This window comes from Aotus nancymaae, unplaced genomic scaffold, assembly GCF_030222135.1.
Source record: "Aotus nancymaae isolate 86718 unplaced genomic scaffold, 86718_ANA_hifiasm-v0.15.2.pri h1tg000155l, whole genome shotgun sequence".
Lineage (NCBI taxonomy): Eukaryota > Metazoa > Chordata > Mammalia > Primates > Aotidae > Aotus > Aotus nancymaae.
In genome coordinates, this window is record NW_026988570.1 from 2,130,536 (window position 1) to 2,251,305 (window position 120,770).

The 120,770-nt window shown below is 40.9% G+C and overlaps 2 protein-coding genes and 2 pseudogenes across 4 annotated transcripts; 2 read left to right on the plus strand and 2 right to left on the minus strand.

The window, feature by feature from the left end:
* Positions 1–17,001: 17,001 nt before the first annotated feature.
* On the minus strand, positions 17,002–17,500 carry LOC135272933 (acyl-protein thioesterase 1-like; annotated as a pseudogene).
* Positions 17,501–18,088: 588 nt separating this feature from the next.
* LOC135272927 (melanoma inhibitory activity protein 2-like) lies at positions 18,089–36,483 on the plus strand (annotated as a pseudogene).
* A 114-nt stretch (positions 36,484–36,597) lies between these two features.
* On the plus strand, positions 36,598–77,033 carry LOC110568264 (two pore channel protein 2-like). Its single transcript, XM_064371647.1, is given in 20 exon segments — positions 36,598–36,672; positions 46,417–46,499; positions 47,621–47,735; positions 50,708–50,836; positions 53,064–53,180; positions 53,270–53,388; positions 53,589–53,690; positions 55,037–55,163; positions 56,924–57,125; positions 61,746–61,890; positions 62,840–63,025; positions 65,914–65,978; positions 66,440–66,527; positions 67,463–67,532; positions 69,870–70,089; positions 70,236–70,326; positions 72,568–72,681; positions 72,912–73,036; positions 75,037–75,109; positions 75,111–77,033. Coding segments are annotated over 20 exon segments (2,307 nt in total). The 3' UTR covers positions 75,172–77,033.
* A 2,273-nt stretch (positions 77,034–79,306) lies between these two features.
* Positions 79,307–120,542, minus strand: LOC135268083 (mitotic checkpoint serine/threonine-protein kinase BUB1). 3 transcript variants are annotated; one of them, XM_064371685.1, is made up of 26 exons: positions 120,451–120,542; positions 117,742–117,801; positions 117,526–117,664; positions 116,138–116,334; positions 113,697–113,740; positions 112,641–112,741; positions 110,946–110,998; positions 110,670–110,854; positions 109,415–109,566; positions 104,531–104,790; positions 103,246–103,304; positions 101,889–102,017; positions 101,686–101,796; positions 100,816–100,915; positions 99,820–99,901; positions 97,324–97,498; positions 95,043–95,130; positions 92,306–92,391; positions 92,153–92,230; positions 90,848–90,991; positions 83,527–83,642; positions 83,056–83,217; positions 82,725–82,882; positions 82,455–82,626; positions 81,200–81,306; positions 79,307–79,625 (listed from the first exon to the last, which is right to left on the minus strand). In XM_064371685.1, the coding sequence occupies exons 1-26, from the start codon at positions 120,474–120,476 to the stop codon at positions 79,430–79,432; spliced, it is 3,180 nt and encodes a 1,059-aa protein (XP_064227755.1). In that variant the 5' UTR covers positions 120,477–120,542; the 3' UTR covers positions 79,307–79,429. The 3 variants fall into 3 exon arrangements, with proteins under 3 accessions (XP_064227755.1, XP_064227756.1, XP_064227754.1); XM_064371686.1 differs by having other exon boundaries at positions 90,965–90,991; positions 92,153–92,391; XM_064371684.1 differs by having other exon boundaries at positions 92,153–92,391.
* Positions 120,543–120,770: the final 228 nt, after the last annotated feature.

The window sequence follows — 120,770 nt, forward strand, 5'->3', positions numbered from 1 at the left end:
TTTAAATTATTAAGGAGAAGCTTTTTTTTTTTCATGCCAAGTCTTTGAAATCTGGTGTATATTTTACAGTTAACAGCAAGCACATCTCAATTTGAACAAATTTTCAATGGAGATACTTGTCAGTGTCTAGATTTCATAAAATGTACAGCTGAAAAAGTAGATTCATATACAAGCTGTTCTAAACACACAAATAATTTTCCAATAACCGAATGGAGTACCAGTTTTTAGATTAAATTTAAATTCATTAAAATTTTTTAAAAATTAAAAACTCAGTTCTTCAGACACACTAGCCATGCCTGGGACCAGTGGTTACCTTATTGGACAGCACAGGTCTAGGCACCATGCCATCCCGGAACTAACATAGGGTCAAAATTGTTGGGATAGGAAACAAACAAACACACTTCTAATGATGAAAGTAATTTTGACACCCCACCCCCCGACCATGACTTCCACCTCCTGGTGTTCAGGCCTTTGAGTAATCCCCTCCCCTTGAGGGTGAGTGGGACCTGTGACTTGCTTCTAACTAATATAATAAAGCAAAAGTGATGATGATGTCACTCCTGTGATTACTATGTATATTAATCTGTTCTCACATTGCTAATAAAGACAAACCCGAGACTGGGTAATTTACAAAGAAAGGAAGTTTAGTTGACTCACAGTTCCATGTAACTAGGGAGGCCTCACAATCATGGCAGAAATCAAAGGAGGAGCAAAGGCACATCTCACATGGTAGCAGGCAAGAGAGCCTGTGTAGGGAAACTCCCCTTTAATAGACCATCAGATCTCGTGAGACATATTCACTATCGCAAGAACAACATGGGAAAGACCCACATTCATGATTCAATTACCTCCCTCTGGGTCCCTTCCATGACGTGGGAATTTTGGGAGCTACAATTCAAGATTTGGGTGGGGACACAGCCAAACCATATCACTGTGTATATAAAATTTCTTAGCAAGTTAAAGACTCTCCTGTAGCTTGATGAAGTGGACATGCTGGAGAAGCTCACAGAACAAAGAACTGCAGTGGCCTCTAGGAAAGACCTCCAGCCAACAACCAGCAAAAATCTGAAACCCTTAGTCCCAAAACCACAAGGAAATGAACTCTGCCCACAATCTGAATGAGCTTGGAAGCATATTATTTCCCATTTGAGCCTCCAGATGAAAACACAGCCTTGCTCCTTGATTGCAGTCTTGTGAGATTATAACAGAGGACCCAACTTAATTGTGCTTGGATTCCTGACCCATGGAAAATATGAGATAATAAATGTGTATTGTTTTAAGTGGCTACGATTATGGTGATCTGTTGCACGGTAAAAGATATGGTAAAAAACTGACATTTTTCCCACTTTAACTCTCAATACAGACCACCTCTGGTCACCAAACAATACATTCAATACTCTGACACCAGAATTAGGATCAGGGAGACCTTTTTCCTATACACCAATCAATTCTGCAGCAGACAATAGCTGGGTGTCCTCTAATTCAATTAAATTTTGACACTTACTTACCTAGATATAGAATCAGGTCCCACAGGTTTAGGGCTCAGTCCCACAAGACTTCCTCCTACTTCCAGTGTCAATCACAAATAGGTTGTCACCCATACTTCTGAAGAACCGGCTACAAATCAGGAATTCCCACAAACCCCTCCTTAGCTTTGATTAATTTTCTAGAGAGGCTCACAGAACTCAGAGAAATGCTTTACTTACTTTTACCTACTTATTATAAAGGATATTGTAAGGTTTATTGCCAAGTTAAATGAGGAAACGGAGACCAGAGTAAGGAAATTAAAAGCCAATTTATTCAGCTCCTGGGCGAGGTTCTATGGTCCTGGAAAGAGGCCAAAGAAGTCGCGCTTCTCTTCTTGGGGCATGGGGTTTTATAGGGAGTGGAGGTAGTTGATCAGCTGCGGGGGAAACAAAGCAGAGGTATTCTCATTGGTTATGAAGGGACTGGGCACGGACAAGGCGAGCTGCCATTGGCAGCCAAGCTGGGCTACTGGCAAGTGGGCCGGTTGAGGACGTATGGGGCAAGCTGCCATAGGGCAGGTCTTTGGCGGGATTTTTCAAAATTTCGGTGGGGCCGAGTGCATAGTTTGCTGATGAGTACGGCACTGAGATTGGAATCCGGAAGTGGGTGTGGGGAGCCTGCGTGGAGAGGCCAGATGCTGAGTAATGCACTCAGAATGGTGACGTAGTTTTCAGGCGTGGAGAGGTGTGCCCATTTGGCTCCCAGCGAGGCAACCTGCCTTACAGATATTACAAAGGATATAGTTAAACAGCCAGGCGGAAGAGATGGATAATGTAAGGCATATAGAAAAGGGCATGGAACTTTCATATGCAGTTCAGGACCACCACCCTCCAGGAACTTCCACATGTTTAGCTATCCAGAAGCTCATTCAAACCCAATCCTTTTGGGTTTTTAAGGAATCTTCATTACATAGGCATGGCTGATTACATCATTGGCCATTGGTGATCAAATTAACCTTCAGGCCCTTTCTCCTTCCTGGAAGCTGGGGAGTAGGGCTGAAAGTCTAATCATGCCCTGGTCTTTCCTGTTGGTAGTCCCCATCCTAGGGGCCTCCAGTTATCTCATTAGCATACAAAATGCATTCTTATCAATCACTCTGGAGATTCCAAGGATTTTAGGAGCTGTATGCCAGGAAACAGGAATGAAGACCAAATATATATAATCACAATGTCATGCACAGTAATATAAAATGAATAAAGCCCTGAAAGAAAGGTTAGCAAGTGGAGCCTGAACTCTTAGATTGGGGACCTGACTAAGGCTCTCTGCAGAGATCAGCAAATGGACTTTCACACTTGAGGTAAAAGGTATCTTAGGAGGGAGAGGATAAGGACAGTGTTGGGTCCAATGTGAATTCACATCTGCCACATTTAATGTTCATTTACTCAACAAATATTTATTGAATGCTCCAGTAGGCATTGGGAATGTACAGCACAAGGTCTGCCCTCAGCACAAAGTAAAAAGAGGTAGAAAAAAAAATTGTGACACAATGTGATGAGTTGGAATATGTGTGTAAGTATGTTGCTTGGACTTAAAAAAAATCCTCATCATTGTAGTTTGGGAAAATAAAACAAAACCCTCAGAGACATTCTTTCACTTAAAATCCATCCAATCTCTCAGTTAATCCTGTCAGTTCTATTTTTAAAACATAGCCAGAATGAAATCGCCTCTTACCACTCTGTTGCTACCAACAGGTCCAAGCTGCCATCACCTCTCCTCTGAGTTATTGTATTAGCCCTATCAGGTTTCCAGGTTTCTATATATGTCCATCACATTCTCTTCTCAACACAGCAGCCAAACCTTTGAAATCAGAAAATGTTTAATCATGTCACTTGTGAAAGTCGATCATACCATTTGGGTCATTCTTGTTATACCCAACTAAAACAGATTTGAGAGGGCAAAGGAAAAGCACTCAGGACATGAAACATTGCTCCAAGAATATAATTCTCTGAAAGCCTGGCTGCTGATGCTACCTGCTATAATTTGAAACCAGTCATATCCATAGCTACTAAAACAATCTCCTGAAACTCTAAGAATAGTTTGACCCATTGCTGTCACTTATCAATCAAAACTTGTTAGCTTGTCAAAACCTTACTAGTGCCAATGAACTTTCTGAGAACAAAACATAATGTTTCTCTTTTAAAAATAAAACCTCTAAGTGTCTTTGTTCTGCAGACATACTGAAAACCATCCAGTCTGCATGTATGTCCCAAGTTGCAATTCTTTCTTTCCAAATAAAATGTGTTAATTTCAGAGGGTTGTCTCTATGTTTTGACTTTGACACACTCTTCTGCTAGAGCTCTGCAGTGGCCAAAGCCCCTATGGTGGTCCTGAGTGCTTGGCATGACCAGTTCCCCTCCACCTCTGAGGCCCCCTTTGGCTTGCTCACTGTTTCTTGAGCTCACCACAGGCATGCATGGTTCTGCCCAAGAGCATTTGCATGTGTGGTCCCCCTACCTGGCATACTCTTCCCCAGATACTTTCATGGGTAACTTCCTCACCTCCTTTAAGTTTGTGCCAACTGTCACCTTCTCAATGAGGTCTACTCAACTATTTAAAAATCACAAACTCAAACAGCTCCCACTCAGGGATTGCCTACTCCTGATCCCCATGACCCTGTTTGTTCTCCAGAATTTGCTGCCCTCAACATGTATTACACTCACTGTTTGTAACCTGTTTCCCGTGCTAGAATGTAAGCTGCTCCAGGGCAGGGATTTTTGTCTCCATTGTGTACTGGTGAATCCCAAGTACCTAGAACAGGGACTGGCATGTAACAGATACTCAGTAAATATCTGGTGTTGATGACAGTGGAGAATGGTCAGGGAAGACTTCTGAGTGGATGGCTGAACTGCATCTTGAAATATAAGTCACATACTGAGAAGAAACTAAATTTATCTGTGTCTCACTTGACTCATTTATAAAATAAGGAGTTTAGTGTTACTCAACAGCTCTAAGACATTTTAAAGAGCCACTCTTGGCAGCCTCAAGTTGTGTACTTGTGCCACTGGTGTTAATGCAAATTTGAACCTCACTTGGAATTCTAGCCTCATCCCTTAGATGTCTTTGAACATAAGCCAGATCATGTATACCAGAGTCTTGAGTGTGGGAAAACCTTAGACACACAGAATAAAACCCTGAAAGATAGGTTAGCAAATGGAGCCTGAACAAAAAGAGATTAGAGACATGGCTTCGTTTAAGCAGAAGGAGCCTTTACCACTGGAGATAATACAGCTGCCAGGTAGAAGGCAGGGACATAAACTTTAAAATCCCTCTTAAAGAGCCACTGTGTCCCCAGCTTGCCACTTTGTGTTTTTCCCCTGAGTGAGTTGTTTCAATGGAGTATTTTAGTGGACTTCACAATGGTAAACCAGCTTTGAGGTAATGCTTAAATTTGGATTAACAGGCTGAATAGTCAAGCATAGTAAGTTAATTGATTGGAAGAGTGCCTTTTGAAAAATACATTAACTGCTACTGTTGAGATTGCTGTTTGAGGAGCTTGCCAAGGAAAAAGATTTTACCATTTATAGTGTAAGATCTTATTGGTTGTAAATAAGTTCATTTAAAGTGTGTAAAAGAAATCAGTTTCCTCTGTAACTCCCAGACCCTAAACAACAAAGCGATCACTGTATACCTTAAATTGAGCCCGCATAAACAGTGTAGCTTTGCCATGACTAAAATGGAGCACTCACCTCAATAAATCCTTGTTTTGGCCTTAAAGACTCTCGCTGGGCCTGTTGCACCAGAGACACAAGCAGACGGACCAGTGTCTTGGGAGTCTAATCACCAGGCCCTTTGTCTCCCATTCTCTTCCTGTGAGCTTTTGGGAATGGGAAATCCCTGTAGGGCTGGGTGATGTGCTCAAGTTCTTTGCCTGTCCCCATCAGTACCAGCAAACACACATCCCAAGAGAGTGAGATTTGGAGGAAGTAGGCAGAAATACTAAGTAGATGGGCTAAGTTGTGTGATTTCCAAATGTGGATCATTTTGTCCCAGTGCAGGGCAAGGACGCAAGGGGTTCCATGGGAGAAGGATGAGCCTCGAGCTTTGATCCTTCTTTTTCACAGGAACCATCAAAGCACTTCAAGTCTGCCTCTCTGTTTTGTAATTCTGAAGACACACGGTAGAGTAGCCTTATATAACCCTTTCAGGAAGAACAGGAAATCCTTCTGAGTAAGAAACCATCCATAATTAATTCCAAGGTAAGTTTTTATCTATAATTCACTAATTATTCCAACAAGTATTTCCTCAGTGCATACTGTGTGCCAGATATTCCACGCTGAGTCAATCTCAAGGATCTTAATTTCTAAGAGGGAGAATGACAATAATCAAATACTCACACAAATAAACACAGCGGTATAAACACTGATGAGTGCTCTGATAGAAAAGTACTGTGTGCCAGATCTGTGTGCACAGAGGAACCTGGGACTGGAAGGGTGAAAATAGTCAGAGGAGGCCTCCTACAGGTAAGACTTGAAGTGAGAAACAGGAGTAGAAATGAGAGAGAATGGATTTTTGTGGGCTGAGGGTATATATTTTGTGAACATTCTGGGGCTGCAAAAAGCTGAATCAGACTGTGGGGTGCAGTGGCTTACACAGGTAATCTCAGCACTTTAAGTGGCCGAAGTGGGAAAACCACTTGCCTACAGCAGTTTAAAACCAGGCTGGACAACATAGCAAGACTCTCTCTCTACAAAAAAATTTAAAATTAGCCAGATGTGGTGGTGCGTGTCTGTAGTCCCAGCTACGTGAGAGGCTGAGGTGGGAGGATTGCTTGAGCTTGGGAGGTTGAGGCTGTAGTGAGCCATGATCTCATCACTGCATTCCGGCCTGGGTGACAGAGTAAAACCCTGTCTCAAACAAAATTATATATTTTTAAAATGCTGAATCAGCAAGAGTTAGAAGGATAGGAGTGGAAGAAAGGTGGAACAAGTAGACAGAACTTTACAGGCCATGTGGAACAAGTAGACAGAACCTTACAGGCCATATCAACGGCTTTGGATTTTATTCACAGTGAAATCAGCAGCCTTTTTTTTTTCTTAAGCAGGGGAATTGCATAATCCCATTTGCATAGTAATAACTTTAATCTTATTTCAGCTGGAGAATGGATAAGAAGTCACTAAGGATGAAAGCAGGGAGGCCAGTTGGGACACTATTCCAGTAATTCACATAAGAGACAATAGTAGTGTAGCCTGTGGTAAACAATGTTGGGTAGATTCGGTGTTGCTCTGTGCATGAAACATGCGGTAGGAGAAGAAAAGACACACACACAATACCTTTAAGGGTAAACAACCTTTATCCCACATAAATGACAATGTGGATATAATAAGCAAATGATATAATAAGCAAATTGATATAATAACCAAATTGCACTGGGAAGGGGAGAAGGTAAAAGATATATATATATATATATATATATATATATATATATATATATATATTTTTTTTTTTTTTTTTTTTTTTTTTTACACTCACCAGACTATGGAGGATTTGTCACCAGACTAGGAAGTAACAGCCTGGGCTCCAAAGTCGGCCACTTGTCCATGCAAAGATGAGGAGAGGTCTCATGAAACTTTGGCACGGTCTGGGACCCTAGCTCTTTTTGTAACAAGTTGTTTGGCATGAGGCCCAGTCATGAGGTCCCTTCATAACTGGGCACAAGGAACACAAAAAGGTCAACTTGTTTTTGCGACTGTCTATTGTTTTTCGATGACTAACATATAGGAATAGATTGAAATAGAGATTTATCTGAAACAGCGCTGGATGAATGCCTCAAGGGCTCACACAACCTGTTCTGGGACTTGGTGACCATTGTTTGTGTCCATGTTCAATTGAGTTCAGATTTAACATCTAACTTTTTCTCCACAGGTGTAGATGATAAAGCAACTCCGTCTTGGATGGTAACCTATTATATTGACTTCTGATTAACCCCTGTTCTGGGAATGCCTCTGAGATTTCTACTTTTTCTACCCTTCACTCTTGTCTCTCTCTGAGGGGTTGACTTCAATTGTTGCACATTCCTTCTCTGTGGTATATAATCCCTGGGCCTAGGGGATAAAGGCGCAAGGATCCACTATCCCTTCTCATGGCTGCCAAAGGCTATCACTTCTGTTTGTAAGCCCCTCTTAAATGTTTCTTTCTGAGAAGGCAGATTTGTCAGCCTCCTTCTTTCACCTCTCAGCTTCCTGGGCTTTGGGCATAAGTTTGCATAGACTTGCTCACCATGGAACATTTAGGGTTGACAGTGTTTTCTTTCAGCATTTTAAAGATGTTCCATTGCTTCTGGGTTATGCAGTTTTGGAAAAGAAGTCTGCTGTAATTCTTATCTGCGTATAATGCATCTTTTCCCCAATAGCTGTTTTTAAGACTTTATAAAGGTGTGTGAGCAATTGATCATAATATATTTTGGTATAGTTTTACAAAGTTTGTTCTGTTTCAGATTTGTTGAGTCCCCTGGTTCTGTGGGCTTATAGTTTTTACCAAATTTAGAAAACCTTTGGCCATCATTTCTTCAAATATTTTATGTCTCTCTTTTTTCTCTGACTTCAATTACATGCATCTTAGACTGATATCCCACAGGTCACTGAGGCATCATTCTCACTCTGTTCAGCAACTTTATTTCCTGTACTTTGCCTGTAAATTCTAGCCACCTCTGCCTCCCAGAGTACTAATCTCCATCTCCTCAACTCAGTGGGGCTCTGTTTGCTTTTGCCCTCCCTGGACTGATGCCTGGAAACTCTCTCCAGGAAGTAAACTGGGACAATCATAGGACTGAATTTATTTGTTTTCTTTCCTTTGGGGATCACAGTTCTGTGCTACCTGTTGCACCATATCTAAATGTTCGATGTATTTTGTGCATTCTTAAATAGTTATTTATGGTGGACAGGCAGTTCAGTTCCTATAGCTTATAATCTTTCATGGGTGGACAGAGTAATACATATTATATATTTTGGTATGTTTATTTGATTAATGTCTGGCTTTCTCCACTAGACTGTAAATTTCATGAGAGCAGGGACCATTTTTGTTTATGTCTAACATGTTTCCTCATAGTATGTGCTCAATAAATACTTGTAGAATAAGACAATTATTTTTAAATTAAAAAATTTACTTGGAATGAAGAATCACAAAAATCACGTTTTTAAAGAAAATTTATGGCTGAGCACAGTGGCTCATGCCTGTGATCCCAGTACTTTGGGAGGCCAAGGCAGGAGGATCACAAGATCAGGAGATCGAGATCATCCTGGCCAATTTGGTGAAACCTTGTCTCTACTAAGAATACAAAAAAATTAGCTGGGTGTGGTGGCACATGCCTGTAGTTCCTGCTACTTGGGAGGCTGAGGCAGGAGAATTGCTTGAACCCAGGAGACGGAGACTGCAGTGAGCCAAGATCATTCCACTGCACTACAGCCTGGGTGACAATGTGAGACACTGTCTCGAAAAAAAAAATTAACAAATACCATCAATAATACAAATTCCAGATAAATGATATAATATTGTAATTATGTTGAAGGAAGAAGCCACTTCTTAATGTCAGAAATAAAAAAGCTAAATTTATCACTTTGTAAGCAAGTTGGAGCTGTAGCTGTAAAGCACACTCTTTCTCAGCAATGCAGAGTTGGTCTTGTAATACAGAGTTTAGGGATTGGAGGATTTTCAAAAATAGGAATGTTGGCTGAGCATGGCAGCTCAAGCCTGTAATTCCAGCACTTTGGGAGGCCAAGGTAGGCAGATCACTTGAGGCCAGGAGCTTGAAACCAGCCTGGTCAACATGGTGAAACCCTGTCTCTACAAAAAATACAAAAATTAGTGGGGCATGGTGGTGCATGCCTGTAACCCCAGCTACTTGGTAGGTTGAGGCATGAGAATCACTTGAACCTGGGAGGCAGAGGTTTCAGTGAGCTGAGATCCCACCACTGCACTCCAGCCTGGTGACAGAGCAAGACTCTGTTTCAAAAAAACCAAAACAAACAAACAAAAACCTGGAGTGTTTAGGGTGTTTTTTGTTGTTATTGTTTTTTAATGTTTAACTGTGAAAGTAAGTAACACCAATGATGGCTGGCTAACTTTCAGAAGCTTGTTTACTGAGCAGAGTGAAAACTGCTGCTAATTGGCTGATTTCAGGGAGTGTATTTACTGATATGAAGTTGTCATGCTTGATTAGAATGGGTTTAAAACTGGCTTTGGTCATTATTTGTTGTCACAGTCAGATAATAATAATTCCTTCCTAGTGTAAGGGTTCTTGCCGAGTTTAAAATGAAGAAACTGAGGCCAGCACAAGAAGATCCAATGCGAATTTATTCAGCTCCCGGGCAAGGTTCTGTGGTCCGACAGAAAGGGCTGGAGAAGTCGCACGCACTCCTCTCAGACATGGGGTTTTATAGGGAGTGGAGGTGTTTGATTGGTTGTGGGAGAGCAGGGCGTGGGCAGGACAAGCTTGCTATTGGCAGGTAGGCAGGGTTTGAATACTATTGGGTAGATTTACAAGACTCGACTGCTATTGGGTGGATTTACAAGACTCGACTGCTATTGGGTAGCTAAGACTTGAATGCTATTGGGTAGATTTACAAGACTTCTTTTGCATTTTGGCGGGGTTCTTTAAGGGAGAGCTAGGTGCTGTGTGAGGTGGGTGGGCATGTCTGAGCTCCCGGAGCAGGCAGGGGTGTCCGAGTTCCAGGTGAGGCAACCGGCCTTACACCTAGGAGGATAGATTTTTTTTTCTCAATTCCCCTTTTTAAATTCTCCATTAGTCAGAGTTGCAGAAAATAATCTAGGAATTCTCCAGAGCTTTGCCACTGTCACTGATTCTTCTTAAAGATGTGTTTTCATTTTCAGTGGTCTGATTTTCTGTTAGGTATCAATCAACATATTTTCATCTTGTTTTGTCTTTAATCAATAAACATTCGTAATACTAGGTAACAAACACTGAGCTATGAGAGAGGCAAGAATAACTAAGAATAACCTGGGACTAGTAGGCACTTAGAAACCATCACCCAATGTGTCTTCTCAGGCTTGAAGATGAGTCTCAGATTGTTGAGTCAACAACTTCCTAAGTCTACCTCAGGTAGACAGGCTGCCTTTTCTCTTAGTTTTTCCAGCACCATTTGTAGAAAAGACCATCCTTTCACCATTGGATGGGTTTTGGCACCCTTGTCAAAAGTAAGTTGACCATTATGTCTACCTTTGCACCAATAGCATACTGCCCTGATTGCAGCAGCTTTGTAGTAAGTTGAAATTAGATGTTATGATTCCTTAACTTCAGTCTTCTTTTCCAAAATTGTTTTAGTTACTCTAGATCCTTTGCTTTTCTGTATAAGCTTTAGAATTATTTATTAAAACATCAATTTCTATTTTTTAAAGTCTGCTGATATTTTTATTACAATTGTATAAAATTTACAGATAAATTAGGGGAGAATTGATACCATAATGATACTGAGTGTTCTGTTCCATAAACAAAGTGTCTCCCTACATTTATTTATTTATTTCTTCTTATTTTTCTTGATAAATGTTCTGTGGTTTTCTTCATAAAAATTTTTACTTAGATTTTCTCTAAATATGTAATGATTATTGTGCCACTGTAAATGGTAGTATTCTTTTAAATTATAATTTGTAATTTACAATTGCTTATTGCTAGCATATAGAAATACATTTGATTTCTACATATTGGTTTATATACTCTGATATTGCTAAACTTCTGATATTGTTTCTGTAGATTCTTTGGAATATTCTATGTAGACAATCATGTTGCCTGTGAATAAAGACAGTTGTTTCTTCTTTTCTAATCTGTAAATTGTTTTCCTCTCTCACCTTATTGTATTTGCTGGGCCTCCAGTACAATGTGGATTGAGTGAAAATCTTTCCCTTGTTCTCAGTCTTAGGGGGAAAGCATTTCACTTTTTTCCTTTTTTGTCAGAATTAAATTTTATTTCACATTGAAAGAAACTGTGAAAAAGATTTACATTTTCCCATATTATAGCGCAACATCTTAATGAAATATTTGTTGCCATAAATAAGATCTTGTTAGTCTGAAAAACTGAAACAACAGTTTGTGTTCTTCAAGGGAAAGCAAAATGACTTAGCAAATAATGGTTTAAAAGTTTTAAACCCAAGCATAAACATATGGCTTCATTATTAATATCTTTTATAGTCCATTATGAAATTATTTCCATTATCAATTAGTACCTATTTACAAGGATACGTTCCTAAAATCATTTTGATCAGTTGGAAAATGGCAGAAAAATTAACACAGTTCAGAAATATCGATCATACATTTTTGCTGCATATTAAACTGTGAGGTAACTATACCATACAAATACAGTTCTAGCTACTCTTTATTATCTACAAATTTGTTTTCAAATAATTTTTACTAGTAATCTCAAAAATTTGGCTATTTAAAAGCAAATGACTAAAACTTTTATGTTTGCACAAAATCATAATTTTTAAGTCATTTATGCTGATTTTAACAAATGAAAAATTTAAAAATTTAAAAAATACATTTAGAATGTCAATTCTAATATTTAAAAAATAAAGAAAAATTAAAAATTAAGTCATTCATTCAAAAAAGTGAAATTTTAAAGTAAGTTCATTAGCAAATAAAGTAATGCAAATTTTCTAATAGATTGCTCATTTTCTACAATAGTTAGATTCAAAAATACATACTAATTAAGTAAACATAAACTCTATGCCACAGGGAGAATCATCTTAGAGATTAGTTTTGAGATCAGTCTTAAATATTTCAGAACATACTAGAATATGACCTATTTATTCTTTCAGTTGATTAAAGAAAAACAAAACCACAGAATTATTTTAGTTAAATGGATTAAAAATTACTAAATAGGTCTAAATTTGGACTTAAAGTACAGTTTTTTTGAAATAAGTAATGTAGAAAGTTTTGAGTAACATTTAGTCTCTTTATAAAGTATAAATACACTTCAAATGCCATGTGTCTGTAATTCAGGATGTCAACTTACAGCATGCATTGATAGTACATGTCTATAGCAGGGAGATAGTATTTAGTCCATTATGGATAGTAAAGGAAGAAAGAATATTTCTTGAGAGAAAAAAGAATATTAAATAGGAACATCAGGGAAAAGAAAAGCCTGGTACTCAAAATAAAAGGGCCATGAATTGAAGAGAGCAATATTACTCTTTACTGACATTTAAAAGCATTATCTCTGTTATTAGGAATAAAGTAACACTGTCTCATTCTTATTACATATTATAATCATGTACATTTGTGCTGCATGTGTATATATATATTTACACACACACTCAACATGTATATTTATATGTATTTATTTATACACACACTATATGTAATATAGTACATATAGTGTGTGATTGTGTGTGTATGTATATATATATATATTCTGAAACTGCATGATGACATGGTGATATTTTAGCAATTTAAAAAAAATCTTTTTATTTTATTTTACTTGTGCAGATACATGTGCAGTGGTACATGTGCAGAATGTGCAGGTTTTTTTTACATAGGTATACATATGCTATGGTGGTTTGCTGCACCTATCAATCAGTCATCTAGGTTTTAAGCCCTGCATGCATTATGTGTTTGTCTTAATGCCCTCCCTCCCCTTGTCCCCCATCCCCGGCAGTCTCTGGTGTGTAATGTTCCCCTCCCTGTGTCTATGTGTTCTCATTGTTCGACTCCCACTTTTGAGTGAGAACAGGTGGTGTTTGGTTTTCTTTTCCTGTGTTAGTTTGCTGAGGATGATGGCTTCCAGCTTCATCCATGTCCCTGCAAAGGATATGAATTCATTCTTTTTTATGGCTGCATAGTATTACATGGTGTTTATGTACCACATTTTCTTTATCCAGTCTGTCATTGATGGGCATTTGGGTTGGTGCCATGTCTTTGCTATTGTAAATAGTGCTATAACAAATATACATATGCATGTGTCCTAATAGTAGAATGATTTATATTCCTTTGGGTATATTCCTAGTAATGGGATTGCTGGGTCAAATGGTATTTCTGGTTCTAGACCCTTGAGGAATCACCACAATATCTTCCACAATGGTTGAACTAATTTACATTTCCACCAACAGTGTGAAAGCATTCCTATTCCTCCATAGCCTCACCAGCATCTATTGTTTCTTGACTTTTTAATAATCACCATTCTGACTGGCATGAGATGCTATCTCATTGTAGTTTTGATTTGCATTTCTCTAATGATTAGTGATGATGAGGTTTTTTTTGTATGTTTATTGGCCACATAAATGCCTTCTTTTGAGAAGTGTTCATATCCTTTGCCCACTTTCTGTGGGATTTTTTCTTGTAAATTTGTTTAAAAATCCTTGTAGATTCTGGATATTAGACCTTTTTCAGATGGGTAGATTGCAATTTTTTTCTCTCATTCTGTAGGTTGCCTGTTCATGCTGATGCTAGTTTCTTTTGCTGTGCAGAACTTTAGTTTAATTAGATCCCATTTGTCAATTTTGGCTTTTGTTACAATTGCTTTTGGTGTTTTCATCATGAAGTATTTGCCCATGCCTATGTCCTGAATGGTACTAGGTTTTCTTCTAGGATTTTTATGATGTAGCATTTTACATTTAAGTCTTTAATCCATCTTGAGTTGGTTTTTGTATAAGGTGTAAGAAAGGGATCCAGTTTCAGTTATCAGTATATGGCTAGCCAGTTTTCCCAGCACCATTTATTCAATAGGGAATCTCTTCCTCATTACTTGTTTTTTTCAGGTTTGTTAAGATCAGGTGGTTGTAGATGTGCTATTTCTGAGTTCTCTGCTCTGTTCCATTGGTCTATATGCCTGTTTGGTACCAGTATCATGCTGTTTTGGTTACTGTAGCTTTTGTAGTATAGTTTGAAGTCAGATAGCTTGATGCCTCCAGCTTTGTTCTTTTTGCTTAAGATTGTCTTGGCTATACGGGCTCTTTTTTGGTTCCACATGAAATTTAAAATAGTTTTTCCTATTTCTGTGAAGAAAGTCAATGGTACCTTGATGGAGATAGCATTAAATCTATAAATTACTTTGGGCATTATGCCCATTTTCACGATATTGATTCTTCCTATCTATGAGAATGAAATGTTTTTCCATTTGTTTGTGTCTTCTTTTATTTTCTTGAAGAGTGGTTTGTATTTCTCCATGAAGAGGTCCTTCATGTTGCTTGTAAGCTGTATTCTTAGGCATTTTATTCCCTTTGCAGCAGTTGTGAATGGGAGTTCATTTATGGTTTGGCTCTCTGCTTGTCTATTATTGGTGTATAGAAATGCTTGTGATCTTTACACATTGATTTTGTATCCTGAAACTTTGCTGAAGTTGCTTATCAGCTTAAAAAGTTTTTGGGCTGAGAAAATGGGGTTTACCATATATAGAATCATGCCATCTGCAAACAGCGACAATTTGTCTTCTTCTCTTCCTATTTGAATACGCTTTATTCCTTTCTCTTGCCTGACTGCCCTGGCCAGAACTTCCAATACTATGTTGAATAAGAGTGGTGAGAGACAGCATCTTTGTCTTGTGCCAGTTTTCAAAGGGAACACTTCCAGCTTTTGCCCATTCAGTATAATATTGGCTATGGGTTTGTCATACATAATTCTTATTATTTTGAGACATGTTCCATCAGCACCTAATTTATTGAGTTTTTAACCTGAAGGGATGTTGAATTTTTCAAAGGCCTATTCTATACCTATTGAGATAATCACGTGGTTTTTGTCATTGGTTCTGTTTATGTGATGGGTTATGTTTATTGATTTGCATATGTTGACCCAGCCTTGCATCCCAGGGATGAAGCCAACTTGCTTGCAGTGGATAAGTTTTTTAATGTGCTGCTGGATTCAGTTTGCTAGTATTTTATTGAGGATTTTCGCATCAATATTCATCAGGGATACTGGCCTGAAGTTTCCTTTTTTATTGTGTCTCTGCCAGGTTTTGGTATCAGGATGATGCTGGCCTCATAAAATGAGTTAAGGAATAGTCCCTCCTTTTCAATTGTTTGGGATAGTTTCAGAAGAAATGGTACCAGCTCCTCTTTGTACGTCTGGTAGAATTTGGCTGTGAATCCGCCTGGTCCTAGGCTTTTTTTGGTTGGTAGGCTATTAATTACTGCCTGAATTTCAGAACTTGTTATTGGTCTATTTAGCGATTCAACTTCTTCCTGGATTAGTCTAGGGAGGATATATGTTTCCAGGAATTTATTAATTTCTTCTAGATTTTCTAGTTTATTTGTGTAGAGGTGTCTATAGTATTCTCTGATAGTAGTTTGTATTTCTGTGGGATCAATGGTGATATCTCCTTATTATTTTTTATTATGTCTATTTGATTCTTCTCTCTTTCATTCTTGATTAGTGTAGCTAGCAGTCTACCTATTTTGTTAATTTTATCAAAAAACAGCTCCTGGATTCATTGTTTTTTTGAAGGGGTTTTCATGGTCACTATATGGTGACATTTTAGCAATTTTAGAATAAATCCATAGACTCACAGCATGCATAAATCATTTATATCTTAATGGCTCATGTAATCATTTTATTTTATTTTATCTTTTTTAGAGATAGGGTCTTGCTCTGTTGCCCAGGTTGAAAGGCAGTGTCAATCATAGCTCACTATAGCCCTGGACTCCTGGGCGCAAGTGATTCTTCTGCCTCAGCCTCTTGGGTAGTCAAGACTACAGGCGTGCACCATCACACCCTAATAAATTTTTAACTTTTTGTAAAGACAAGGTCATACTGTGTTGCCCAGGCTGGTCTTAAACTCCTGACCTCAAGTGATCCTCTCACCTCTCAAAGCACTGGAATTACAGGCTTTAGCCATCATGCCTGGCCTTAACTGCACATTTAAACCTGAACAAATGTTCATTAAGCATACTAGTAATTTTTTTTTTTTTTTTTTGAGATGGAATCTCGCTCTGTCACCCAGGCTGGAGGGCAGTGGCGCAATCTCAGCTCACTGCAACCTCTGCCTTCCAGGTTCAAGCAATTCTCCTGCCTCAGCCTCCTGAGTAGTTGGGATTACAGGTGCGCACCACCACTCCCAGCTAATTTTTGTATTTTTTGGTAGAGATGGGTTTTCACCATGTTGGCCAGGAAGGTCTCGAACTCCTTACCTCAAGTGATCTGCCCGCCTTGGCCTCCCAAAGTACTGGGATTACAGGCTGTAAGCCACTACACCCAGCTGCATACTAATAATGTTCAAGTGATGTAATTAAAAAATTTGGTTGCAGTGTTTTATGCTGCACAATTACATTTGAGAAAAGGAAGCTAGCTTTTATTATTAATTATTAAAATTAGTGAAATAGCTTCATTTATTTTAATGCTGATATATTCTACCATATATTTGTGTATAGAAATATATAGAAACTTACAAGATCCTAATTGGTTAGTTCATGCCATTTGCATGTATTTGAAAAACATTTTAACATGCAAACATAAGAAGTTTCAAGACCTGGCTGGGGGAAAGGTTTATACTCTACTACAGTGATGCTGGTGTATTTCTACAGGCCTTTTTAGTGAAATCAGTCAACAGGAGGTAGGAGTTTATCAATGAATTGCTTGATAGCCATCATTTCCTGGTGACAAGCTGTGCATCATGCCTATGAAGGTTTTGAAGTTTACACTGGCTGGATTTACCAATGCTTTAAGATTTTCAACAGTAAGTAAATCAAACATGAGTGAAACTAAAGGGTCACAATCTCTACAGCAGTGGAGAATAGAAATATCTTTGTTTGTGCTGCAATGGGACCCTGTAGAAATGGATCGCAAAGTGGAAGCCAGCAACTGAGTGCAGTGACATGTGCCGGCTTCTGCTGTGTGGTAAGAGAAGTATATAAAGACCAGAGCTCCTCCTTGAGAAAATCCTCCTAAAACAGTTCTGTTAGAAGAAATGCTGTTCTTCACCTCTTGATTTGTCAAAGCTTTTACATTTTTTACTGCCTGTTTAATTCCAGGTTCACCCTTCCATGAATCCAGCAAAAGCCGTAAAATATCAAACCAAGAGGTCACAGCCAGGCTCATATTTAATGTAGTAGGCATAACTGTTACATAACTGGAGCATGCAAGCAGATATGTTAATATGTGAACTTATACTTGTAAAGGTTTCTATCCATCCATGCTTTGTGTCTCCCAATCTAGGAAGGCAAATCATCTTAATTTAAGACCCTCCCCACTGATGCCCATCCCTCTAATCTGGGACTAGGCAGCTGGAGGTCCAGAGGGTCCCATCGGCCACATTCTGTCCCCAAGTGCAGGGGGCCCCAAGAAAAGGAAGGCTATGATGCCCACACCTTCCCCACACAGCACAGGCCCAGTCTACTGGACCATCCATAGCCTACCCCGGGCAGGGCAGAGCTTCAATTTTTCAATAGTAAGTATGATTTTAGGCCTGGGAATTTTACAGATGCAGTTTAACAAATACTGCATGTTCTCACTTGTAAGTGGGCGCTAAATGATGAGAACACATGGACACGTAGAAGAGAACAACACACACTGGGGCCTATTGGAGGGTGGAGGGTTGGAGTTGGGAGAGGATCAGGAAAAACAACTAATGGATACTAGGCTTAATACCTGGGTGATGAAATAATCTGTACAACAAATCCCCACGACATGCATTTACTTATGTAACAAGCCTGCACATCCTGCACATGTACCTCGGAACTTAAAAGTTTAAAAATAAATTAAAAAAAAAATTTTTTAATGCAGATTAAGAAAGTTTTCTTTTATCCTTAGTTTTCTGAGAGTGTTTACCCTAAAAGGAGGTTACATTTGGTACATGCTTTTAGCATTTATTCAGATGATCATATGAATTTTCTCCTTTAGTCTATAGATATCATGAATTACACTGATTCAATTTCAAATGTTGAGTCAAACTTAAATTCCTGGGATAAATTGCACTTTGTTATTATGCATTATGCTTTCCTTTATTGTTTCCTTTATTACTGTTATCTGTGGTCAATTTTATTGATTTCTGCTTTTTAAAAATTTATTTGAGACAGAGTCTTGCTCTGTTGCCCAGGCTGGAGTGATCTCTGCTCACTGCAACATCGTCCTCCTGGGTTCAAGCGATTCTCCTGCCTTAGCCTCCTGAGTAGCTGGGAATATAGGCGTGTACCAACATGCTCGGCTGATTTCTGCTTTTATCTTTGGTATTTTTTTCTTTCTACTTGCTTTAATTTGCTCTTTTTTCCCCCTAGTTTCCTAAGGTGGAAGCTTAGATTATTAATTCAAGTACTTTCTGTTTTATAATATATTTAATGCTACACATTTCCCCTAATGACTAATTTAACTACATACTGCAAATTTTGATATCCTGTGTTTTTATTTTCATTCAATTAGTAATATTTTCCAATTTTCATTGTGGATTTCTTCTCAAACCACAGGTCATTTATAACTATGTGATTTAACTTTCAAATATTTGGAAATTTTCCAGATTTTTTTGCTTTATGCATTTGAAACTATGTTGTTAGAATCATGCTAACTTAGAAGTTACATCTTCCTGGTTGATTAATTCTATCATTACAAAATATCCCTCTAGTTCTGGTGGTTCTTATTTTACACTATATTATTTCTTATATTAATGAAGCTAAAATGTCTGTCTTTTGGTTTTCATTTATACAAGATATTTTTCCATCCTTTTACTTTCAACCTCCTTATATTTATGATGTTTCTCTTGTAAGCAACAAATAATTGTAGTTGTCTGCTAATCCAGTCTGAAAACATAATTGAGATGTTTTGCCTATTTTTACTGTAACTATTGATATATTTGGCTTTAAATCTATCATCTTACTGTTTGTTTTTCATTCATTCCATCTCTTCTATCTTCCTTTTGCTTCTTATTCTTTCATTTGAAATGAATATTTTTATTATTATATTTACTCTATTAGCTTATTAATTATATGTTTATCTACTTTTAGTATTTTCTTTTTTTCAAGACAAGGTCTCACTTTGTCACCCAGGCTGGAGTGCAGTGGTGCAATCTCAGTTCACTGTAGCCTCGACCTCCCAGGTTCAAACAATCCTCCTGCCTCAACCTCCAAATAGCTGGGACTACAGGTGCACAGCACCATGCCCAGCTAGTTTTTTCATTTTTTGTAGAGATGGGATTTCACCATGTTCCCCAGGCTGGTCTCGAACTTTTGAGCTCAAGTGATCTGCCTACCTCAGCCTCCCAAAGTGCTAGGATTACAGGCATGAGTCACTGCTCCCAGCCAACTTTTACTATTTTTTTCTAAAGGCTACAACAATCACCTTTAACTTAAAGAATGGCATGTATAAATTCTTTGATCACCTTCCAGATAATGCAAGAACTTTGGAATACAAATATAAAAAAACTTAATCCCTCCCACCTTTTGTGCCTCCATTGTCCATTTAAATTATATAGGGGTGTGTGTGTGTATACACACACATATATGTATATACACAAAACTGTTTTTATATAAGTTTAATTCCACAAATCATTATCGATCTAACTTTACGCAGCCAATCTTCATCAAGATTTACCCTCAAATTTGCCTTTTCATGCCTCCTTCTATCTTTTCTTTGCTTCCAAGTAGAATCATTTTGCATCTGCCTAAAAATTCCATTCAGTATTTTCTTTGGTGCAAATATGTTGCTAAAAAAACTCTCAGCTATAATTTGTGTAAACATATCTTTATTTTGCTTTTACTTTTTAAGGATCATTTGCAAGGCACAGAATTCTAGAATGGCAGTTATTTTCTTTCAATATTCTTTTGGCTTCTCTAGTGCTTCTGCTGAGAAGTCAGCCAAAGTGTACTTTGGCTTCTTTCATAGTAATATCCCTTTTTGTTTTTCTTTTGGCTGCTATTAGGATTTTCTCCTTTACTTTGTCTGTCATTTTATGTGCTATACCTAGGTGAGTTTCTATTTGTATTGATCCATCTTGGTTCATAGAGCCTCTCAAATCTGTGATTTGATGTGTTTTTATCAGGTTTGGAAAACTATTGGTTATTATATTTTTAAATATTGCTTTTGTCCCATTATTTTTCTCCTCTACTTTTCAGGCCTCAATATGTTAGATACTTTTAGTGTTTTATACATACTTTTTGCTCATTTCAGACTTTTCTTTTTATCTCTTTATGTTTTAGTCTGGGCATTTCATTCTGGTCTATCTTCCTGTTCATTTATGTCTACTCTGTTGTGAAACCCATTCATTGACTTATTAAATTCATTTGTTTTATTTTAAAATTCTAGAATTTCCATATGTTTCATTTTTATGCTTTCTGGCCAGGGGTGGGTGGCAAGGACAGGGTGGCTCACAGGCTTGTGTGGGTTGGGCTTGGCCCTGTGCTGCCTCAGGATGTAAAGTGTAACAAGGGGGCCGGGATTGGCAGAGTGCACCTGTAGGTGCCTGCGTCCCCCAGCTCCCCCCGCAGCTGGCTCCACAGTGGTCCACACCGGTTGCCAAGTTCGGGTTCCAGACCAAAGACTGCGTATTCTCCACTGCTTATTGTGGTCCAGACGCTGCCAGGTTTACTGCACCCACCAGAGCAGCCTTGGCCCTGTGGAGGAGCTGGGGACTGCCCCTCAGCCACACTTGCAGCTGTTCCTGGAGGAGCTACCCGGGGTTGTGGCAGCACTGCCAGATGGTATGAAACCAGATCCTAATCCTTATGATTTTCTAGGGGAATTGGTGATATCTGCAGCTATTGTTGGAGTTTTTGCTATTCTCTTTTTGTGGAGAAGTTTTAGATCGGTTAGGAGTCTTGTTTATATGAGAAGAGAGAAAAAACTTGCTGTAACACTTTCTGGACTAATTGAAGAAAAATGTAAACTACTTGAAAAATTTTGCCTTGTTCAAAGAGAGTATGAAGGCTATGAAGTAGAGTCATCTTTAAAGGATGCCAGCTACGAGAAGGAGGCAATAGAAGCATAAAGTTTGGAGGAAGCTGTGAAAAGCTGACAGGTCTAATTCTAAACTTGAGGATGAAATACTCTGTCTAGTAAAAGAGTTAAAAGAAAAGAAATCTAAACATTCTGAACAAGATGAGTTGATGGCAGATATTTCAAAAAGGATACAGTCTCTAGAAGATGAGTCAAAATTCCTCAAATCACGAGTAGCTGAAGCCAAAATGAGTTTCAAGATATTTCAAATGAATGAAAAATGACTGAAGATAGCAACGAATAGCTTTGAATGAAAATTTACATCTTCGGAAAAGCCAGAAACAGCTTTTGCAAGAAGCTGAAATATGTAAAGAACAAGTGAGTGAATTTAATAAACAGAAAATAAACTTGAAGACTTCAAAGTACATACAGAATAAATTATAAATGATAAAGAAAATTACATCAAGGCTCTGAACACTTGCTAAAGATGAAAGATCGGGCTACTATGCTTGGAGAAAATATAATGGATGATAATAACTTGGAATTAGAAATGAACAGTGAATCAGAAAATGGTGTTTACTTAAGTAATCCTCTAAAAGGAGTTTTGAAGAAACTCATTCATGCTGCCAAGTTAATTGCTTCTTTCAAAATCTTAAAAGGGGAAAGAAACCAAATTTAGATTCAGTTATCATAAATTGATAAAACAAAGGAAGAGCTTAGAGAACATATTACAAATCTTCAGACTGAACAAGCATCATGGCAGTCAGAAAACACACATTTTGAAAATGTGAATCAGAAGTTTCAACAGAAACTTAAAGCAATGACTGAATTATATCAAGAAAATGCAATGAAACTTTACAGGAAATTTTCAGTAGAGGAAAATTATCAGTTAGAGAAAGAAGAGAAACTTTCTAAAGTAGATGAAAAGATCAGCCACGCCACTGAAGAGCTGGAGACATATAGAAAGTGAGCCAAAGATCTTGAAGAAGAATTGCCACTTTCATACAGCTTCAACACTGATCAATTCATGGTCAACCATGTTCCATTTGTATGCCTCCTCACCCCTCATCATTTGTTGCATAACATCTCTAAAAAGATATGTTCATCTCTAAAAAGTAAAAATTCTTCATAAAATGTAACACCACCACCATTATCACATCTAAAAAAGGTAATAATTCTTTAGAATTATCAAATATCCAGTTAGTTCAATTTTCTCTGTCACATAATTTGTGGGTTTTTTTTCACAATTTTTTTTTTTGTTCAAACTAATATCCAAATTGAAATTGGTCAGTATGTCTTTTAAATCTCTTGAGGCTGCCTCATGCTTGTAATCCAAGCCCTTTGGGAGGTTGAGGCAGGAGAATTACTTGAGGCCAGGAATTCAAGACCAGCCTGGGCAACACAGTGAAACCCCATCCCTACAAAAAATTAAAATATTATCCATGTGTGGCGGCACATGCCTGTAGTCCCATCTACTCTGGAGGTTGAGGCAGGAGGATGGCTTGAGCCTAGGAGTTTGAGGTTGCAGTGAGCTATGACTGCACTACTTCACTCCAGCCTAGGCAACAGAGTGAAACCCTGTCTCAAAACAATTTTTTTTATATTTCTTTAGATCTACAGATTTCTCTCCACTCCCCTCTGTTTCTTCATTTGTTGAAGAAAATAAATAGGTGGTTTGTCCGCTAGAGTTTTCCACAATCTGGATTTTATTAATTGCATACCTCTGGTGTCATTTAGCATGTTCCTTGGTCCCCTGTATTCCTCAAAACTCATCATTAGAGTTGGTGACCTGGACAGATTCGAGTTCTAATTTTTGGCAAAAGTGTGCCTTGGGTATTAGTGTGTTCTTGCATTGGAAGAAAAAGACATTTTTCTTTTTTGTGTGATGTTAGTAGTCATTGATGGTCATGGCCCATATCCACTAACTCATCAGGGATTGCATGGGGTTATATTTTAACTGTACATTTCTTTTTCATTTCTCAGCTGGAATACTTCAATAAAGAGGTTTCCATCATCCAAAGTTTGGTTACCCTGAATATAGTTTGATTCAGAAAAGCAGTATCCCACCTTTCAAGATGCTTGAATCTTCCCCTATGCTTACTAGTTTTCTAAACGAGTTGGTTTTCTAAGCATTCTCTAACTATATGTCTGTATCATTGGAAATGCACAGACTTTTAGCATATTTAATATGTTTCAATGTTTGGTCATTATTATCCTTATTGGTGTAGAAATGGTCTTATTTCTGGCCAGCAGAAGCTCTTTAAGTTGGACCCTGAGCCCTTCTGGCATGCTGCTAGCAGTTTCAGACAATATCCTTGGTTCCTGATATGACAAGACGTTTTAGGTTTATTTGTGTATTTCCTTCTCCAGACCTGGAGTCATCTATTTCTCCAAGGATTGCTGGTTCTTCTTGTAAAATAGACTATTAAGGGACTATAATCTGAGCATTAAGGGTGATTTCTTTTCCTCATTCTCGCAAAGATAACTTCAAAAAAAGTTTTTAGTATGTCCTTCCTTTTTTTTTAAATGTAAGCAAATATGTTTATATATTCATATTCTCTCTTAGATGAATAGCAATATGCTATAAATACTTTCCTCTACCTTGCTTTTTAACTTAATATATCCTGGTCATCACTTCAGAGCATCCAGAGACAGACTCCATTCCTTTTTACAGCTAAACAGTACCCCATTATGTGAAGGTACCACTTTTTCCCACCAGTCCTCTCTTAATGGTCATTTGGGTTATTTCTATCCTTTTCTACACAAACAGTAAGAGCAGTGAATTTTCTAGAAGAAAAGAAAGGTAAGTCCAAGTGTGTAGCAAGGAAATAAGCTTACACAAAGAATGGTCTACTCTTTGCCTTCAGCAATTGGGAGGTGATCCAGGGAGGCACCTGCAGTGCCCTGCCTTATAGGAGTATCTCTGTTTGTCTGGGGGATTTGGGCCACACAGTATTAGTTTTGACTTCCAGAGGAACTGAAACCTAAAGGTATTAGCCAGACCTCTGAGAGAGGCTGGAGATGAAAAGCCAGTCACATAGACAGTATGTGATCAAGCCCTAATACAAACTCTGGACATCAAAAGCTTGGATAAACTTCTTTGGTTGGCAATAACCTGTGCTCATTCCACAAGTCATGGCTGGGAGGAGGTCACACTGTCCAGGACTCCACAGGGAGTGTGGATGATAGAAACTCCACATTTAGACCCCTCCTACGTTCTGTCTGATGCACTTCTTCTTCTCTTAGTGAATTTTAAGATGCATCCTTTCACTATAATGAACCATAAACATGAGCATAACAGCTTTCAATAAGTTTTGTGATTCTAGCAAATTATCAAACCTAAACATGGTTTTGGAAACCCCCCAGATCTTCAGTTGGTGCCAAAAGAGAGGGCAGCCTTGTGGAGACTCTTCCCCAGACTTTGCAGTTTGGTTAACTTCTCTGAAAAGGAAACTTAAGTATTTTAAGATAATTGGTTTTTTTTTTTCAAAAGTACAGACTTTAGACAAGAAAAATTGCTCAAATGAAATAGAACTCTAAACAGCTTGTTATATGAGAAAAACTACAGTAATGTTTTATTTTACTTAGTATTTTAGTTCTGGGCCTCAAATTTGTTTATAAAATTCTCAAATTGTAAGAATCAGCATTTTAGACTGTGAACTTTATTTTTGGAATCTCACATGGCTTCAAAGGATAGTTAGGTGACAGTTACAGCTGTAGCAACAGCCCTTCTGCTGTGCCCACAAGTGACCAACTCCCATCAGATGACAGGCAAGATGTAAAATGGATCTCCAGGCCTCCCACAGGGCACGGGGAAAGGAAGTAGCAAGGCTTGAGGAAATAGAGTTCTCTTGTAGCCTGAAGCCAGTTCAGCTTCATACATTCTCTTTCCTGTGGTTGATTGCAAGGTTTTGATGGAAACCATTCCACACCACTTCCAGAAAGTCTCACCCAACAAATAGTTTTTGAAAACCTTCCATTTTCTGGACACTATTTCAGATGTTTGGGAAATACCTGTGCACAGAATAAAGATCTCCACCCTTGTGGAGATTGTGTTCTATCAGGAGTACACAGATAGTAAAGAATAAATGGAAGATACGAAGAATCATATTGTGTGGCAGAAGGTGATAAGGGCAATGCAAGGAAGTAAAAGATCAAGGAGGAGGGGAGCAGGAGGGCAGGGGTGGGCTGAAGAGTTTAGTAGGGTGGGGATCAGGGTCTGCCTCCCTGAAAAGGTGCAATCTAAGCCAACACTTGGGTGTCTGGGGAATGCATCATCCAGGCTAAGGGAATAGCTGGAGCAAAGGTCCTGGGGAATGTTTGAGGAGCATAAAGGAAGCCATTAAGGCTGGAGTGGAGTGAGTGAGGGGAAGGGGAAGGAGATGGGGCAAAGACTGAGCAGGGCTCCTGAGTGCCCTGCCTTGTGAAGGCGTTTGAGAAGGTTTGCCCCCTATTTTCAACCACCACAGTTGATTTTGCCCCTACTTCTTGATTGCTACATTGCACTGTTTTAAAAGGAATTCCACAAAATCCTGTGTAATCTAGGGGATAATTTGCAAATAAAATTGGGTGGAATTCTCAGGTTTAATATGGACTTTGTTCATTTTATCAGTTGAAACTACCTAGTAGCTACAGAGTAGAGTGGAGATACCTCTGTTCTAGTAGGTCTGGGTTTGCAATCCCAGTGCTGCCATTTTCAAGCTGTGTAACCGGGGTCAGGCTGATGCTCCTCTCTGAGCCTGCATTTCCTTAGCTCTAATGTGGGTGTTGTAATCAGTACTTGTTATGGGCTGAATTGTATAATTGTACCTGCTTAAAATTCATATGTAGAAGTCCTAACCCCCAGTATCACAAAAAGTGATAGGGTCTTTAAAGAGGTAATCCAAATAAAATGAGGTCCTTAGGGCAGGCCCTGATCCAATATGACTGTTCTTATTAGAAGAGGAAACTTGGACACAGATACACATAGAGGGAGCACCGTGTGAAGACACAGAGAGGAGATGGCCAGCTACCAGCCATCTCCTTACCATAAACCAGCCATCTCCTTACCTTATGGTAGGAGAGGCCTTACCATAAACCAACCCTGCCAGCATATTGATCTCAGAATTTTGGCTTCCAGAACTGTAAGGAAACACATTTCTATTGTTGAAGCCACCTGGCTGGGGGTACTTTGTTATGGCAGCCCAAGTAGACTAAACCAGCACCTCAAAGGGTTGTTATAGGATATGCTTAGTGGTAACTGGTTCCTAAAGGCCATGCTTTCTAAGGCTGACTCCTCACCCTGCAGGGGTGCATTCTCCCCACTGGTGGAGATGCAATCAGGAATAGGCATTATCAGGCTTTATTCCCAGAGTTTTAATTTTTTCCATTGCATTAAATATTTGTTCATGAAAATGATGAAATTGCTATTAGATTCTATCACCACATCTCTGTTGATTTTACTATCTACAAACATATAAAAGCAGTATAGGCACACAGTTAAAAATGAAAGCTTATAGACAAGTACAAAATGAGAAGAAAAAGTCCCTTTCCCTTCATGCCTCTACTTCCTGTCGTGTTTTCAAAGGTAAGCACTGATTACAGTTTACTTACGAATCTTTCCAGGAAAATAATTTATGCATTTATCAGAAAATATAAATATATGCACCCTCTAAAATTCTGCATAAATGGACCGGGAGTGGTAGCTTATGCCTGTAATCCCAGCACTTTGGGAGGTTGAGGCAGGAGGACCACCTGAGGTCAGGAGTTTGAGGCCAGCCTGGCCAAAAGGGAGAAACCCTGTCTCTACTAAAAATACAAAAAAAAAAAAAATAGCCAGGTATGGTGGTGGGAGTCGGTACTCCCAGCTACTGTGGTGGCTGAGGCAGAAGAATCACTTGAACCCAGTGGGCGGAGTTTGCAGTGAGCCAAGATCGTGCCACTGGACTCCAGTCTGGGTGACAGAGTGAGACCCCATCTCAAAAAAGAAAAAAAAATCTGCATAAATCAAACTCTGCAGGGTACTACTTTCCCCCACTCATTTGATATTTTGCACATCTTTTCCTATTGGCTGTACAGATCACCTCATTCTCTCTCCTGGCCCATACAATATATCTCACGTAATTCTAAGTCTGAAGCTCAGTCTAAATTGTTCCAGGGATGCAGGTACCAAAAAGTAGTCTCTTAAAGAAGCCATCAGAGACCTACCTGTATCTCCCTGCTCTGCCATCAACAGTGTCATCTTCACCCCAGGTGGCTGGAGTAGCTGTTAGGAATATGCGGTTTTTAAAAACTTACATTCGTAGAAAAAGGGGAGGGAAGAGAGAGAAGAAACCCTCTCCCCCTAAGCCCATGGCTTCTTTTTAGTCAGGCTGAGCCAAATAAAGTCATGTACTTCCCTTAGATAGACAACTATTGCCAAGATTGCCAATCTTGTGTGGATTGGCCTGGACTAAGCGGGATCCTCTTCTACAGCGAGAGAGGGGATGAATGCCCGACCCAAGTCAGGGATCCTGGGTGGGAGGGGTGTGGATAGTAGGTCAGAAATCATCCATGTCTACAGTGTAGGATGTAATCCCATCTGCACAGAGCTGCATACATGCGTGTTTAAGTGTGTGCAAGTAAAGAGAGCTACGGAGAAGGATGTTTACCAACATGTGCTAACAGTGATTACCTTTGATTAGTAGTTTCATCTCTTTACAATGAGCACATTTATATTTTTTTAAAAATAAAGCTATTTTAAAAGATTTTGCCATAAAACAGTCATTCCGTAAGTCACCACTTAGGATACACCTAGAATATTTGTCCTTTCTCAAGAGCACCAGAGAGTTGTATGGTAATCCACACAATAAACAATTATAATGGGTAATTGTTGAGATCAGGGGAAGATGGCAGATAGAAGACAGTGCTAATGTGTAGCTCCCACACGGATGGACAGAACAGCATGTGAAGACTCACACTGTGATCTTGTGCTCCAAGAACTACCACAGGAACCTACTGGGAAAACCAAAAGAATTCACAGATCCTTTGAAACAAGAGGCACACCACTGTAAATTCCGTGGAACAGTAGAAAAACTGTGAGTTCCCAAAGTGTGAGAAGGGGAAAACCTACCTCTGAACACACATCCCCACTGGAAATCTGAAAATCCAGATCATGGGAGAAGGATGTAACCTTAACTAGAGATGAAATGGGTTTAGGGAGTTGCAAGAAATATGAAAGTATGAGTAGTAGTGGGAAGTGCATTGAATGCACTCCCAGTCTCCAGCTTGAGCCCTGGGAAACCATCCCTGACTATATCTCACAGAGGCCCTCAGGGAAGGCAGCCAGTGGAACTGGGGAGGGGTTGCAGGGCAAAAGAAGCTCCCAACTGAAACTGGTAGTGGTTTTGACTGGGCACAAACTGTCTTGAATGGAGCCTGGAGGATGGGTGGAGTCGGGAGGATGAGTGGGAGCTGCTGTGGATACAAGTGAGCAACTGCGGGAGTGCAGGAGCTGCTGCTGACAGAGTGGGCAGGCAGGGAGGGGTGAGGGCCTTAAGCCCTGCTTGCTTTCTCAGTAGGGTAGCTTATGGCCTGGGGCAAGGTCTGAGCAGGGGCACTGAGGGAGTGAGACTGGACTCGCCAACTGCTTGGGAACTGGGTTTGTGGTCTCTCATTAATAGCTATCCACCACTTCGCTGGCAAACTATATAACACAGCAGAGGTGGCCAAGATCCACTCTAGAATATCATAACCCCATCGGCCTAAGAACTACTCCTTCATCCCCACAGTGGCTCCTGCAAGCCCTGTTCAAGGAGAGTCTGAGCCCAGACCCACCTAACCGTGCCCCAACTTGATGGTATTTCCCTAGCCACCCTGGTAGCCAAACACAAAACACAGAACTTTTTGGGAGCTTTATGGCCATGCTCATCACCTGAGAAACCAAAATACTTACCCTGGCCATCTTAGGGCAAGCTTAGAGCCCCCTACTACTACTGCAGCTGGTGCTTTCTTGAAAGTGCCACCTCATCGCTGGAGGCCAACTAACTCAAGCAATTATCGCAACTCATAACACAATAATGGTGATCTAAGGTAGGAGAAGACAACACCTAATTCTACTGCATGCAACATTCTGGCTAAACAGAGGTCCTGAAGATGTCCGCGTGACAACTTCACTGCTACCACAGCCAGCATTCAAGAAAGCCAGCACACTAAACCTATCTACAACCAAGGACTCTCAAAGAGTTACTTCACTTCTCTGCCACTTCTACCAGAGCAGGTGCTGGCATCCATGGTTTGGAGACCTGAAGACAGATCACATCACAGGACTCTTTGCAGACATTCCCCAGCACCAGTCCAGAGCCTGGTAGCCTCACTGGGTGGCTAGACCCAAAAGAGCAATAACAATCACTACATCCAGCTCTCAGGAAGCCCCATTCCTGGAGGAAGGGGGAGAGCACCACATCAAGGTGTTACCTCATGGGACAAGAGAATCTGAACAGCAGGCCTTGACTTTCAGACCTCTCCACTGTGTTAGTCTACCCAATTGAGAAGGAAGAAAAGTAATTCTCATAATATGACAAAACAGTGTTCTAGAATACCCTCAAAAGATCATACTGGCTCTCCAGCAATGGATCCAAACCAAGAAGAAATCTCTAAATTGCCAGATAAAGAATCCAGGTCAATTATTAAGCTACTCAAAGAGACATTAGAGAAAGGTGAAAACCAACTTAAAGAAATTTAAAGAACATTACAGGATGTGAATGAAAATTTATCCAGAGAAATAGATATCATAAAGAAAAAACAATCACAATTTCTGGAAATGAAAGATACACCTAGAGAAACATGAAATGGGAAAGTTTCAACTATAGACTAGAACAAGTATAAAAAAGAACATCAGAGCTCAAAGACAAAGCTTTCAAATTAACTCAATCAGACAAAGACAAAGGAAAAATAATTTTGAAAAATGAACAAAGCCTCCAAGAAACTTGGGATTGTATTAAACAGCCAAACCTAAAAACAAATGGTGTTCCTGAGGAAGAAGAGAACTCTAAAAGTTTTAAAAACTATTTGAGAGAATAATTGAGGAAAAATTCCCTGGCCTTGACAGAGATCTAGACATTCACACAATGGAATAAAACTGGAAACTAACTCCAAAAGGCACCCCCCAAAACTATACAAATATATGGAAATTAAATAATTTGCCCTTGAATGATGTTTGGGTCAACAATGAAATCAAGATGGAAATTAAAAAATTCTTTCAGCTGAATAATGTTATTGAAACAACTTACCAAAATCCCTGGGATACAGCAAAAGTGGTGCTAAGAGGAAAGTTCATAGCATTAAATGCCTACATCAAGAAGTCTGAAAGAGTACAAATAGACGATCTAACATCACACCTCAAGGAACTAGAGAGACAAGAACAAACCAAATCCAAACTCAGCAGAAAAAAAGAAACAACAAAGATCAGAGCACAAGTAAATGAAATTAAAACAAAAAAAATACAAAAATAAATGAAACAAAAAGCAGTTTCTTTAAAAAGATCAAACACAATTAATAGATCATTAGTGAGATTAACCAAGAAGAGAGAAAATCCAAACAAACTCAATTAGAAATGAAACTGATACCACAGAAATACAAAAGATCATTGAAGGCTACTATGAACACCTTTAGGCACATAAACTAGAAAATCTAAAGCAGCTGGATAAATTCCTGGAAATATACAACCCTCCCATATAAATCAGGAAAAAATAGAAACTCTGAAAAGACCAATAAGTACCAAGACTGAAACAATAATTTTAAAAATTGCCAACAAAAAAAGGTCCAGGACCAGATGGATTAACAACTGAATTCTATTAGACAATCAAAGAAGAATTGGTACCAATCTTACTGAAACTATTCCAAAAGATGGAAAAAGAGGGACTCCTCCATAAATCATTCTATGAAGCAAATATCACCCTAGTTCCACAACTGGGAAAGGACACAACAATAAAAGAAAACTACAGACCAAGATCCCTGATGAACATAGATGCAAAAATCCTGAACAAAATACTAGCTAACTGAATCTAAAAGGTAATACAACAGGATCAGATGGGTGTCCTACCAGAAATGCAATGATGGTTTAATACTCACATGTCAATAAATGTGACATATCACATAAACAGCATTAAAAACAAAAACCATATAAGCATCTCAATCAATGCAGAAAAAGCATTTGATAAAATCCAGCAAAATTGGTATACAACGGACATAACCTCAAGGTAATAAAAGCCATCTCTGACAAACCCACAGCCAACATGATACTGAACAAGGAAAAGTTAAAAGCTTTCTCCCTGAGAACTGGAACAAGACAAAGACGCCCATTTTCACCATTTTTATTCAATGTAGTTCTGTAAGTTCTAGCCAGAGCAATCAGACAAGAGAAAGAAATAAAGGGCATCTAACTTAGTAAAGAGAAGTCAAACTGTTGCTATTCACTGGTGATATAATTATATGCCTAGAAAACCCTAAAGACTCGCCCAGACAGGGTGTGGTGGCTCACGCCTGTAATCGCAGCACTTTCAGAGGCCGAGGTGGGCGGATCACAAGGTCAGGAGTTCTAGACCAGCCTGGCCAACATGGTGAAATCCCGTCTCTACTAACAATACAAAAATAAGCCGGGCATGGTGGTACACACCTGTAGTCCCAGCTACTTGGAAGACTGAGGCAAGAGAATCGCTTGAACCCAGGAGGCGGAGGTTGCAGTGAGCCGAGATCACACCACTGCACTCCAGCCTGGGTGACAGAGTGAGACTCCATCTCAAAAAAAGAAAAAAAAAGACTTACCCAAAAAGCTCATAGATCTGATAGATGAATTCAATAAAGTTTTAGGATACAAAATCAATGTACACAAATCAGTAGCACTGCAGTACACCAACAACAAAGCTGAGAAACAAATCAAGAACTCAATCCCTTTTCCAACAGCTGCAAAAAATAAAATAAAATAAAATACGTTGAAATATACTGAACCAAGAAGGTGAAAGATCTCTACAAGGAAAACTGCAAGACACTGCTGAAATAAATCACTGAGAATGCAAACAAATGGAAGCACATTCCATGCTCATAGATGGGTAGAATCAATACTGTGAAAATGATCATACTGCCAAGAGCAGTCTATGGATTCAATGCAATTCCCATCAAAATATCATCAGCATTTTTTATGGAGCGAGAAAAAGTAATCCTAAAATTCAAATGGAACAAAAAAAGACCCAGCATAGTCAAAGCAAGACTAAGCAAAAAGAACAAATCTGGAGGCATCACATTACTTGACTTTACACTATAAGGCTATAGTTACCAAAACAGTATGGTACTGGTATAAAAATAGGCAAGTAGACCAATGGAACAAAATAGAGAACCCAGAAATAAAACCAAGCACTTATAGTCCACTGATCTTTGACAAAGCAAACAAAAACATAAAGTGCAAAAAAGACACCCTATTCAACAAATGGTGCAGGGATAACTGGCAAACCACATATAGAAGAGTAAACTGAATTCTCATCTCTCAACTTATACAAAAATCAACTCAAGATGGATCAAAGACTTGAATCTGGGCTGGGCATGGGGGCTCAGAACTATAGTCCCAGCACTTTTGGGGGCCAAGGTGGCCGGATCACTTGAGGTCAGGAGTTCAAGACCAGCCTGGCCAACATGGTGAAACCCTGTCTCTACTACAAATAGAAAAAATTAGCCAGGTGTGGTGGTGGGTGCCTGTAATCCTAGCTACTGAGGAGGCTGAGGCACGAGAACCTAGCAGGTGAAAGTTGCAGTGAGAGAAGACTGTGCTACTGCACTGTAGCCTGGGTGACAAAGCAAGATTCCGTTGAAAGAGAGAGAGAGAGAGAGAGAAAAAGAAAGGAAGGAAGGAAGGAAGCAAAGAGGGAAGGAAGGAAGGAAAGAGGGAAGGCAGGCAGGCAGGCTTAAATCTAAAACCCCAAACTATAAAAATTCTAGAAGATAACATCAGTAAAACTCTCCTAGACATTGGTTTAGGCAAAGAGTTCATTACCTACCAAGAACCCAAAAGCAAATGCAACATAAACAAAAATAAATAGATGGGACCTAATTAAACTAAAAGGCTTCTGCACAGCAAAAGAAATAATCAGCAGAGTAAATAGACAACCCACAAAGTGGGAGAAAATATTCTTAAACTATACATCTGATAAAGGACTAATATCTAGAATCTACAAGGAACTCAAACAAATCACCAAGAGAAAAAAAAAAAACATTAAAAGTGGCCAAAGGAAATGAATACACAATTCTCAAAAGAAGATATGCTAATGGCCAACAAACATATGAAAAAATGCTCATCATCACTATCAGGAAAGTGCAAATTATAACCACAGTGAGATACCACCTACTCTTGCAAGAATGGCCATAATTTAAAAACAACAACAAAAAATAGATGTTGGTATGGATGTGGTGGAAAGAAAACACTTTTACACTGCTGGTGGAAATATAAACTAGTACAACCACTATGGAAAACAATATGGAGATTTTTTAAAGAACTAAAAGTACAACTACCATTTGACCCAGCGATCCCACTACTGGGTATCTATCCAGAGAAAAGAAGTCGTTATACGAAAAAGATACTTGCGTACGCATGTTTATAGCAGCACAACTCACGATTGCAACAATAGGGAACCAACCTAAATGCCCATCAATCAACGAATGGATAAAGAAAATGTGGTGTATATATATACACTATGGAATACTACTCAGCCATAAGAAGGAATGAAATAATGACATTCACAGCAACCTCATGGAGCTGGAAAACATTATTCTAAGTGAAGTAGCTCAGGAATGGAAAACCAAATATCATATATTCTCACTTCTAAGTGGAAGCTAAACTATGAGGACTCAAAGGCATAAGAATGATATAATGGACTTTGAGGACACTGGGGAAAGGGGGGAAGGGTGGTGAAGGATAAAAGACTACACATTGGGTACAATGTACACTGCTTGGGTAATGTGTGCACCAAAATCTCAGCTATCACCACTAAAGAAGCCATCCATGTAACAAAAACCACCAGTTCCCCCAAAACTATTGAATTTCCTCTTTTAACAAGGTAATTAGATGCCTTGTAGAAAAGGACCACTGATTACATGCTCGTAGAAATTTCGCTTTACCATTTCAGCCACCATATGCTTGCTGTGTGCCCAGAACTTGGGATTCAAAGACAAAGGTTTCCAGTTCCCTTCCTCCAACAGGTGCTTGTGGCCTGGTGGGGAGCAGACAGTGTGTGCACATAGATGAACTGAAGCACCAAGCACCAAGTTCATTCAAGTTATTGGCATGAAGAGTGTGATGAGCAGGGAGAGGAAGCCATCCTTTGGCCTGGAGAAGTTGAAGAGGGCTCTCAGGGGATGTTAGAACTGAGTGGTAACAGTCAGAGGAGAGGGGTGCAAGTGTCACATCTGGCATGCCTGCCGAGGAACTGTGGCCACACGCAGTTCTCATTGCAGGCCAGCCTCCAGTGAGAACACAATTCTGGTGTTGCAATGCAGGTCGGTGTCCTGTATTAGTTTTCTATGCTGCATAACACATTGCCGCTAATTTAGGGGCTTGAAACCACATCTGTTCATTATCTCACAGTTCATATGCCAGAAGTCTAGCAAGGTATGGCTGGATTCTCTGCTCCCTGTCTCACAAGGTGAGAATAAAGGTGTCAGCAAATTGTGTTCCTTTCTGGAAAGGCCTGAGGAAGAATTAACTTTCAAGCTTATTCAAGTGGTTGGCAGAACTTAGTTCCTTATAGTTCCCTTCATCTTCAAGGCAGCAGTGCTCCATCCAGGTACACTGAGTCTTTCATAAGCTTCAAATCTCTCCTCTCCCTTCTGCCTTCATCTTTAACTTTTAAGGGCTCATCCACTGGGTAATTTCATTGGGCCAACCCAGATAATCCAGTATAACCTCCATATTGTAAAGTTGACTCATTAGAAACCTGTCTACAAGGCTCTTTTGCCTTGTAAAGTAACGGATAGTCCCAGAAGTCAGGGTGTGAATTCTCTTGGAGGACTGTAATTCTGCCTGCCAGTCTCCCACCTGGATTTTGCCAGAAATCAGTACCTAGCACCAAGTCTTTATTTAATTTTTATTTTTAGAGAAAGGTATTGCTCTGTTGCCCAGGCTGGATTGCAGTGGTGCAATCACAGCTCATTGCAGCTTCAACCTCCTAAGCTTAAGCCATCCTTCACCTCTGCTTAGAGTAGCCAACTATAGGTGTGCCACCATGCCTGATGATTTATTATTATTATTTAAGCGATCTGGTATCGCTATGTTGCCTAGGCTGGTCTCAAACTGCTGGGCTCAAGCGATCCTCCAGCCTTGGCCTCCCAAATTGCTCGGATTACAGGCACAAGCCACTGGCCTGGCCTAGCACCAAGTCTTGACGAACCACCCAGAGGGACATCACACCTCCTGCCAGGTGACACGGACAGTCACAGCTCCTCCAGGCCTCTCCCTTCTCTGGCAAGAGTCGGTGAAGTTGGTTGGCACAGGAGCCCAGGACTACCTCCTCTGCCTGCCAGGGCTTAACTGACAGTTGACCCGCAAGTACTTATCATTATTATTGTTTTAACTTCATGATCAACGTTTTAAAAAATCAGGAGGGATCCCATTAAAACTGATTTCCGCTTTCTTTTGAAAATTCAGCAGCTCTGGCAACCCTGAGTTTCAGGTCGGGCTGGAACTTGGAGCGCCCTATGGGAAGAGGGGCGGGCCCGCGCCACCTCTCAGGAGGTATCTGCCCCGAAGGGCCCCACTAGGAGCTCGCACTGTGCTCTCCTGGGGGCTCCCCTAGGACCAGGAGGGAACTAAAAATTACTGGGCCTTGGCCAGCTGCAGCCGCGGCTCCTACATGACCTGATTTAATTTTCCAAACTTGGGAGGAAGGCATTTTTCTATTCTCCTGATCAGAAAGCTAAGAACTGTCCCATTGCCAGGCTACACAGTTGGTGCCATTTGCCGAGGTGACCTCTAACTCACGTGGCCGCCAGCCCAAGCTCTTCCCCCCGCGGCCCCTAGCGCGTCCCGCTCCCCCCAGGCCGCGGGATCCGCTTTCCCTGCCCTGGGTCCAGCGCGCCGCAGGGGAAGGGGCCGGAGTCGGGGAGCCCGCCCCGCCGTCGCCCGTCCTCCGCCCTCAGGCCCACCCGCCGCGGTCACGTGAAGGATCGAGCGCCGCGCGCCCAGGCCGGGCCTCCCGCCGGCCCGAGGAGGGCAGAGTCAGCCGCGGCTGCCGCCCCGACGTCCGCACATCCCCTCTCGCTGCTCAGCTGCCGCGATGCCCTGGGCTGGTCGAGCCGCAAGGGTGAGCCGCCTGCGCCCGCAGCCCCCCGAGGATCTTCCGACCCGAGAGGTAAGGAGGACTTTCAGGCTGCGCCCGGAGGGCGCCCCGACGGCAGCGCCTCCCGCCCCGCTATTGCCCTCCTGGTGCCAGGCACCTCCGGGGCTCCCAGGGAGAAAGCGAACCCGCTGGAAGCCACAGCCGGCTGCAGGGAATGAGGGCCCGTGGGCACAAGAGGGACTAGGAACCCCTCTGCTTTGGGTCTTCCTCGGTCCCCTGCGCCCGGGAGCGGCGGCACTGGGCTGCTAATCCGGAAGGCGCACGGCCGCTGGAGCGCAGCTCGCACGTTGGAGTCAGTTGGGGAGCTGTCAAAGCCAAGCGGCTAGACGGGCCACCCGCTCTCCGTTGCTGAGCTGGGATCCGCGCCGGGGCTCCAGGTTGGGGGCCTTTTTCACTCAGTGAAGCGCGCACCCTTGTCTCAGAGACCAGTGCGCGCCCCCACGTAGCTCCAAAGCAACAGGAAAACAACTAAGGGTCCTGCTGCAGGGAAACGCCCGGAAAGAAGTCTGCAGGATGTGGGCCGCGGGAGTGCTGATGCAGCCCCGGCTCTTCCGATGCCTGCGGGACACAGCAGATGGGTTGCGCAGCTGCCCAGCTGCTCAGGGACAGTTTCGCTGAGACAGCCTGAGCTTCTTTGAGAGTTGGAGCTTCCAAGGGACCCTCCTTGAGTTCTTGCACTGGACAAGAACTAAGACAGTGGAGAGAAAGGCGAGAACTTCAATGGCAGGAGCCCCTGCTCTGATTCAGAAAATCTGAGTCCTGAATTTACACTATGATGGGCGGGCAAAAGTCATGAAGACCGTGGGTGACAACGTCGGTCAGGCCCTGGCACAGTGACTGGCACACAGTCATGACAGCCAATCTTTAGACCCCTCAGGGTCCATGTTACATCTCCTTTGCATTGTGCAAGTGTGTGGGAGGTGGAGAGTGTTTTGGTTCTTTCTTCCTCTCAGTCTTCAACTGGCCCCCTTCGACTCTGGGCTGTGGCATTATCACCCCTGCCGCTCCCCACTGGGCTCTTGAAGCCTGATGGAGAGGGTCCACAGGACAGGCTTGTATGTGGGGATGAAAAGCTCTGCCAGGCAGGCGAGGTGGCTCAAGCCTGTAATCCTAGCTACTCCACAGACTGAGGAGGGAAGATTGCTTGAGGCAGGAGGTTGAGGTTGCAGTGAGCTATGATTGTGCCACTGTACTCCAGCCTGGGCAACAGAGCAAGACTCCACCTAAAAAAAAAAAAAAAAAACTCTGGTGCATTGGCCTCCCTCTCTGGCTTGCTGGTCTCCCAAAGGGGCTTGACCACATCCAACAGATGCATTCTACCATGTCTCCTAAATCTCAAGGGAGCGGGTAAAGGAGAAGGAAGGGGAAGTTCCTTTGTCCATAGCTTTGGCCTTGCTCCTGCTATCTAAGATAATAGCATTGATTGTGTCATGAAATCAGAGATAGCGTCTAGATCTTCTTCCCTCCCCAGGTTCTGACCTTGGGCACTCCGTGACCAGTATAACTGGGCTAACGTTATTTAAGAATTAGTTTGGATTCATGTAACTAGAACCCGCCTAGTCACCTGAAATGCATTAACACCCTCTCCTTCCAAGTAGTTTTTTTTAGGACTCTTCTGATTGGAGTTTCCTTTTTTGGCTACTAAGATGGCAATCTACTTCTTTGGGGGAATTTACCAGCACTTTCAACTTTGAAATGAAATAACCCAGTGCTAGTGATTCTCAATTTTGCCATTGGTTAGCATTAGCTAGGGAGCTTTTAGGATTGTAACCAGTTCAGGCTCTACCCCTGAGATTCTGATGTAATTGATGTGGACATGTCCTGGGCAATAGTAACTTTCAGGCTACTTAGTGATTCAAAAGTACCACCAGGGCTGAGAGCCTGTGTCTTATGCCGTTTCTTTGTGACAGTTCTATGTGGTGGCCTCTTGATACTTTATGTGCTTTTTTTTTTTTTTTTTTTTTTTTTTGAGACAGAGTCTCACTCTGTCAGCAGGCACCAGGCTGGAGTGCAGTGGCGTGATCTCAGCTCACTGCAACCTCTGCCTCCCAGGTTCAAGCAATTCTCCTGCCTCAGCCTCCTGAGTAGCTGGGACTACAGGCGCACACCACCACGCCCAGCTAATTTTTGTATTTTTTTAGTAGAAACGGGGTTTCACCATGTTGGCCAGGATGGTCTCGATCTCTTGACCTCATGATCTGCCCGCCTCGGCTTCCCAAAGTGCTGGGATTACAGGCGTGAGACACCGCGCCCGGCCTTTTTGAATGTTCTTATTCTTAAATCTGTTCATGCAGATCTTGCATTACCCTGTTTTGGGGTCTTAGTCCCTTAGTGCTCCTTCTTAGCAATTTGCAGAGCTGTTGCTTGCAGTAACCAGGAGGGTTTGAGAAAGTGTTCTACTCAGGTGGTCCAAGGAGCAACATAAAGCCAGTGAGCTAGCTAGGAATGATTCAGTGAGGGAGAGGAGTGGGGCTTCCGATGACCTGGATGGCATGTCCCCTCCCCCAAGAATACCAGAGCTACCCACCTCCAGTTGACCGTGGCTATCATGATTGCAAAAATGGCCAAAAAGTCTTCCCATCCCTGAATACATACTCTCTTTGCAATGTGCCTTTGCAACTTCTTATATCAAGAGGTGGGATCTGTTTCTCCAGGCCTTTAATCTGGGCTTGGCCATGAGACATGCTTTGGCCAATGGGATATTAGCAGTTGGGCTACAGGCAGCGGTGTGAAAAGCACTCGAACATTGGTGCTTGCTCTCCTGATGCCCGTGGGAAACTTTGACCACCACCTGTGGAAGAGCCCTGGTAGCCTGCTGCAGGATGCACATGGCCAAGACATGTGAGCAAGACTATTCTAGACCATCCAGCCCCTGATGACCACAGATATCAGCTAAGTTGGCCCAGACCAGGACTGCCCAGCTGACCCACAGAATTAGGGAAAATAATAAGTGTTTATTCAAGTGACCAAGAATCAGGGTGGGTACCAAGAACTTGTTGAAATACAGTGTAGCATAGCCAAATGTTATAATCTTTTAAAGAGAAGCCAGAAGTTCAAATTTTTGTGTAAGCTCCAGTTTTTAAAAAATTTGAATGAGTAGCCAGCATTTAAAAACACTCTCTGGGCCAAACAAAACACAACTTTAGGCTGCATTTGGCCTATCCATTGTTGGTTTGCTACTTTCTTTATAGAGGGACATAAGGTTTTTATCCCAACACCTCACTGCCACTTACTCTCTCACCCTTCTCCCACAGCTGCTGTGCCCTGTCCTATCCCTGGCAGCTGTTTCTTTGTATAAAATGTCCACAATGTACGTCAAGACCCCAGCTCCTCCAGGCAGTCTTTCTGTGTGGAAATAGAAGCTGCTGGGATTGCCAGTCCTCATGGAAAAAGTGAAATTTGAGACAGGTTTCCAATGAAGGAAACTGGGAAAGCTACTCCTGGTTTTAAGTGAGCATGAGATCAGGCATGGAGGTGAGTCCATAGAGGGACAGTGGACAAGTCCACCAATTTTGGCTAGAGAAGAGTGTTCCTATAGGAAAAGTGAGGGAGATTAAATTGGAGAGGAGAGGAGAGGAGACATTTAGAAGTCCCTAAATGCTAAGCCAAGGGTTTTGCACTTGATTGGACAGAGAAATCACTTGATGCTTTGGAATGGGGGTGTCTCATGGGGAAAGCAGCACTACTTTATTGTATCAGTGTGCAGGAAGAGCTTGTAGGAGGCTGGGGGTACTGAGGGAGACAGAAGGTACAGTAGCCTTACTTATCCATGGTTTTTGGTTTTGCCTTCTGTGGTTCCAGTTCCTCTAGGTCAACTTCAGTCCAAAAATATCCAATAAAAATTTCCAGAAATAAACAATTCATAAGTTTTTAATTGTCCACTGTTCTGAGTAGCATGGTAAAGTCTCCAGATGTCTCGCTCTGTTCCGCCTGGGATGTGAATCATCACTTTGTCCCACATTTCCATGCTGTAGACACTACCTGCCTGCTAGTCACTTAGTAGCCATTGGGTTATCAGATCAAAAAGACATAGTATATACAGGGTTTGGTTACCATGCTCAGTTTCAGGAACCAACTGGGCGTCTTGGGACGTATACTTCTTAAATAACGGGGGGACTAGTGTGTAGTGTTTTTAGTAAGGAAAGGAACATTGGAATTGGAAAGAAAAATGGAGATGTGGAAGAATTTAACTTCAAATTTATGGGAACTTCTCTTTACCTTAAGTTATAGTTAATTATGTTAATTTTCTTACCTATATAAACAAGACATATTGGTTGATTTCAAAGCACTTCTATCAACAACTTTGCATTTTGCCTAGGTTCTCGTTGAATGACTTAAAGGTATTTGGGAGCTTACAGTGGTTTATTCCGACCGCAGTTAATACTGAAGAAGGCATTTGCTGGGTACATAGAGAAGGAGCTTTCTTGCTCTCTCCACTGAGAGCCTCTGGAATCTATCTTTCCCTCCTTACTGCGTTCTTTTCACCCTTTAAGGGATTACAAGTGATTCGTCTTCCCCAGAGTTGTAGGGTGGGGTTGGGAGAGAAAACACAAAATTCTTAACAACACTTTTAAGTCTTGGGAGGAGGAAAAGAAATATCACAGCTCTGAGAAGAAGAGAAAGAAAAAATCAAGAGAAGGCAATTATTGTCATGGTGCAATTCAAACAGAAAACAGGCAGGTGCAGTGGTTGTTACCTGTGATCTCAACACTTTGGAAGGCCAAGGTGGACAGATTGCTTGACCCCAGGAAATTGAGACCAGCCTGGGCAATATGGCAAAACCTGTCTCTACAAAAAAATACAGTAATTAGCTGGGCATGGTGGCACACACTCTGTAGCCCCAGGTACTCAGGAAGCTGAGGCAGGAGGATCACTTGAGTTTGGGAAGTTGAGGCTGCCAGCGAGCCATGATCACACCACTGCACTTTAGCCTGGGCAACAGAGCAAGGTCCTGCCTCAAAAATAAATAAATAAATAAATAAATAAATAAAAAATAAGAAAGAAAGAAAAGAATAAAGAAAAATGGAAAAAATACAAGAAATAGCAGGAAAATGGCCATATTTACATCAGTGGTTTTCAGTCTGGACTGCACATTCAAATCACTTGTGAACTTTAAAAGATTAATCCTGGGTTCCACCTCCCAGAGGTTCTGATGCAATCTGAGTCTGCATGTGACTTGGACTTTGGTAGGGTCTTTAAAAGCTGTTAAGGTGATTGTCATAAGCTGTGGGAATTAAGAATCACCACCCCTGCAGTTACCAATGCCTCCCATAGTTGGGGTGCTGTTTTGAGGTTTGCAGCCACATTTTAGCTTCATCTGAAGAAACATCTGCTGTTTGGTCTTTGCTATTTTCATGGTAGATGTGGACAATGGTTCCCACATAAACTTGAAAAGTATGTGCAGTTTTGGAATGGGAGGTCTAACATAATCCACATTATTGGATTGGATAAAAACAGTTTGTTTTAAGGGAAAATACAAATGGCCTTAGTTCAAATAAACAAGCTGATTATAGTAAAGCCTGTCTTCTAAGAGTACCACTTTCCACGGAAAACAAACACAGGACACTTAGAAGTTGCACACAAATGGGAGGGAGGAGGAGAGGGAAGACAATTAGAACCAAAACATAAAGTAGATGAGATTTTAAAAGGCGATAGATGTCAGAAATATAATACTAGGTTAAAAATGGGAAAGCTTTGAAACGTTAGTGTAGAGGTGGAGTGGCTAATATGAAAGAATCAGCAGATTTTAAAACAGCAGTGATGAGTTCAGATGGCAGTTGGTGGGGGTGATGTGGTACTTGTCATTCAATGTCTGGGGTCTATCTCATGGAGATGACCCCCAGAGCCTGACTGGCTGAGGCATTGCTGGTGAGTGTTTTTTGCCATTCTCTACCTGGAAGGCATATGAAGGATGCATCTCAAATCCACGAGTGCTGAACTGCTTATGTTTGTGGACAAATTGCCTCACTGGGACTATAAAGATGTTCGCAGCATCATCTTTTTAAATTGGGGACAACAGTGGCCTTAAAAGATTTTGCCGTAAATATTTTTTAAAAAGCCTCAATATCGTCCGGGCACAGTGGCTCATGCCTGTAATCCCAGCACTTTGGCAGGTGGGCGGATCACGAGGTCAGGAGTTCAAGACCAGACTGGCCAACATGGTGAAACCCTGCCTCTACAAAAAAATACAAAAATCAACTGGGCATGGTGGCTCGTGCCTATAATCCCAGCTACTTGGGAGGCTGAGGTAGGAGAATTGCTTGAACTAGGACCCGGGAGGCGGAGGTTGCCGTGAGCCGAGATTGCACCACTGCACTCCAGCCTGGGCTACAGAGCAAGACTCTATCTAAAAAAAAAAACCTTCAATATCAGAATTCTCTGAGTATGATCTTTTTGAGGCTTAAGGGAATTTTCTTAACGCTGGTGTGTGTTCATTAAAAAAAAGCCAACTCTTGTTGATGTGAGGCATTTTCTACCAAAAATATGTTTCTAAGCATATCCTGGGAACTGTACTCTTTCTCAATGTTAAAGATGTTCAATGAAAAAAAATTGATATTAATAGTTTTCCTACTAGAATTTTTTTTTAAATATGTAAAAGAAAAATGTTTGGCTGGGTGCTGTGGCTCATGCCTGTAATCCTAGCACTTTGGGAGGCCAAGATGGGCAAATCACTTGAGGTTAGGAGTTCGAGACCAGACTAGCCAACAACCAAAAATACAAAAATTATCAGGGTGTGGTGGTGAGTGCCCATAATCCCAGTTACTTGGGTGGCTGAGGTAGGAGAATCGCTTGAATCCATGAGGTGGAGGTTGCAGTGGGCCAAGATTGTGCCACTGCACTCCAGCCTGGGCGACAAAGTGAAGCTTCATTTCAAAAAGAAAAAAAAAGAAATGAAAAATGTGTTATAAGTGTTAAACACATTTATATGGTACTTCTCAGATTTTAACAAGCTGCCTCTAAGAATTGCAATACCAGCTCTAAACATACCTGTTGCTCAAAAAGCAATTGACTCTTATAGCAGTTAATTCATCTATGAGATGATTGTTCCATATCAATTTTTTAATCCAACTATTTGTCTTTCTTTTTGAGCATTTTAACAGCTTTTTTAGACTATATTAGGTATACACTAAACTACATTTATTTGAAGTATGCAGCTTGATGAGTTTTAATATATAAATACCCTTGTGATAGTTAGGCCGTGATTAGAATCGTGAACATATTAATTGCCCACTAAATGTTTTCTTATGCCTATTTTTAATCTCTCTCTCTTAGTTATCTCTTTGTTTGTTTGTTTGTTTGAGATGGAGTCACTCTCTGTCGCCCAGGCTGGAGTATAGTGGCACGATCTCGGCTCACTGCAACCTCCGCCCCCCATGTTCAAGCTATTCTCCTGCCTCAGCCTCCTGAGTAGCTGGATTAGAGGTGTACGCCACCATGCCCATGTAGTTTTTGTATTTTTAGTAGAGATAGGGTTGCACCATGTTGTCCAGGCTAGTCTCAAACTCCTGACCTCAAGTGATCGGCCCGCCTTGGCCTCCCAAACTGTTGGGATTACAGGCATGAGCCACCGTGCCCAGCCTGCTCCTGTCTTTCTCCCCCTGCCCACACATAACCACTGATCCGGTTTCTGTCAGTGTAGGTTAGTTTTATTTTCTAGAGTTTTATGCAGATGAAGTCATACAGTGAATACTCTTTTAGGGAGGTGGTTGGCTTCTTTCACTCCGCACAATTATTTTGAGATTCATCCATTTCGTTGCATCTATTAGTTGCTCATTCCTTTTTATTGCTGGATAGTATTCCATTGTAGAGATACCGTACATTCTGTTTATTCACTCACCTGTCCATGGACATTTTGGTGGCTTCTAGTTTTGGGCTGTTAAGCTGGATGAACATATGTATATATGTGCAGCTTTGGGATGAGGTGTCTGACATGAGCCACATACTTGCGTTGGATGTACTAGTCTTTATGTGGACATATGCTGTCTTTTCTTTTGGTAAACACTTAGGAGTAGCATGGCTGGGTCATACTTTTTAATATTTTAAGAAACTACCAAACTGTCTTCCAAAGTAAACATGCCATTTTCTGTTCCTACCAGCAATGTATGAGAGTTCCAGTTGCTCAACATCAAACTTGCAAATATAAAAGGAATTTTGTATTTTGTGTTTATATGTATATAAATGTATAACGTAGTATAAATATGTAGTATATAATTTTGTGTTATGGATTTGTTTGTATGTATATGTATATATACAGTAGTGTATCACTTAACAACAGGGATAAGATCTGAGAAATGGACCATTAGGGGATTGCATCATTGTGCAAATATCATAGAATGTACTTACACCAACCTAGATGGCATTACTTACTAGACGCCTAGGCTGTAGCATATTTTTCTAGGCTACAAACCTGTACAGCATATTACTGTACTGAATACAGCAGATAACTGTAAAACAATCGTGTATTCACGTATCTCAACATAGAAAAGGTACAGTAAAAATACGGTATAAGAGGTAAAAAATGAATAGGGCACTTCCAATGAATGGAGCTTGCAGGACTGGAAGTTGCCCTGGGTGAGTCAGTGAGTGAGTGGTGAGAGCCTGTGAGGGCCTTGGACATTACTGTACACTACTGTAGATTTTAGAAACACATCACAGTTAGACTATATTAAATTTGTACAAAATATTTTTCTTTCTTCAATAACAGATTAACCTTAGCTTACTATAAATTTTCTACTGTATAAACTTTTTGATTCTTTTGCAATAGCAGCTTAAAACACATTGCATAGCTAACAAAACATTTTCTTTCTTTATATCCTTATTCTATAGCTTTTAATATTTTTAAACTTAAAAAATTTTTAACTTTTTAAACTCTTTATTAAAAACTAAGACACAAACACATGCATTAGCCTAGGCCTACTCAGGGTCAGAATCCTCTGTCTTCCATCTCCACAACGCATCCCACTGGAAGGTCTTCAGGGGCCGTAACACTCATGGAGCTGTCATCTCCTGGGATAACAATGTCTTCTTCTGGAATCTTCCTGAAGGACTTGCCTGAGGCTGTTTTACAGTTAACTTTTTTAATAAGTAGAAGGAGCGCACTCTAAAATAACCATAAAAAGTATACTAAATACATAAACCAGTAATATAATTATTTACTGTCATTATCAAATTTAATATATCATACATAATTGTATATGCTAGAGTTTTATACCACTGCCATGCAGGTTTGTAGACACCAGCATCACCACAATCATGTATTTTATTGTGCTATGATGTTATGACAACTATGAACTCATTAGATGGTAGGAATTTTTCAGCTCGTTATAATCTTATGGGTCCCTTGTTACGTATGTGGTTCACTGTTGACCAAAATGTTATGGGGCACATGACTGTATATGTATTTGAATATACATGTGTACTTAATCATATGTTAATATATGTATGTATGAATATACCATTTAGGTACAAGTATATGCTCTAGTCAATGTTTATTTTCATTTCCTTTGAGAGTCTGTATTTGAATTCAAGAAAGTGGAGAGTGTCTGGGCCCAGCCCCACTGCAGGATTCTCAGTGCTCAGGGAGACATTGGAGATGTGCAGGCAATGCTGTTTAGATGTTGACCACCTCTGGGAGAGTGGGTCTGGGGAGAGGCAAAGGGAAGCTTCTTTTATACTTGCTGCACACTTACAAAGGAAAAAGAAAAGTATCCTCTCCTGCTCTGACTTGGTCTCCCTTACTCTCTCTATGGGGAACAGGACCTTCTCCTGGCGGCTGCCTATGTTTTGGATGCCCAGTACAACAGAAATGTTCCATTCGAAACATCACCTCAGGCCATCAGGTAACTGACATGTTACAACATCATGTAGAACCACCTATCCTTCAGCACTTGATACTCTTGAAGTTGAACCCAAACCGAAGGCATTGTTTACACAGATATTTTGAGAAGTATATAGGGCACAGCACATAGATTTGGACATAATCTAATACTTTCTTTTTGAGGCAGGGTCTTGCTTTGTTGCCTGGGCTAAAGTTTAGTGGTGTGATCACAGCTCATTGCAGCTTGAACTACTGGGCGCAAGCGATCCTTCCACCACAGCCTGGGATTACATATGTGAGCCACCATACCTGGCTGAATACTTTTTTGAGTTGTAAGAGCATGGCCTGACACTTAGGGAAGCATTCAATAAACAGATTAAGATCAGATAGATGAGTAAGTGAGCAATACCCAGGATAGAAGCTAGGGTGCTCAAGGGAGGAACATGCCATTGTCTTTTCCTTTGATTGTCGTCCTCTTAGAGTTGACAAGTGAAAAGCCTTTTTCTTTTCCCTGTCCATTGTCTTCTGATGCAATCCATGTGTCTGCTGTTCTTATGGGAATTCAGCTTTTACTCTATCACCCCTATAGGTCTCAGCCTGTCTATCACTAGGGCTCAGCATCAGGGCCTCCCAAGGCAGCTGATGCCTTATCCCCGTAGGTTGCCAAGCATGTTTGGCGTGCCATCCCCACTTAGGGAGAGACTAGCATGACCTCTTGCCAGATCTCTTCTGAGTCTATCATGTTAAGATGGGCTGATGTACATTTTAAAATCGGGTTAGGCCACCATGCCACATCAGAATAGTCCACTTTAACTGAGAGTTTAATCTGGGTCCATCACTGGTCAAGGTCCTCTGTGGGTATTCCCTTATTACCATCACAACAACCCCATGGGGAAGGTATAATCTTAGCTGAGACTGTTAAGAAAATGTGCTTTGAGATATGATCATATTCCTGATTTTTCTGTGTTAGTGTTTGTAGTATGTGATCATTAAATACTGCCTCCTACTTTCTAGAATTTGAAGGAAATATGACTGAGAAATAACTTTCTTATTTTATCCACCATTAGTTCTTTAAAGAGATGTTTGGGTGCTGAGTAGCTCCTGTTCCTTGTTTTTAACCACCTTTGTCTTTTTCCTCTGCAGACTTTACTATTTTTATAACCACTGGACAACACAGGTTGCCACGTATTTCTTCATTTGTATAGACCTCGCTCTTGCCCTGTTTGAAGAGCCTGCGTTGTTTCCTCTGCCGTTCTTGGTAAGCATGCCACAGCAGATGGCTAGCCAGATTCGGTCATAGATGAGTTGGGCCTTGTGCCTCTTCCTTATTTTCCTCAAATTTCCACAAATATGAATTAGATGTTATTATCTTTCTGGGATACTGTTATTATCTTTCTGTCTACTCACCAAGCAGATGCTTCCTTCATAAAGCATTTTAAGTGCAATGGGACATTTTGGTCTTCTGTGCAAGCACACACAAAATCAGAGATGGTTCAATGATATTTTCAAAGCCAATTTACTTACTGCTAAGTAGATGATGTTCTCATATAGTATAATATGCAATTTGTACATACCACATTTTCAACTTTTTTCGTAGTCATATCATTAGAGTATTTATTGGTGCTTAGAAGCTGATCACATTTGATTTTGAGTAATGTATCAAATTCACCAGCCAATCCAGAGAGGTCTAAATAGTAGACCAATGCCTTGCCCATGTTGATTTCTGATTCGTCATTACTCTCACCTCTGTCTTAATAGTTATCATCTGCTCCCTGCTTGCTATCTGCTGGGTGCTCTCAGTGCTTTCTCTGTATTCTCCTTAAGCCTTACAGGAACTCCATGAGATGTGCCTGCTGTTATCATACTCATTTAACAGACAAGGAAGCTGAGCCTCGAAAGGTTGTGTAACTTGTCCAAGGTCACTAGGCAACAAAGACAGAACTAGGCTTCAATCCTAAGCCTGTCTGATTTCAAAGCTTTTGCTTTTTAACAACCACACACAGACCCTTTTTTATTCTTCCTTGTTTCAGTTATCAGTTGCACGAACATATTTACAAACCACCCCAAAACTCAAACACTCGAACACTCAAAACAAGGGTCAGGAAGCCATAGACCGGGGGCCAAATTCAGCTGCTGCTTATTTTTGTACAGCCTGTGAGCTAAGAATGTTGCTAAAAACGGAATGTTTGTGTCTTCCCAAAATTCATATTTTGAAACCTAGCCCCCAATGTGGAGGTATTTGGAGGTGATCATGGGGGTAGAGCCCATCTCATGAATGGTATTAGTCCCCTCATAGAAGATGCTTCAAGGAGCTCCCTTGCCCCTTCTGCCATGTGAGAATGCCACAAAAAGATGGCTGTCTGTGAACCAGAAAGTGGGCCCTCGTCAGACACCAAATTTGCCAGTGCTTTGATCTTGGACTTCCCAGGATCCAGAACTGTGAGAAATAAATTTCTGTTGTTATAAGCCACCCAGCCTATGGTGTTCTGTTATAGCATCCTGATCAGACTAAGACAAATGGTTTTTACATTTTAAAATGACTCGGAAATAAAAGACACAGAAGAATAATATTTTGTGACACATGGAAATGATATGAAATTCAAATTTTGCTGTCTGCAAATAATGTTTTATTGGAACATAGCCACACTTATTCATTTATGTGTTGTCTCTGGCTGCTTTGGAGCTACATCAACAGAGTTTAGTGGTTGTGACAGAGACTGTAAGACTTGCAAAGCCTCACGTATTTACTTTAATGGAAAGAGTTCACTGACCCCTAGCTTTAGAGAACAACAGCTAGCTTTTATTATCTCCCATGACTCTGTGGGAGATTGGCTTGGGTGGTGGGGCTGGGGTGTAGATGTCTGGAAGCTCTTAGATCTCTGGAGCCTAGAACATCCAAGGTGGCTCTCTCACATGGCTGCCAGACTCTGCTGGCTGTAGCTGTGGCCCCAGGTTCCCTGGCTCTCTTCTATGTGGCTGCTCCACATGGCTTAGGCTTCTCCCAGTGGGTGGCTGGGTCCAGGAAGAAGAATCCTAGTGTGCTGCACCATCACACCTCTGCTTGCATCACACCTGCCGATGTCCTATTGTCCAATGCCAATCATGCCGAAACTCTGAGTCAACATGGGAGGGCACTGCAAAGGGGGTGAAAACTGGAAGTATGGCTCTGGGGCTGCCAAAGTGACAGCCACCAACTTTCTTGCAATAAAGATCCTCCAATTAATTAATTCTCTGGATAGAAGCCGTTTATTCCAATAACTGTCAACACAAACACAAAGTCTGAAGAAGCAGAGCTGTGCATTCACAAACCCGGACAGAGTCCACTCCGGCCAAAGCAGGAGTCCCACGGAGTGGTCTTCTCAGCCATTTGCCTCTTTTCCTGAGTCCTCACTCCCTGTCTGTTATTGGTCATGTATAACTTTGGGTTGTGTACCCTGCTGCTTTCAGGCCCAGAGCCAGCCCCTTCCTCCCTGTCTCTGGCTCTCACTCAAGACCTTTCCCTCTTTTTAGCTCAAGTTAAGTTGTCCTTTTCTCCACCACTTCCTATGTTCCACCCATTTCTCCCTATTGATGGGGGAACATGCCCTTGTTAGGGAGCTGTTGCTGCATCTCAACAGCCTCAGGCAAACCCTGCACTGCAGTCACCGGCTGCAAGGCTAGCAGGTGCAGGAGTCTGGAGTTGGCTCCCATAATCTACAGAGGGAGACCCATCAGGACTTCAGTGTTGACCTCAGTGGGCTCCATTCTCATCTCTAACCAGCCTCATATAGGCAGCAGGACTGCAGTGGCAGTGATGTTTACAGAAGGGCCCATTATTCCCACATCTCCGGGGAATTACCTTACTGTTAGAGAATTGGGACTTTTAGGTGTCTGGAATTTGAACATGGGGAATTTGAGAGCATAGACGATGCCTGCCTCTGACCTCCCCCTTTTCTGGGGAAATATGTTCTTGGTCCTCAGCTTACTGGTGCAGCTTCTTCCAGGGATCCCTGCCAGTGTGGGTCATGGAAATTGCAACTCAGTGGCGGGTTTCCTTTTTGGAGAAAGAAACAATTCTAACTGACAGAAAATTTTGCAATTTTCAGTAAAATTAAGGGACATGGCAAATTCTCAGAGGGTGCCAAGCAGGAAAGGTAGGGTAGTGGCAGGGGCTGGGGGTTGTACGAGATAACTAAAGCTGAGCCTCCCCATGGCAAGTTCTCCTGCTCAGCCTCTGTTTTCTCCTGGCAGGCCACCTCAATAGCAGAAATACTCTGCCTGACTGCATTCTTTGGGAGACTGATACATTTTGCAAAAATCACTCCTCAAATGATTTTCTGGAAGGATACAAAAAACATCTGCATCATGGTAACCATAGTGGTGAGTGTTCATTGTAGTACCTATAAGAGTTTATGACTAGAGGCAGGAGCCATGAAGAAAAAAGACTCAATAGATTTGCCTTTGATAAAGCAACACTTCCATTCAGTGAACACCATAAGCACAACTGCAAGCAAACCACAAACCGAAGAACAAATATGGCAAAATGTGGCAGTGCAGACATTTCAACATATCAAGAGCACTTCTAATTAAAGGGAAAAAAAGATATCCCAGTAGGTAATTTTGCTGAAGATAAGTGAAAGCAACTCATGAAGAAAACACACGTAAAATGACTGCTAGAAAAGATATTTTACTTCACTAATTAAAAATCGTAGAATAAAACAATAAAATACCATGTGTTGGCCTATAAATCAATGTTAGCAAGATTGAAAACAAACCTTTTTTTGTAATTTCAATTTTCATTTTAGATTCAGGTGGTACATGGACAGATTTGTTATATAGGTATATTTTGTGATGGTGAGATTAGGGTACGATTGATCCCATCACCCAGGTAGTGAGCATAGAACCCAAAAGGTAGTTTTTCAACCTTTTTCCTCCCTCTGTCCCCTCACCCCTCGAGGAGTCCCCAGTGTCTACTGTTGCCATTTTTGTGTTCATGAGTACCCAGTGTTTAGCTCCCACTTATAAGTGACAATATGCAGTATCTGTTTTTCTGTTCCATTATTAATTCACTTAGGATGATGGCCGCTGGCTGTATCCATATTACTGCAAAGGACATAATTTCATTTTTTTTTAAATGACTACGTAGTATTCCATGCTGTATATGTACCACATTTTCTTTGCCTAAGCTACCCCTGATGAACACCTAGGTTGATTCCATGTCTTTGCCATGAAACAAATGTTCTTACAGCCTACTGGAGAGAGGAATAAAGCTATATTTCTGGAAGGCTGTTTGGCAGTTCCTTTCAAAAGCCTTGAAGGTGAATATACTTGCACCCTTGACTTCCATTCCTTATCTGTAGGTAAGAAGGATGCATTCTGAGATTTAGCCAGAAAATTGGTGGTGACTGACTGCTTATAATATTGACAAATTGGAAACAACCTTATTTCCTAACAAAATACACAAGAAATATGTTGTAAGTAGAATGTGATATATTCATGCAGACTCCTGGGCTCTCCTCTCACTCCTTTGCCCTGTCTGTTATTTGAAAGGCCCTGGGAATGAGACCTGCCTTTTTAGCCTGGCCTGCAAAGCCACCTTCCATGGGTCCTTGTCACTTTCTGCTGCTTCCCTCTGCCCCTACTCCCAGGATTCTCTGCTTCCCAAACATGCCAGCCTAGTATTTCCTCAACAGTCATTTTATTGTATTTTCTTGTCTAGCTCTTGACCTTCCTGATTTTTTTTCTTTTTAAAGCTCTGCTGTGCTGTAGGTTACATCAAAGAGTGCCTCGTCCATGAAGCCCCTCACATATCGTAACCCTTGGTGATCCACCCGTCCCCACTCCCCTGGGACAGCCACACTGGTTCCCTCCAGTGCAGTGGTTGTGAACCAGCCTCATTTCTTGGCTGTCTCCCCACCTCATGCAGAGTGCCCTTTGAGGGGAAGGAGTTCACCAGATGCTCTGTCCTTACCACCACGGGGGCTGAATTCACATTTTTGGATGATGGTAGATTGTTCTTTTTTACTTATATTTTTCTAAAATACACTAGGTTCTTCTTTTGACCATCTTCACATTAATCTCTTGCCCATAAACCTGACGTTAATGAAGATTAATAAGGGTTTTCTATAGTCTAGATATCCTCATCTCTGTTACTAGGCTATACTTCCTTTCTTTCACATGTCAAATTGAAGAAAAGGTCAATAGGGTGTAGTGGGGAAGGATCTTGTAGTGTGATTAATAACAAGGACTCAGCCCTCAGACTGCCTGGGTTTCAGTCCCAGCTCTGCCCTCGGCTAGCTGTGTGACCAGGAGCTATGTGCTTACCCTATTTGTGCCTCAAGCTCCTCCTTCTCCAGGAATAGTGCCCACCTAATCGGTGTGGTGAGTCTAAAATAAAACAATCTACAAGAGGTGCTTGTTATACTACATGGAACATGGTAAAATGTCAAACATCAGCTATTATTAATATCATATTACAAAAGTAGAACTATGCTGTCTATGAAACTTGCTTTTTCACATAACATTGTGCCTCTCCTGGGTCGGTACACATGCGTCCACTGTCCTTGGACAGTGTAGTACTGACATCTCTGTCCTGTGTCTCTCATAGCTGACCTTGATCGATCTGATTATCTATGGGTCACTGGAATCTATTAACGTCCGCAGCATCAGATGGTCAAGGGCTTTAAGACCAGTCTTCCTCATTAACTTCCCTGAAAGTTGTCAGGTAAGCATATGATTTAGGATACGTGACGGTTTGTTTTTGCAGAAAGTTAGTTGGTTTCTTGTAAATAAAATAACATTTTGTCTCCATAGATCCGAAGGGCTTTCCGAAGCCTCCGGAACACTCTGCCTGATATCCTCTACGTCTTCCTCTTGTTCATGTTCAGTGTGTTGATGTTCTCCCTGATGGCCTTGAGGCTTTTTGGGGATCGGTGAGCACACTTCTCTGGAAGTTTCTGCCTGGGAATTCTTCCATATTTAGGTTGAGACTGTTGGTGGCACAATCTGTCACCAAACATAATCTTCCATGTTCAAACACTGCAGAGTGCTCTTACAAGGGGAAAAGTGTATCAGAAACCACAGCTTAATTTATGTGTGTGGTTTTTACTTTGTGTTTTTGGTTCCTCTTTAGGGGTCTGAAAACAGCAGAGGGATCGCCTTACTTTGAAAACATTCTGGAGATAGCATTTGAGCTCTATGTGCTGGTCACTACAGCGAACAGCCCTGACATCATGTACGTGCATCCTCGATCCATGATCATGAGCATCTGTTTCCAAAACAGAATTCACCTGATTCAAAGCTGCTGTCTCCTGACTCTAGCAGGGCTGAGAGAGAAGAAAGAGCGATTTTTCTGTTTAGTCCTATTCACTGTACATGTTTTGAAGAATATAAAATTTTATACCACTAATATCCTATCCTCTCTACTTAAAACTAAATTTAAATGAATTCTTTCAAAATAGGAAGGAACAGGAGACATATCTTGAGATACAGTTCTTAATATTTGAGCCCATGTTCTGTTCTGGGATCCTCTTTAAGTCTTGAGTTTAAAGACTTGAGCCATCTTTGTAAAGGATTCATGGCTGGTTCTCCTAAGCATTGACGCAGTGTTTTGGCTACATCAAACAGGAAATAAATGTAAACATCAGTAATTGCTGCCTTCCTTGCAAAATGCTAATTCTCCACACATGTGAAAGTTACTTAGGAGAAGAACTTCATGGTTTTTTCTAATGTCTTCTTGTTACGGATTTACCTCATGCGTATGGGTAAAGTTATTAAGGGGTGCTGCATAGAGTAGCTAGCTCTCTAACTCTAGAGAGTGGGCAACTCTCTAGTGACAGAGCCTCACTGCAAATGTCAGGCCATGTCTGCTCCCATAGCGACCTCAGAGAGGCAGGGTTTCTGTCATCTTCTGATGCATAGTATCATCAGTTCAACTGTTCTTGGTTTTTCCTTATGCTTAGGCCTGGCCCTGGCCCCTCTTATGTTCTCTCGCATCTTTCCTCAGACCCCTGGCTGACAGCCTAGCCAGAACCTTGTCATGACCCCTCCTGTAGGAAATCAAGTTTCCATTAAAGGTAGAGTGAGCACCTGTCACAACTTGCCCTGCCCCGATTATCACTGGGCACCTTTCCTGTATTGTCCCTGGGTGGTTAGAATATGATCTGGCCCCCAGCCAAGGCAGTTGGGTGTCCCACAGAGCCCTGACTTTGCACTGCACAGCCCTCTTCCCAGCCACACTTCTGATTCTCTTTTTAATTCCTTTCTAGGCTACAATTTTCTCATTGTAAAAGGGGAAAACTGAATTGGGAGATCATTAAGGTCCTACCACTGTGAAAACTGGTGCCTCTGTAAGGTGCTAGGAATTTCAGAAAGGCAGGTGTGAAGCAAGCTGTTCAGCATTAGGGATGGTGATGGCTCTGCGGCCCCCATCGCACCCTATAGGGGAGAGAGAGTGTTAGAGGGGCTTTCTGGTTCCTCGTGCACATGGACTGTGTATGTGGGATGTTACCTAAGGTCAGCCTTATATGCATTGTGGAACTAGGGTATGGAAAACCATGAAACACGATTCTTTTCTTCTAGGATGCCTGCCTATGACTTCAACTGGTGGTATTCTTTGTACTTTATAATCTACATTATCATCAATACCTACATCTTCATGTCTGTCTTTCTGGCCGTGGTGTACAACAATTATAGGAAGCACTTAAAGGTAACAGGCGTGAGCTGAGGGCTGGGGTGGGGTGTGTGGGGTGCGGGTGGGTGCAGTGACTGGGAGGCCAGTGAATGCATTTGTTAAATATTTGAGAGTGTCTTTGATCTGTTTACTTTGATGGACCCAAAAACTTGATGCCTTGCTTCCTTCTTCTGAGTGGGGCGGCTCTTCCATCTTCTTGATGGTTGTGACAGTGTGTCTCGGGAGATCCACAGGACAGAGGACCTGGCCTGGGCACTGGCCCCTTCATGGGGAATGTTGGGTGCTACTTTGCTCCTTGCTCTTAATGCATCAAATAGCTCATGGCTGCTAGATACATTCTGAGTGGGATTCGGGGTGAGGATATTCTCTAAGCTTCCAGCTCCTTTCTCCCTTCAAACAGAAGAAACTTCTTAAAGCCACAGTTCCTGCCCTGGTTCCTGCCTGCTTAACTGATGTCTGGAGAATTCCTGGAAACATTAAGTGGGTGCTTGGGGTAGAAGGAGGTTTGATTTGCACCCAGGAATCCTCCCAGGACACCTCAGCCATCTCATCCACCCTCTGTCTACTGCCACTCACCAGCACAGACCTTTGGGTGTCTGTTTCCTTTACTGTAAAACTCATTGCAAAGAGAAGTCTTCCTTCTGAGGATGATTTTCCCTAAGGAAAGACAAACCTTAGGGCTTTTGGCCTTCTGGTTCTGTTTTGAATGTTTCCTTGCTAATGGAGTTTCCACTTGGGGTCAAGCAAGAAGTCAGGCAAACTTCAATGCAGTTCAAGAGAAGGGGATGGTGGGGCAAGTCTGAGATTGGGTCAGTCTGGCCTTTGAAGGTGTCTGGCTCTATCCAGGTCCCAAGGAGTCTCTGTGCAGAAGGAACCTCAGCTCCTCCTCACCCCAAAGCCAGGCCTCCTCTGACCTCTTCCTCTCTCTGGCAGGAGAGGCCATTCCAGAGAGTCTGGTGCGCCTCTTCTCTCCTTCACTGGGAACACAACTGTTACTATGCCCCTCCCAAACCCAAGGAACACCCCTTGGAAATTTTTTGCAACTTGCCTCAGTCAGCAAATATATTTTAGACATGCTGCATGCACCAGACACCATGCAAGGTCCTGAGGAACCACAATGATGGTGAGGACCCAGCCCTTCCCTTTAGGAATTTACAGTCTATCTATGTCAGCAGTGAAGCCATGATAGTGGGCAAGAGACTAACAGGGGCAGTGGAGATGGGCATGGTAGCTGGACAGCCCTGAGGAGGGCTGCAGAGCCTCCCCCCTTCCACAGGATTCCCTGTGGCCAGGCCAGATGGCAGCTCCAGGCAGGCTCTTCCGGCCCCAGACCACATCTGGCCTAGTTTCACTTCCCTGAATTTTCTCCTTTTCATCCTCTTTCTCGATGGACTGCATGGTGTATCTCTCTTTACCTTCTAGCTGGGTTTCTCTCTCTCTCCTCTCAACAGCACATCCGATTTCCTTCCTTTCTGGAATCTCCCCTCCTTCTGGGCAGGGTGGAGCTGGGAACTGGCTGCCTCCTGCCACTCTATTTCTCACTGCGCAGACTTTCCTTCCCGGGATCCCTCATTTCAGCTTGGTAAGATGAGTTCTGTCGATGCAGAGTGGGGTTAGCTAAATACTCCTGAAGCCGGGAGGTGTCATTTACCTTGGTATCAGCCCACCTATCAGTGACGTCTCTTCAGCTTTTTGAATACCTTAAGATATTGGAGTAAGAAAGTGATGCCCTCTTGAATCTTTCTCTTAAAAACACACAATTCTGTTTTTTTAAGAATGAAATTTGCAAACTGGCATACCTGAAACGTCACAAAATGATAGCAGCTTTCAACATTCTGAAAGTCAAGGTGGGCACTGAGTTTGTGGTCGAGGAGGCTCAGTGGAGGCGGCTGGCACAGGTGGTGGCACCAGACATGAGCAGCGCCCACCTGGAGCTTCTCCTGAGGATCTCTGACGAGGGACAGAAGGGGCATGTGGGTAAGAAGCCTTCGCCTCTGACTGTCCTCTTCCCTATGTGCTCTGAAACTGGGCTTCACAAAATGATGGGTAAAGCAATAGCATGTTTTAAAATGTATTTAGCTTAGCACATAAAAATATGCACCTGTGGCAAGAATGCCATGGAGTTAGCAACCTCAGGCTGTGCTCTGACTGCCCTGTCCTAGTGTACATGGCCAGAAGCAGGTGTCAGCAGGCCATGCCATCCCAGAGCCCTTACCTGGTGACACGGTCCTTCCAGTTCTGCAGTTCTGCTTTAGGGAAGTATTCTGAAATATGGAAAAGAGATACATACGTAGATGTTCAGTTTGCATTTTGCATTTGAAAGTGAAAAGTTGAAGATGGCGTACATGTTCATGGTTGATAGCCATTATTAAGATGCTTCGTACTGGTGGCGTGCTTGTCATGTGTGAGGCATTGTGACAGTTGTTCTCCATGCATTGTGCTTGTGTAATCTTCCCCCAAGCACACTGAAGTGTTTTTGTTATCTTCATTTGTCAATATGGAAACACACTCAAAGAGGTTCAATCATTTGTCCAAGGCCACACAGCTGCAAAGTGACAGAGGCCATCTGGCTCCAAGACTTGTGCTTTTTATCCTTGTGCTCGACTGCTCCAAATTGTGACGGTCATTTAATAGGAAAATTTGATAGCATTAAAAATGACCATGAAGATGAGGTAGCAATGCGGGAAAGGTGAGGTGTTAATATGCCCCAACTGCAGAGCACTCCCATTTCACCAGTTTTAAGAAAGTCGAGATCGGAACACACTCAAATGGAGTGGCGGGTTTGATAGGATGGCGAGATTATAAGCAACTGTTCACTTAAGGGAGACAAGGACTCTCACACTAGTCCCACAGAGTTGTTGGCCTTATTACATCTCCATGCATGTGTGTGAAGATGGCAAAGGTTCTCTGGGACTTACTTGAATCTGGCGTTCAGAAGAAAAGAGACATGCACAGCAAGACACTATTACATGGGCAGTGCCAGCATCTTCCAGTAAGAGCTTTGGATCTAGGATGGAAGAAGGCCTTTTTAAAAAACATATTTTTAAATTATTTTAAAATATTGTTTGTGGATACATACTAGGTGTATATATTTACAGGGTACATGAGATGTTTTGATACAGGCATGCAACGTGAAATAAGTGCATCATGGAGAATGGGGTACCCATCCCCTCAAGCATTTATCCTTTGAGTTACAAACAATCCAATTACATTCTTTAAGTTATTTTAAAATATAAAATTAAGTTATTATTGACTATAGTCACTCTGTTGAGCTATCAAATAGTAGGTCTTAGTCATTCTCTCTATTCTCTTTGTACCCATGGAAGAAGGTCTTTGCAGGAGCCCAAGCAGCGTCTCCTCAGCCACATGGTTCAGTGTTGCAGTGCAGAGTGTCTGCTCAGATGGTCAGCCTTCTCAGACCCTGAGCAGATTCCTTTGTGCCACCCGCTGCTAGGGACAGGCAGTGACTCCTGCTAGGGACAGCTGCCATGGAGTGTGTGATTGCTCTGCTGATGGTGGGGAAGGGAGAGGAAGGGTGCCTCATCAGACAACCCTGGAGCACAACACTTTTCAAACTGTATGCTGAAGCTTTTTCATTTCCAATCTGTCATTGACAGAGACTTTAATAAAACACAATAAGTCAGTAACACATACAAGTCTCGGGTTTTCATGATTAGATCCAGCAGGCATGAAATTTTCCTGTCGATTGCTCTACAAGGTCCTAAATTTTAGTACTTATGTTACGGAGTCTGGGGAGCACTAGGATTGACCAGTACCATTTCAGCAGTGACCCTTTGAGGAGTGCTTGCTCTAGGACATCAGAGAAGGCAGGTGCCCCCTGAGACACACACTCCCCATGACGATTACCATGACCTCCAGTTGCTAGTTCATGATTGGAGTCATCAAGGTAGCCGGGTCCTCAGCCCTTAGCCCTGCTTAGTTTTGTTACCTGAGTTGTGGTCCTATTTGTAAATTAAATGAGAACAAAATTCATCTAGTTTGAATAAAGGAATCTACCAGAGTCATAGATTTTATTGAAGCTCCATAAATGTGGTAAGAAAAAAGTTCAGTGAGACGATGGTTTAACCCATTTCTCTGGTACCTTACCTTCTAAAAAATAGCAGTGTCCATTTAAATATTATTACCAGGCAAACATGTTTTTAAGAAAGACAGGCTGGGTGTGGTGGCTCACGCCTGTAATCTTAGGACTTTGAGAGGCCTAGGTAGGAGGATCACCTGAGCCCAGGAGATCGAGACCAGTCTGGGCAACGTGGTCTATCTCTACAAAAAATACGAAGCTGCTGGGCGTGGTGTCACGAACCTCTAATCTCAGCTACTCAGGAGGCTGTGATGGGGGAATCGATTGAGCCCAAGGGGTCAGCCTGGTGACAGAGGAAGATTCTATCTGAAAGAAAAAAGAAAAAAAAGAAAGAGAAAGACAGCCAGTCAGATTGGTTGGCTTTGGTAAATCCTAGATTATATTTCACAGAACATAGTGATTCCTGCTGTCTGGAATGCCCCAAGAGATTTCTTTGCTCAAGTAACACTTGCAAAGATCAGCCTTAGTAACAGAAAGCCAAACGGGAAAACAGAATTGTATACTTCACAATGGTCTCAACACTGTGCAGACATTTGTGAACATTCCCACTTTTCCCCTTGATCAGCAGTTGCAAGGACTTGTAGTCACCAAAGTACCGATAGTTCACCAACCCTGAAATTCTGATAGTACTGAAAGTGTTAAATCTAGTGTTAACTGAGAAATATAAAACTTACAAGTACAGAAAGAAAAGGACTGAATAGAACTATTAACAAAGAGAATATGAGGCAGATAATGTGGTATTTACAACAAGGGTTGGCAGATTATGGTCCACAGGCCCAATATGGTCTACTGCTCATTTTTAAATTGAGTTTTATTGGAATAGACCCATGCTTGTTCCTTTGCATATAGTCTCTGGCTGCTTTCATGTATAATGGCAGAGTTGAGCAGTTGTGACAGAGACTCTGTGGCCTGCGAAGCTTAAAACATTTACTCTCGGGCCCTTTATAGAAAGAGTTACAAAGCAAAGTTGCAGATGGGTACAAATTCTTTCTTAACACAAAATTACTATGGTTTTGAATTTCTTTCATCTTTCTTGCTCTACTGAATCTTCTGGATTAAAAGAGGTGACTCCAGTGACGTCGGTGGGTTCCCCCTTGTTGATTGAGGTTGTTTAGTGGTGAGGGTTTGGGCTGGATTCCTCGTCAGTGACCTCGCCAGTTCACCCTGAATCCTAGTTATGGTTGTCATCTCAGCATCTCCATAAGCTCTGATGGTGGAGCTTCAGGTAGCCCAGGTCCCTGGATCCAGGTTATGCACTTCATCTAATTCCCCGAGGCTACACTTCTCCCTGAATGGGCTTTAAATATCTTTGGTCGTTAAGTGTGTGGTTCAGAAGCCCTTGCAAGTAGCTCAGCCTAGGAAGTAGGTAAATACTCTAAAGATCTGGAAACTTGACAGATGCTAAGATACCTAAGGATGTTTTTCATCCAACTTGATGGATGCATGTGCTTTCATGTTCTTAGCACTATATGGCATTGAGGGAAACAGCAACATGAGTGTTTAATGTGTGCCATCTATGGAACGATGATTCTTTTTACTTCTGAAAACTGAGGTGGAGACCTGGGTATCTGCCAGGCATGCTCCAATTTCTAGGTTTTTAAAACTCTTGCCCCAGTCTTTCACTGTGCTCTCGGCTACACCTGATTTGCACTTGCAATTTATTTCAGCAACTTCCTTCAGAGGTTCCAAAGCATTCAACTTAGTTTTCGAAGAAGCAGAAACACTCTGCACATACTGATTTCATCCACTGAAGTACTATTTAAGCTGTACATAATTACCAGAAGTTCATGCATAAACAGTTGGGAAGCAGCCCAGTGACCCTACTAGTGAGAGAGAGGTACATGGGGTAGTGGAGCATAGCCTGTTGGCCCCGGGCATTCAGCAGGTGTGGTGAGAGCATCAGTTCATCAGTCGGCTGGGTCTAAGTCAGTCAAGAAAGCAACCATTGTGCTTTGGCCTGGGGTGGTGAGTGAGCTCACCTTGGAAGCTATGGGTTTCAGTGAATCCCTGAGAAGAGGGCAGGGAGGGAGGGTGTGCAGAATAGAAGGGAGGGGCTCAAATTCAAGGGATCGCACATACTTTGGAAACTACATGGAGAGAAAGGGAAAGTGGAGTTGAGGGCTAGAATGGTAGGTCAGGGCAGACACTGAAAGCAGTGATGGTCCATGGGAAGAGAAATGCAGGGTGGAAGGCAGGGTGTGAGGTGTGGCTTCTGCAAATGAGCACAGTCACTTTCGGCTACTTGGGATTGGCAGAGGGGTCTGAGGAAGGGCAGGCAGGAGGACCGGGGGATTGCAGGCTGGCAGTGCCGCTCACTGGCTCTGCCTCTCTCCATGTCTCTGCCTCTTGCCGGCTCCTTGGCCTTGAGCCTTCACCCTTTAGGGCTTCAGATCTTTACCTGTGAAATGTGGATCCAAGAGTCTGTGCTGACTTGGCTCTACCCTTTGGACCTTCATGTTACAGAGGCCATGGATATTGGGGTCATTTTTCCATTACAGACAAAACGAACTTTCTACGACTGGCTGACCTCCTCAACATTCAGGTGGTCACCATCAACATCAAGAGACATCCGCTGGAAGCCTGGGTGCCGCGAGTGTACCAGTCATCTGCAAGCCTCTTGGTCCAGAATATGGTTCGGCACAGGCAAGTGAGATGGGGGCAGTTTTCTCTCAAGCTGCTTTAAAAACAGAGGAATCTGCTATGCCAATTCTACAGAATGTACTTTCTTTGAATTTAATGTTTCACAAAAGTGTGTGGTTCAGAAGCCCTTGCATATAGCTCAGCCTAGGAAGTAGGTGAATACTCCTTTTAGCTGACCATATCTTCTCTTTGTCAAAGCCCTACATGGAGAGGCTCTCTTCTGTCAATCCCACTGTTGAACTCCAACATTGATCTATCAATGTGCTTCACATGGTGGAGGTTGGCTTGTCCATGTGCAGCCCGAAGTGTTTGGCTCTGGAGTAGAGGCATCACAGAAAACACTGGGCTAGTCCCTCCTCAGTCTTCCCAGAGGCACGCCCAGCTTACCCAGCATTCCCTGAGCCACTGCTCTGCTGGCCTTGGAGGTGAAAAGCTGAGTTGAGCCCAGCTGTCATACGTTTTTCACCCATTTTCCCTCTGAACTTGGTGAGGAAGATGAACATGCCAGTCTCCCGGAAGGCCTGTGTATGTTAAGGATAAAGAGGTTTTCAGAAGCTTTCTTAGTTAAGGATGTTAAGTTTCCAGGGGCGAGTAGTAGGGGTGTGACGATCCTGCACTGAACCCTAAACCTCCTCCCTGTTGCCTGATTCTGCCTAAGCTTTCATCGGATCCAGATGCTCTGTTCCCAAAAGGATACCTTGGAAAACCATGGCTTTATTGTCTCACCTCACTCTGTCTTCATTTTCTTCTTGGAGAGAAGGCCTGCATCAGGGGCAGCAGGAGGCGGGTGCATGTGAGGGCCCAGCCCCACTGGAAACTTCCATAGATGAGGAGTGTGTGTGGTGCCAGGAAACAGAATAGCCCCCATGAACAGCCTCATGTTCCTCTCACTGAAATGCGGCATGACGTGATCTCTCTCTTCTTGTTCTTTTGTTTTTTTTTCTCATGCCAGGATTTTTGTCTGGGTTTTTGATGTCATCATTCTAATAAATGCCATATTCATTGCTCTGGATGAGAAAAACCCCCTCATTTCCTATGCAGAATGGCTTTTCCTGTCTCTCTACATCATTGAGATCCTCCTGAAGCTGTACACATATGAGCCCAGAGCCTATTTTGAAAGGAAGCAGTTCTGGAACTGGTGAGATTGTGTTCTGGGGAGGGGAGAGGTGGCGTGGGGGTGAAAGGGAATTTCCTGCCACATTTTTGGAAATATGGCTGCCCTTCGCCAAGCTCCATCTGCCCAGTTTGGAGGCATCTTATAAGATCCTGAACCTCTGGTTCAGTAAAAACTGTTATTCGTGAGGTCAGTTTTAACTGGCTTTAGCTAAAATTAGAATCATAGATCATGGCATCTTGAATTTGGAAAGGATCTTTTAAAAAAAGGAAAGTTAGGGAAAATATGCACATACACACCATGGAATACTATGCAGCCATAAAAAACTATGAGTTCGTGTCCTTTGTAGGGACATGGATGAACCTGGAAACCATCATTCTCAGCAAACTGACACAAGAACAGAAAACCAAACGCCACATGTTCTCACTCATAGGTGGGTGTTGAACAATGAGAACACATAGACACAGGGAGGGAAGCATCACACACTGAGGTCTGTGGGGGAGAACTAGGGGAAGGACAGCAGAGGGTGTGGTATTGCAGAGGGGTAACATGGAGAGAAATGCCAGATATAGGTGATAGGGAGGAAGGCAGCAAAGCACATTGCCACGCATGTACTTATGCAACAATCCTGCATGTTCTTCACATGTACCCCAGAACCTAAAAAGCAATAAAATAAAATTAAAAAAAGAAAAAAGCAAAACGTCCTCTTCTACTCTTTCACAGTATTTATGACACCAAATGTGTGCATTTTCTTCCTCACACACACCAATTGCCCAACTCTATGGACACCAAGTGTGTCCTACAAGTTAATCCAATTCCGACACTACCTATCTGGAGTTGCTGTCAGATCCCATAGGTTGAGGCTCAGGCCCACAGGCCACCTGCACTTCAGAGGCCAGGCACAAGCCAGCACTTCTGACTGAACAGCTGTAAATCCGAGGTTCCCATTGTCTTCTTCTTGGGTTTGATAATTTGCTAAACAGCTCACAAAATTCAGGAACACAGTTTGCTTACTGGATTTCTGGTTTATTGCAAAAGGATACAACTCAGGCATAGCTAATAGAAGAGATTACAGGGGCAAGGTATGGGGGAGGGATGCGGATCTTCCATGCCCTCTCCCTGCACACCACCTTCTCAGCACCTCCACGTGTTCACCAACCCAGAAGTTCTCCCAACACCATCCTTGGGGGTTTTTATAGAGGTTTCATAATGTATGCATGATTGATTCTATCTCTGGCCATTGACAATCACCTCAACCTTCAGTTCCTCCCCTTCCATAAAGATTGGGAGTTGGGGAAGGGATGGAGCTGAAAGTCCTAACTGTCTAATCACATGGTAGTTCCCCTGGCAACAAACCCCACCCCTAAGGGCTTTCCAAAGGTACTTCATTAATCTAAACTCAGGTGGAGCTGAAAGGTGCTTGTTATGAATTACAAGATTCTCCTTTCACCTTTATGACTTTTTTATGTCTTTTGAGAAAGGGTCTTACTGGGTCACCCAGGCTGGAGTGTAGTGGTGTGATCTCAGCTCACTGCAGCCTCGACCTCCCAGGCTCGAGCACTCCTCCCACCTTGGCCTCCCGAGTAGCTGGAACCACAGGCACATGCCACCATGCCTGGCTAATTTTTCTATTTTTTGTAGAGACAGGTTTCACCGTGTTGCCCAGGGTGGTCTTGAACTCTTCAACTCAAGTGATCCTCCCACCTCATCCTCCTAAAGTGCTGGGATTACAGGCATGAGCCACTGCACCCAGCCTACTTTTTTTTAAAATTTCAACTTTTATTTTAGATACTGGGGTACATGTGCAGGTTTGTTACATGGGTATAGTGCACTCAGGTAGTGAGCATGGTACCCAATAGGTAGTTTTTCAACCCACACCCTGCTCCGTGGTTGTCCATGGAGTCTGTTGCTCCCATGTTTATGTCCATGTGTGCTCAATGTTTAGCTCCCACTTGTAAGTAAGAACATGCAGTATTTAGCTATCTATTCCTGTATTAGTTCACTCAGGATTATGGCCTCCAGCTCCATCCATGTTGCTGCAAAGGACATGATTTCATCCTTCTTTATGACTGCATAAAAGTTCATGGTATACTCTTATGACTTGGAAAATTACAAGGATTTTCAAGCTCTGACCAGGAATTAAGTATACTGGTGAAGACTAAATATATATTTCTTATTATTACAATCTTGGAACATCACGCCCAACAAGGCAGTTCCTTCCATTGCTCCCTTGGCCCACTTACAATGAGCACTGTTAGTAAGCTCTTCTCTGGGTGGGGGATGTATTTCCCTGTGGGCTATTTCTTTCCCAGACTGCCTACCCCCAGTCTGGAACCATCTTGCACATGCTGCAAATTGCCTGACTGTGTGTCAGGCCCTGTGGGACACAGAGACACAAATGCAGGCCTGACACTACTCTAAGGGCCAGGAAACTATTATGGTGTGCATATGGCCAAAGGGGAATGGGTTAATATTGTCTAATATTTTGTTGTCCTTTGGCACAGTTGTTAGACAGAAGAGTAACAAGGTGATGAATTTCCTTTTCAATTAAAAAGTTACAATGTGTTTGGTAAAATTAATGCCAAGAAAGATTGTACTGTGTATTCTGAAAATGTGTCAAAGTATTCTCACAGATTAGACTATTTTGGAAGACGATTACTATGATATGAATTAGCTGATTTCCACAGATGCCCATGGGTGGTTCTGGAGCAGTCAAGGGATGCTTGTTAGGTTCCTCAAACAGTGTTTCTTGCTTCATATCCACCATCCTAAAAATGATGGAAATCAGTTTCATGGCTGAATCATTGCATTGCATACGATACCGGATTGGAGGTTTTCTCAGAATTCATCATGTCCTAAACCTGACAGGCCTTTCTCTTGATTCATAACCAACTTTGCTTTTGCACTGTTAGGTTTGACACATTGATCATCATTGCTGCCCTGGTGGCCACTGTGGCCAACGCCACCATTCAGTCAGGTCAGTGCCACCGGCTGTCAGCTTCACTACCTCCTGGGATGGGAATCCTGCATTCAATCTATTGAACATTTCATCAGTCTGTTGAACACCCACTGTGTACTGTTAAGATGTCTGGAGAGAGGAAAAGGGGACATAGGATAATTATTTAAAATGTTGCATGTTCTTTGGACAATGGTGGCTTCCTTTGTGTTTAGCTGTATTTTAGAGATTTTGTTTGTAAGCATCCATCACACCAAATGCTCACATGGTCATCTCTTTAAAGCCGGCCCCTGGCTTTGATGACAGAAGTAGTTAGGGTGTCCAGGCGGCACTTCCTTCTTCATTGCTCACAGCCATTGTCTATCCTTGAAGTGAAGCTGCATCTTCCCTGGCACCCACAGAGCCACAGACCTCGCTGCATAAAAGGAACAAGCCAAGGCTCTGAGAAAATGGAATGTTAAACAATTGTGTTCCTTTTCCAGCCAGAGAATATAACAGTCAGCAGATACTGGATATTGTCTTGATATTGAGAATACTCCGGCTCCTCAGGGTCATTGTCAGCATTCAGAGGTAAAGTGGAAGTGGTGAGCAATGGCTGCACTTGAGGGGGTCCCACATTGGGCCTGGTGGAAAGCACTCTAGTCTGCTTACTATAAATGTGCCCAATTATGAATCCAGGATGTAACTTGTTGGGGTTCTCTGGGGTGCGTGGTTGTGGGGAGGGAAGCCAATGAAGATGGATAAGGAGCACCTGAGGGCAGGGATTGTGACGGTCACTGTCATCCTTGTGACTGGCCTGAACTGTGCCTGCCTGCACAGTGACTAAATAAGAGTTATCATGATGCAGCTAGTGCTAACTCAAGCGTGCTAACCGTTGTCTTATTGAATCCTACCTACGACCCCTGATATCTCTAGTTTTATTATCCTAGTTTACAGGTGATGTCACAAGCTCAGAGAGGTTAAGCAACTCTCCCCGTAATACACAGCTAGAAAGAGGCAGATCAGGATGCAAACCCAGGAGTCTGACCCCAAAGCCCAGGTAAACCCTGCCCTCGGTGTTCAATAGGCCACAGTTCTTCCAGGGAGTGCTAGGGAGATGGCTGCCTCCAAGGACAGGCATACTCCTCCAGAAGGTGTTCAACTGTCAACATAAACCTCCGGGACAGCCTTAAAACAGGCTGGATCTGGATGGAGGAAAAGGTGAGGGAGGAAAACAGATGAGGCTAAATCCTTTTCCTGCCTCAACACTGTGTCTTCCTGGTGAGTTTCTCTGGGACTACTTTTCTTGCTTTGGTCCAGCCTGCCTTGCTTTGCTTCAGGAGAAGCTGCCAATTAGCTTGGTGGGTGGACCAATGCTGACACGGCTACAAAGGCAAATTCCTGATGACATTTAAAGACCAGATTCAGGCCTGGGGAAAGGTGTGGAGGGGAACACGCCGGTGGGGTGTGAGTTTTACCTCCCACCTTCCCTTTTGCCTTGTGTTGGTGACTTTGTTTTGCCCTAGATTCCGGGTTATAGTGACCACGCTAATCAACATCGGGCCCGCGATGCTGACGTTTGGTGGACTTGTCTTTGTAAGTACCTGCTCTCGTTGCTATCCGACGTGACAAAAGTGGTAAGATGTTTATTCGTGGCAACTCTCAGTAAGCCTTATTTTAAGGGAGAGGAAGAAAGGGAAAATAAGTAAATGCAATGTATTGTTTCCAGTAGCCATTCTTAAGCAATGTGAAGTTTCTAGAAACGTTGGGCGTATGCCAGTTAGGTACACCGCCTGCTGCAGTGAACACCAACAACCCAGTGGGCTGACCCACTCGTAGTTTCTTTCTCAACCACAGTCCAGGTGGGTATTCCTGGCTAGCAGGTAAGCATGTAGGTTCTTAAGGATGTAGGTTTGAGAGCCAGCTTCCTTTCAGGGAGTGCCAGTGAGAGTCTTCCTCGCCCCGGTGTGGAGAGGGCCCACCTGCTCCTCGAGGTCCCCAGTGGTGACAATGAGGCACTAAAAGGCTTCCACAGGGACCAGGGGCCTCCCGCTCTGGGGCGGTTCCATGTGGATGCGGCGGAGGCTGCAACAGGGCACTTATTGTTCTTTTTATTGATAATGGTAAAAAAAAATTCCTTTGGCATAGAAGAATGAAAAGTCGATTGTAAATTACCCATGCCCACCCCCAACATGACTCTTTCCCAGAGGCAACCATTATTAGGTGTTTCTTATTACCCTTCCTGAATATTTCAGTATATATGAGTCTATTCCATGCATGCCTGTAGGTATCCAGTTTATCCTTAGTCAAGTGGGATAATGCATTTGAAATATTGTTGTATGACTTTCTTCTACTGAATACTTTCGTCCTGTGTTCTGGGAGGCGAGTGCCTGCAGGTAAGCTCTGCCATGATTAAATGTGTTCCACTGAGGGAAGAATGTGTCTGCCCAGCCCCACTGCTGATAGGCTACTGAAGGGTCTCACCTTCTTGCCATCACAAATGACGTAGTAAGGACTATCCTAGTGCATGCATCTTTGTGGGCTTATACGAGTATATCTGTTGGATACATTCCCAGAAGTGGAACTGCTAGCCAAAGGTTAAATGGGTTCAAAATTTAGGTCTATAATGGCAACCTGCCTTCCAAAAGACAAGCTCTCATTTGCATTCCAGCCACAGTATACCACAGCATCTGTTTCTTTGCACCCCTCACCACTGGGGGTTATTAAACGTTTCCGTTTTTTTTTTCCAGTCTGATCGGTGATGAAGCAGCATCGTATCATTTTTTACTGCATTTGTTTAGTTATTCATGAGGCTGAGCATCTTTTCCATGTTCTTTTTGCCATTTATGCTTATTTTTCAGTAAACAGCCTGCTCTCATCCTTGTTCTGTTCTTCTGTTTAATTTTCAATACAATATGCCTTAGGCCTATTAAGGAAATAGGCCCTTGGTAGGCTGTAAGAGCAATTACTTTTCCTTTTTCCTTGTCTGCCACCTTTTTTTACTTTTTGACATAAAGGCTTTTTGCTTTGGTTTGGTTTTTGGGTATATAAAAGTTTAGATTTATCATATATATCCTACTTGTCAATCTTTATAGTTTCTAGGTTTTAAATCATGCTCAATAAGGTCTTTTTCTTTGTTTTTTTTTTTTTTTTTATGAGACTGAGTCTTGCTCTGTCGCCCAGGCTGCAGTGAAACGGCGTGATCTCCACTCACCACAACCACCGCCTCCTGGATTCAAGCGATTCTCCTGCCTCAGCCTCGAGACTAGCTGGGATTACAGGCGTGCACCACCACGCCTGGCTAAGTTTTTGTATTTTTAGTAGAGACAGGGTTTCAGCATGTTGGCCAGGCTGGTCTCTCCTGACTTCATGATCTGCCTGCCTTGGCCTCCCAAAGTGCTGGGATTACAGGCGTGAGCCACTGGGCCTGGCCTGGTCTTTTTCTACTCAATTTTTTTTTATAATACATGTATGGGGTTTTTGGTGTGTTTACATCTAACTCTTTGGTTACTTATTTTGAAATTTATTTTAGTATAGAGAACAAAGTAAAGATTGACCTTTATTACTTTTTTTTTCCTAGAGGACTATTACTTTTTGAATGTTTGACCCACTAACTTGCTAGGAGCTTCATTTTTGACTTTGTAAATGAACCCTGGGGAGGTCAAGGTGTGGCCCAGCTGGCCATGTCCTCTGTCCCTCTACAAATGGCTCAGGCTTCCTAGCAGACTGGCCGAGTAGCCAACCCCTGCCCACCCCCTTCCGGCTGCTTGGAACTCCTGACTGGGGAGGGTGACCCTCCCTGGGAATACACCAGCAGTGCCCTTTCTGCCAGCCCCTGGAGCATGACTGGCTGGGCCTGCAGTTCTTCCCATTGCTTCTGCCCGCTCCTCTGCAGCCTTGAGGGCCTGCTGGTGACCCGGTGTCTCCCCCCAGGTGGTCTACTATGTCTTTGCCATCGTCGGGATGGAAGTGTTCCATGGCAAAGTTCGGTTCTTTGATCCGAATTTCACTGCTCCTGACGCCCTGGTGTGTGGGAACCCAGCCTTACGGGGCTCTGCATTTGCCCGAGGCAGATACTGCAAGAACAACTTCAATGACTTGGCCTCTGCGTTCACTGTGCTGATGGAGCTCACAGTGGTTAACCAGTGGCACGATATCCTTTCTGAGAAGGTGGAGATCCGTGGGGCAGTCTGCATCCTGCGGTGAGGTGGGTTACCGCAGAAGAGGATTACCTCTTGGCCTCTTGGAGCTCAGGGGACCCGCGGAGTTTCTCAAAGCTCTGGTTCCTTAACTTTCTACTCCTTGCAAACGGCTTTGCCCTGGTGACTCACCAGGCTGCAAAGCTATACTTCATCTTGTTCCACATAGTGGTCGTCATCCTCATTGTTAAGTGAGTTTCCTCCAGCCACATTGGGAATTTCGCATCTCCTTTTTCAGCACGGCTAAGGGACCATCCTCTTCTCCTGTCCCACCCTGGTTAGGTTGGGTGGGCTGCATCTTCCCAATGGGTGCTAAGCTGTTGGAGGAAAGGGTCTTCCTTTTGTTCATCTCTGTGTTCCTCACGGTGTCACCAGCGTGTCGCACATCTGCATGGAACAGACATCTCAGAGCCTCCCAAGTAGTGTGGGCCAGAAGGAAACTGAGGCCTGGCTAGTCTACCTACCCTTCCCCACTAAGATCGATTCATCTCTGGAACATGCCCCCTGAGTTGCCGTCCAGCCTCCACTGAAATCCAGCCAACCACTGGGACTCTGGAGAGCCAAAGGAGTCAGTTCCCTTGTCATCCTGCTCTGGTACTTAGCACACCCACAGGTAGAGGGAAAATATGCCCCGCAGTGAGTTCCAGTAGAAGGGACCCCAGGCGAGTTTTAGTGGAAGGGAAATACGTCCCCAGGTGAATTCTAGAGGAAGGGATATTTGCCCCCTGGTAAATTCTAGAAGGGAAATGTGTCGCCTGCTGAATTCTAGAAGGGATCCCTGGTTAACTCTAGTGGAAGGGAAACGTGTCCCCTGGTGAATTCTTGTTGTTGTTTTGTTTTTTTTGAGATAGGGTCTCACTCTGTTGCCCAGGCTGGAGTGCATTGGCATGTTCTCTGCTCACTGCAACCTCCCCTACCTGGGTTCAAGCAATTCTCCTGCCTCAGCCTCCCAAGTAGCTGGGATTACAGGTGCTCACCACCACACCTGGCTAATTTTTGTATTTTTGGTAGAAACAGGCTGGTCTGGAACTCCTGACCTCAGGTGATCTGCCTGCCTCGGCCTCCCAAAGTGCTGGGATTACAGGCATGAGCCACCACGCTTGGCCTCCCCTGGTGAATTCTAGTGGAAGGGAAATGTGCCCCCAGGTAGATTTTACTCATTGGTCCCAGTTCTGTCCTTACCCATTTTCCGTGGGAAACTCGGTAAGCATTTGAAAGCTGCTATGACATGTTCCCTTTCAAAAGGGCTCTGCTTTCTGTTATAATCTGTGACTCCAGAGGCCTGCATTTGAGTACCTGTGATCATTGTGATTCTTTTGCATGGGTGTTTTCTGGTCATCAGGATCCCCTCAAAGCTGGCTGGAGTTCTTAAAAAGGCTGTTTGGAATTTTTCTTTTCTTTTTAAATTTGTTTTTATAGAGATGAGGTGTCGCTATGTTGCCCGGGCTAGTCTCAAACTCCTGGGCTTAAGCAAGCATCCCCACTCTGCCTCCCAAAGTGCTGGAATTAGAGGTGTGAGCCATTGCACCTGGCCAGATATTTTTGACTGCCCTCCAAAAAACCTGTGAGTGCTGCGACAGCCCTGGGCTACGTCATCATTACTGTCAAGTCAGGAATGTGAAGGCTCTGAGATTTACTGGCAAGCTAAAAGGTTCATTTGCCATGCACTTTCTAACAGAAAACACCAGATCTTGGGTCAGAGACAAAGCTGGTCTGTAATTCATGGCAGGAGGAGCAGCCCAAGCAGCACTCTGTATCAGTTTCCTGGACCCTAATTCCACAGGCCAGTGCGGTGAGGACCAGATGGAGTGGCTGGGGTGCAGCAGGGGACTCCAGACTTAGGAAACTGATCTCATGTAGGGCTGCTGGTGACCTGCCCATCCTCCTTGCTGAGGCGAGAGAAAGAGGAGGAGAAGGAGCAAGAGAGAGAGAAACTGACTTTATCTTTACTTCTCCTGGGAGAGAAAGTATGATCTTTATCTTTGCTGCCTTGGACTGTCCGTGGGGAGGGAGCCCTCTCTCTGCATTACTCTCCTGAAACATCTCCATAGGGACACATTTCTAAACTGGCTCTAGAGGTCTTTGGGCAGAGGATCCAGTATCCACAGACACCTGAGACATTCATGGAGAATTGTCTCCCAACAATTATTTGGCCTAACATTTCCCTTCAAATAAAAGGTATTTTCCTCCTGATATTTATTGTTTAAATAGGATGTAAAGGAAGAACGAGCCTCTGGATGAATGCAAGTTGTGTCTAGTCCTTGGGAGATGCTTTGTTGCTTGTCATTTCTCCCTCCTGCCATGCATTTTATCTGCTGCAGTAGGCTGCCCTTGTACTTGGGCTCAAGTGCTCTTTGGAACCAGGATTCCTTGTCACCTAGACCATGGCTGTTCAACCTAACCCCCTCTTACCTCTTCCTCCTCCTCCTCAGTATTTTCATAGCATTTGTCTTGGAGGCATTCTTTGTGGCATATTCATTAGAAAAAAGTGAAGTGGAAACTGCTATTGAGAAGAAGATTCAAGAGCTTGGAGTGGGAATCCGAGAGTAAGTAGCACGTCTCCTTGGGTGACCCTCAGACTTAGAGGTGGGCCGCACTCAAAGACCTGCCATGTTTAACCTCCGGTGCCTGGTGGCACCAGCCTGGCCCCATGGGCCTCTCTAGATGAGTGCCCTGGGTGTACCTGGACACAGACCACCAGGCCATGCCTGGGAGACACGTGAGGAACTTGGCTGAGGGACCTGACCACATTTCTGTTGCCTCTTCCTCCTTGAAGGGAAGAACTTCAAGATGGGAAGCTCACTGATCACGTGGACACCAAGGACCGTGGCCTTCATGGGGATGACGGAGACAACAAAACGAAAGCCTTGAAAGGACTGTACTGCAGAATTGCATCAAAAAGTAAGTTTCAATCTGATGCAAAAATACAATTGATCTTCCCCCAATCTGTCCTCACAGCAGCCAGTGTGGTGTTTCTACAATGCAGATCTGACCCTCAGTGGCTTCCTAATCTTCAAGGATAAAGATGAGGCCCCTCGCCATGGTCATCCCCGCACCTGGCTTCTCTCAGTATCCCAGCCTCTCTCCCTTCCCACCAGCCCGCCACACATGCTGCTCCTCAGCCCTGCGGGCCTTTCAGCCCCTCAGCTCCCCTGCTCCATCCTGCCCCCAGGGCCTCTGCAGCTGCCTCTTTCTCCTCGAGTTCACTCTTACCTCACTTTGAGGAGTTGAGGTCCCTCATCCTTCAGGCCTCTGCTCAGGCAGCCCTTCCTCAAGGAAGCCCCCTGGTGTTTCCGAGAAAGTCAGGTGCTCTGTGGTCCCCAGCTCTTCTTCCCTCCTCTCTGCACATGCCAGCAGGTCACACATTGCTGAGTGACTGTTTTGATCACCATCTGTCTTCCTTGTAGACTCCACATGGGTAGAAAGCCCCATGTGGGTGGGGTCATGTCTTTTGATTCTTCATGGTATCTTCCAGGGCCTAACCACGGCCCTGGGACAGAGAGGCCTTTAACAACCGTTCATTTACTTGCTTCATTAATTCTCAATGAATAAAATTGGTTGAGTAAACCAAAGCCAGTCTGCATCTCAGTTTGGGTCTAGAAGGCAAATGTACCCCCGATGGGTTCCAGTGGGAGGGAAATTCCCTTCCTGGTGGGTTCCGGTGGGAGGGAAATTCCCTTCCTGGTGGGTTCCGGTGGGAGGGAAATTCCCTTCCTGGTGGGTTCCGGTGGGAGGGAAATGTGCCCCCAGGTAAATTTTACTCATTGGTCCCAGTTCTATCCTGAACTTTTTTTCATGAGAAAACTCAGTAAGCATTTAAAAGCTGCTATGAAGTCTTACCTCTCAAAATGGGTCTCATTCCAGTAGAATATGTGACTCCAGCACCCTGGCTCCTCATGTGGCTTGCATTTGAGTATCTGTGATGACTGTGATTCTCTTGCGTGGATGTTTTCTGGTCATCAGGACTCCTCTGAGAGCTGGGGCTGGGGTTCTTAAAAAGGCTGTCAGGAGTTTTTCTTTTCTTTTTAAGATTTTTTGTAGAGGCTGGTCTGAGTGCAGTGGCGTTTACAACTAATTGATCACAACCAGCTACAGATTTCTTTGTTCCTTCTCCACTCCCACTGCTTCACTTGACTAGCCTTTAAAAAATAAAAATAAAAAAATAAAAAGATTTTTTGTAGAGATGAGGTCTCGCTATGTTGCCCAGGCTATTCTCAAACTTCCTGGGCTAAAGTGATCCTCCCACCTCTCCCTCCCAAACTGCTGGAAAGAATTACAGGTGTGAGCCGAGGTACCCTACAATAAGCCCAGCCTGAGGATTACAGCCCAGACTGCAGGAGTGGTGTGAGCGTGCAGCCCCTAAGGGTGGCTGTTTTCCCCCAGCCTTCTAGAAGCACATTCTCCTTTGTGTTCAGTGCCTCCAGTGGTGGGGGAGCTCTGTGGTGGTCAGCACTGGGATGGATGGGTGATTTTTTGCTTTCAAGAAGTATTTGGTTACTGTGTGCAGAGCCTTGTCTTTGACTCAGGGCCATCCTTCAGGAAAGCCTTGACTTGCAAGGCTCAGTGCTCCCCAGGACCCCAGCGCATCTGGATTCTATGTGCCTTTTTTTGGTGACAGTTTTGCTTTTGTTGTCCAGGCTGGAGGCATGATCTCAGCTCACTGCAACCTCCACCTTCTGGGTCACGCAATTCTCCTGTGTCAGCGTCCCAAGTAGCTGGGATTACAGGCACCCACCACCATGCTCAGCTACTTTTTGTGTTTTTAGTAGCAATGGAGTTTCACCATGTTGGCCAGGCTGGTCTGGCATCACGTGATCCACCCGCTCGACCTCCCAAAATGCTGGGATTACAGGTGTGAGCCACCGCACCCTGCCCACATGCCTCTTTCTCCTTCCTCCTAGAATACAGGACCGTGGATGCCTTGCTGCAGCGGATGTTCGAGTCTGAAATTGCTCCTGAGGATGAAGGCCCTTCCTCTGAACTTCTCACCCAGTGACATATGTCCTAAGAATCCCAATTTTGAAAACAGTGCATGATCTTGGTCTCAGAAGGGTCCACAACTAGAAACCGAGATAAGCTGTCACCTCTTTGCAGGTACTATCTGGAGGTGATGTTTGTGGCCCAGGCTCCCTTCTGTGTTCTGATGAGCTTGTGAATAGGCCTCGCCTGGCCTGCCCTGAGTCGTCAGCTGAATGGTGTGGAAAGGCTGCACAGGTGGGCCCCCCACTGAGGGTTGTTCTTATGTTTGATTATGGCCATAAGGCAAGAAAAGTTGTTGAAGAGATTGTAAAGAGCACTTGTTGTACACATATATGTACACATGTCGTCTTTTCAGTGAGTCTATAAAACCTTTTCACTTATTTTTATATGGTATTTTGCTATGCTATTAAACTAATCCTGTGCTACATTGTTACATAAATGAATACGAATATTTAAATATGGTAAAGGAATATGTTATAGTACAGTAGCTTTTAAAGGCAGTGCTTATTCAAAATGAAGAAAAATATGAATGTGGAAATATAATTGTCACAGCTGCTTCTCTATTTTGGGAACAGGGGTGTGCTCTCAAAGCTTCTTTAACAGAATTACAATGATGACAAGATTTTGAAACACTTGCTTTCTGAGGTCACTTTCCCCACTGGAAATCCCCTAGGACAGCAAATGCATCTTCTCGGAACTTAAAAGGGATTTATTTTATTTTTACAACTTTTTATTGTGGTTAAGTAAACACAGCGTAACCCTTCCCGTCTTAAGCATGTCTAAGTGCTAAGTACACTCACATTGTTGTACAGCCACCATCCATCTCAGGACTCTTCATCTAGCAAAACTGAAACCCTATCCCCATGAAACAACTCCCATCTTCCCTTCCCCAAAGCTCCTGGCACCCATCTTTCTATTTTCCATCTCTAAGGGTTTGGCTATACCAGGTCGCCAAGGCATCTTGAGCACATAGGATTCTCTGCAGAGCAGGCAATGTGCCCCTCATTCTCCTGTGCCTTGTCATGGGCCCCCACATCAGGCAGGGGAATCAGTGGGAGTGTGTCCCCATGACCTGAGGTTTCAATGCAGTGAGACCTGAGATGTGTGGCATGTTGCATGTCATGTGTGAAGGTGACAACTGAAGCTAGCATGGAAAGGACATTTTTTTCTTTGGTTCTGAGAGTGGCCTCTAGGCTGTGTCCTGCAGGAGCAAAGCCAAGGACTTTGGGGCATGGATTCTGCGGCCAGACTCTCGTTTCACACCTGGCTCTCCACCAGCCATACCTCTCTGTGGCCCATTTCCTTATCTGCAAATGCCAGACAAATAGTACCTCCTCTCAGGACTGCGGGTGTCGGGTTGGTGGCGGGGCCTGGAACAAGAGGGCAGGGCCGATGCTGACTCAGTGCTGGCTTCGGTCAGTGCTGTGGCAGAGTGTGCTCTGACGAGTTTGTTTTCCTGCCTTAAAACCACGCCTGGCATTTGCAGTGTTGCTCTAGACTCCCACTGTCACCAGGATTTGGGAGCTGGGGTCTCGCTGACCCAGCCCATGTCGTGTGTGGAGTCCTGGCACCCTTGTGACTGTTCTTTTATTTCTTTGTATGTATTATATCTATTACTATGTAAAGTATTATACTAAATGCATCGAGTTACAATGTAATCTTTTCGAATGTTAGATATGGCTGGCATTTCTGTTTTAATTAGCCAATAATGCATAGACATTTAAAGAATTCAACCCAGAACCTGAGTAAGAAGCTGAAAGTTGCTCCTTATTCCTCCTCCTCATGCGCCCCCTACTCAGTCGCACACACCTTTTCCAGGGGTGCCTGCTGAGTGTGCTGTTTATCCTTCTGGAATGGAATCTGACCACAGTCATGTGTATCAGATGTATTAATATATAATTGCATTTCTAAATCCTAAGTATGACATATTTCTTATGTATCGTCCCACCACCTGCTGTTTTCATCATCACTTTATTTCATGTTGGTTCATACACATGCACACCATGCTGAGAATTCCGTCCCATCAACGTCTCATGATTTCTTTAAGAATTCACCCATTCGTGGACCTACACGCTGTTCCCTGTGTTCACCATTAAAGAGTAAGGGAGTAAACCTTGCTACATAAATACTCTTGCTGCCTGAGCCCTTGGGGAGAGCCAGGAGTTGGCCTTGCTGGAGCTTTTTCTCTAGAAACCTCTGTTCTCCTCCTGGTGGCAGCGCGAAGGCCACCAGGGGGCGCCACCGCCCTGGTCATCCCGACTCGACAGGAAGGGCAGGGGGGAAACGCAGAGGAGTGGTGGCGGGGCTTGCCGCCTCTCCAGAATTTTCTGATGCCTTTCAGTGAACTCGTCACCTCACATTTTGGCACACGGACTCCCAGCGGGGCCCTCCGTTTGGTAGGGGCCAGGGACAATAAGGTTGTGTCTGCCCCGTGGGCTGTGAGCAAGTCTTGCCTTTGGAACAGTCCCCGCCTCTGCCTCCACTCCTCCCGGCCTGGAAACAGCAACGAGGAGAAAGTAGTACCTCGTGGAAGACTCCCGTGAGGACCGCGGATTGGTGCTAACAGGAATCGCCGCTAATGGGGATCGCCCAGCCCGACTGCCGTGGGAGAAAAGTCACTGCTGCCTTCTCCCAGCCCCGTGCGGGTGCGTGGTGTCACAGCAGCTTAGGCTGAGATAGCCTAACCAGTCCTAAAGTGGGTTTTTCTGAAACATCCGGAATGGAGCCGACGGGACACATGGCTGGACTTGTATGAGGGAAAGGAAGTCCAAGGACCTCGTGGCTCCTAGGATCAGTGGCAGAGAAAGATGTGGAGTGACAGCTTTTCAGGTGTGCCAAACATCCAGCTGTCTAGGAGCTCTGATTTCAATTGGGAATGGCAATTTAAAACACAAAAAGCCAAAAGCCGTTTAAAACTAGAAATCAGAGCACAAAGCAAAATTTAAAAAACTTCACAGCAACAGAAATCTTACTAGTGAAAAGACAGATGACAAATTGGGACAAATACTTTTGCCTCATATACAAAGGACTTCTACAAATTAACAAGAAAAAAACAATCTAAATGAAAAATGGACAAAGGATAAGACTTCACAGGAAAAGAAAACACATATAGCTTTTACAAAGTATATTTGGCCTAATTCATGAGAGAAATGCAAATTAAGACTGTAAAGAGATACTATTTTCTCATCAATCAGACTGGCAAAAGTCAAAGAGCCTGATCTGTCCTGATCAGTGTGAGGAACAAAGACACTTAGAGATATCTGACACAACTCCCATGGGAGGCTATTTGCAGATATTAATAACGAAAGTTTGAACGCACTCACCTTTGACCTAGTAATTTCACTTCTAGGCATTTATATGACAGATATACCAAATAAATTTATATGACAGATATACCAAATAACCAACCAATACATGACTGTTAAAAAGTATGAGGTCATTCCGTATGTAGTTATATTCTCTGTTGCCACACATTAAGTGAAAAAAAAAAGCGGAATTATGCCAGTTGCTTCAAAAATACAGTATATAAAAATATTCATTGCATCATTTTTGGAAAGAGTCACAAAAAATGGAGTGTGATTGCCTTTGGAATGGGGAACCTGATAGCTGATAAGGGTAGGAGGAAGCAGTTCACTCTTCTCCTGAATCGTGCATAACCTGGGATTTGTTTTCATTGTAATGCTAAGGGAACAAAAGAGAGGGATGAGGCCCTTCCAGCTCTGAAAGTCAATAAATGCCAAGTTGTCTTCTATAATTCTAGAGATGATTAATTAATGATCTATACAGCTTATTAGAGAGACTTTTTACGACCTGAGATTTTCCTTTGGTACTTTTAAAAAATAAACAGGCTTAGGATTTGTATTTCATAGAGAACAATGAATAACAGGTACAATAAAGGACAGGCAGGCTTTATTCAGAAAAACTTGAAGTCCCTTGGAAATATTAGGGAAATGTGTGTATGTGTGTGTGTGTCTTACACAGACACAAAACTTCAAATTTGGAAAAGAGCTGTCTGGCCCTTTTGTAGCTTAAACAGGTCAGTGTTCAAAAAGTAATTTCTAGAGAATGTTCACATCTGAATTATTCTCGCAAATGCTTGCATCCCAGAAGTAGCCAAATCAACCTGCTACACAGGGACCTTGTGGGGTTGTGTATTTTGCTGAAATATTTATAACAACTAAGTCACATGGATATATTCTATGGGATTTATTTTTAACAAACATGTACATAAACAATAAATGGAAAAAATCAAGGTTCAAAGTGAGCAGATTCATATTTACAGTGTGTTTTTTAAGGATTGTCTATATCCAAATTTTATTTCCGTGAACGCTTACATTCCAAGAGCAGTACAATTAGCCTATTACGTAGGGCCCTAATCTTGTTAGTATAGTGTTGCTGAAATATTTTCTTCAGCTTTTGCCTTAACACATCCAAAGATGGAAGATGATGACAATCTGGAATATTCAACATGATGTGAAAAAATTCATTCCACATATCCAAATGAGGAAGCCTGAAAGAGACAAAGCATAAATAATGGATAAAATGTAGCCTTCAACACGCAGGATAACCCCACTTCTGCATCTGACTTCCACAGGCTTGGACAGTTTAATGTAACAACTCTCCCCTAAATGGAACACAATGCAGCAAAAATGGAAACATTGAATCTATTACATACGAGAGAGATTAAAGACTCAATTAAATGTTTTATACATCTTATTCCAAAAAATAATTAAGATACGTAATCTTTTAGTAATACTGCAAGTCAAAAAATGTTCTTGCTCTCTCTTAGAAAAAAAAGCCAAACTATCTGCTTCTGGCTAGCTGTACATACCTTGCTGCCAGAATTGGATAATCTGGCCAAATGCTTCTGTCAAGGCTAACTGCATATGCAGCAGGACCAGGTAGACTGGCTGGGCTGCCCAGGAGATAGCTCAGAGTTAAGAGTTCCAACTACTATTAATTGTTTAAGTTAACTAAAAACTCCAAAACATGGAGATAAGAGGTGGGAGAGAAAGTAGAATGAAACGGAATTGTGCTCCAGACAGGAAATGCCATCAGTCCTGCTGAGGGTTAACTTCCGGCTCTTCTTCACACTGATAGTCAGAGATGAAACTATCTGGTTCTTCAATTTTGAGCCAGAGATGGAATAGAGTATTTGCTAAACATGAGGGCTCATTATCCAAAATAAAGAATAGTTGTTATAAGCTTTCCTCTAGGGCCTGAACCTAACTTTATTTATATACAGCATATGACATTTCATAAAATTATTGCTAACTATTTTTCTTTTTTTGAGGGGGCTGGGGAGATGAGGTTTACAGGAACCCCATCTTACATTTTCTCAAGAAGGTATAAACATATATAAAAGTCCATTAGGCTGAAAACTTACGATAAGTGTACTTTTCTGCATGTTTTTATGCCTCAAAAAAGAAAGTACAAGTGATATAATGAATATCCAGGCACCAAATACTCAGCTTAAACAAAACGGCTTATTCCAACAGTTTGTTCACACATTGTGTTAGGAGAGCCATCCAGGTTGACGGGAAGAGCTCTTGACTAATCATGAATTTTCACTGTGATTTACAGACAAAAAAACAATATTTGAGAAACTCAAATCACACAGAGCTGGGACCTAAAACCCTGTCCTGTGAATGAGAGCTACCCATCACATTACTTTATAATTTATGAAGCACTTTCACATACACTATTTCCTTTGCTTCTTACAAATATCTGAGAAAAGTAGGATCAGTATTTCCGAAGACCAAAAAAAGAAAAGTGAAAACCTGACGGCTGGTGATATTAGGTGATTCCTCTATAAGGAGTAAAAACTTTGCATGTGTACAGGATGTCAACCATTTGGCCAGAAGCTTTCAGGGAGGGCATCAGCTGCCCCAATGGGGAGACAGAAGTGGTAAAGCTATGCAGCTTGCTCCCTGTGCCCAGTGCCCAGGACTGTCCTGACAGCATACTACCCAAGGCACAGGATTTCCAGGCAGTGGCAGAGATCCTTTTTTTTTTTCCCAGATGGAACCCAACATTCTACTGTAGTTATTATCTTTTCACTATAGCACCAATGTTAATACTCACCTTCTAAAAAGACCTTCAGGCTTCCACACTCCTCCTTCATTTTTCACTTTCATGTAAGTGCCGAAGAGCATGCAATATACTGTTGCAGCAACCCCAAAGTAATCGATCTATAAAGCAGATAGAGGTACATATGACTTACATAGTAATTTACACATGAACTATATTAAGATGTCTAACTTAAGCAGCAAGTTAAATATTCACAGGATTTTACTTTTAAAACATTTTGGAAGCCATTTGTTCAACCACTCCACTAACATGTCCTACTGAACGTCTAGGCTTTGCTGGAGGCTTCCACAGACAGCAGACTACCCTCTACCTCCTGAGGTAGTTTTGGAAAACTCTGCCCTCCTGAGCTACCATGTCCTTCATTCTGTCACACAGGGGGCAAACACAACACTCTAAGCCCTCTTCCCCATGGACAGCCTAGAAGTCCTCTCAGCTCACTCCCCTGGGACTCTGGTTGTAGTTCTCGGACTCACCCCCATGCCCTCTTACTGTGTGGTATGTTCATAACTGAAAAGAACACTCCAGCCCCACCCACATCCACAGGACAGAAGAAATGAGACCCCCCCACCAATCTTGGCCCCCTTTACCATGGGTTCCTGAAAAGACATAGTTCTCACCAGAGAACTTGGTAGTTGGCTTTTATTTACCAGGTTCAAAACTTTTTATTTATCCCAAGTAGCATTCTCCTTCCTGGTCATCTAATATTCTATGTAGTTGGTTGAAAATTCTGCAATCTTCCTTTAGAATAATAATGATTCATTTCTGGATCTGGCTAGTTGGAAATCTGGCTGTACCATCTATTACAGTCAAATCCACCATCCTGCCTGAGAGCATCCCAGGTGTATCCAACACGTGTTCAACTCTGCCTGAAGTGGGCATGCTGGGTCTCCCTGTTATCCCTGATTTAGGAAACCAAGCTGGCCTGATTTGATCTCAATAAACCAAGCTGTCTCTTTGCTGCATGACTTCCTTTCTGAAGGGTTCACAAATCATTAAATGTTCTTCCCTATGATCAAACTCACAGAATACATCTGTTTCCCTTTCCTGATAACAGGATCTATAATGGACTAATAAGAAAGTATTCTTCGGGAATAGAATTCTATCCCGTCACCTTTGTCTTAGCCTCATCTCTCCTTCAACTGCTCCTCAAGAGACCACCTCAAACTACCTAGATCCCCAAATTCATTTTGAAAATCTGATAAGCACAACACAGAAAAATATTTCCAAATCCCTCACTTTAGTTCTATACCTGGTAGTTCCATGGTTTGTTGCTGAGCATCTCAACACACTGAAAACCAGATGTGTTACATTTTGCTGTGAATGTAGTTCCTTTTGGAAACAGTTTCATATCTATACTCTGACCCAGGTCAATCAGTGCCAAGCCAGCACATGAATCATCTTCATCATCCTGTTCCAAAAATCTACATTAAACACAAACAAAGCCAGGCTGCATGAGCACATACGATGAAAGGCTGCTATGGAAATAGGAAGAGAACCCTGTTAAAAGCATAACACTTGCCCGTTTCCAAGTATGAAATTGTCTGGCTTAATGTCTCCATGAATGATTTCACAGTCATGCACTTGCTCAATCATGTAAAGCATTCTCATAGCAAAAGAGATGACGAGACCTTGAGGCATCACTTTTTCAGGGGTATTTTTATAGAGGTTAATGGCATTCTAGGAATAATGGAAAGTGGAATCCTGAGTTAGTTGTACAGGATTAATAAAATTTCAAGTTGAGAGCTTTGCCCCTCCCACCATTTCACAAAAGCCCCAACCACAAAAGTGCAAGGTACAAGCCAAACAATGCATTGCAAATTTATGTGCTCATCATGAAAATGAATACTTACTAATAATGTTCCATAGCTGTAGAGCTCTCCTACTAATACACTGCCATTCTGGAATAAGTGGGCAGAATAGAACTTGATAAACATGTGTTGCATAGTTGGCTTTAGTCTCTCCATCAGCTGAGTCCCAATGTAGAATTCCCAGGGGTTAGCAGGCTTCTGGACCTGCAAATCAGGTATGTGAAATTCATATCCATTCTCATATTCTGAAAAGTAATAGCAATAAAACAACCTCTATCCCAATAAAGATGTGGTGTTCACAGTGATGACAAGCTATGAACTGTTGCTGCAATGTGGGGCTTGCTGCAAGACAATTTTAGTGGGAAAAAAATTCTGAATCTTTTGTAGTTTTTGTCTTTTAATTGCCAACTACAGACATAAATGAAACCACTATCTTAAAGGAAGAAAAATGATTGGCAAACTCAAGTTCTAAAATTCATTTCTATACCACAAAAAACAACTCAGGTCATTTACCTTTAAAACAAATTTCTGTTTATTTTTAGCATCATTCACCTCTCCCTGGGTAGCTTCGTACACCTGGGCAAAGGCTCCTTCTCCAAGAAGGTGATGGACATAGATCAGCTTAGAACCTTAGAAGATAAATAAAAATGTTAATGTATGTAAGCCTTTTAAATAGTTTTCAATTTACAGAGAAGTTACAGAGATAGAGTTTTCTGTATATTTTGCATCCACTGTCTGCAATTGTAAACTCTTACATAACCATGGTACATTTGCCACAAATAAAGAACTGATCAACCAAAGTATTATGCTTCTATTAACTAAACTCTACATTTTACTCACATTTCACTAGTTTTTGCCTATGTTCTAGGATACGTCATGTTTAGTCATCATGTACACTTAGCCTCTTCTGGGCTGTGACAGTTTCTCAGAAGATCCTTGTTTTTGATGACCCTGACAGTTCCAAAAAGTACTGGTTGGGTTTGTTGTAGAATGGCCCTCAAATTGGGTTTGTTTGATATTTTTCTTGTGGTTACTTTGAGTTATCGGATTTTGGGGGAAAGCCCACAGAGGTGAAGTTGTAGTAGTTTTTTGTTTGTTCTTTAGAGACAGAGTCTTGCTGTTGCCCAGGCTGGGTTGCGATGGCAAGGTAATAGCTCACCGCAGCTTCGACCCCCTGGCCCAAGTGATCCTCCCACCTCAGGCTCCCAAGAAGCCAGGACCACAGGCAAGCACCACCATGTCCAGCTAATTCTTAAATTTTTTGTAGAGATGGGGTCTCACCATGTTTCCCAGGCTCATCTCAAACTCCTGGCTTCAAGTGATCCACCTGCCTTGTCCTCCCAAAGTGTTGGGATTACAGGAGTGAGCCAATACACCTGGACTGTAGTAGTAGATTTTTAAATTAAATTTTAAAAAAGAATTCACATGTTCAAAATCAGATGTAAAGAAGTAGATTTCTGGTTCCTGGCCCAGCATATAAGGAGCTGGAGTCATCACTCCATCCTCATAGTAAGCTGAATGACTAAAAATCAACAATGCTTCTGAGATCTGTTAGAGAACTGAGGTGAAAGGACAATCTGCTACCCCAAAATTGGGGAGGAAGACAAGTGGGGACAGAGAATCACAGCTTGCCAAAGTAGAAGCCCAGGAACAGAAACCACTGCTGGAGCCAGTACTAGGGGAGTTAAATGGAAAGAATTGCACATCGCAGACCTTATTTAAGAAGTCCCTAGGAAACCCAAAGACAACAAGCAAAACAAAAATAAGGACACAAAGGGCAATTTTAGCCTCTGATACAGTAACAGCAAACAGTAAGTATAGCCTAACCCGTAGGCAAGTTAAGCAAGCTCACACTAAAGGTCTATTTAACCTCAGTTCTTTTTAGCTTATACATTAGGTCTGGCTCTTAACAAAAAATTACAAGGCATAGTAAAAGACAAAACTCACAGCCTGAAGAACCAGAGTAAGCATCAGAAACAGACACACATATGGCAGAAATTTTAGAATTATCAGACTAGAATGTTGTTGTTTGTGTTTTGAGAGATAGGTTCTTACTCTGTCACCAAGGCTAGAGTGTAGTAGCATAATTATAGCTCACTACACCCTCAAACTCCTGGGCTCAAGTGATCTTCCTGCCTCAGCCTCCCAAGTAGCTAGGACTATAGGTGCACACCATTAATTTTTTGCAGAGACAGAGTTTCGCTATGTTACCCAGGCTAGTCTTGAACTCCTGGCCTCAAGCAATTGTCCTCCCTCATCATCCCAAAGTGCTGAAATTATAGGAATGAGCTACCATGCCCTGCCCACCCTAGAATTTCTTTTAAAATTCTAATGGGCATTCTAAGGGCTCTAATGAAAAAAGTAGACAGTGTGCAAGAAGAAATGGGTAATGTAGGCAGAGATATGGAAACTGAGAAACAAGCAAAAGGAAGTGCTAGAAATAAAAACCCATTGTAATAGAAATAAAGAATGCCTTTGATTGACTCACCAATAGACTATACCGGGCAAGAAAAAGAATCAGTGAGCTTGAAGATACGACAATTGAAACTTCCAAAACTGAAATGCAAACCGAAAAAAAAAAGAAACAAATAGAGTATTTATGGAGTGTGGGACAACTACAAAATGTATAACAGATACAGAATGGGAATACCAGAAGGAAGAAGGGAGAAAGAAACAGACAAAAATATTTGAGGCCAGTTGCAGTGGCTCACACCTGTAATCCCAGCACTTTGGGAGGCCGTGGTGGGCGGATTACTTGAGGTCAGGAGTTTGAGACCATCCTGGCCAACAAGGCGAAACTCCATCTCTACTAAAAATACAAAAATTAGCCAGGTGTGGTGGCAGGCGCTTGTAATCCCAGCTATTTGGGAGGCTGAGGCAGGAGAACTGCTTGAACCCGGGAGGCAGAGGTTGTAGTGAGCCAAGATCATGTCACTGCACTCCAGCCTGGACAATAAGAGTGGAACTCCATCTCAAAAAAAACAAAAAAACAAAACAAAACAAAAAAAACCTGAAGTAATAACAGTTGAGAATTTTCCAGAATTAATGATAGACGCCAAACCACATATCCAGGAAGCTCAGAGAGCACCAAGCAGAATAAATACTGAAGAATCAACACCTAGGTATGTTACATTGAAACTGCAGAAAAAGACACAGAGAAAATATTGAAAAAAGCAGGATAAATAAAACCATCTTACCTATAGAGGAGCAAAGATAAGAATTACACAGGACATCTCAGAAACCATGCAAGCAAGAGTGGAGTGAAATATCTAAAGTACTTGGATATTTAGAATATACCAATCTACAATTCTGTATCCAGTAAAATTATCCTTCAAATGTGAAGAATAAAAACTTTCTTACACAAACAAAAAAAATTAGTTGTGATGTATATTGCAAACACTAGGGTAACCACTTAAGAACATTAAAAAAGAAGTATAATTAATACGCTAAGAGAGAAGACGAAATGGAATCATGAAATAACTCGAAATCACAGAAGGCAGAAAGAAAATAGAAGACAAAAAAGAAACAAAGAAACATTGAAAAAGAAGTATAAACATTAAAACAAAAAAGAAAAAAATTTAAAAAGAAGTATAATTAATATGCTAGGAGAAAAGACAAAATGGAATCATGAAATAACTCGAAATCATAAAAGGCAGAAAAAGAATAGAAGACAAAAAAGAAAGAACAAGGACAAGGAATAGAAAACAGTATATAGTGACAATCCAATTATATCCAAAGTCACTTTAAACATCAATGGTCTAAATATACCAATGAAAACAAAGACATACTTTAAATACCAAGAGAGAGAAATTAAAAGTAAAGGGATAAGGCCTGGCACGGTGGCTCACACCTATAATCCCAGCGCTTTGGGAGGCTGAGGCAGGTGGATCACCTGAGATGAGGAGTTTGAGACCCGCCTGACCAATACAGTGAAACCCTGTGTCTACTAAAAATACAAAAATTAGCTAGGCATGGTGGTGGATACCTGTAGTCCCAGCTACTCGGGAGGCTGAGACAGGAGAATCATTTGAATCCGGGAGGCAGAGGTTGCAGTGAGCCAAGATCACGCCACCGCACTCCACCCTGGGTGACAGAGAGAGACTCCATCTCAGAAAAAAAAAAAAAAGTAAAGTGATAGAAAAAGATATACCATGCAAACAATAATAAATGAAAATGTAATAGCTGTATTTATTTCTGACAGAGCAGACTTCAGAGCAAGACAATTATCAGCAATAGAAAAGGGCATTACATATATATATATATGTATATTTTTAAGACAAAAGTCTTGCTATGTTGCCTGGCTAGTCTGAACTCCTGGGATCAAGTGATCCTCCATCCTCAGCCTCAGTCTCAGCCTCCCAAGTAGCTGGGACTATAGACATGTGTCACCATGCCTGGTTAATTTTTTTAAAAAATTATTGTAGAGACGAGGCCTCACTGCATTGCCCAGACTTGCCTCAAAACTCCTGGCCTCAGCTGATCCTACTGCCCTGGCCTCCCAAAGTGCTGAATTACAGTTGTGAGTCACTGTGGCTGGCCAGCATTATATAATGTTAAAGGAATCAATTCTCCAAGAAGACATAACATGTATAAGCCTAACAAGAAAGTGTCAAAATATGAGTCAAAAGTTACCGAAAACTACCAGAACTGCAAGGAGAAAAAGATGAATTCACTATTATAGTTGGAGACTTACATAAGTAATGGACAGATAAGCTGGATGTGGTGGCTCACACATGTAATCCCAGCACTTTGGGAGGCCAAGACAGAAAGATTGATTGAGGTCAGGAGTTCAATACCTGGGCAACATAGCAAGAACCCCATCGCCACCAAAAAAAGAAAAAAAAATTAGCTGCATGTTGTGGTACGTGACTGTAGTCCTAACTACTCAGGAAGCTGGGGCCAGACAACTGCTTGAGTCCAGGAGTTTGAGGCTGCAGTGAGCCAGGATTGTGCCACTGCACTCGTCTGGATGACAGGGTGATGCCCTGTTTCAAAAATAAATAAATAAATAAAAAGAAAGAAAGAAATGGACAGATAAGGCAGGCAGAAAATCATCAGTGAAAACATGGTTGAACTGAATAGTAGCATCAATCAATTAGATCTAATTGACATTTATGGAATACTTGATGTAATAACAGTAGAATACACATTATTCTCAAGCTCACATGGAATACTAACCAAGATAGACAATATTCTGGGCCATAAAACACATTTAACCAAATTTAAAAGAACAGAAAACATATACAGTATGAAAGGTAGTTGTAAAGTTCACCAAATACTTGGAGATTAAACATACTTCTGAATACCACATTGGTCAAAGTCTCAATAGAAATTTAAAAATATTTTGAACCAAATGAAAATGCAAATATAATTTACTAAAATTTGTGGGATATAGAAGAAAATTTGTAGTACTAAATACATATATTAGAAAATAATATCTAAAATCAATAATTTAAGATTCTACCTTAAGAAACTAGAAGAGCAAATTAAATCTAAAGTAAACAGAATAAAAGAAATAATAAACATTACAGTAGAAATCAACAGTGGAATGCCATATCCACAAATGAGAATTTAGATGAAATGAACATCTAAATGTTCATTTGAAAGATACAATCTACCAAAGCTCACAAAGGAGAAATAGATAATCTGAATAGTCCTATATCTGTTAAAGAAATGGAATCGGGAGTTGATAACCTTGCAAAACGGCAAGCACTAGGCTCAGATGGGTTCACTAGCAAATTCTATCAAATATTTAAGGAAGAAAATTATTACCAATTCTCTACAATCTCTTCCAGATGAAAGAAGCAGAGGGAATACTTCTGATCTCATTCTAAGAGGCTAGCCATTTCCCTGACACCAAGACAAAGTAAAGATATTACAAGAAAATAATACTACAGACAAGTATCTCTCATGAACATAGATACAAAGATCTTCAATAAAATATTACTAAATCCAATCCAACAATGTATAAAGAGAATTATATACAACAACAACCAAGGGCAATTTATCCCAGGTATACAAGGCTAGTTCAACATTTGAAAATCAATTAATGAAATCCATCACATCAATGAAGAAGGATCATATGATCAAATCAATAAATGGAGAAAATATTGAAAGGAGCAAGATAAAATCCAATAACCATTTATAATTTAAAAAAAAAAAAAAAACCTCTCAGCAAACCAGAAATAGAGAAATACTTTTTTAACTTGACAAAGAACATGTGCAAAAAATCCACACTAAAAATCATACTTATTAGTAACAAACTATGTAGATGCTTTCCCTCTAAGATCAGGAACAAGGCAACGATAAGAAACCAACTAACCAATTAAAAAATAGACAAAAGATCTAGAGAGACATCTCACGAAGAAGATATACTGATGGCAAATAAGCATAATATTCAATGCCTTATGTCTTCAGAGAATTTAAACTTAAAAAAGATTGAGATACCACTATTCACCTACTAGAGTGGCTAAAACCTAAAATACTTACAACCACCTAATAAGGGCAAGACTGGGGACAGGAGCTCTCATTCACTGTTGGTAGGAAGGCTAAATGGTACAGCTACTTTGAAAGTTTCTTACAAAAGTAAACATACTCTCATCATATAACCCTACAATTACACTCCTTGGTATTTACCCAAATTATGAGTTGAAAACTTACATCCACACAAAAACTTGCACACAGATGTTTACAGCAACTTTATTTATAATTGACAAAACTTGGAAGTAATCAAGATCTCCTTCATTAGATGAGTGGAAAGGTTAAACTGTGTGGTACATTCATGCAATAAACATTATTCAGTGATTTTTTTTAAAAAAAGCTATCAAATCACGACACAACATGGAGAAACCTTAAGTGCATATTACTAAGTAAAAGATGCCAATTGAAAAGGCTGCATACTATATGACTCCAACTATATGACATTATGGAAAAGGCAAAACTAGAGAGACAGTAAAACAATCAGTAGTTTCCAGGGGTTGGGGGACAAGGAGGAAGGGATGAATAGGTGAGGTACAGGGGATTTTTAGGGTGAGGAAACTAGTCTGTATGATACTGTAATGATGGATACATGTCATTGTAATACATTCATCAAACCCCACAGAATATACAACCCAAAGAGTGAACCCTAATGTAAACTAGCACTTCAGTTAATGATGCCTCAATATTGGCTTAATTTTAACAAATGTACCACACTCACGCAAGATGCTAATAACATGGAAATCTGTGTGTGTATGTATGGGGAGGTAGGAATATGTACTTTATGCTGAATTTTTCTGTAAGCTTAAAACAGCTCTTAAAAATGAAGTCTATTCATTAAAAAAACTTAAAAGGGAATATTGTGAAATCTTGCTCCCATTGTTTCCCACTCCCACCTACAGCTAACCATTTTAATAGTGTCATATAATACATACGACTCTGCCCTTTTCATTTAACAGTACGGTATGTTTTGGAGCTCATTCTCTATCAGCACAGAGTGAGCTTTCTTGTTCCGTTGCTAATGTTACTATATTATTTTACTATAGAAGTGTATAACGATATCTATACGAAATCCTTAAAAGTAGATAGCTGGGTTTAAAAGTACATGCATTTTTCATTTTAATACGTATTTGCAAATTGCCCTCTGAGTTAGATGAGTTATAGTACCAACAGCAATCACAATCCTACAATCATAGCCTAACAAAATGTTCCGTTTAGTACTATAGATACAACTCGCTATTGGAGGTGGGTGGCGGGGGCGGGGGGCAAATAGGAGAATCTCTCTCACACACAAGTTACCATCAACTTCTCATAGAGAAACAAGAATTTAAAGTTATATTATCCAAATAATTCTTACCCAATTGAAATTCAGTCTTGGGCTTGATGGCTGGAAGTTTACATTGCCATACAAAAACATTTGGATAGGAACTCACTGGTTTAGAAAGCCCAGATAAAAGTTTGAAAATCAGCTTATCATCCCATGGGTTCTCAACAAAGAAGTCTTAAAGGAATGAGAACAAAAACAAAAAAGGAACATGAATTGAGTACTCAGGAACTTTACCAAATAAATTATAGACAAAGTGAATGGAGATATTTACTAAATAAGCTTTCAAAGCCTTATACTTCTAAGGGCATTGATTCAAAATAAAAAAACAATTTTTAAAAGTCAAAATTGGTAGATCTGCACAGTTGATTATTTGCCACTTTAGTTACAAATTTGGATCAATATTCAATTGTGACAAAGGAAATCAACTCCAAGTGCATCTGCTCCACTCAAATGGAACAGCTACATTCCATCTTAAACATAATTAGGGATACACGTCTTAAGATGTGGACATTAATTACTTCCAATTTGCTCAGATAGACATAAATTCTTTAATTGCTTTCCACTTATATCCATAAAACTTATATTACCTATGTGCAATTTGCATATATGAGATATACTTTGGGTCCACAAAAGGGAAATAATTTCTAAAAGTAAGAAAAAGGTTTCTCTCCAACCTGGAATGTTACAAAAAATTATATTGGTGGCGGTTATCAAATACGAATCCAACATGGTTAACACTCAGTGCTAAGCACTTGCAGGATACTGTTCTCAGTAGTTTATTAATTTACTTGGTGCTTACAATAGGCCTCTAAAGGTAGGTACTAGCGTCAGCTCCACACTACATCAAAGAGGGGTAGGGAAAATTAAAATGATCTTGGTCAACACCATGTGACTACTTAGGTGAGGGAGCTAAGACAGAACGTAGTCAGTCCATCTCCAGAGTCTGTGCCCTTAACCACTATGCCAGACTGTTTATGTATAACAGAGGGGTGGGGGGAGAATGTTGTCTCTTTAACTTTGAGCCTCAGTTTACTTTTCTATAAAATAGGGGATATAATAATATTAGATTAAATGCCTGGCACACAGTAGGCTGTCAAATTCTAATTCCCTCTTCCAACAGTATTTTGATACCTTCTAAAATTAAAATAGATTGATTTGCACTTCAAATATGCTAGCTATACTTCATTGTGATGCATTACGCAAGTTTTGTCTGAACCCAATGACATCTGTTCTATTCAATGACATTCAAGTCCCACTGTGGGTTTCTTTCATGGGACAGCTTTTCCCATGCTACTTTCCTGATTCAAGGGCATAACAAAGAGTGAGTGTTCGTACTTGGAGCATCAACCTTCTCAAGTGAACTCGTCTGCATCTGTTCCACTTGGAGCCCAGCAGTAGCATCTGGTGGATCTCCTGCAATGACAGCGTCAGTGTCTGTGAGTCTGCAAGCCTCAAGGCCTCGCTCTGCCTCACAGGTAAGTATCCCACCTGCAGCAGGCTGGCTCAGACGGAGTAAGGATGCTGAACACACATCAGAGGAGAAGGCCTGTTCTGGGCTTTTCTCTTGAATTGGACTGGACGTGTGAAAGGAATAAAAAAAACAAAACATCACATGATTAGAAGTCTGTTGGATTCAGTCACATAAAAGTTCCTTCTCATTCTAGAAATGACATTTCAGAATAGCTTCACAGACTAAAAGTTGATTAAAGCATTTTTAGACAAACAAATCTATGAAAATATACAGCTAGTACAATATGAACAGAAATAAGAAAATCAACATATAGTTATACTAGATGAACAGCTGAGGCAATACATGGGGTACTCTTTAGTAGGAAATGTCAGGAGTGGGTTTATTTCTTCAAGCTGCATCTATGCAACACTACTATAATCAAGATTGAATATATAACTTTATTCCAAAAATGGCTCCTTTTATAACATTGAAACAAACAGAAAATGTCAATCACAATACAACACTCCAGAACATTTCCAGATATACAGTCATGTGCTGCATAACAATTCAGACAATGAAAAACAGCATATGCAATGGTGGCCCCATAGGATCATAATGGAGCTGAAACCCTCTGGTCTCCTAACGATGTCTGACATTCCTGACCCAGGTCTGTAGGCCTCGGCTAATGTGTATGTTTGTGTGGTTGTTTTTAACAAAAAAGCTTAAAAAGTGGAAAAAAAAATTTTTTTTAAGCTTATAGAATGATATAAAGAAAAAATATTTTTGTATAGCTGTACAATGTGTTTTTTAAGCTAAGTATTATTACACAGTCAAAAGGATAAATTTTTTTAAGTTTATAAAGTAAAAAATTCACAGTAAGCTAAGGCTAATTTATTATTGAAGAAAGAAAAATACTTTTTAAATAAATTTAGTGTAGTCTAACTATACTGTTCCTAAAGTCTACAGTAGTGTACAATAATGTCCTAGGCCCTCACATTCACTCACTACTCACTCACTGACTCATCCAGAGCAACTTTAGTCCTGGCAAGCTCCATTTATGGGGAGTGCCCTATACAGAATACCATTTTTTATCTTTTACACTGTATTTTTACTGTATCTCCATGTTTAGATACACAAACACTTACACCATTCTGTTGCCATTGCCTATAATATTCAATACAGTAACATGTCATACATGTTTGTAGCCTATGAGCCACAGGTTATACCATATAGCCTAGGTCTGTAGTAAACTAATCAAACCATCTCAGTTTGTATAAATACACTCTGATGTTCACACAACACTGAAATTGCCTAAGGACGCATTTCTCAGAATGTATCCCAGTTGTTAAGCAACTGCATGACTATAAATCGAAGTATATGTATACATATACATATAGATACACACACAACTACACAGCTAATCCTTATTATTCATGGATTTCAAATTTGTGAATTCACCTGTATGCTAAAATTTATTTGTAAGCTTAAAATCAATACTCATAGTGACTTTTCAGTCATTTGCAGATATGCAGAGCGATGAAAAATTGAGCCACCCAACATACATGTTCTTAGCTAAGGTTGAACAAGGTGACACTCAGCCTTCCTGTTCCAGCTTTCATGCTATAAACAAGTATCCTTTTCAAGGTGTAATTAGTGCCACATTTTTTGTATCTTTGTGCTTCTTCTTGATGACTTTGGTATTTAAAATGATCCCAAAGAATAGTGCTGAAGCGCTCTCTAATGTTCCTAAGCAGTAGAAATCTGTAAAAATGTGTGTATTAGATAAACTTTATTTAGATGTGAGTCAGTGTTGCTGGACATGAATTCAATGTTAATGAATCAACAATATATAATATATAAGGTGTTTTTCAACAAAATGTTGTTATGAGAGGCTTGAAGGATGCTGTCTGTACTCCCCCTTAAGAATATTCAGTATTCACTAATTCAGTGTTCGTGGTGACTCTATAGAACAGAATTACAGTGAATAATGAGAATTGACTGTGCATTTATCTCCACACACACCCCCAAATCAGTATCTACCTATACATACTGAAGTATGTATTTTTATACAAATAAATTTATAAATTTATATATGCAATTTCATACACTGCTATTTTCACTTGTCACATTTTTCCTGTTGTAAACTTTTTTCAACTATACTTTTTTGGTAATAATTTTAGGTGTAAAGAAATGTTGCAAAGATAATAGAGAATTCCTATATTTGCCTCACTCAATTTCTGCTAATGCTATCATTTTCTATTACAATGGTACCTTTGTCAAAACTAATAGACCAACATCTTTTCTATTACTTATTAACTAAACTGTAGACGTCATTTGGATTTCACCACTCTTTTCACTAAGGAATTTCTGCTTCAGGATCCAGTCCCAGGTACTAGGTTGCATTTAGTTGTCATGTCTCCTTACTTCTCTGTCATCTGTGACAGTTTCTTAGTCTTTCATAGTTTCTCAAGACCTTGACAATTTTGAGGAGTACTGGCCAGGTGTTCTGGAGAATGTCCTTCAATTTGGGTTTCTCTGATGTTTTTTCATAAAGAACTGGCCTGATATATCAAGTGTTTAGATTCGCTGTTGTATGTATATTCATAGAGACTACCTTCTGATTTAAAGCTACTACTCCATAAAATCTTTATTGGCCTTTAAGGCTAAAATTAGTATTCTATTACTGCCTAAAAGGCAAAGCTAGAATGGAAATGGTAAGCAAAGTTAGAATGGAAGATGAATAAAATGACAGAACCATATAAACCCACACAATACCTGAATTTTCTATCCCTTGAAGGCACCACCATGTTTTCTTCACAAGAATCCAAAGTCACATGGGTGCACTGTTTTGCTGCCACATTTTCTGAAAGTTTCAAAAATTAGAGATAGATATGTTAGATGCACATGTGTGCACAACACACACCATTTGATATGGTTACAAAGTCTAGGATTTATTTTGACAATGACTTGCATTATGATTTCAAAATAGTGTTCCATGGTAAAATGTATATTAAGATTCAAAAACTAGGAAGAAAAAAAATTACTTAAAAATCTACTAGTGGCCAGGCACAGTGGCTCTTGCCTATAACTCCAGTGCTTTGGGAAGCCGAGGTGGGAGAATCACTTGAGGCCAGTAGTTCAAGGCAAGGCCGAGAAACACAGTGAGACCCTATCTCTAAAAAAATTTTTTTAAATTAACTGGATGTGGTGGCAGGATCCTGTAGCCCTAGGTACTTCAGAAGCTGAGGTGGGAGGATCACTTGAGCCCAGGAGTTTGAGGGTGAACTGCAGTCAGCCTAGGCAACATAGCACCACCCTAACTCTTAAAAACAAACGAATAAAATCTACTACTAATGTTGTGAGCATTTCAACTCTACATCTAATCCCTAACAATTCTTCAAGAAAAAAAGGGTCCAGAGAGTAGCAAGTTCATTGTAGGCAGGATGACCGGACCACAGGAGGTTACTGGTATGGATTTGAGGGCTATACCCAGCTTCAGGAGAACCTGAAGACAAGCACATGGAGAGTAAAAGGCTACAATGCTTCTGGAGGCAGAGATTTTGTGTCTTTCACTTTAACATGTTTTGGTCAATTAGTTGATTGACTAAATTAGCATTTAATTTATTGAAACAATTTTGTGTTTAAATCAGAAAGCAACCTGGCAATATTTATTACTCTCTATAATTAAAAAAAATTATCTATAGATAGATAGATAAACTAGGTAGGGTAAAAATGCAGAATAAACCTCTACCAAATGATGCTAATACTGCACACAACCAATATGTTGGATTACATTTTATGACATATTCCTTCACTGAACAGGTGTTACTACTTTTTAGCACTAGAGCATTAGTTTCTGTTTATAAAGCCAAAGTGGCAAACACTCTAAGAATAGCCAATATCGACCTTTTGGAAGACTCTTTGGACTCATTAAACTAGCTTTCCCGGACGAAAAAGGCTTTAAACATCTTTTTTTTAAGTGGCAAACTTACGATGGTGCTTGGCAATAGTCCAAGTTTCAAGTGAACTCTCCTTTAAGATTCAGAAAAATGTATTATATTGGATTAGCACTCTAAGAAATCCTTGGTCAAAAATGTTTAGGTCTATAGGCTCAGAACCCACATTAAAATATGCTTCCATTCAGTGAAGTGAAATTCTTTGGCAGCACTTCTATTGTTGCTTTGGTAAACAATTGGTATATTTTAAAAGTGTGATCAATAGTACAGTTAGTATACAGTCAGCCCTCTGCATCCACAGATTCCATATCCACAGGTTCTGCAGGGTCAGCTACGGAACTTGGGCATCCACATGGACTTTGGTATCTGCAGGGGTTCCTGGAACCAATCCTCTGTGGATATCGAGAGATCTGTCTAGTTTGTAGTTGGTACTTAATAGCTAGCAATTATCTGTGCTCCATGACAATGTCATGTATTAGGATTCAATTCAGATATATGATGAACTTTTAAATATATAGGGTGATAAATTTGAAACAGGCTAGAAATAAGGACTACTTGTGAGTTTTATCATTACTTTCTTAAAGTCAGAGCACTAAAAGTAAGAAAAATAAGACTTTCTGAGTATTGTACTTGGCTATATGTCTAAGAAAGTTGACATATATATGTATGTAGACACACAACTAGGTCTAAAATTGGCTATTACTCTTATTAAATTGGAAAATATAAATGTTCATTATTTTTAGCATTCAAATAATTTAATCTGTCTGTAGTGGCTGTTTTGTTTGCTGTGAAACAAAATAAACATACTCTATACAAATGGGTCGGACCTTACAGGCTTTTAAATGCTTCTTAGATTTTCTCCATTCTACCTATAATCTAAGCTATTATATTTTAAAAATACATAGACTTCAGGAAGACACTATGCCAAAGGAAAAAAACTTATGAGCAAAAATACAATGAACAGATTTTGTTTCTTCTCCATGATTTTCAAAGTTCCCATGCAGAATTTTCATGAAGAAAACTGTAAGAATCAAACTTCATGAAGAAAACTGAAAGAATCAAAGTTGGCAGAAGACAAACACTAAAACTGTAACACACACCTTTATCTTCTAAAATAAGCACTGACTCCACTGGAAGTTTATGGAATGGTGTAGATGCAAGTTGTGCAGCAGATGTGAAGTCTCCTGGGCTCTTTGGACTGGGTGCTAGGGTTTTGTTGCAGCGAATACCCCATACGGTTGAATCATCCAAAAACTCTTCAGCATGAGGAACTTCCTACAACAGAAGATGAAATGAAAAAAAGCAGCAATCTCCCTCTTTTGTCCATGAAACCTTACTCATGAACACTTTAAGATCCAAAGAAATGAGAAATTAAAGACAAAACAGATGTCAACCCTTGGCTAACACAGTCCACAATATCACGGTTCAGTTCTTTTTCCGAGAACTGAAAAATTAGTGGAGCTGCATTGCAGCAAGAGCCACATTTTTGTTTTCGAAGTACATATATATACGTACTTTGAAAACAAAAATGTGTATGTAGACACACATTTATATATAAATATATACTTTGAAAAAGTCAAGATTTAAAGAGTTACAAAGATAGCACAGAATTTCCACATACCCTCCTCACTAAGCTTCCTCTAATATCAACTTCTTTTTTTTTTTTCTATAAGAAAAAATGCATTGCATGACCTTTAAAATATCCTTTCATACCAAAATTTGAACATGAGCTTCTATTTTGGAAATTGTTTTCTTTTTTTTTTCTTTTTTCGAAGAAAGAAAGAAAGAAAAAAAGAATGAAGAGGAAGAAAAAGGAAAAGAGAGAGAGAGAGAGAATGGGAGTATTGCTTTCTTGCCCAGGCTAGAATGCAGTTTAGTAATGGGTATTGAAAACCTCTTTTATACCAATAATTATACTTAATGATGTAGACAGGAAGGAATAAGGGAAGAAAATAACAAACAAGCAGCCAACCAATATTTCATTTAAACCTATGAAATGCTATGCAATTACTGAGGAGTGATTTACTTCCAATTATGTAGTCACTTATGGAATAGGTGTGAGGTGGTAATGTATGTTTTGTGTATTTGAAGTGGAGAGTTCTATAAATGTTTAAGTTTACTTGTTCTGGGTCTGAGTTCAAGTCCTGGATGTCCTTGTTAATTTTCTGTCTCGTTGATCTATAGAATCGTTAGCTCTTCTTGTTACATTGATCCTTTTGCCATTATGTAATGTCCTTCTTTGCCTCTTTTGATCTTTGTTGCTTTAAAGTCTACTTTATCAGAGGCGAGAATTGCATCTCCTGCTTTTTATTTATTTGTTTATTTTTACTGTTTCGTTGGTAAATCTTCCTCCTTCTCTTTGTTTTGAGTCTTTGTGTATTGTTGCATGTGAGATGGGTCTGGATGCAGCATACCGATGGGTTTTGGCTTTTTATCCAATTAGAATATATATAAGTTTAATACTGCCATTTGATGCTAGCTGTCTGTTTTACCCATTAGTTGGTGTAAATTTTTCATTGTGTTAATGCTCTTTGCTTTTTGATATATTTTTGGAAAGGCTGATATTGGTTGTTCCTTTATATGTATAGTGCTTCTTTCAGAAGCTCTTGTAAAGCAGGCCTGGTGGTGGTAAAGTCTCTAAGTACTTGTTTGTTCGCAAAAGATTTAATTTTTCCTTTGCTTGTAAAGCTTAGTTTGGCTGGATATGAAATTCTGGGTTGAAAGTTCTTTTCTTTAAGGATGTTAAATATTGGTACCCACTCTTTTCTTATAGAACCATAGCACATTTGTAAAAATGAAACAATACTATTAACTATGCACTATTTGAAGTTCACCTTTTTTCCCACTAATGTGCCTCTTCTGTTCAGGAATCCAGTCCAGGATCTCATGTCACCTTTAGTTGTCAAGTGTTCTTAGCCTCCTTGAGTCTGTCATTGTCTGTTAGTCTTTCCTAGCCTTTCTTATATTGACACTTTTGAACACTAGTCAGAAACTGCGTAGAATGCCCCTACAGTTTGGGCTTCTTTGACATTTTCTCATGATTAGACTGGGGTTATAGATTTTTGGGAAGGATATCAGGGGTGAAGTGTTCTTCACATTACATCTTATGAGGGGCTATCTGCTGTCAACACGACTTACTTCTGGTTAACCCAATCACTTGGTTAGACAGAATCTGCCATGTTTCCCCACTGTAATCTATTTTTCCCTTTCCTTTTCCCTACCCTTTTTGTCTGAAGCAAGTCACATAATCTAGCTACGATGGTGCTTGGCAATAGTCCAAGTTTCAACTGAACTCTCCTACACTCAAAAGGAGATGCACCAAACTGGAGGAAAAAATTCAAAGAATTTGTGGATAAATGTTAAACCACCACAGTAATTAATATTAATAAATAATTTTGGTAGAACACTTAGAAAATATGCATTTCTTCTTCAGTTATTAAATAGTGTCCTAAAAGAAACATATTCTTTATACAGTATCATGTTTTTCAGCATAGTTTCATATATACAATATCCTCTGACTGGCATAATCACTTGGTAGAATAATAAAGCAGAAGGGGTTGTAGGACCCATTTCATAGATGAAACAGGTTTGCTTACATTTGGTTTTGAAGGAAATCTGCTGACAGAGCGTTCTCCAAAGGTCCTGGTTCCTGTGGATTTATTTTTAGGCTGTGGTAATCTAAGGAAAGATTTGCTAAATTATAAATAGTAAAATATGCTAAAAAAAAAAAATGCATGCAATCACTTTACCACTAGAAAAGTTCTCTATCCTATTTAATGAGTTAATATTTACATAAATATTCCTTACTTTTATAGCAGTTCTAGAAAAACTGAGTGTGATCAAAATGACTTATAAAAGTAGACCTACCTTAAGTGAGGGTGGAAAATACAGAAATTTTTGTCACACTGAGTTATAGCTTTTAGAAGCCAAAAATGAATTATGGCCATGGCCAGTGGAAAGTAATGAATGCCAACATATTTTTTAAATTTTCAGTGCCTTTGTAGCTATGGAATTCCTCTCTGTGAGCTAGCCATGCCCTTTCTCCTTTCTACCTCAATATGAATTTCTTAAATACCATAAAACCTTTAGTTCACACTGACACCTCTTTCCATGGTTCAAACTATTAACAATAAAAATTTCTGGAGCTACCTCACTCTGCTCTCAGATGAAAGCTCTCCAGTATAATATTCCTCAGCCTTAAAACACATTCTCTGTAGCAATACCCAATATAAGCCACTTCCTTTTCTACTTTATCAGTGCTGCAAATATAAACAGAGCATGTATGGATACCTGTAGTGGTGAATTCATTCACACCTAATATAATTTCAAATCCACAGAATCCTCAGTTCTCTGCTAATTCACAACCAGACTGTTTTCCTTTTTCAACACAAGCTTTGGCTATGGGAAGCCTGCTCTCTTGGAACTCCTGCAGCACTGTAGATCTGGAGAACTTTGGCAACACCCTCCTCGTTATGTGGTCAAAAGGCTCATTTGACGATGTGAGTGGCAGTCCATATTCTCTCACCACCCCACCACCTCTAGACCCAGAGAAAATTCTGCAGTATCGCAATAACTACATGGTATTTTTTTACCTGTAATTTTCTTTGTTTCCATCTTCAAACACATGAAAAGCAGATGACAAAGAAGAGATAATCTTATTGACTCCCCAAGCCCCAGATGACCTTACATTTTCTGGAATAGAATAAAAAATAGCATCTAATTATTGTACTAGTAAAAAACATCCTTTATGTTAAACTTCAACTACAAATAAGGAAAAGGAGTAACAGCTGACAGAAAAGAACTAATAACAGCTTTTCAAATACTAGGCAATAAGATAAGTCACTATAGTGAGATGAAATGACTTAACTATGGTAACAGGGTCTTGTACTCAAGTTCCAGGTCAGGAGTCCCTGCCACATATCAGTAAGGTGTTAATCATTCTCCTAAATCATTGCTATTGTCATCTGACTCACTCAATAAAAGCTTTCAGGGTTTTGTTTTCCACTTCCTTTCCAAAAGAATTAATCTCTTAGCTTTACATTTCAATTCCTCCTGAGTCTAATTGGCTCCTACTTATCTTTATCATGATCTCTGGCTTCTGGCATGAATCCCCTGACTCTAGACAAATGTGGGCTAGCTGCCAGCCTCCTCCAACACTCTGCCTCAGTCATTCCTCTACCAGTGAAGACTCAAGTCACATCTTGAGTACTCGGCCCTTCTTACTCATGAGGGTTTTGTCCTTCTTTAGCACTATTACTTCTTTTTTTTTTTTTAAACAGCAAATCTATCATACACATTGAGTACCTTTTCAGGAACTGTCTTATTTTCATGTCAGGCATTCCCTACCCTTATGTGACAAGCTAATCAAGGGCAGGGCTACCTCTTATATAATGCTTGGCATTTCCTGTGATAACCACCTGTAATACTACGCATTTAATAGCTTTTAAATAAATAGTTATTACTTTGAAACTGGGCTTCGAATGCATCTTCATTTTGATCTAGAGATTGCCATTCATCTTTGTCATCAGAAATATCAGGAAGTGTAGGAGCTTGAAACATATTCATTATGAAACCTTAAGGAACAAAAGAAAAACTGTAAACAGGTTGCAAAAGAGCTTTCATTAGCTTGTTAACAGGTGCTACACACTCAGATAAAATACTTTACCTAATGCTTCTTTTGTGTGCACGGTGGGTGATGGCTGCACTTTGGATGGTGTTGCCTGAACCATTCCCAGTGATGTGTTTGGAGTTGTGTGGAAAGAACTTGTGCTGGCAACCTTATGTGTTTCACACCCTAGCAAAGAAATGGAGACAAAATGTGGTATCAGTAGGCAAATCAGAATAATTTAAAAGGCACACAATTTAAGTAAATTATAATTAAACCAGTTTGTCATTGTTAGTAATTATCACTAAGGACTTCCAGTATTATAGTGCTTTTATATATTTCATTTTTATCTTTATAATAGTCCTATGAGGTAAATAAGGTGAAAATTATCCTTTTACAGAAAAGGAAAGGAAGGCTCAAAGAGACTGAGTGTTTGGTCTGGATTGTACCAGATTAGCAACTTTGTCATAAATTATACCCTTAGTGCCACTGTATCCCAAGTTCATAGTCATAATGTAAATCTTAAGATTGGCTTCCCATCTCACTCCACTGCAGTCAAACATAGAATACAAGGCCCTGCACAGCCTGGGTCCTGTTTGATCAGGCCTCACCTTCCTCCTCTCCCTGCTTACCTCCTCACATTGGTCTCCTGGCTGTGCTTAGAATATATCAGAGATTTTCCTGCTTGAGGGCTTAGTATTTAATATTCCCTCTGCCTGAAAAGGTTGCCCAAGCTAGTGGCATGGTAGCTTTACCCTTCAGCCCTTTACCCAAATATCACCTTTTCTGAAATTTCAACCCCACAACTCCAATAGGACACTTCTTTCCCATTCTCTGTGGGTGGAGATGTTTTGTTCATGACTTCATCCCTATGTATAACAGTGCCTGGCACCTACAGAGCAGACTCAGTAAGTCTTGGTTCAGTTAATGAGTCTCCAGCTGTTTCAAACAGCCCTTCTCCTCACTAAACTGTTCATGGAAAAGATGTCCCAGTCACATAGGGAGTAAGTGAATGCCCAATATGTGTGTCTTATTATTTATAAAACTTATCTCCTATGCAAATACCTCTAACAAAGTAGTACCAAATAATAGTGTAACACACCTAATTAAACTTTTGATCACCTTTCCTAACATACTAAAGAAGACTCTGTTGTGGATTAATTTCCTGAGAAATATAGTAGAAATGTATTCACAAATTATGTTTCCAAAGAATTCTAAACTAATAAGATGTGACTAACAAGTGGATTTCTACATTTATCTGAAATGGCTCAGGAATAAATAACTCAGTCTAAAAACAGGAAATCTAATACTCAGGTTCATTAAGGCCTGAAGCTTCATAAACCACAGCCACAAAACACACCTCTGAGTGAGCTAGAGGAATCTGGTCAGAAACATATTTATTATAATTAAACATTACCTTCTTTTATCTCTGTTCCACTCTGTGGCTTAAATTCATGAGTACTCTTATTCACACATCTGGAAGAGAAAACTCTTGAGACATGCTAAAGAATAAAATGCTTGATCTATTAGAATTTTTAACTAACTCTCAAGAAATAATAGTAAAAAGAAAAAAAAATTAGTCAATAATTACAAGCCTATTAAAATACAGATGGAACTACTTAGGGTCTACTGTGTAAGTAAATAAAATGTTTTCTTTCTTTCATTTGAGTTCCATTTCAGGAAAAAAATTCTTACAGAAAAGATCAGGTACTAAACATTTGTGTAACACAGTGATTATAGGGATAAGAACCATCTCTATATGTGGTAGAGTCCTATGACTATTCAAATGATCCCATTCATTACAGAGGTTAAAGAATTGAGCCCGACTCCAGGCAGCTAACCAGAGTCAGGACATGGAGAAGCACTGGTGTGCCTCAGCTGTGCAGGGCACCTTTGCTGTGATGAGCCAGCAGCCGCGGTGCAATGTCCTCCAGCCTTTAAAAGTTAACAATTATCAAGAAAGAAAAAAATAATATGAAAGCCATTTATATCACAGTTTGTTTTAAGTGCACTTGGGGTAGTGCATCTAATACGTCTATTTAACATTGCTAGAGTTCCCTTCATGAACCCTGTTTAAGGTATAAAGTAAAACATGCAAAGCATTTTTAATTTTAAAATCCCTAAAAAATGACTTAAAAGAGGGCTGAAATGACTGGAGGTAAAAATGCAAACAAAATAAGTGATGTGACATTATAATTTCCGAAATCTAGGAAAAAAAATCCCTCAAAATTAGGGTAAAAAATTCCAGTGCAGAGTACATTTTGAGAGACAGAATCACGGGTATCAATCCCAAACTGTTCCCTACAGGAAGACAGAAGGAATATGAGAACACATATCAAGTAATTGTCTAGATAGTTATGATCCTTGCAGGTATTAAGTCAAAGTCAGTGAGCAAAGGCAATTTTAGCTCAACAGCTGTATATTCTTCAGTTAAAGTGACTACTGACTTTCAGGGTATTGAAAATTTTTAATTCACAAAAGTGTAAAGTAAAATAAATGCTCTAAAAGAAGCATGGAATAAGTAACCCTAAAGGATTGGGAGCAATGTTTTGCCACTTGCTTTTTCAACAACATACTTATCTAAATATAAAAGGCAGATGTCATTCATCTTTTACATACTGCTCCTGATAATGAAGGTCATGTAAAGAAGGTGACAGGTACCATTCACATCACTATCATTTCTAGGACTACCTTCAGCTTACCCAGCATCTGTTCTGGCCACTGCAAACATGGAGTCTGTCACTGCCTGGGCTTTCAAAGGAACAGGAGGAGGGATGCTCTGGCTAGTAGCTGGGGACACCAAAGCTGCAGAAATAGCATTTGCCAAAGGAGGAACAACAGGGGGTGCCTCTCTTGGGTTCTTTTCCATGTTCACTGGTGTCGGGTGATAGATGACTGGAAGACATGGAGCTCTCAGTTCCTGCTGGGAGCCTACACTTGGTCCTATACATGCTGGATTAACCTTTCATGTTAAACAAATAAACAACAAAAACAAAACCATGAAGTCCAGAATACTACTAATCAGGCATTACAACTTTTCAAAGCATGGCATCTATCTTTGATAGATTCCTTTTTATTTTTTTGTCTTTTTTTTTTTGAGATAGAGTCTTGCACTGCCACCTGGGATGGAGTGCAATGGTGTGACCTCGGCTCACTGTAACTTCCACCTCCTGAGTTTACATGATTCTCCTGCCTCAGCCTCCTGAGTAGCTGGGATTACAGGCCCACATCACCACACTCTGCTAATTTTTTGTATTTTTAGTTGAGACAGGGTTTCACTATGTTGACCATACTGGTCTTAAACTCCTAACGTCATGATCTGCCCACCTCAGCCTTGAAAAGTGCTGGGATTATAGGCGTGAGCCACCATGCCTGGCCAATTCCTTTTTCCTTGAAGTTTCCCTATACTTCTTCTTCAAGCATTCTGAAATGTATAGTCAACAACAAAAAGATTACTCTACAAATGGGTAGTTTGTAGCTTCTGAACCACAGACACCAGTGGCAGCTCATAATTTCTAATCACTGAAATAACCAGGGTCTATAGTTGTATCAGTATTTAAGTATTATCTTATTTATCTTTACTTAATTTTGGGAAAAGTTCAACAAATCAGTGTTAGCAAAAGCTCATAATAGTGTTCCTTCCATTAAAATACCCTTATTTAATATATGAGCTAGGGCTTGAAAAAGGGAAAACATAAATAAAAGACTCTTTGTAGCCATTTTCACTTTGAAGAATAGGAAACACTAATATAAATTGCAATAATAACTGCCACAAAAGCCTGTCTCACATCAGGAAGGATAATAAGCTCTAAATTTAAAATCTTTGCTTCACTACTCACCTCTATTTAAGATTGTAATTGTATGCTTTAATATTACAAAGTTAGATGAGTTAATTCCTCACCATATAAAAGTATTCTTATAAACTGTTAAGAAAAACACCAGCCAGGCACGGGTGGCTCATGCCTGTAATTGGTCCCAGAACTTTGGGAGACTGAGGCTGGTGGTTTGTATGAGCTCAGGAGTTTGAGACCAGGCTAGGCAACATGGCAAAACTCTGTCTCTACAAAAAATTAGCTGGGCATGGAGGGATGTGCCTGCAGTCCCAGCTACTCAGGAGGCTGAGGTGGGAGGATCACTTGAGCCTGGGAGGAGGAGATTGCAGTGAGCAGAGATTGCACTACTGCACTCCAGCCTAGAGGACAGAGTAAGATCCTGTCTCCAAAAACAAACAAACACATACCACCAAATATCTAGGGCAAGAATAGTTATTTTACAGACAAATGGAAAAAAATATAAAAAGTTCATCTTCATTTGTCATCAAAAATAACCTACACTATTTTCTCACCTACCAAATTAGTAAAGATTTAAAAAATCATAATATTAAATTCTAAAGAAATATTCTGAACAATGCCAGAGATTTTCTCCACCAGATATCAAAACATATAAGAAAGTTGTAGTAAATACACCTATGAAATGATCAAGAAGAGACCTAGTGACTAAAATACCTATACTAAAGGTATCTTGTATATATCAAAATTCAGTACATGGTAAAGATATTTTAAATCAACAGGGAAATGCTGAGCAGGTCAATAAATGATTTAGGGACAATAAGCAATCCACTTGGAAAATATATCCTGATGCTATCCATACAGAGAAGTAAGTTTGAAAAAGGGAGGTTTCTAGTTAAAGACAGTGGTTTCATATACTCCAAAACTCTTACCAAAATGACAGTGAAGGAATTCTAACACTTAACATAGCTGTTGAAAAACACTAGGAGTGGTGTGTCCCTAATTGCTAGATAATTTCAGAAATCTACAATGCTAGCTACACCTCAAAATGGAAGTGAAGGTGGAGCTGAAGACAAGAACACTGTAAGTCTATTTGAAAAGCAGATGCTAAGACCCATTCTTGTAGGTCCATGCAGGGTGTGATTCCTCATGCTTGGCCTGGCAGCAAACTGGAAGTTTCCTTTCTGGAGAAATAATCAAAAGGACTCTAGACTAGGTTGAGGATGGTGGTGATAGACACCACACGAGAAACAAAAGGATCTGGTCAACCTACTCATTGAACACTTGGACCTCTGAATCCTTTCCTTGACTTTGCAAATGCTAGCATGCCAGGTTTATACTCCATGCTCTGGGGAATCTATCTGCCCAAGAAAACAGACCTTCCTATGAAGCTGACCAGTTAACAAGCCTCACTCACACACCTATGGCCTCCAATCAGCCTTCTTGGGCCTGCTCTTAGATGAGTATGCAGCAGAGATCAGACATCTCATGGTAAACTTTCAATATGAAGCACAAAGGTCAAAGCAAATGACACATATGAACAGGAAATCAAGGATTCTGAGACAATTTTTAAAAAATTAATTTCTTCACATTAAGAGGTAAGATATTACATTCATAAAATAAGAATAGGCACCTGTGAAAATGAGCATACATAATAAAAAAAGCAACATAATCCTAAAATGACATCAGAAATAAAAGAATTTAATAAGATGGCCATAAAAATTAAGGCAACTTCAAAGAAAATTAGGGGTAGAAAAGGACAAAGATAGAAAATGGTGAAATTTAAGAAAATTAAATGACCAGTCCAGGATAGCCTAACAGAGAGTATGAGTGAAAAATATCCACCCCTAAAAATATATATCAGGAAAATTGCCCAGAATTGCAAAACTAGAACATTTAAGTACTAAGTATAATGGTTGAAAAGATAAACACCAAACACATCATTATGTCACAACACAGGGGAGGAAGATGATCCTTCACCCCTCCAGAGAAAAACAAAGGTCTCATTAAAGAACCAAGAATCAGGACTCCGGGCTTTTCCACACCAATTGTGCAAGCTAAAAAACAATGAGGGAGTGCCTCTAAAAACTCTGAGGGAATGTGATTTCCTTCCTAGAACATTGTGCCTAACCAAATCATCAACCAAGTGTGAGGGTAGAATAAAGATGCTTTTAGACATGCAAGAGACCTCAAAAACTAACCCCTCAAACATGCTGCTTTTTTTTTTTTTTTTTTTTTAAAGCTACTGGAGAATATGTGCCTTCAAAATGAGGACGTTAAGGAGAAATGAAGACATGGGAACCAGGGATATACCATAGGAAAGGAGCCAGGGAGAACAATTTCTTAACAATTTCTTGCAACTATCCAGAGAAAATATAAATTATCCAAGAAAAGAAATCCAAATAAATTAAAAAAATGAAATGACTCAATAGAAAAATGGACAAAGCTATAAAGTCAGTTTGAAGAAAAAAAAACACTCACTAAGTGTATCCAAAAAAGATCCAAATCCACCTATAATTAAAGAAACTACATCAGGTGCTTGAAAAGATTTAGCAAAATGTGTACAAGAAACAAGTACTTTTACACAGTATTAATGGAAGTGGACAATCCTAAGTTTATAGAGGGCAGTCTGACAATTTTTTAGGTATATAAACTTTAAAGACAGCATGACTTGTAACAGTTTTTACATGATACGTTTCCTTTTATAAGGTATGACAGAAGACTATGCTGTAAGTAGAATCAGTTAGATACCTATGCAATAGTGGTGAAAGATCTATCAGATGTGTTAGGTAGAAAAAGCAGAAAATAAGTCTTATTTATATTGAATGTTCTATTGCATTCATGTGTGTGTTCATACACAGTAAGTCTGGAAAACTACAAACTATAGCAGTTAGCAATAAAGGAGAACATTCAGACCAGGTATGGTGGCTCACACCTGTAATCATAACACTTTGGGAGGCTGAGGCAAGAGGAACGCTTGAGCCCAGGAGTTTGGCACCAGGCTGGGCAACATGGCGAGACCCCATCTCTACAAAAATAAAAATAAAAAATTAGGTGGGTGTGGTGGCACATGCCTGTGGTCACAGCTAAGGAAGATACAATGAACAGTTATCACACCACTGCACTGTAGCCTGGGTGACAGAGCAAGACCCTGTCTAACATATATACATACATATATATATATTTATACACACATCTTTCATGTGATATTTTTAAAAACCATCATATAGTCGCATATTTTTATACTTTCCAAATATGTAACAAAATTAAGTATTTTATCTTCATAGTATCCTATGTCATAGACAGACATATACTATGATGCAGATTAAGCAACTATTATACAGCTTAAATTAGTTTATTTCCAATCTCCTTCATTCATTACTAATTTTAAGAAAATATATGTGGCTCTAACACACTCACCACTTCTCTCCTTTTCCAACATGAAGTAATGGCAAACAAAAAATATATCTAGATGATAAATTATTGAGAGTACTATACTCCAATTTTAATTACACAATAGTCGTTGTACAAAAAACAAAAAAGGTCTATATATACTAATACATGAATAAATAGATATGTATACATACAAACATGTAAAACATACTACCATTCTGTTCTGTAACTTTCTTGTCTCACTCTACATTTTGAACTTCTGTGTCAAATCATTTTAGAATTTCAGAAAGGTACCAGCTAAATTAACATCAGAATTAACTCTAAAACCAGCACATAGAAAGGAACAAATCAACACTGCAATTCCTGCTGCTGGGCATGGGACGTGTCATGAAGAGCACAATATACCTCAGACCTTTCCTGAGAAGTGGGCCGCTCCTCATGGGATGTCTCTACCACTTGATGCAACTTCTTATGAAGTTCATCCATTTTCTGTTTTAATAGCTGTTCTTCAAAAGCATTTGCTTCTTTCCTTCTCATATAATGTCTATCTTCATTTACTTTACGAAAGAAAAAATGGATTGCATGCAAAACTTAAATTCAAGTCATCATAGGAATACATGCAAAATGAGGAAAGGGTTATATTTTAGGGGCCCGATTTTTTTGTTAGTCTTTCTTGTATTTGGTTTTAGAAGTGAAACTTGTATTACCTTTTAATTTTTACCTGCCCTTAGCTTGGTTACTATATATTCAGGGCATGTAAATTACTAAAAAAAAAAAAAAAAAAAAAAATCTACATGTTGATCAAAAGTAATACTTAACAACCGCACAGTATAATAGCAAAGATTTTTTTTAACCATCATATACATGATTGTTCTTGTAAACAATCATGATTGTGCAAATCATTTTAAAATAAGTTTTTATTTTTAAAAGACAAAAATCTCTAGAAACTAAGTAGAAGTGAAGTACACTAAATGATCAGGGCTTCAAGCATGCTGTGGTTAGTCCCGCTTCCAACAACTGGTTAACAGATACCAGACAAATCAGAGTCTGGCTTAAGACTTTTTGGTCATGGCATGTGAAAGAAAAATGGATCTATGCCCAGCAAAAAAATGGGTCCTCTGTGTTAACTGACTTGTCTTCTCTGTTGTCAATTGAATATGAAAAGTAATGAACAAAAAAGAAAGGCCCAGAATGGCTATAGCCCAAATAACTTAGATGATATAAAAGTCCCAAATGGAATAAAGGTTCAAATAACTGACCTAGAGATTTAGAATTACAATATACAGATAATATTGAAAAAATTTTAAATATTTATTTCACTAAAGCTAAAATGACACTGGTATGGATATCTAATTTGCACTCTTTCAACTATGAGTTTGCTGCCAAGACATCAATTTAGTCCTTGGACTAACTTGGCTGCTACACTAGTTGGTTAACCAATTTCTCATTTAGAAAAAAAAGTGCAGCTTGCGGCCAGCACAATATTCTCCAGGCAAATGCAAAATGGGTTAATAATGACTTCTGGGCTTCTGATAGGATGAGATGAAGACTTTTTTTACAGAGTCTTTCAACATAGTCAATTATTCTATAAAAAATTACTCAGAGATGAGGATTATTTTAAGTGACATAAGAATAACTGAAAATACAAGATTGCAAGTACCCCATTGCTCGTGCTTTCTCCGTTGATTGTATTTCTGGGTTCTCAATTCTTCAAAGGAAAATTCTGATTCCCCACGGATAAGCTTCTCCTTGCAATACATAACAACCTGTTGAACATCAGCTTTGGATGCCAAAGATGAGTGCACAGAATATTCTGATTTAGAAATCATGATCACTCTTTGTTCCCTACAATGGGGGAAAATACATTATTTACAACAATGTATTGAAGAACATTTGAAGGAAACTCATAATAGATTAATGCACTGATTATACTTGCATATTTGACTCTTTATCACAAGCTGAAGATATCACTCCTGAAACCTCTGAACCCTAAAAACAGAAAACAAACATGAGCATTCACCTATCTGAGAAGAAAGCGTCACCTAAATTACTTCACAAAACAATATGAAAATGCTTGAGGGGAAGAGGACCCTTAATCTCAAGTAGATTTATATATATATATATATATATATATATATATATCTTATTATTTTATATTATACTCACATATGTATATGAATATATGAATACATCATATTCATATATTTTAAAATTATGATTAATATCAAAAGATTCAGTTTGTATCATTAACCTTGCAATAACTATTGCAATTTAATCTAATCCAGGAAAGAGTTTTACTTTTGATAAAGTCCTACCCAGCAGTAGAGAAGAACCCTAGCTGATTTCCCTTCAATTTATAGTCTAGGAGTTAGGCTATGGAGTCTAAACATTATGGGATGGATATTCCTAACTGCTGTGTTCAACATTTTTTTAATTAAAATTTTCCTCAGGTACTACTCTGCCCTCAAGAGTTCCCAAATTCATTCACTAAACAAATATTTACCAGACACCTCCATGTTACACTCTGAGCTAGGTCTAGAAAATATGACTGTAATCAAGACCCATTTCTACTGTCTAGAGCTTAGACAGAGCAATATGAGGTCAGGAGGCTGGCAAGCATGTGTAGGATGTAAAATGTAAACTGGGACAAGTTGCACTACTTGTCAGTTAGGAATGCATATTCTGCTTCTAAGAATGTGTTACATTAATAAAATCTGTACATATACCCTAAGAACAGAGGCATTGCCATTGGCTTTTGCTTCAAGGAGGTCCCTGATGAACTTTGAAAGAAAGTTGTACTACAGAGGGTAACATGGGAAACATAGCTGGGAAACGTGAGGCTAAGGGAAGGAGAGACTTGAGCATTTTCCCATGTTGATAAGCCATGGAGGCAGAAGTGATCTCCATAGAGCAAAACTCTTGATGAGGATAAGGACAACTGCAGATAGATGGCAACCTTTTCTCACAGGGAAGGATGCGGTTACATTTATTGGTTGGTGGCAGAAAACTGACAGATATCACTTGATGGTATCTGCTGAAATAGTATTTTTTAAGTTTGAGAGAGAAGTTAGAGGTAGCCAGGTCTCAAGTTTGAAGAAACTGAAAAGAAGTTTACAATCACTATAATTTGGTGCTAAAGAATGAACCTGGAAACATAAGAGATACACAAAACATAAAGAGTGAATTGGACACTGGAAGCACGTCCCAGTGCCTAGGAGTATGAGAGGCCTAGTTCAGGTAACAGGCATCAACCTTTGAGGCTCTGAGTTTTGAAAGCCAGCTTCAGGAGCCCCCAGGTGGGTATAATCCCAGGTAGAGATTTCCAGAGCCTATGCAGAGGCCAGCAGAGCAGAGGAGGAAAGGATATTGGGAGGGGAGAAGCTGCTGGGGGAGTAAAGACAGGAGGCTGTATGGTGGGGGGCCTCTGGGTTAGATAACAAATTATATTTGAGGTGAGCTGTGGGAGAGAACGGCCCAGGAAGTTGCCCCAGGAACAGGTAGCTGACATGGAGGTTAGAGTCATGAACGAAAGATCAAAGAAATGAGATGTCAAACTGGATATACAAGGCAGCCAGGTTGGCCATTCAATACCATTCCCAGTTTCCATACAACCTACAAATGTCATTATTACCTGATTCTTAGAAATACAGGCCATACTATTTCCTGGATTTGATTTTGATGTTACCATTTGGTTTGAAAACTGAACATTATGCAGAGGTTCTGAGGTTCTAGCTATGAGGGAAAAGAGGATAAAATAAGGAGAAATTAAGGGTAAAACCATAATAAATAAAATTATCACACCTAATACATTCCCCTCATCCTTCCAATAAGAATCATAAATCAACTCATTCCTACTGTCTCAGAAATTTCAACTACAACATTTTAAAAATAAATATTATACAATTTTCTGATCAATTCAAAATGCCAGGAAGTACCCAAAAGAAATTTAAAACTTAACTAATGATTTTAAACAGGATAGGGTAGGCTTATTGCTGAAATGTGATATTTAGTTCTGAGAAAAAGAATGGCTATGTTTCTTTAAAAGTTGCACTAAACACATTTGATTCCATTCAAAATAGATGGAGTCCAGATTAACTATTTGGTCAATTTTGAATTAAAAAAAAAAATCCTAGAAATACAGTAAAATCATCAGGCTTTTCTTGCAGGGTTGCTCTTTTAAAATGCTAAGACAAAGCCCTTTCTCTCTGGGGCTATTTAGTAGGCATTATGATGATCAGAGTGCTTTATTATCTGAGAGTACAATTTGGGTTTCATTAAAAATTGGATGGGGTGTGTGTGTGTGTGTGTGTGTGTGTGTGTAGACAGTCTCTCGCTCTGTCACCCAGGCTGGAGTGGAGTGGTGTGATCTTGGCTCACTGCAACCTTTGCCTCCCAGGCTCAAGCAATTCTCCTGCTTTAGCTTCCCAAGTAGCCAGGACTACAGGCACATGCCATCACACCCAGCTAAATTTTGTATTTTAGTAGAGGTGGCATTTCACCATGTTGACTAGGCTGGTCTCGAACTCCTGACCTCAGGTGATCCACCCGTCTGGACCTCCCAAAGTGCTGGGATTAAAGGGGTGCATCACCATGCCCAATTGGTTTTGTTTTTTAGAGAAAAGAAAATACTAGTACAAATCCAAGACTGAATGGACAACAATAGGCATTTTAGAAAGTCTGATTTTACCTTGAGCTGGCAAATGGGTTTCAGTGAGGCGTGTCTGAAATAACCTAAATGACAGTAGAAAAGGCATCAATATAGATTATAAACTTGCAGTTCAATACATAGCTGTTAAGAGCGAAAACTAAATACCACAGACAACTTATTACAAGCTAGTAAAGTCTGAGATCAAGACAGAAGATACAGTTGCATTTTAGAGTGGTTTCAAAATAAAAAAAAAAATGCTAGAAATATCTTTATATCCAATATACTACCCGTTATTACAAAAATTCCTCCCTTTGCCTAGTTTATGTTAGTATTTCTTAAAGTCATATAACAAATGCACCGTCTTTCTCCATGTATCATGTCTGCAAATGTTCTAACCCAGGGTGTCTAAACTCCTACTTTAGGTACTTAATACATTTGGAACAGAATGAATATATTCAGAAGAAAGAAGTGAAAGTACAAAAGTACTTAGACTACTGCTTCAAAAGGCAGACATACAAAATGCTGTGAGAAGCATTTCATGGTGTATTTCATTTTCAACTCTATCTGTCAAGTAATGTGCAATTCCCACACCTGACATTTTTGAGCGATGCAATCCAAACTGCACCCTATAAAGCAACCAAGCGGTAAACCTTGTTGGCTCTTAAGTCAAACAAACCAATGGTTAAGAAGCCATTTTATGTGATGAGAAAAGACAGAAAATTATGTGATATTAAATTACTATTGTTAGTTTTCTTAGGTACGATTATGGAATAAGGCTCTGTAAGAAGTAAGATTTTAGAGATGTTTACAATAGGGTTTCGGGTAAAATATTTTGCTCTTATGGATCTGCTTTAAAATTCTTCAGCACTGAGAAATACAAAATGTTAAATATTAAAAGTTGGTGATAGATAAATGAAAGTTTATTATACTAATTTTTCTCTTTTATGGGTGTTTGAAAAATCTCATAATGACATCTTTAAAAAGCATGAATACTGTAGAAAAATTGAACAGATGAGTATATTAAAGGCTGGCAAGGGGTTCAGTAGATAATGGGTCTCAAATTCTACTGATGAGAGGGGAAGGGTAAATTAAATAATTGGTATAACCTTCAGGTAGGTAGTTTGGTTACATGCACCACAAGCTTAAAAACTCTTCATATACCCTTTGGCTCAAGAGTTTCAATTCTGAGAATCTATGAGAAGTAACTAAGTAAAAATAGGAAATACATTAAAAAATATTTTTATGATGAAGGAAAAAGACCTTGACACAAAGCTGCACATGTATAGAAAGCATGCATGCAATCCTGTAACAAGGAGAGAAAAAAGCACCAAGGAAAATGCCAAAAGGTTTTCTTTCATTTCTTGTATTTTCACAATTCCCTAAGTGAGATATGCTTAATCATAGAAAAAGTTTTAAATGGGTGAACAATGTTATTCATTAAGATATTCATCACAGGCCAGACGCAGTGGCTCACGTCTGTAATCCCAGCACTTTGGAAGGCTGAGGCAGGAAGATCACTTGCAGTCAGGAGTTGGAGATCAGCCTGGCCAACATGGCAAAACCTCTTCTGTACTAAAAACAAAAATTAGCCAGGAATGGTGGTACATGCTTGAAGTCCCAGCTACTCAGGATACTGAAGCAGGAGAGTCTCTTGAGCCCGGAGCGGGAGGTTGCAGTGAGCTGAGATTACACCACTGCACTCCAGCCTGGGCAACAGAGTAAGACTCTGTCTTTAAAAAAAAAAGGTAGGCCAGGCACAGTGGCTCACGCCTGTAATCCCAGCACTTTGAGAGACTGAGGGGGTGGATCACGAGGTCAAGAGATCAAGACCATCCTGGCCAACGTGGTGAAACCCCATCTCTACTGACAATAGAAAAATTAGCTAGGTGTGGTGGCATGCGCCTGTAGTCCCAGCTACTCAAGAGGCTGAGGCAGGAGAATCCCTTGAACCCAGGAGGCAGAGGTAAGTTGAGATTGCAGCACTGCACTCCAGCCTGGACACCAGTGGGAGACTTCGTCTCAAGAAAAAAAGAAAAAAGAAAAAAAAGTATCCATCATGGCGCTTTTTATAAAAATCAAAATGTAAACAACTTAAATGTCCAATTGGAGAGAGGTTGGATTATGACACAACACTGTGACAGATTTCACAACCACTTTAGAAGTAGTTTAAAAGTTCATAATTTCTTAAGTATAAATTTGTTTGTATGTGTAACCAAACATACAATATGATTTACTGTTAAAATATACAAATACAAAGATTCCCACACAGGCACAGGAAAAGATACTAGAAGGAAATGTGTCAGTTATTATTAACGGCAGTATTTCTGAGCAGTTTCTTTTTCTTTATACTACCCTGTATTATCCACATTTTCCAAAACTAGAAGGATTTTCCTGTATAAATTGCTAATGATACAATTTTTAAGAGCAAACATTACATTTCAAAGTCGGAAGCATCACAGGGAGTTTTAACTGGTAGCTACCTGTACTGTTGTTGCAGGAGCTCTCTAGGTTCAGCCTGGTTTTGAATTCCTCTCCGGAGGACAGCACTGGCATGCTGCAGCTCTCCTTGGGCTTCCAGATGCCCCGCCCAGGCTATGTACAGAAGGGATGACAGGGTTCCAATCCCATGGTTGTACAGAAACTCAAAAAACTGATGGAGGTCACTGTTGTACTCAGCCTACGGGAACCCAAAACAAAAAGACATAAGAATAATGGAACTGCTAGTCTACGTCTGGTGAGAAGTTAGCCAGCTAAGCTAGGAGCCTCTAGGTAACTTCAGATGAGGGCAAAACCAAGGCAGGATTAGAGGGTTGGACTTTTCAGCCACACCCCTGAACTTCCAGGGAGGGAAGAGGGACTGAAGTTTAAGCTGATCACCAATGGCCAATGATTTAATCAATCATGTCTGTGTAAGGCACCACCATAAAAACCCAAAAGGACAGAGCTTAGACAAGCTTTTGGAGAGCTAAACACAGGGAGATTCCTGGAGGGTGTCACACCTGGAGAGGGCAAGGAAGCTCTACACACCTTCCCAAATACCTTGCCCTAAACGTCTCTTCATCTGGTGTTCATTGGTATTCTTAGTAATATACTTTATAACAGTAACCGTAAGTGTTTCCCTGCGTTCTGTGAGCCACTCTAGCAAACTGATGGAACCCAAGCCCAAAGAGAGGGTTGTGGGAACTCTGCTTTATAGCCAGTCAATCAGAAGCAAAGGTAAAACAATGTGTGCCTTGCAACTGGCATTGGAAGTGGGAGGCAGTCCTGTGGATCAGAGCCCTTAACTTGGTTCAGGTAGTGCTGGAATTGAATTGGAGACACAACTACAGAGCTGACTGATTGACTGCTGGTAGAGAGAAGTCTGCACTTAACTTTTTTGGGGGTAGGTTGGGGAGGACAGAGTCTCACTCTGTTGCCCAGGCTGGAGTGCAGTGGCAAAATCTCAGTTCACCACAGCCCCCACCTCCCAGTCTCAAGCAAGTCTCCTGCCTCAGCCTCCTGAGTAGCTGGGATTACAGGTGCCTGCCAACATGCCAGGCTAATTTTTGTATTTTTAGTAGAGACAGGTTTTCACCATATTGGCCAGGCTGGACCTGAACTCTTGAACTCAAGTGATCCACCTGCCTTGGCCTCCCAAAGTGCTAAGATTACAGGTGTGAGCCACCGTGCCCAGCCCTCACATACTTTTTAATGACTAGCGGCATAGAAGTCCATTGAATCAGAGAATAAACAGTTTTTCCTCTCTATTATCTTCAGAACTGGAAACAAAGAATTAAAATAAAAGTCTAAAATGATCTTACAATGTAAGTTTAAAAAGCAGAAGTACAACATGATTATAGATTTGATGATACATCTTAAGTATACTTACAAATTTTAAACAATAATTGATGAATCTTGGGTCATTGTGGTATTTCTTCTTATCTAAAAATTCCTTCATTAAATGTTCTAGTAAAGTTGCCAAGTATTCTTTATTCTCAGGAAAATTCTCTTCTACCCACTGTATGTAGCTAAAAAAATATGGGTAATGTTAATTTTCCATAGGACAGCATATAGCTTGTTTAAAAAAAAGTAACTAAATGCTGACCTTTCCCATTCACCAAGAGGGTCGTTGCCCTTGTAGCTCTGCATATGGGCTTCAAACATCCTAGAACAGAGAAAAGTATGCACATGGGATGTTAGGGATCATTCCTACAAGCAAAAAATATACTTGATTTTATATATACCGTTTATATACATTAAAATGAAAATCTTAAGTATCAATCCAAATAGTATTTAATAAGAAGCATTCGCTCAGAAGTAGTCAGAAAACTCAGAAGCAGCCAGTGTTTTTCCAGAAGTCCCAGCTCTATCCCCAGGGGTCTCCTTCTCCTCTCATGGAACCCCAGTGTCACTACCACCATGAGGGCCAGTATCCACAAGTTTGCTGCTCCTTCTAACAGGAGGATCTAAGCATGGCACTGACTCAGACGTCTCTCTGCCCTTCCAGTGGGATCTAGGCAAGGCAGTGACTCAGATCCCTGCCTTTGCTTCCCAGGAGCATGGCTGACACGTGGCTGGAACAAGAGTCAAAGAGGGCTTGTAAATGGGTGTGAGGCAGCCCAGAGTACCACAAAGTAGAGTTTCCAGACACAGTTTGTTTTCATGGCTTCAAAGTAACAAAGTTCCTGAGGAAGAGCAGATGACAGCAGTGCTCAGAAATCAGCCACAGAACTCCCAGAGAACTCTACTTCCCCCATTTCCACATACTCAGCCACAGCTTAAAAAAAAAAAAAAAAATCAGCCAGGTAAAGCAAAATTCCCCTTGGGAATTCAGATGCTAGAGGGGCTAAACAAACAAAAAGAAACATGCAAAGTAATGTCAGGTTACATTAAGTACTTAGAAGAACAAACTAAATAAAACATAACAGGAGAAAGGATGAGAATGTGATAAGAGTTACTATTTTTAGAAGTGGCCAGGGAAGTCCTGCCTCTCCTGAGGCGGTAACGTGATCAGTGCCAGACAGCCATGTAGCTATCTGGGTGCGAAATGGTCAAGGCTGAGAGAACTTCAGGAACAGAAAGAAAGCCAGTGTGGTTTAAGTGTCATCAGCAGGAAAAAGTGGGGGTGACAAGATCTAATTTTCATTTTTATGTCCCCCTGTGTGAAGAAGGGAACAGAAGGTAGGAAGGGAAGTGGGAAACCAGTCAGGAAGACTCCCAGGTTTTTTATCTGAGACACTGTATATATATATATATTTTTTTTTAATGATGTAAAAAGCAATATGTATTTTTATTTTCTTTAGAGATGGAATCTTGCTCTGTTGTCCATGCTAGAGTACATTGGTACAATCATGGTTCACTGTAACCTCAAACTCCTGTGTTCAAATGATCCTTCTGCCTCAGCCTCCTGAGTAGCTGAGACTTACAGGCACATGCCACCATGTCTGGCTAATTTTTTATTTTATTTTTTGCAGAGATGCGGTATCACTATTGGTCTTGAACTCCTGGCCTCAAGTGACTTTCTTGCCTTGGTCTCCTGAAGTGTTGATATTACAGGCATGAGCCACCATGCCCTGCCTAAAAAGCAATATTTACTTCTTTTTTAGGTAAATATAAAGAAAAATAAAAAGAAACTAAAACAAACGGTTACACATGACAGAGTAGGAGGGTACGCAGGTACAGGAGTTCTCAGTGAATATTGTTCTAACTCTTCTTTTAGTCATATAACTATTGCTTATTTTTGAAACTAAAAAAAAATAATTACTTCTGAATTCTGAATGTTTCTCATGCTTCATAGAGAAGAGGGACAAATCCATATTTCAGAATTTTTCTTCCAAAATATGTCTAGTAGGCCGGCCCAAGGTAAACATTTCATATTCTAACACCAACCACATTTCTCTAGTAAAATGACCTAAATACACTGTAATACTAAAACAACCAGTTCACTAAAGCAAATTAATCTTTAGTAAGTCAAAATAGGACCAGGAATACCTGCTTTCCCTTTAAAAATGGGGGTGGGAAACTTCTGAAAGAAAATAATTTGCTGGCTAGGTTGAAGGCTACAGAAAAAGTCTTAGAGCAAATATATTTTTGTTTTGACAGTATTTAACAACCTCGGTCTTCTAATCCCAATGAACTAATAAAATGGACCAGTTTTACATCCTGCCACCTATGACTTAATTGTTTTAAATAGTTTTAAGTTACAGTCTTAGTAAACCATCTAAGTCAAAAAACAAAGGCGTGGGAACTTTTAAAAGTTAACGATGTTAGCAGGCTGGCACACATCACTCAATAATAAGCAAAGCAATTTTATTCTTTTCCATTTTTTTTCTTAAAGTACCCTGTATTCAAAGACTTTTAAAAAATAGCGGTGGGATTATGGGTATGAGAGCAACTTTAAATTCGTTCCCTACTGTAGTCTAATTGTTAAATACGTGACTTTGAAATTTTATCTTAAGGTTCGGGGTTTTTGTTAGGTTAAACAGCTATCAGGAGCGGGGGTTCCTTACAAATAATAAATCAGAGCTCTGGGGGCCTAACGAATTATCCAAATCCCCTCAAACGGCCACTGTGGTGCAGCTGGGCGGACGAGCACCGTGCCTCAGCGGAGCCCACTGTGCCGAGCCCTCCCCGGCTCTCAAGCGGTCCACGGCCTTGCTGGACACACTCCAGACCCAGGAAGGGGGCGGAGGGAGCAAAAGAAGGCAGGTCTAGAGCGGGCTGGGCCAGAACCCCAGGCGCTCCAAACCCCTGAGCTTCCCCACACCAGGCGCCCAGCCCCTGGGCTTCCCCATCCCACCAGATGGGCACTTACTGAAGGACATTTTCCGGGGTGTCCATGGCCAGAAGATGCTAGCCGGCGGCTGCCAAACTCGCACCACAAGCCAGTAACCGCCGCCAATTCGAATCTCCCGCGCAGCCGCAGTCGGCTCGCCGAACGCTTCAGGGAGCCTGTCATTGGTCACGGCTGCAGAAGGAGCTGGCCAATCGCCGGGGCCGTTGTCCGCAGATCAAGTCCCGCCTCCCTCCTTTGCTCCAGTAGCTTCTCCCACTTCTGGTAGCTGTCGGTTAAACCGAAGCCTGGCTGCAGGAGAGGGAGCGCTGGATGTTTAGGATGCGGCGCGGCGAGGGGGA

Bases quoted from the DNA above. Each gene is read 5' to 3' on its own strand.
- LOC135268083 (XM_064371684.1), bottom strand. From the start codon at position 120,476: ATGGACACCCCGGAAAATGTCCTTCA. The intron at 110,855-110,945 runs GCAAGTATAATC...CCCCCATTGTAG, and splicing joins TGTGATAAAGAGTCAAATAT to GGAACAAAGAGTGATCATGA. The intron at 100,916-101,685 runs GTAATAACTATT...ATTCTATTCCAG, and splicing joins ATTCGAAGCCCAGTTTCAAA to AAAATGTAAGGTCATCTGGG.